General features: G+C 44.2%; 1 protein-coding gene across 1 annotated transcript; it reads left to right on the top strand.

Annotated features, from left to right (window-relative positions):
• Positions 1 to 10,065: 10,065 nt before the first annotated feature.
• LOC146345054 (macrophage mannose receptor 1-like) lies at positions 10,066 to 107,426 on the top strand. Its single transcript, XM_084859002.1, has 30 exons — positions 10,066 to 10,284; positions 26,342 to 26,743; positions 32,669 to 32,842; positions 39,385 to 39,549; positions 44,211 to 44,324; positions 46,633 to 46,776; positions 53,079 to 53,261; positions 56,833 to 56,990; positions 63,200 to 63,313; positions 65,887 to 66,002; positions 67,735 to 67,883; positions 70,214 to 70,413; positions 70,819 to 70,943; positions 71,594 to 71,681; positions 72,706 to 72,850; positions 75,099 to 75,140; positions 75,985 to 76,148; positions 77,339 to 77,406; positions 80,140 to 80,240; positions 83,593 to 83,735; positions 86,259 to 86,379; positions 91,669 to 91,829; positions 94,400 to 94,502; positions 95,267 to 95,496; positions 98,167 to 98,332; positions 99,859 to 100,008; positions 101,070 to 101,186; positions 102,936 to 103,103; positions 103,984 to 104,034; positions 106,367 to 107,426. Exons 1-30 carry the CDS (start codon positions 10,224 to 10,226, stop codon positions 106,612 to 106,614), a joined length of 4,371 nt encoding a protein of 1,456 aa, XP_084715128.1. The 5' UTR covers positions 10,066 to 10,223; the 3' UTR covers positions 106,615 to 107,426.
• The last annotated feature ends 11,130 nt before the right edge of the window (positions 107,427 to 118,556 follow it).

A 118,556-nucleotide genomic window follows, 5' to 3' on the forward strand; every position in this document is an offset into this window, starting at 1 on the left:
GCCCCGACATAGGAAATGAATGGAAACTATGCTCTTACGTTCTTATGATCAGGAATTGCATGAGCTCCAATTGTTTCTATTTTCTGGTGCTTGCCCTATTTTTGCCTGATGGATGATGTCTGGTTAAGATTTTGTCAATATGATTTCATGTCATGCCCCCATCTGAAGCCTCCTCTAAGGAGAAAAAGTTAGAGGCCCCAATGAAGGACAACACCCAGACCCTGCCAGGGCCCACACTGCAACTGTTGGAAATATTGCAACCTCATCTGCAAGTTACAGGAAGGGGGCAGTACTACAGTTGGTTCATGAGAATTTGGGGTACAGCTATCCTTAGGATCTCTATAGCCTACAGTGTGGTTTCCTGCTCCTCCCCGTCCTTTCCTCTCTGTTTCTCTCTCTGACCTTCCTCTCTTGTTCCTGCCAGTGTTGTAAAACATAAATGGACTGAATAACCCCTTTTGAAACCCTACGCTGTGCCTGCATTTGTATGTGCAAGAATACTTGTGAGTAAAGCTGTTTTCTTTCTTCACTAAAGAAAGGTGTGGTCTTTTGTGTGCATGTGGGACCAGTAAATGCTCATTCTGTTCTGTCTTTTGTTTTTCTCTGCTAGCTGCCTTTCTAACAGTAGGCAGCAATACCAAGTAATTCCCATGAGCAACAGTAGGCTGAGGCATGGAGGAACCAACCAGCCCCTAAGCAAGAGGGGGAGTCTCCCTCAGAGAAGGAGGCTGAGCTCCCCCCAAGGTCCCAAGGAGTGACAGCACCAGAGGAGGGAGGCCCACCTCAGAGAACGTCATAGAAGTGCCAGGCTGCAGCAGAGGTCTACTCAGGAGGAAAGGGACTCCTCATAAGTAGATGGCTGTCCTCATGAGGAGGACTCTCAGCAATTGAAGTGAACAACTGCAGCTGGATCTTAGGTGGGGCTCTGGCAACTCCAGGATAAAAAGTGAAGTAGAAGTTTCCAGAAGTTGCTGGAAACAATGGGCATTTCTTCACAAGACTTTTATTGCATGCTCATGATTGGTCATTCATGGAAGTTTGCAGGTCCTTTACACAATGTTGTTAACCTCCAGGGTGTCTCCCACACTTTCTGACCTTTATCCCAGTTTTTAAAAGTTCAGGGATAATGCGGTAATAAATCCACTTTAATGGCCATGTATAATTGTGCAGTTCTGCTATACCACAGTGCCATCTAGTGGCTGCATGATGAAACACGTAGAACTTGCAGACAAAGGAAGTCCCCGAAAAAAAGCCCATGTCAGCCCGTGTAAGGAGCTGAGCTTAACCCTGCAAAGCTGCAGTAAGTTACAGGATCAAAAGCCTGGTGTGGAGAAGCCCAAACATCTGTGTTTAACTATGGCTTCAGCCTGCTCTCTGCCTGTGGACCCTGCCTTTGGCTTGCTCTCCTGCTCTGTAAGTGACCTTGGCTTGGGATTTGACTTCTTTGCAGAACCCCTCTTGTCTATACCACCTGGCTTTGCTATTTCCTACTTTGACTCAGACAAGGACCATTTGTGGTCTCTGGCTTGGCTTGTCCCTTTGTGGTACCTTCAACTACTGACTCACCAGACCCCGACCCAACTTCAACACCGGGGGGGGGGGAGCAGGAATAGGACACATGTTAGTATTGCCATGCTTCAGGGCTCAGCTCTTTCCTAAAGGTCTCTAGAAGTTAAAATGCCCAAGCATGTGTCTGGGGTAGATACATCTTATCTCTGCAGACATGCCAATAAATGCATGTGCATGAACACTTACAGTGCAATCTGATAAAGTTCTGTTCAGAAGTAAGAGTTCAATGGAGCTTACTCCCAGGCCAGTCTAGGGCTGGTGTATAGTTGCACTGTCAACATGGGCGTGACTGTGAAATGAAGGCATAAAACAGCCTTCCCCAGCCTGGTGCCCTACAGATGTGTTGAACCACAATTCCCAGAATAGCTGGCTAGGTAATGCTGCCTGGGGAACACAACTGGAGGGCATCATCCAGATTCGCATCCCCTTTTCTCCTGCTTTGTCCGTGTATTGTCCTTGGCAGAATGGCTCCGCCACCGAGTTTTCTGCCGATATACTGGGGGAGTTCCACCCCAAGCAGACATCTCATGCTGATGACATAGCTCAGGGTCTAACAGTGCAGTGGGACATCGGCCACTTCTTACAGCCCCCTATCCAGCAGGTCTTGAGCAGAGGATTGTAGAACCTGCCATTTAATGCACTGCAGATGTGGAGGTAGATTTTGAACTTCAGATCACATATTGTGGGGCCATTTTATGTTTTTCAAATATATCTAAGAAAAAAATCCACACAACCTCATGGCATTTAAGTCAATGGATAGTCTACATGAACCTCTCTGGGATACGTTTTATGAAAGGGTGGATATACCTTAAATAAATAAAATATTTCAGAGTAAAGAAATACATACAAGAGAGCATACATGAGAGGATGAACCTCTACAAAACTCTGGACAAATTCCTTGAGGAGAAGGCTATCAATGGCTGCTAGTCCTGATGGCTATATGCTACTTCCAGTATCAGAGGCAATATGCCTATGAACACCAATTGCTGGGGAACATGGGCAGGAAGGTGCTGTTGCACTCATGTCTTGCTTGTCGGTTTCCTATGTGAACAGAATGCTGGACTAGATGGACCCTTGGTCTGATCCAGCATGGCTCTTATGTTCTTATGTAAATAGGAGCGGCTTAGACTCCTTGAAATGAGAGCCCTGGGGTGTTTTAAACAGGTCTCTGTTTTTCATCTGTAAGATATGCATATGTGTAGACATAAATGCTGCATTGGGGCATGTAAAATCCAAATCCCCATGGTAAAACATTCTCAGGAATGTGGACAGGATGAAAAGGAACTGACACGAAAGGTCAGGAAATGTACAATAAACTAAGGAAAAGGGAGGCATGTTAGATATATAAACTACAAAATTCAGTTTGTATCCAAAGACCCACTGATGTTCCCCACTTGTACTTGATAAAAAGCCACTCTGGATGGCTGAGAGACTTTCCCCATTGTGAGGAATATGGCATAGCAGGGATACAGCTTGAGAGGGCGGGGGGACTGTTTGTAGAAATTGGAGATCTCCCCCTTCTGCTAGGGTCCCTTTGGATCCAAGCCAATGGCCTCTATGCATCTGAATGAAATCATGGATTAGATGCTAGTGATATCTTAATTTTACATCTGATGCTTCCCTTTTCAGTTACCAGAGAGCTCGCCATGTTACTCTGTTGCAGCAAAAACAAGAGTCTTGTGATACTTTAAAAACTAACAAAATGCAAGAATAATTTGTTAGTCTTCAAGGTGCCACAAGACTCTTCGTTGTTTCTCTTTCAGGTAATTCCTCTAATCTACAGTGTGTGGATGTGTGAATAAAGTTTGCCTCAGGCAAAAACAATCTGTTCTTTTACTTCTTTGTTCCTGCTTTCCTTTTCACAATCAAAATTACCCTGCTATTGTTTTGTGTTCTTTCTAATCTTGTGCATTGTATATAAGGCTGGCACCCTACTAGACAATTCTTAGTTGGTTGATTGATTTAAACTCATTTGATCTATCAGTGAATCATAGAATCACATAATAGTAGGGTTTGAAGGGGCCTATACAACCATCGAGTCCAACCCCCTGCTCAGTGCAGGAATCCAAGACAAAGCATCCCTGACGGATAGCCGTCCAGCCTCACCTTGAACGCCTCCAGCGTGGGAGAGCCCACCACCTCCCTAGGTAATTGGTTCCACTGTCCTATTGCTCTAACAGTCAGGAAATTTTTCCTGATGTTCAGCTGGAATCTCGCTTACTGTAACTTGAGCCTATTATTCCGTGTCCTGCACTCTGGGATGATCAAGAAGAGATCCTGGCTTTCCTCTCTGTGACCACCTTTCAAGTACTTGAAGAGCGCTATCATATCTCCCCTCAGTCTTCTCAAGGCTAAACGTTTATTATAGGCTAAACATTTCCAGATGTCTGGGAAAGGTGATTTTCTACTTAACAGAGTGATGAAAAATTTACAACTGTTTGAAACTCATAGATGTTGACACTACACTAGATCTTAGTCAAAAGGCCAAGAAGCTATGTGAACTCATTATACACTAGTATTCCTTATGGTGAGGCTCATAGAAGGTCATATAATCTTTTCTAAACATAATTGACTGCTTGACTCTTCCAACTTGTCTTGGAAAATAAATATTTCATTTTTTTCTCCAGGCACATCTATATTCAGATTAGAAAAGTAGATATGGACAATCCATTTACCCCTACTGCAACTAATCTATTCAGTTCCTCTCTAGAGAATATTTTGGGTGGGATCCAGACTAAGGCTAGATCTACACTACTGCTTTATAGTGGTATTGAAGTGCACTGATAACTGTTGGGGCACATTACACATTCAATATACTGTTTTTGTAGTGTTATTTCCTGCTTTTTATTCCATATTATCCAATATACAGCAACAAATGTCACTGTGTGTCCTACGAGGTATAAATGCTCAAGAGGGATATAGCATTACCATGATGGGATTTTAATGATATGATGCAAGGTGTACAACTGGCCCAAGTCCCATTGATTTCGGTGGATCTGCTCGATGACAAAATCTGGATCCAACCCAGTATGCAATCTAGCGTTGCATCTGTTTTATAATGTGATAAAAATGATACATTGATGATATTTTTGTATTCTCTGTACATGTCTAAACTGAATGGTTTTCTACATTTAGACTAACACCACTCATGCAACCAGAAAGTTTTCATGCCCCTTTGATTAAAAAATATATATTAACCACTGTCGAGAATGATGGCCTGTTTTCCACCAGAAGATTAGGTCAGGCTGTCATGTCTGATGTAACCACCTGGGATTGTGTGTTATTCTAGAGGCTCCTCATTTGCTCAAGGCTGGGCACAGTCCCTGCTAACTGGGAAGTGATATCACCTGGAGTTCGTAGGGAGTTCCAGCCTCTTCGAGGCAAGGCTGGGCCACCCAGGGGCTGAGCCAGTGTTTGGCTGAAGGAAAATCTGCCCTGGCTTGCCAGGGCTGGGCTTTAAAAGAGGGCTGAGGTCAAGGCATAGGGTCTCCCTTCAGCCTGGTGTCCTGGACTTGCAGGTGGCTGGTTGCTATCCAGGGAGAGCCATACGTAGGTATGTAAGGATTGGCCAGGAAGATTTATTATTTTGCTTGGGTGTGTGTTCAGGAAGCTCTCTGTTTATAGTTAAGTGATCTGGCTTTGTACCCTCTTGTGTTATGTTACTTCCATTCTTCCCTTTCCCTCTGCCCCTTTATTTTGATCTTAATAAACCTTTATCCATCCTTTAGTTGGTGTGATCTCTCTGCATAACCTCAGTGCTAATTTCAGTGCCTCTTGGCTTAAGAGGGTATTTGGGGGGACTGAAAGGCTGGGTTTGGCCAGTCCTGTTTTGGAGAAGGGGATCCTGGGATTGGGTCCTGAGCAGTCCTCCCTCACAAGGAGGTTGGGGGCGGTCCCAGCAGCTGGGATCCTCCTTCCCTTCCCAACCACTGTGTACACTAGTTCTCAATAGCAGAAAATTATACATTCAATAAATAGAATCCCAACCAGAGAGATACTGGCACGCTTTTGTTGGGTACAGGAGGTTTAACCCTTCCCACTCAAGCCACTTGTTTTCCAGAATTTTCCCCACACCCTCCATGTACTGGGGCTAACAAGGAGAAAAGCATTCATTGTGAACTATGCAGAATGGAATGTAGAAAAATGTAAAAAAAATTCTTTTGGTTGGTTTAGTAAAAATACATACAGATAAAATTTATCCTAACTTCTGAAAATTTCAGTGCAAGAAAATATATATATTTTTAATCACGGCTGGGGACTGCTGGGAGTTGTAGGGTTTTTTCTGGCTAAACATGCCTGGGATTGCACCCAAAATGATTCAAATATTTGCTCATTTCTGAATTCACTGGCCAGTAGTAGGCAAGCCTCTATTTCTCAAACCCATCTAAAATAGGGGTATAAAAACCACAGCCATCTTACAGGATTTTTTTGTGAGAATTTTGAGTGCTTGGCATGGGGTGGAGGGGAATGGGCCTCCTATATTTAAGTATTATTGCTATTGTCTCTGTACTTTCTCTATTCAAAACTTTTAAAGCATGAAAACAAATACATGTATGTTTTGACTTATATGGAAAACAACAGCCATGGCTGGCTTAGCTCAGGGAAGGAAATACCAGTATCTTCCATGAAGGAGAGCAGCTTTTTGCTGTCGCCGTTGACACTGTTGCTGACACAGGAAGCATGATGTTTAAAATAGCTCTTACACACTGTGCAAATTTACCTCAATGTGTGACAAAAAAAATAAGAGCCCCAGATCGTAAAAAGAATATTCCCAGAGTCCAGACAATTTTGTATTATTTCTTTACCAAAATTTCTAGCCAGACCAAATATGATTTCATAAAGCTTTCAGTCTTCCAAACATTATATTCTAAACAGAAAAAAACCCAGTATCCATTTTAAAGCAAACATAATATCAGCCAGGGGTGCAGAACTTCAGGCTCAAGGGAGAAATCTGATCCCAAATGGCCCCATCCCCTTTCCCTCAACCATTGATTGTTTGGTGGCTTTCAGCTTTTGTGCAGTATGTCCCCCAATCCCCCACTCCCCAGTCTAAAAGGTTGAAGTGCATTTCCTAAGCTTAGTTACTGGCAGTCTGCTCTTTAAGCTAAAATATGCTGATATTTTTGGTATTTTTGGACCTACCCCTGTTGCCTTTGGCCCTGCCGCTGGAATGCAGCCCCTCCCCGCACTCCCACAGAGCTGTTCCAAAATGGAATTTGGCCCTTTGGGCTGAAAGAGATTCAGCACCTCTGATATAAGCTATTCAGCAGCAGCAGAGCGAGATTATTATTTTTTTAAGCCCCTGACTGGCAGATTCCAGTAACACAAAAATACAAACCTGCTCAATCAACAATGAGGCCTCACTCCTCAAAAGCCTGCTGGAACAGGAAGGCTTGTTTTTTTACCTACTTTCTGAAAGTAAATACTGAGCTAGCCTAGTTAGCCTTTCTCTGGAGGGAATTCCTCACTGAGGGAGTTGCTTCAGCAATAGCCCCTTATGGTAACCAAGTGTCCTATTTTACAGAGAACAGTCCTCTGTCTGAAGGTGTCCTCTATTTGAAGGGCTCTCCAGTCCAATCTATTTTAAAGATAACTGTATGAAGGGGGAGAGCAGGGACCTTTAAGTTGCCCATTAACAGTTAGTACTGTCAGGATTCATTGAGCCCCCACTTTATTTCAACGCTGAAGACAAACACAGATGAGAGGCTTCAGTCTACAGCTTTTAATCCATTACTTCACAGGCTCATACAGATGCAAATTCTCAGTCTACAAAGGAATGCCTTCAGGGGACTTCAAAAGGAAGTTAAGAGAGTTGCCCGCCATTTGAAGAGCAAGGCGGTTTCACTAGCCTAACTTAAGGTGGGGAGGACCCTCTCTCTTGTGAGGCTTCTGAGTGCAGCTTCTCATACAAGGCCAACTGGGTAGACCGTCTAAGTTCCACCCCTGCCTTCTCTCTCTTTGCTCTGTGCCTGCGCCTGGCATCTATTAGATCAGATTCTCCAACCCCCCTTCTTCTGTTCACTGTCTCTCACAGGGGTGTGTGAAGAGGAACCCTCATCCTCAGCCAGCTGGGCATTTGTAACCTGAGAAGCTGGCCTAGTCATGTCCGGACTAGCCTGGGAAGATATGTCTGGCGGTTCTCCTTCAGAATCTGAACTGCTATTCCACTCCCTGTGCTCAGAAACAACCCTGACAAGTACTTGGGCAGCAAACTGAGGAGGCACACCTCACAGGGCACCTGGTCAGAGTCTTTTCCACTATAGCAAGATATTCCATATTTCCATTAAAATTATAGTCATTTTTTCTATGCATTTTAAAATTTGCATCTATGCATAGAAATTAGCATGTGCAAATGTGTGCCCTCTTTTTTGCTGATGTAGTTCCTGTTCTGTGGTGATGTGTAAATGGCCACCCTGAATGGAACTCAAAGCAAGGGCCCCCTCAGATGACTCTGGCATGGGGCGGAGGGGGCTATGCAGGAGGAGATGTTCTCTTAAGGTTAAGCTAGACTAGCCACCCCCAACCTGGTTCCCTCCAGGTGTTTTGGACTGGGGCTGGTAGGAAACTCCTACCAGCACCTGCCAGCATAGCCAGTGGTTGAGAATGCTGGAAGTTGTAGTCCAAAAACTCTGGAGGGCACCAAGCTGGGGAAGCCTGAGCTACGCCAAGGCTGTGTAGGGCTTTAAAAGTTACGATGGGCACTTTGAATTGTACTTGGAAACAAATAGGGAGCCAGTGCTGATCTCTTAGCACAGGTGTAACATGCTTCCAGGTTACTCCCACTGCTTACTTCCACTAGTTGCATTTTGAACTGCTTGGAGTTTCTTAGCAGTCATCTTGAGGATGGAAGGATCAATCTGTTTCGATCAGTGTCAGTTTCATATGTGTTCTTTCTTAAGCCTGTTCAATGTTAGTCTCTGGATTGTTTTTGTTTAACACATGAAAATTCGTATGTATTTTTGAACATATTTTTGCACGAAATGCAGAGTTACATATTTTATCACATAGTATCCATTTCTAAATGCATTTTATCCTATAATATGCATTTCAAAAAGCATTTTTTTGCTGAGAACTACTTTGCAAAATTTTGAGAAGTCCGAAACCAGAAAGATAATTATGTTCTAACCCACACATTAGTTCAGAAAGTTCAGATCGAGTCTGTCCACATCAGAATATGCAAATATTGAATTCCTCAAGTATCCCTAGTCTTCGTAGGCAGTGCCGTGTAGACCCAGGAGTGTTGAACCTCTTTCAGCTGAATTCCATTTTGGAGAAGCTCTCGTGGGTAGGGGTAAATCTTGACAGCCTCTCCAGATAGAAATGGGAGCGTTGGGTATCATCTGCATATTGCTGGCACTGATCTCCAAATCTCTGGACAGCTTTCCTCAGAGGTTTCATATAGCTGTTAAACAGCATAGGAGACAAGATGGATTCCCTCAAAACCCTACAGAATAACCCCCCCCCCAGCACCTGGAACCTACTGCCTAGGAAGGACCAGAACCGTCATAGAACAGGGCTCCCAACCTCATCCCAGCCAGGCAACCCGTAGGAATGCCATGGCCAAGGGTACTGAAAGCCATTAAGAGATACAGCAGAACTAACAAGAACACATTCCTCTGTTTCAGATCCTAGTGCAGGTCGTCCACCAGGGCCACTAAGGCTGACTTGGTGTCCATGGATGGAATGGGAAGGTGAGGCCTAAGTGTTTTAATAAATAATGAAATAGTTTGCATAAATTTTTCGGTTTTTAGAAATTGGAGTTTAATTTCTTTTTGTCAGGATGGTGTATGGTGTGGTAACAGAAAACCTGTCAATTCAACCTACTAGGAATTCAGCAACAACAAAATGATCCCCATCTTAAAGTCACGTAATGCAATTACACTTACAGTGCAATCCTGTGCATGTCTACCCAGAAGTAAGTCCCATTCAGTCCAGTCAGGACAGTTCAAGTAAGTCCCATTTAGTTCAACTTCCAGATAAGCGGGTATAGGTTTTCAGCCTTTATCTAAGACAGCCTTCCGCAATCTGGTGCCCTCCAGATGTGTTGGACTACAACTCCCAGCATCACCAGCCATGCTTGCTGGGGGATGCTGGGAGTTGTAGTTCAACATATCTGGAGGGCACCAGGTTGGGAAAGGCTGATCTAAGAAGTGGCTCTTTTCTTTTTCTACACTCGTTATTATATACCGTAGGAACAAGTTCTATTTAAAATTTTACTCCTGACTATAGGGCAAAAAATTGTTGTCGTCTTTTTACTGCTCCCCGTTTGCCAAAAAGTTCTTCTTGGAGGCAACTGAATAACTGATCTGTTTCCCACATTCATGGGATGTGTTCCCAGCGAAAAAATAAAATCTGCTGAGCACTCATCACTTTATCACCTGCAGCTCTGTGGAAGCTCTTCCTTCCTTTTTCCTTCAGCATGAAATTAGCTGAGGGAAGCAAGGTTTGAACTGTGAATTCCTGTTATTTCAAAATGCCCCCTGTCGCAGGGCACTTCCTTATCGTTAGACAACCAGAATGCACTCCCTGAACTATCAGTTCTCAGAAATGAGCAAGACTTTCCTCCTTCCTAGCTTCAACAAGATACCTTACAAAAAGAACCCATTACATGGCATATTCTGGTGGAAGGCAAGAGAAGTAGTAACTCACTCACAATGACTCTTCCTTTGCTCCTGATTTTTATTTCATTTCTTCACAGCGCTTTTTCATTAGTGGGTAAGTTCCTATTGGATCTTTGCCAAGGACGGGGATGGTTTAGTATGAAACGGCAACCCTGATTTTCTGTACCGTACTTAGGAGCATCCAGATGTTCAAATAGATATTTAGTGTAGTGATTTGAATTGTATACCAGTTTGAATGTTGAAAAAATGAGTTTACTATTATCTTGTCTGTAAATTATATTGAGCCCAACAAGATTTTTCTGTTTGATGTTTTGGCCTGCCAAATGTTATTTAACCCTGTCAATTTCAATGTGCATTTTTATACCTGAATTAACATATGCAAATTAGAAATAGTCAGGGTGTCTGTTGCTGCTGTTTTAAATGAAGAATGTCTTCAATGCTTATCCTCACCATATATTCCTTAGATGAAATCTCAAAGTAAAATTAATAGCATACTAACAGCAGGCAGTTCTATTGGGATGAAATATATCATTTGGGGCATCAGGAGATAAAAGAGTGGTTTTCTCTACGGCTTTGTGGCTCTGGTCTTTTTCTTGCTTTGAAGGCAATAATTAATTTCTTATGAGATTAGCTCCTGAGTACAGAACTAAGGCTGAAATCCTATACCTACTCATCCCACGGTAAGCCCAACTGAACTAAATGGAACTTCTGTGTAAACATGTATAGAATTGTGCTGTGAATCTTTTAGGATTTTCAGAAATGCACACATTGCATAGATGCAACATGTTTTGCTTATGTGCATGCTTTCCCCCCCTTCTATTGCCTATACAGAATCATAATATAGAAACCATCAGGAATTCCCTGTGTTTTAAAAATCATTTTACTGAATGCTACACCTACTCTTGTTGAATGCAGGAATATGGGTTTGTACACATAATGTGTTTTCTCTGTGTTCTGCTTGGGGATATTTCCTGTCCATCATAGTCTTATCTCTGCTGAACATAGTCCTGTGCAAGATTATCTTAATCAATGGGTGGAGGAGGCAGGGGGATTACACCTCTGGTGTTGTTCCTACCCTCCAGGTGTTGAGAGGGTCTTTTGCACAGAGCCTAGGCATATATGCTGTATGCATGAGACCTGGAATTTAGGACATCTACGCAGAGCTTGTGAGCGCCCAGAAAGAGACATTCGTATGGTTACCTTCTATTGAGCTGCGTATCGTTTGCACATCTCAAAGCAGATGTTTAAATACTGGATACAGCATGATAGTCTTCATACTGATCAATTTTCCTTAGTCTCTTTGCCATTAAAATGAAGAATGGGACTTTGGCATCAAACAAAAAGAGACCTGAAGGGAAAAGACGAAACAGGTCTGTCAGTTTTTCTTGAGGACAGCTGTGTGAAGGCTGATGGCACATACAGGGCTCTGCACCCAACAAATGTTTTTGAAATGTTTATTTTTATTTTTATTATTTTTGTGAACCTTCCAGACAGCTTTGGCTATTGGGCAGTACAGGAAAATAAAATGAATAAATGTACAGATGAATTGTGAGTCTGGAAAAAGAGCTCCAAGAACAGTGTGCCAAAAATCAGTGTATACAGAGTTCTGTGCGTGGAACAACTGCCACACAGCCGCCACCATCATAAGCACAACCACAGCAGCAATTGGACCTCAACGCACACAGCCACTGCTAAAGCCACGTTCAGAAGTGTATCAGTGGCTCCGGCTCTGTGGATTCAGTGAACACACAGGGCTGCCGCATGTCTGCAACATGTCTACTCGCAAGTGTAAGTGTATAGGCACCTTTTCCTATAATCAGGAACCCTGGGGAGGCAGAGCCCCTGGGGAGAGGTACCTATACATGTACAGGCATATATGTGTAAATATTCTGCAGATATGCACTAGAGTAGACACAGGAGTGGCATACCAGCATGTTGGAGTGCCAGCTGTACTTCTGGAATTGGACTGAGTAAAAATATGTTCATTTTCACAAAAATCTATTATTGCTGCTTTATGCTAGATTGGAGACATCTCTCCAATATATGGAGACATCCCTCATCCTCATATTCTTTATTCCCCGTTTTCACACATACGTGTATGCCACCCATGCATTGAGAAAGGAATAATTTTCGCTAGGCACCAACCCACGACAATGATTTGGCCATGTGGCTTTCCCCACAATTTTGATTAAAAACCGGTTTCGAAGGAGAGCCTTGCTAATGGGGCTTCTCTTTAAACAGTTTCCAATTAAATTCAAGAATCTAGCACTAAGCTGAGACAGGTAGCTTCCCAATATCTCATACTCACTTCTTGGCCATCTCTCTTGGCGTCAGAGCTGGTAACTCACATGGTCACAGATTGCTTGCTTGGCCACGCAAGTCAAACTCTGCTCTTGCCAGTAGTGAATCGGTGCCTGTGCAAGGCACAATATTCTGAACAAAAGAAGTAATTAAGGGAATTTGAGGCTAATGCATTCTTTTCTTTTTTTAAATCCCCATGGGAGGGTTTTCAAGAATTGAATGAAGCAAAGAAACAGAGGCCAACAGCGCAGCTCCTTATCAATGGGACGACATTAATTCAAAGCATGGCACGAGCAGCACTTTGCCGCTACATTTATTTCAATGATCTCCATCACTCAGGAGAAATTCAGAAAGGAAAGGATGGGGCTAGGGATGGTGGAGAATTCTGCCACAGCCTCCAATGAGGTGGAATTCTAAAGAATCCGCCCCCCCCCCCCCCCGGAGTCCATGGCAGAATGGAGCACTCACCTCCGCCTCCCCGCGGAATCTGTCCAGGTCGGATCCCTCTCAACATCTATCCTGTGGAGCCAGCCACCTGCTCTGCATCGCTGGTGAATGTCAATACAGCCGGCAGCCGTTGCCGTACCGTATCACTGTAAAAATAAGTCTCCAGATGCAAATGGCGTAGTGGGCGCCATTTGCGGCCATCAAGCTGGTAGATTAGCCTAAATGCAGCTGTAATGGCTGCATTTAGGTTAATCTACCAGCTTTATGGCCGCAAATGGCGCTCACTACTCCATTTGCGTCTAGAGACTTACTTATACAGCGATATGGCACGGCAATGGCTGCTGGCACCTGTAACGACGAAATTCGCCAGCGATGCGGAGCTGGCAGCCGGCTCCACAGGATTGACGCGGAGCGGAGGGATTCCATGGGTGGAGCCTGGATGGATTCCGTGGGGAGGGATGGATCGCATCCCCCCATGGGCGGATTCCCCTGCGGAACGGCAAGTAGGGAATCCGCCCATCCCTAGATGTGGCTGTTACCTGCAGCACAGCTCAAATATTTTTGCTCCTCTCGTCTAAGATGTTGCATCTTGCTCTTTGCTGCCAGTAAGCAGCATCCTGCATCTCCCTCTCCTATTAATTAATTAATTAAATTCATTAATCGCCCATCTGGCTGGTCACCTAGCCACTCTGAGTGATGTACAACAACAGAACAGTTAAAACAATAAAATTCTACATTAAAAACATCATAAAAATACCCTAACCCACCCCAAATGCCTGCCTGAACAACCACATTTTTAATGCGTGGCGGAAGCTCATTAAAGAGGGGGCATGGTGGAGTTCCCTAGGGAGGGAGTGTCAGGAGGCGCCCTAGTGGCCTCTTTCAGTAGACTCCGATAGCCAACTCAAGACACAGACAAAAGGAAGGATTCTTTTCAAGGCTTTAATCCTTTTACAACTTAATGACTCAGATACTAATCACCAGCGACTAAGCAAGGAACAGCAGAGTGGCCTATGCGCTGAGTAGACAGTTGATCCCCGTTTGAAGGAGAGTCACTTGAAGACCCAGAACTTATGGGCTAGGGAGAGATCCCCCCTCTTTCCCTTGGGTCCACGGGAGGCAATTGTTGCTTGCGCGCCAAACGGGTGCTACACCTCCTTTCCGCGCCCTCCATCGCTCGTCTCTCTTTGCATCTGCGTCAAGCGTCCAGCAAGCCCCCCTCCCGCACTTTCTCACTGCTAGGATCACTATCTCAGGAATGCTGGCAGGGGTAATCTCTGCCAGTTGCTGTGCCTGTGAGGGATGAGCTGGCTCCTCTCCCACAGATTGCTGATTCTCCTCAGAATCAGAACTGCTCTGGGGCTCTATAGGCTCAGTTTCCACCCTGACAGGGAGTTCAACAGAGTGGGGGCCACCACAGAGAAGGCCCTCTCCCTCGTCCTCACCAGCCTAGCTGACCTGGCTGATGGGACAGAGGGAAGGCCATCCGAGGCTGATCTTGTTGAGCAGCCTGTCTGGTGTTGCTGGAGGCGCTCCTTAAGATAGGCTGGGCCGGAACCATATAGGGATTTAAAGGTCAAAACCAACACCTTGAATTTGGCCTGGAAAACAACTAGTAACCAGTGCAACTCCTTCAGCACCAGAGTGATGTGATCTCGCCAGCGGCTGCCTGTAATCAGGCGAGCTGCCGCGTTCTGTACCAGCTGCAGCTTCCGAACTGTCTTCAAGGGTAACCCCAAATAGAGTGCATTACAGTAGTCTAAACAAGAGGAGACCAGGGCATGTACTACCGATGGGAGCAGATGGTCGGGAAGGTAGGGGTGCAGCCGCCGTATCAGATGGAGTTGGTACAGTGCTGTCTGGCTGACAGCTGACACCTGAGCCTCCATGGACAGCTGGGAGTCTAAAATGACCCCCAGGCTTTGGACCTGGTCTTTCAAGGGTAGCCGTACCCCATTCAACACCAGGTCAACATCCCCCAACCTCCTCTTGTCTCCCACCAAAAGTACCTTGGTCTTGTCAGGGTTCAGCTTCAGCTTATTCCTCCCCATCCAGCCACTCATCTTCTCCAGACATTTAGACAGGGATTCCACGGTCAACCCTGGTGAAGATTTGAATGAGGTAGAGCTTGGTGTCATCCACATATTGATGACACCACACCCCAAACTTCCTGATGATAGCCCCCAGCAGCTTCACATAGATGTTAAATAGCATCGGGGAGAGGATGGAACCTAGTGGCACCCCACAAGTGAGTGGCCACGGGTCCGAAACCTCCTCTCCCAGTGCTACCCCCTGGTACCTGCTGGAGAGAAAGGACCGGAACCACCACAATACGGTGTTTCCAATGCAGACCAATTGGAGAGACAGGGTGCAGGAAGAGGAGCAGGGAAGCTGGGCTGCAAGAGCAAGTGGGACAGGGAAAACGAGCATCCTGGCCGGCCTCCCCATCTCGATACAGCATCAATGGTGGCTGAGGAGCCCTGCTGAGCCAGTGGCTTTTTCTTGGATTGAAGAATATTCATTCATAGAATAAGGACTGCTGGCTGGCCAGGGCCGTCCTGCTTCAATGCAAGAAAATGCTAGTGGCAGCCAGGAGGAAAGGTACCCAGGGTCCTTTTGTGGTGGGAATGGGGGACAGGGAGGTGGCCAAGAAGCTAGCCACAGCGGTAGCAGGCAGGCAGGCAACCAGCCAGCAGTAGCAGGTGGGTGCTTGGTCCGCTGCCCCCTGCAATGTGCTGCCTGAGCAAAGGATTCAATCTGCCTAATGGGAAGGCTGGCCTTGGATGCAGGGGCTAGGGAGTTATGATGAGCAAAAAACAGTTGAAGGGTGCAATCCTATGCATATTTAGACCGAAGAAAGGCCTACACGTCCCAGCATGCTGGTAGAAAAAAAATTAAGTTGAAAGTATCAAAGTGAATAGAAATTCAGCTACTGTAGATGCATTTTTTAGATCCAGTATATGGGTACATAAGAAAGAACAGGGGAGAGAAACTGCAGGGAGAGCAATGTAACCTGCAGCCTGCCCCTCTGCATGATTATATAGAAGTGAGTCCCACAGAATTCAGAAGGATGTAATCCCATATATATATGCATATGATTCACAAAAAGCAAAGGTAGCTGTGTTGATCATAAGAAAAATTCCAAAACCCATATTAGTGTAATACTTTTATTAGGCCAACCAAAAAATAACAAAAAATATGCAACCTTTTGGGATCTCCAGCTCTCTTTTATAACAAGATGGTATAAAAGGAGGAAGAGAGGAGGGGGAAAACCGACTTGATGGCGTAGTCACATTGTCTGCATGTGCAGAGTCCACGATGAAATGTGGGAGGTGGGATCTGCAGACATTCATTTTAGGCTCTGCAGGTCATGTGATGGTTACAGGAAGGAGCTGCTCCTCGGGCTGCTGGGATGAAGAAAGGGAAGAATATTGGACCCTCCATTTTTAAAAATATAAAATCCAGCTGTTCCCAGAAGTGTTTCCCATCCTAGGCAAAGCACATGGGCTCTTTTTATCCATAGACCACAGAGAGAGATGAGGCAGTCTTTATAGTTATAAAGCAGGAGATAATTTTAGATGCTGTTCTACGTCTGGGCTGTCAATTTGTTTATAATATTTTGAGTAGCTGTTTTTCTTTTTATCCTAGTCTTAGACATCCCATAAAATTATAAAATTTGCAAGCATTGCACATATTTGTTTACATAGACCTAGCTTAATTGTCGGCACAACAATGTTATACAAGACTTTATCACCATTGGTGACAATTGTACATTTCCTTGTATTGTCAGTAAGGAAAACTGACTGGCAAACAGCAAAAGTTTATGCCTCCACTACTCATCAACTTTATGCTGCTTCCTAATGGGTTGGAAGCCGAGGATGACAAGAGGAGGAAACCAGTTTATGGATGAGATAAGTGTAGGTCAGCTTTTTAAATGAAACAGGAGAATGTTCATTTCCAGTTTATCATTCTGCACAAGAGCCACCCATTGCATCTCAGCAATAATAATAATAATAATTACTGTGGAAACTATATATATATATATATATATATATATATATGAATGAGACAAATATAGGTAGTTCAACTAATGGCGCAGTCCTATCAATTGTGCTCTCAATGACTGGAAACCCCCAAACCTGGAGGCTTCCAATTATCCAATGCAGGGCGGGAGGAGTAGAGGAGGCGATCTTCACCCCCCTGTCCTCCTAGCCTGCATTTTTCACTAGATGGGCTTTATTTTCGCTAGATGGGCTTTATTTACATCTAGCAACGGCACTTCAGAGGGAGAGGGAAGCAGGCTGGAGAGGCCTCAGGATAGCTGCTATCCTGGTGTTTCTGATCTCCTCCCTCCCCAGCACCCACCGGAATGCCCCCCTTTCCCCCTCTCCGAGATTGATTTTCCAACCTCGGAGGCCAGCCGGCACGATTCTTTTCATGCCGGCTGCAAGGGGACAGGAGAGGCGGTTCGGATCTCTGACTCCACCTCCTGAGGTCGGAGCGCTGTCTCTGACCTTGGAGCGGGGAATCCCCAGTATCCTATGGCTCCTTCAATAATGTCTAGAAAGCCATAGGATTGCTCCCTCTAACTATCTTTTTCAGTCTCTAACATTTCCAGGTGGGACTGGGAATGACCCCTGACTGAAACCCTGCAGAACTGCGCTGCCAGTTGGTGTAAACCAAGGGTGGGCAGACGGTAGATTGGAATCTACTGGTTGATCTTTGTTTGATTTGCAGCTGATCAGCAAGGGTTTCTCACTATGAAGAGTTTAACAGTCTTTTGTTCCTCACTTGTAAAATATAAATTGATTGGCTTTGAGTGGGTCTTTGTGCAGCTCTAGTGGACAGTTTTAATATTTTCTATTAGAATCCCTGATCTGTAGCAACTTAGATGTAGTTGTACTGTATATACAGGTAATCCCAAATAATGTCCAATGGGATGTGACAGAGGTAATTGGCTCCTTCTGAACCACTATTTTGCATCTAGCTCCACCTCCATTATTTTGCACCTGGTTTTGCTGGTGGACCAAAGAGTTGTAGTAAAAAATAAAAGTAGACCCTGCCAGCCCAAGGTCTGCCCACCTCTGGTGTAGAAAATATTGAACGAGAGAGACCAATGGTCCGACTCGGTATCAGACAAGGGTGGGCAACATGTGGCACTCCAGATGTTTTGGCCTACAACTCCCATCATCCTTCATTATTTACTATGCTGGCTAGGGCTGATGGGAGTTGTAGGCCAAAACATCATGAGGGCCACAGGTTGCCCTCCCCTGGTACAAGCCATCTGCTTATGTCCTTATGTCCTTTAACCTGAATGCCGAAGTCTGATTCAAACTGGTTGTCTTTGATAGTTCTGGCTCAGCCACTACAATGGATATTTCTCTAGCCATACTAGCTTGATAGTTCTGGCTCAGCCACTACAACGGATATTTCTCTAGCCATACTAGCTTGATAGTTCTGGCTCAGCCACTACAATGGATATTTCTCTAGCCATACTAGCTTGATGGTTGTTTCAAATTATAGGATTGAATTTGCCTTTCCAAATAAAGGTTATACATAACTTTCCCAGATAGAGAGAAAGACAGGAAGTTGGGGATAGGGCTTTGGGCATTCAGGTTTTAAGCAAAATGTTTTTAAAAAGAAAAGAAAACAAATTGTCCCATATGTGTGACATAATGGCAAGTCAATTTGTGTATTTGTTTAGGATCTGCAAATATACTGATTTTTCATGATGATGATAACGATTTGCCTTTGTGTGTGTGTGCGCGCGCGCACACTGAGTGCCCTGGAGAAGGTGCCACTGGTGCAATTATCACGGACCATTAGTAATCCGTTTACTACAGCTGAGTGCAATTTACTAATCTCTGACCATTATCTATTTTTTAATTAAATTTCTCAATCGCCCATCTGGCTGGTCACCCGGCCACTCTGGGTGATGTACAATAATACAACAGTTTAAAACAATAAAATTCCACATTAAAACATCGTATTTCAAAAAATACCCTAACCCACCCCAAATGCCTGCTGAACAACCACGGTTTTAATGTGCAGCGGAGGCTCATTAAAGAGGGGGCATGGCGGAGTTCCCTAGGGAGGGAGTTCCACAGAGTGGGGGCCACCACAGAGAAGGCCTTCTCCCTTGTCCTCACCAGCCTAGCTGCCTGGCTGATGGGACAGAGAGAAGGCCATTCTATCTCAGGAATGCTGGCAGGGGTAATCTCTGCCAGTTGCTGTGCCTGTGAGGGATGAGCTGGCTCCTCTCCCACAGATTGCTGATCCTCCTCAGAATCAGAACTGCTCTGGGGCTCTATAGGCACAGTTTCCACCCTGACAGGGAGTTCAACAGAGTGGGGGCCACCACAGAGAAGGCCCTCTCCCTCGTCCTCACCAGCCTAGCTGACCTGGCTGATGGGACAGAGAGAAAGCCATCTGAGGCTGTTCTTGTTGAGCAGCCTGTCTGGTGTTGCTGGAGGCGGTCCTTAAGATAGGCTGGGCTGGAACCATATAAGGTTTTAAAGGTCAAAACCAACACCTTGCATTTGGCCTGGAAAACAACTGGTAACCACTGCAACTCTTCAGCACCAGAGTGATGTGATCACACCGGCGGCTGCCTTTGATCAGGCAAGCCACTGCATTATGCAGCAGCTGCAGCTTCTGAACCATCTTCAAGGGTAACCCCACGTAGAGCACATTGCAGTAGTCTAGACAACAGGAGATGAGTCTAGACGAGAGGAGATCAGGGCATGAACTACCGATGGGAGCGGATGGTCAGGAAGGTATTTATTTGTTTATTTATTTATTTAAAATATTTCTTGGCCACCTTTCAGGGCAGAAGCCTCACAAGGTGGCTTACAGCAATAAAATACCTAAAAACAGTTATTAGTTGTGATACCATGTTTAATTTTATACATACTTTGGGCAGTCCTGTGAAACTTTAGTAGGGTCAAGTTCAGCCTAGTTTTCTTGTTTAAGTGCTTTCAGAAAACTTCAGCAGACTTGGAGGATTTCTCCATGACAATGAAAGAAGTGAATGGAAGATTACCTGGGTTTTTTCAAGGGATTGGCTCTGGTTAGAATCATAGAATCATAGAATAGTAGGGTTGGAAGGGGCCTACAAGGCCATCGAGTCCAACCCCCTGCTCAATGCAGGAATCCAAGTCAGAGCATCCCTGACAGATGGCTGTCCAACCTCGTCTTGAAGGCCTCCAGTGTGGGGGAGCCCACCACCTCCCCAGGTAATTGGTTCCATTGTCGTATTGCTCTGACACTCAGGAAGTTTTTCCTGATGTTCAGCCGGAATCTGGCTTCCTGTAACTTGAGCCCATTATTCCGTGTCCTGCACTCTGGGATGATCAAGAAGAGATCCTGGCCTTCCTCTCTGTGACAACCTTTCAAGTACTTGAAGAGTGCTATCATATCTCCCCTCAGTCTTCTCTTCTCAAGGCTAAACATGCCCAGTTCTTTCAGTCTCTCTTCATAGGGCTTTGTTTCCAGTCCCCTGATCATCTTTGTTGCCCTCCTTTGAACCCTCTCCAGTTTGTCTGCATCCTTCTTAAAGTGTGGTGCCCAGAACTGGACACAGTACTCCAGATGAGGCCTAACCAGTGCTGAGTAGAGGGGAACTAGTACTTCCCGGGATTTGGAAGCGATGCTTCTATGAATGCAGCCCAAAATAGCATTTGCCTTTTTTGCAGCCACATCACATTGTTGGCTCATATTCAGCTTGTGATCGACAACAATTCCAAGATCCTTCTTGCTCGTAGTGTGGTTGAGCCACGTATCCCCCATCTTGTAACTGTGCATTTGGTTTCTTTTTCCTAGGTGCAGAACTTGGCATTTGTCCCTATTAAATGCCATTCTGTTGTTTTCTGCCCAGCACTCCAGTCTATCCAGATCACTTTGAATTTTGTTTCTGTCTTCCAAAGTATTAGCTATCCCTCCCAATTTTGTGTCATCTGCAGATTTGATCAGCATTCCCTGCACCTCCTCCTCCAAGTCATTAATAAAAATGTTGAAGAGCACTGGGCCCAGGACTGAGCCCTGCGGTACCCCACTCGTTACCTCTCCCCAGCTTGAGAAGGTCCCATTGATAAGCACTCTTTGAGTCCGATTCTGTAGCCAACTGTGGATCCACCGGATCGTTGTTTCATCTAGCCCACTTTAAGCTAGTTTGCTCATCAGGATATCATGGGGCACTTTGTCGAAAGCTTTGCTGAAGTCGAGGTATATGATGCCTACAGCATTCCCACGGTCTACAAGGGAGGTGACTTGATCAAAAAATGAGATCAGATTTGTCTGGCAGGACTTGTTTTTGACAAATCCATGTTGGCTTCGAGTAATCACGGCATTGTTGTCAAGGTGCTTCCAGATGGATTGCTTTATGATCTGCTCCAGAATTTTCCCAGGGATTGATGTCAGACTGACTGGTCTGTAGTTCCCAGGTTCCTCCTTTTTACCCTTTTTGAAGTTAGGGACAACGTTAGCCCTCCTCCAGTCATCTGGCACTTCCCCGGTCCTCCATGATTTCTCAAAGAGAATAGACAGCGGTTCTGAGAGTTCTTCTGCCAGTTCCTTTATGACTCTAGGATGCAGTTCATCTGGCCCTGGAGATTTGAACTCATTCAAAGTAATGAGGTGTTCCTTGACCATATGCCTGTCGATCTCAAGCTGCAATCCTGCCCCTTCAGCCTGTACTTCACCTTTGCCAGGGGGGTCATAGACCCTCTTTTGGGAGAAGACTGAGCCAAAGTAGGAATTGAGCACCTCTGCCTTTTCTTTGTCATCTGTTATCATTTTGCCATCCTTATTTAATAGCTGAACAACCATTTCTTTCCTCTGCCTTTTACTATGCACGTAGCTGAAGAAAGCCTTTTTGTTGTTTTTAGCATCCCTCGCTAACCTCAGCTCGTTCTCCGCTTTAGCCTTCCTGACGCCATCCCTGCAATTCTGTGCTACCTGCCTGTACTCTTCCTTTGTTACTTGGCCTTCTTTCCACTTCCTATATGTGTCCTTTTTTGTTTTCAGGTCATCCCTAAGATTTTTGTGAAGTCACATTGGCTTCTTCTGTTGTCTTCCACCTTTTCTTCTTGTTGGAATTGTTTGTGATTGTGCTTTGAGAATTTCCTTTTTTAAAAGTTCCCACCCATCTTGGACTCCTTTTCTCGTTAGCGTCGCTTGCCATGGGACCTTACTGATCATTGTTCTGAGTTTATTAAAATCAGCTTTCCTAAAATCCAGGGTACGCGTTTGACTACACTCGGCTTTTGCTTCCCTTAGAACCAAGAACTCAAGTACAACATGGTTGCTTTCCCCCAGAGTTCCTGTAACTGCTACTTTATCCACTAAGTCATCTCTGTTGGTTAGGATCAAGTCAAGGATAGCCGATCCTCTAGTTCCTTCCTCTACTTTCTGTAGGAGGAAGTTATCCACCACACAAGTCAGGAATTTCCTGGAGGGGCCATGTTTTGCAGAATTTGTCTCCCAACAAATATCGGGGAAATTGAAGTCCCCCATTACTACTACATCATGCTTCCTTAAAACATTGGCTATTTGCTTTTCAAAAGTTTCATCCTTGTCTTCTCCTTGATTGGGTGGCCGGTAGTAGACTCCGACCACCAGGTTCCTTTTATTCTTTGCTCCATTTATTTCAACGCAGATGCTCTCAATGGGGCTACCAAGCTCCTCCTCCTGTATTTCTGTGCAGAGATATGTATTTTTCACATACAGTGCAACCCCACCTCCCTTTCTGTTCCTCCTGTTCTTTTTGAACAAGTTATATCCTTCAACTGCTGTATTCCAGTCATGAGAGTCATCCCACCAAGTCTCAGTTATACCTATCAAGTCATAATTTCCCTCCTGTATTAAGAGTTCAAGTTCGTTCTGTTTGTTTCCCATACTCTGGGCATTAGTATATAGACATCGAAGACCATGTGCTTCATAGTCTGGCTTTCTTCCTACATATGTCTGAAGACTATTATTGGGCGCTATCAGAGCTGTTCTCTCCATTGCAGTGCATGCGCCTATGTCCATCGTTACCCCCAACATTACATCTCCCTTCCCCGTAGGATTCAGTTTAAAGCCCTCCTGATGAAGTTCTTCATGCTGTGGCCAAACACATTCTTCCCAGCCTTTGTGAGGTGCAACCCATCCCTAGCCAACAGCCCATCTTCCAGGAAGTATAGGCCGTGGTCCCAGAATCCAAATCTCTCTCGTCGTCACCACCTTCGTAGCCAGTCATTCACCCGGAGTATTTTTCGTTCCCTTTGTATCCCTCTTCTAACTACTGGAAGGATGGATGAGAAAACTATCTGGGCCCCAAAGTTCTTGAGTTTCCTTCCCAAAGCTTCAAAGTCTGACGTGATCTCTTTGTAGCTCCGCTTGGCGGTATCATTTGTTCCCACATGGATGAGAAGAAAGGGATACCTGTCAGTGGGCTTTATGAGTGCAGGCAACCTTTCAGTCACGTCTCTAATCTGTACTCCCGGGAGACAACATACCTGGCGAGTCCATGGGTCTTCGCGACATACTTGGGTCTCGATCCCACGCAGCAAGGAGTCTCCCACTGGCTTTCATCGCCTCTGTTTGACTGACCTTTAGCCTCTTGCTCACTCTCATGCAGGTTCCCCTGTGATTCTTCCTCTGCAGGCTGTCCTCCAGTCTCATCCGCAAGTACCTGGAATCGGTTCCACAGCTCCACTGCTTCCACTGGTGCAGAGTGGCGTCTAGTTCTTCTTCTCCTAACTGTCACCCTTTTCCAAGGAGTATCTTCTATTCCATTTTTCTTCACCTCAGCATTTCCCACTGCCTCATCTTGCTGTTGCTCTTCAAGCTTCTGGTCTGCCCTTTGCTGCTGTAGTTCCCCCATTCTGTCCAAGAACTCTTCATGTTCTCTTATTCCCCGGAGGGTCGACAGTCGCCGCTCCAGTCCACTTACTTTTTCCTCCAGCAGCGTGATCAACTTGCACTTGTTGCAGGTGTAGGCCATGTTGTTCTCAGGCAAGAAAACAAACATTGCACACACCTTGCAGGTCACCACCACTGGAGAGTCTTGTCCTTCCATAGCCTCTTTTCCCTTTTTGTGTCTAGCTTTGTGATTGTTCTAGACTAGCCTGTGCCTGCTCCTCTACTCAGTAGAGGTTAAAAGCAGAGTCCCACTGGTGTGAAAGTGTGTGTTACAAGACAAATAAATGGAAAAAAGTTAGTTAAAATAAAAAATAAAAATAATTAAAAAAAATGTTAGGGGCCTCCCCCTTGACCTCCCCTGCCGAACTCCCCTGGCCAACTCCTGTTTGCTCCCCCTGTTCGCTCCCCCTGTTCGCTCGCTCTCTGGGAGCTTGCCTGCTTCTGTAGTCCCTGGAGCAGCTGGAGCAGCTTGCTCTGCTCTGCTCTGCTCAGCTGGGAGGCGGGAAACAGACTGAAGCTTCCCGCCCAGTCAGCTGCTGGGAGTACTCAGGCCACACCCCTCCAATTCAGTTGGAGCTCTCAGAAGCTCCTGGTGAGCTCACAGCCAATCAGAAGGATAAAGGGCAGCGCCCTGGGCTTCCTGCAACCCACTTACCTCTTAGCCTCTGTCTCCTTTGTCTCCTTTGTCTCTTCAACCACTGCAACTCCCCTGGCCAACTCCTGTTTGCTCCCCCTGTTTGCTCCCCCTGTTCGCTCGCTCTCTGGGAGCTTGCCTGCTTCTGTAGTCCCTGGACCAGCTGGAGCAGCTTGCTCTGCTCTGCTCTGCTCAGCTGGGAGGCGGGAAACAGACTGAAGCTTCCCGCCCAGTCAGCTGCTGGGAGTACTCAGGCCACACCCCTCCAATTCAGTTGGAGCTCTCAGAAGCTCCTGGTGAGCTCACAGCCAATCAGAAGGATAAAGGGCAGCGCCCTGGGCTTCCTGCAACCCACTTACCTCTTAGCCTCTCTCTCCTTTGTCTCTTCAACCACTGCAACTCCCCTGGCCAACTCCTGTTTGCTCCCCCTGTTCGCTCGCTCTGTTCGCTCGCTCTCTGGGAGCTTGCCTGCTTCTGTAGTCCCTGGACCAGCTGGAGCAGCTTGCTCTGCTCTGCTCTGCTCAGCTGGGAGGCGGGAAACAGCTTTGGTTCGCTTTGGTTTATGCAGGACTCCATGAACGAGTGCACTGCACCAATATAAGTCACTTCACAGAACATTCTTCCTGGTGGGGTGGGGTGGGGGGTTGGAGTGAACATCATCTGACTGGCGGGGCCTGCTCAACCATAACAGAGGCTTCCCCTACATCTAGGCTCCCCCAACTCTCCTTCGATAAAATCCTAGGAGGTTTCCTCCTGTGTCTAGACAAAAATCACTCTCTCTCTCTGCCCCCCCCCCGCAACATTAAGCACTTCCTTAAAGCAACAATCATTACAGGAACACAGCGTTCTCCCTGCCCTGTTGCGATCAATCGAAACTTCAAAGCTTTGATATTAAGGCTCCTAAATGCGTTATTTCGATTCATGGGACTCCCAATAACTTTGGGAGTGCGCATTTCAGGAAGAAGCCTCATTGACCACAATGGGAGTGACTTCTGAGTAGACACACATGTGTTTGTGTTGGGAAACACAGCGACAGGAAACACCCTTTGACCGGGGGTCACAGTGAAAGGCACACCCCTGGGCAGGGCTAGCATACCTGTGGTAAGTGCAGGGGTTGGGTCACACAACAACTATATTATGGAGAACCCAATTTAAGGAAAATAATTGACTATAAGCAGTCTCAGGAAATCCGATTTTTCCACGATAAGCTCTGGGGTGGCTGCTGGATGGCCATGATATCATGTATCCCTAACGACCACCAAACTCAGCCAGCTTGGAGTAAATCACTCCTGGAGACACCTCCTTGGAGATGCAATATTTTATGTTCACTTTGTATGTATGTGCAAAGATGGATCAAGAGGTTTTAAAATTTTATTTACTATATTTCCTGGCTGTCTTTCAAGACTGCAGCCTTCCCAAGGCAGTCTACAATATAAAACAGTGAAATTCAGTATCGCATTATAAAAGCACCTTAATGTAAACAATTTTAAAATTAACCAGTTAAAATAAAATCTGGGTTCAGATATCTAAGAGCAACAAATACCATAAACCCTTCTCAACTAAAAGCCCCAGAGAACAAGTATGTTTGTATAGCCCTTTTAAAAACAACAAAAGGTGGAGCCAGCTATGTATTCCTCCAGGAACTCCATAGGGTAGGGGCCACCACTGAGAAGACCCTCTCTCTAGTGTCTGCCAACCTTATGGATCTTAGTGGCAGGTCAGTAAATAGAACCTCCAAAAGTTATCTTAAAGCATGGGGAAATGTAGGTGGTATTTCTTCATGCTTGATTCAGTAAGGCACAGGATTAGTTGTTTTTAACCAATTCCTTTGCCAATGCTTACATTTACCTTACTTTTTCAAATACAGATACAAGCATCTTTCTAATATATAATGAAGACCACCAGGTTTGTGTACATGCTCGGGCTTCAGACTATGTCACTACCAGTCCCTGCAGCCCTACCAACGTGGCACAAAAATTCAGATGGATTTCCAGTCACCAGTTGATGAGTGTTTCTTTGAAGTTATGCCTTGGTGTCTCTGAAAAGTTCGACTGGAGACCAGTTACTCTGTACCCGTGCAACACGACAAGTGATCTCCAGAAATGGGAATGCAGAAATGACACACTTTTTGCCATCGAAGGAGCTGATCTGTTTTTCAACTATGGCAATAGAAATGAAAGAAGAATTATGCTATACAAGGGATCAGGTATATGGAGTCGATGGAAGGTCTATGGAACCAAAGATGATTTGTGCTCCCGGGGTTATGAAGGTAAATTTTTCCATCTTTTTATTCTGAGTTAATTTGCTTGGTTACTCATTTCTTTAGGGAGAAATCCTATGGCCCCTAGAAAGTGTCTGGGGGGGTCACAGGATAGTTTGAATTCCTGGATCTGAGGTTGGAGACAGTGCTCTGACCTCGGAGTGGAAATCTGTACTCTGATACCCCCCCTCCCTCTCCCTCTCCCTCGCAGCTGGCACAGAAAGAAACGCACCAGCTGCCACTCTTAAGTCAAAGAACGCAACCTCGGAGAGGGGGAAAGGGGGATGTTTGGGGAGGAGGGGAGGAGACTGGAGAGGACAGGACATGAGTTATCCTGGGACCCCTCCAGCTTCCCCCCCCAAAAAAATGCCCCAGCTAGACAGGCAAAAAAGACAGGCTTTTTTGCCCATCTAGCGCAGGACAGAGAGGTGAAGATCACCTCTGCTGCAGCTCCCATTCTGCACTGGATTATTATAAATTTCTGAATTCGGAGGCTTACAATCATCCAGGGCTGAAACAATAGGATTGTGCCCTTAATCATGTTACTGTATAATGCACAGAACTAAGAGCACTTATTGATAACTATTTTTTGCCCCTGTTGAGTTTTATCACTCTGGGGTAGCTTGGTGGTCTGTATCACCCAAGTGGAAAGGAGGATTTTACTGAACATTAAATGCAGATGTATAGTGAAATGTCAGTCTGTATGACCATTTCTTTCAGCAAAATCAACAAACAGTTAGAGCAGCCTTACCCAACCTGGTGACCTCCAGATGTTTTCGTCTGCAACTCTCATCATCCCCCATCATTGGCTGTGTTGGCTAGGGCTGATGGGAGTTCAAGTCCCAAACATTTGGAGAACACTAGGTTAGGGAACGCTGATTGTATGAGCAACAGATAATATCTAGTGTGAAATATCTCTGCAGATATACACAATTTTATGACATCTCTTCTGTCTGAAATAACAACAACAACAACAGTAATAATAATAATGATGCAAAGCAAATCTCTGCACAATTGGACATTTCCATGTGGTGTCAGATTCACCTTCAAGACTAATTGAAGTCTCACTGATTTCAAAGAATATTTCTGCTTTACATATGACTTGGTCTGGATTTAAGCCATTGTGATCTAGATATTAGGGATGTAAAGGCAGCTATTTACACATTGGCAAAAAAGAGGAAAAGCACTGCCAAAAATGAGGACACAGCAGACAAAGATTTATATAAAATTTGTGTCAGTTAAATTAATACATATAGACACAAATGTGGATATAATTGATATAACTTCAATAGAAATACAATTCATCTTATCTCATCCGAGTGGGGAGGGCTGTCACCAGGTGACCTGTTGTTGGGCAACTTCAAGATCCCTGATTTGCCTTATCATAGTTCTTTGGGCGAAAGTAGGGATGTACGAAAGTCACTTACCTGGTCTCGCAGCTTTTTTCGCGGTGGGAGGGAGGCGCTTCGCTTCTCCCCCCGAAGTTCATGCGAGGGGGGGAGGCTTCCTGCCTCGCCCGGCCGAAATTCAGGCCGGGGGGCAGGCTTCCCGCCTCGCCCGGCCGAAATTCAGGCCGGGGAGAAGCGCCCTGTCTCCCCTGCCACGAACTACGAAAGAAAGAAAGAAAGAAAGAAAGAAAGAGACCACGTGGCCGTGATAGGCTACGTAAATCGTTACGTAGCCTATCACGGGTGACTTTGAAAAAAAAAAAAGACCCTGTGGCCGTGATAGGCTACGTAAATCGTAGACGTAGCCGATCACGGGTGACTTTGGAAAAAAAAAAAAAGCACGTACGCAAATGGTGGCGCCCATGGGGCGCCGCCATTTGCGTTCCTTATTTGACCCCTGTAGTCTATGTAAAGATTTACATAGACTACGGCGAAAATAAGGACAACGCTATTTGCGTTGCCCTTATTTTCGCCGTAGTCTATGTAAAGATTAACAATTACAATGTAATTGTAAATATTACGTTGTGATTGCTTACGGATTTCCTCCGTAGGGGGGAATCCCCCCGTTGCTTCCACCATACTCTCGCCATTGTGGATTGCCTTGGCCAGAACTTTTCCACTATTTTCGTAATTATTTACGTATTTTTTGTCGTTGCTGCCCGAAATATGTTTCCCGCCTTCTGTGCGCTCCCCCGCTGTCTTGTTTTCTTGGACAGGGACAGGGACTGTGATTTTATTAATTTCTGGGACTGTGATTTTATTAATTTCTGTGTATTTGTGCTTGATGATCCTCGCGTTTACTGGTCTTGTTAACCTAACCGCCTCACAATAAAAAAAAAACGGGGCTGCAGCTCCGCTTCCGCAAAATCTGTCGTCAACTTCCTGCTAACTTCCTGAATGTCGTCTGCATTTGCGCTTGCATCTGCGTGGGGATTTGTGGGTGGAGTTCTGTGGTGTGGTGGTGGTGGTGTGTTAGTGGTGGTGCTTGCTTATTTTTGGATTTCCTGTTTGTTCATTGTTGTGGTTTTGTCTGGTCTGTGTGTGTGTGTGTGTAGTTGTGCATTGTGGTGTTTTTGTCTGGTTTGGTCTGTGTGTGTGTGTAGTTAAGTGGTGGTTGTGCGCGTGGCTGTCTTGGTGTGTGTGTCTGTGTGCAAATTGCAAAATGGCTGCACCAGTGCGTGGCAGAAGGTGGGACCATGAGGAGACCAAGGCCCTCCTCATCAACATTAAGCGCAGCGAGGCGGTGGCAGTGCTGTTTGGCAGCTCCTCCTGCCGCAATGAACTTTATTGGGCCCAGATAAAGAGGAGGATGGAGCGAGCGGGCCACCATCGCACAGTTGGACAACTGAGGTCCAAATGGAAGGCCCTCAAGCAGTCCTTCGTCAGAGAGGGGATTGCTGCTGCCGAGCGGAGGGCACCGCTGTCCAACCCCCCCGCCTACTACTGGCGCATCCGCAGAGTGTGGTCAAAGCTGGCCGGCCCCCATTTTTGCAGAGGTATATGCCTGGTAAGTTATAGTTATCCCATCCCATCATCAAGCTCAACTAAATATGAAGGCAAGGATGTGTACCGAAAATGAAGCTATCTCTTTGTGGTCTCATGCAGAAACAAACAAATCCTGACATTTAGCCTGCAATCCTATGCTTGCTGAACTTGGACAGAAAAAGGTCCCATCATCTTCCGGCCACTTTGGCTGGTTGAAGAAGGGATGCTGGGAACTGCATTGTTTTTCCCTGTACAACCACATGCATAGGATTATGCGGGCCTGGCTACTACAACTCATATTACACACTGACACGCTGTCCATTTCCAGGGAAATGCTGCTGCTGCCAGTCTCTGCAGTGCACACAGGGGGACTGGCACCAGCCCAGCAGCAACAGGGCCAGCCTCTCGGTGTCGTCTCCCTTCTTCATGTAGTGATTGCTGAATTTTTGCACCCCACCCACCCCACCTTTCTACCAAGACATTGGCACTCAAGTCAACTCATGAGCAAGTGTTCATCTGAGACCTTGGAGATCTGGGTATAGTCCACTCAGCCATGGAAGCTCGCTGGGTGACTTTGGCCCAGTCAGAAAGCCCCAGCCTACTACCTCAGTGTTGTTGTTGTCAGCGTTAATGGAGAGGAAGAGGCTAATGTGAGCCGCCTTGGGTTCTTTGCGCTAGGAAAAAAGGTGGCATTTATGCAATGCATCTCTAGAATGAACAGATACCATGGCATTGCAAATGTAGAAGTGGGGTGACTAGAAGTGCAATCCTGTGCATGTTTACAGAAGTCCAACAGTCCCCATCACACCAAAACTGTCAGTACTGTATAATCTGCCCCCCTAATTATCCCCTCATCATTAGACCTTGTGGTGGGAGGACAGAATCAGTGGTTCTTATGGTAGTGGGGATGGTGATAGACAGATCAATCAGTGACTGTGGTTTTGTTCACTCACCACATATATAAATGCATTCATTCTGTTACTGTGACATCCCACAGCTGCGCATCGTGCCTTGCTGGTGGAGGAGGCACTGAGGGCCGCGGAGAGGGAGAGGACAGAGGAGGAGGAGGAGGAGGAAGAGGAGGAGGAGGAGGAGGAAGAGCCAGCAGCGAGAGGAGGAGCATCTGTGGAGGAAGGCCACCCTTCTTCCACAGATGAAGCCCCTCCTCTTGTGATCCTGATGCGTCTGATAAGAGACGTCCGGATGCTCAGGAGGACCTGTAAGTAGTACTACAGAATGGCACCTGACCTGAGCTAACAACTCTGCCTGCAAGATGCATATTACCATTGTGCTTTATTCTTCTCTTTCTTTCTACACACAGGTGACGACCTTCAAAGAAGGGTGGAGGCCCGGGAGCGGGAAAGACATCCTCCTACTACGAGCTGAGGCCTGCAGCCACAGCCAGCCAGCCCAACGTTGTTTTTGAATTGTTGAATTGTTTCTGTGTTTTGTTTTGATCTGTTCTGTTTGTATATAAAGTTCTTTCTAAAAAATAGGTAACAATTCCTTGGTTCAAGTCCACAGATGTAATTTCTTAAATCTAGATCATTGTACACAATGATCTCTGTGTTTGCTTACAGTTAACCACAACAAGAATGCCTCCCCAGAATCCCAGCCAAACAAGAACAGCTGCTGTAAGCTTCCCTCATAGGGATGAATGAATGCATTCAAGACGAGGCTGGACAGCCATCCGCCAGGGATGCTCTGACTTGGATACCTGCATTGAGCAGGGGGTTGGACTCGATGGCTTTGTAGGCCCCTTCCAACCCTATGATTCTGTGGCTCTACGATTCTATGAAGTATGCTTTGTTTTACGTGTAGGTGCATATCACATACATGTAAACTGAACGCATACCAGAGGGATCTTTTCACATAGAGCTCTCGGTGCTTAGGAAAACCCAAAAGCTGAGGGAGTCCAGGGAGAGACCACAACAAGGTCTTTGAAAGCAATTCCGTGATTTATGAAAGAATTTTAAATGAATTAAAAGCACACATCAACATCAAGAGAAATAGAACTATACATACATTTGGGGAATCAGAATCATACTAACATTCAGAGGGATAAAGACACACATATACAGTCGATAGCGGAGTACACTGGGATGCATAGAGAACTCTGTGTGTGTGTGTGTGTGTGTGTGTGTGTAGTAGGGATGTACGCTGTTGCATAGTCCGCCACACACAGTCGGGTAGCGCAACTGGATTCTGCATGTGAGGTATTATAAAGCTCCACCACATATCGCCAGTGCTTTGGGCTCTGCCCAGGCCAGACAGGGACTGCAGGTTTGGACAAAGTTCTGAGGGACACCTCAGTGTGACCACTCACAAATTGTATAATTCTGCCTCATTGTCCCTCAGAACTCAGCCAATGTAACGTAGGTGGAAAAAGAAACCTCCAGCCCACAGCTAATATAGACCTGAAGGGTTTAAAAAATCCTACACAAATGTCAACCATCAACCAGTTTTCCCATACTGCATCCTGGGAGGGAGGGCAGGACAGCAGTTGCTGAACCCAATACAAGAAAGGGGCCGAGTTCAATCCTATGCAGAAAAGAAGCCACCAGCAAGGTGCAACTCCCCGGGTGCAAATGAAGCCCTTCAAAACAAGCCATGAGTTGTGGTGTGGTTTAAAAGCCACCCCTGCAGTGCAACTCCCCAGGTTCGGATGACATGTTACGTGCCCGCATTGCAGGTAATTGGGGAAATGGTGTTCATGTGAGCAGCACACATGGGGTAGGGAAAAGAAACCATAGTGTCTTCTTTCCCCCGTGATTGTCCGAACCATGCCAGAGGCTGCAGCAAGGCTGCAGGGATGCAGCAAGACTTTGAACATTCACTTTGGCCCCTTTTGCACCCCACCCTCTGCTTTTGCATGTGGCCCTTCCTCTCTTTTCTCCCTGGCCCAGGTGCAAAAGTGCCACCCCACCCACTGGCAAGCCAAGGGCAAGGGAAGGTGATGACACGATTAACATTGCAGCCTTGTTCTCTCTCTTTTTTCCAGACATGTTTAGTTTGAAAGGCAATAGTGAAGGGGCACCATGTGTATTTCCATTCCAGTACAGTGGCAACTGGTATGCGCAGTGTACATCCGTCGGCAGGTCGGATAACTGGCTGTGGTGTTCAACCACAAGAAGCTATGATGAAGACAAGAAATATGGCTTTTGCCCACTGAAATGTAAGTTCTGCCTTTTGAAAAGAAGTTTGAATCATGAAATGTCATTTTCTGTTACTCAGTTCATGCTAAGGTTATCAACTAATTAAAATCATTGTAGGTGATTAGTCATTTGCTTTTAAATTGATCATAGAGAGAACAATGCTATGGTCCCTGGCTGAATGACCCAGGGACCATAGGATGGCTTGGGAAACCCTTCCTCCAAGGTCTAGACAAGAGTCTAAGGGAGCAATCCTATGGCCCCTACATTGGATAGTGGCAATTCCTCCTCTGAGGTTGGAGAGAGCGCTCCAGCCCTGGAAGGGAGAGTCAGAGATCTGACTCCAGACCCCTCCCCTTGCAGCTGGTGTGGAAAGAATATCACCAGTTGCTTCTCCGAGGTCGGAAAAGTCACTTCAGGAGACTGGAGAGGCCCGGATACAAGTTATCCTGAGCCTCCTCTAGCCTCCTTCCCCTCCCCTCTGAAGCACCCTCTATCAAAAAGCCCATCTACCAAAAACATAGGAGATTATTTTAAAAAATACCGCTGCTCTTCCTGCCTTGCTGGCTTCAGCCCAGCAGGGCATAGGAATCTCAGAAGCCCCCCAGTTTCATAGGATTGCGCCCTTAATCAATTAAACATATATAAATGTGCACATCACTACATGGTCGATATAGACAACTTTTGTGCAACTTTGAGAGTGCACAAACCTAATTATTTAACAAACAAAAGGCATTGCTTGTGGTTAGAAAGGCCATCTTTAATATTTCCATTCCCTATTACAATAATATACTAGAACCAAAATAGCTTCAAGAGGTAAATATATGTCCTTCTCTGCTCCACCAATTAAAATTTGTCCTCAGATACTAAAGCTGACATGCACTGATTAATCAGCTCAAGTTTTAGAGGATTGGTTAATGGATGAAAACTTGTACATTTTAAAATATGCACAAAGCTGTTCACGTGGGTGATCTACTCACATTTGCAGTGTGTGACCTCAGAGGAGAAGACTGTCTAGTCTCTCACAGTGGCCAACCTGATTCCTGGGGGAAGCCCGCAAGTAGGGAAAACAGAGAAATAGCCCTCTCCTACAGTTGTTCCCCAGTAACTGGTATTAAAGGCGTACTGTCAGGGTGGAAACTGAGCCCGTAGAGCCCCAGAGCAGTTCTGATTCTGAGGAAGAGCAACAACCCGTGGGAGAGGAGCTCGCTCATCGCTCACAGGCACAGTGGCAGGGAAAGATTCCTCCTGTATGCATTCCTGAGAGAGATAGTGACCCTGGCAGTGAGAGAGTGGTGGATGGGGCCTTGCTGGACACTCGGCGCAGACGCAGGGAGCAGCACCAGATGAGAGGAGGCGCTCTGCCCACTTGGCACTAAAACAACGGTCGCGTCCCGAGGACCCAAGGGTAAGAGGGAGAACGTCTCCATAGCCCATAAGTTCAGAGTCTTCCCGCCCTCCTCCTTCAAACGGGGACCAATTGCCTTACCTGGAGCTTAGGCTACTCTGCTATCTACCCCAGTGCAGTTCCTTGCTTAGTCGTTGGTGATTAGCATCTGAAAGAGTCATTAAATTGTAAAAGGAATAAAGCCTTGGAAAGAATCCTTTTCGTCTGTGTCTTGAGTTGGCTATTGGAGGGGACTGTAAGAGGCAGCTAGGGCGCTCCTGACACATACTGCCTCTGATCCTGGAAGTAGTATATAGGCATCATGACTAGTAGCCACTGACAGCCTTACCTTCCATGCCAAAGGGGAGACCAGAAAGCATCACTATCCCAAAGCCAGCAACCTTTAAGGGCTTCTCTCCATGAGGCTTTTATTGTGTGCTTGTGATTGGTCACTCACTTTTTTTGTGGGTCCTTTACATGACATTGTCAATGTCCAGGGCCCCTCCCATGGTTTCTGGCCATTAGAGCGGCTTTATTCTCAACAGGGAAAATGTGATAAGAGATTTCATTACGCTTTGAAGAGCGATACATTTCCAGTTAATTTCTGGAAACCAGCTATATCGCAGCTATACTACAGCACCATCGAGTTGCTGTATAATGAAACATAGAACCTGCCCAGAAAGAAACCCCCCAGAAAAAAGGAGTCAATCTTAATCCCACGAGGAATCTGGAAGCAGAAACCCCAGCAAGGGTGCAGGATTTTAGCCTTGTATAGAGAACCCTTAAAACAAATTGGCCTTAAGGGAATCCCCACCCAAGCTGGTGAATTCTGTGGTTTTGCATTGAACCAGCAGCATGCTGACACTCCAGAGGGTGTTCACATTCTAAACCTTTGAAACATTTCCTAACCTGCACTGTACAGTACCCTACCTGTGTGATAGCTATTTTTAAGCAGCAGTCAGCCTGATTGCCTGATACAATGCCCTGTTTCCACTCCAGCCTGTCCAGTCACATGGTTATAGACCTATACAAGCTGCAATGTGGAGTAGGTGGGAAAACTCCACTCCCCCCAGCCAAGATACTTTGGGGAAAAAATCCAATTTGGCTGTCAGCTTGTTTTACCCTCTTTTGCATGGAAGGTGGTGAGATGCCATGGATTATTTTTTTCTTACTTATTTGCCAAAACATCATAATCCATCATTATATGCTATATTAATTATGTGTTGTGATGGCTGGATAATTTGGGGGGAAACAACCAAAGTACACTTTAGACCACGAGATCTCAAACAGGAAAATCTGGAACTGTTTGCTTGACCTCCTGGCACTTTTGTTCTATGCTTTGGCTATTTCTGTTTGTCCTTTCAAAGCTGTCCTGAGGGGAGGAAGTGTGAAATAGGGTTGATCTATCTTGCAAGGTAGACTCCAGCAATTCATGGAACGAGAATTGCCAGATGTACAAGCTGGGTTTAGAAAAGGCAGAGGAACTAGAGACTAAATTGCCAATATCCACTGGATAATGGAGAAAGCCAGGGAGTTTCAGAAAAACATCTATTTCTGTTTTATTGACTATTCTAAAGCCTTTGACTGTGTGGATCATAACAAACTGTGGCAAGTTCTTGGTGGTATGGGGATACCAAGTCATTTTGTCTGCCTCCTGAGGAATCTGTATAATGACCAAGTAGCAACGGTAAGAACAGACCATGGAACAACGGACTGGTTTAAGATTGGGAAAGGAGTACGGCAGGGTTGTATACTCTCACCCTACCTAACCTGTACACAGAACACATCATGCGACGTGCTGGGCTTGATGAATCCAAGGCTGGAGTTAAAATCGCTGGAAGAAACATTAACAATCTCCGATATGCAGATGATACCACTTTGATGGCTGAAAGCGAGGAGGAGCTGAGGAACCTCATGACGAAGGTGAAAGAAGGAAATGCAAAAGCTGGGTTGCAGTTAAACCTCAAAAAAAAAACCCCACCAAGATTATGGCAACCAGCTTGATTGATAACTGGCAAATAGAGGGAGAAAACATGGAGGCAGTAACAGACTTTGTCTTTCTAGGCACAAAGATTACTGCAGACGCTGACTGCAGCCAGGAAATCAGAAGACGTTTACTTCTGGGGAGGACAGCAATGACAAATCTTGATAAAATAGTGAAGAGCAGAGACATCACACTGACAACAAAGGTCCGCATAGTGAAATCAGTGGTATTCCCCGTAGTAACCTATGGCTGCGAGAGCTGGACCATAAGGAAGGCTGAGCGAAGGAAGATAGATGCTTTTGAACTGTGGTGCTGGAGGAAAATTCTGAGAGTGCCTTGGACTGCAAGAAGATCAAACCAGGCCATACTCCAGGAAATAAAGCCAGACTGCTCACTTGAGGGAATGATATTCAAGGCAAAACTGAAGTACTTTGGCCACATAATGAGAAGACAGGATACCCTGGAGAAGATGCTGATGCTAGGGAAAGTGGAAGGCCAAAGGAAGAGCGGCTGACCAAGGGCAAGATGGATGGATGATATTCCGGAGGTGACAGACTTGACCTTGGGGGAGCTGGGGGTGGCGACGCCAACAGGAAGCTCTGGCGTGGGCTGGTCCATGAAGTCACGAAGAGCCGGAAGCGACTGAACGAATAAACAACAAATCTTGTAACTTGAGGGCTTTCATCTGAAGACATTTCAGTTCTGCAGTACCTGCATCTTATTTGTTTGTTTGTTTGTTTATTTATTCATTTCATTTCTATACTGCCCAATAGCCGAAGCTCTCTGGGCGGTTCACAAAAATTAAAACCAATCATCTCCCCTTTGCATCTCCCCTTTGTGTCCCAGTCAACATATATGTAATAGCTTTGCTATGCTTTTTTGTTGATGATATCTACATTACTCTGCTTAATGAATCAATAACAAGTGCCTTTTTAGCATAATAGCTACCTAATGGTATGCTATTTAAGGTGACCTGAGGTGCTTCCAGAGGACACTTTTAGCATTTTATTTTCCCAGGCATTTTAGCATTTTAGCTTTCTAGACTTTTAGCTTTGCTGTTTTAAATCTGTATTTTAAATCTCTGCATTGCTGCTAGGTTTTACTCTGGTTTTATTCTGGTTGCATTGTTATACTGTGGTTTTAATGTTTTTATATTTTATATTGTTTTATTGTGTGCTTTTTGGTTTTAATTTTTGTGAACCTCCCAGAGAGCTTCGGCTATTGGGCGGTATAGAAATAAAATGAAATAAATGTGCCCCCTGTTTCCTTCATGGAATTTTACAGGGAGTCCAGATGACATTGTCTTCCATTTATAACCCTCCCATGTTCTCCCACCATCTTTTTTCTTACCAGAGAAAATCCATTAAGGAGGGAAAATTGGAATAGTTGTCCAGTGCCTTTTGTTTGGTAGTACTAGGGGCTATCTGTCTGGAAGTATACTTGTTCTAATAAAATTAGACTTCAGGCCATGGTTATGAAAGAAAAGGTTGGCCACTAAATATGCATACAATTCTTGTTAGAGAGTCGCAAGATTTTCCTCTTCTTTTTCCATTAGGATCCAAGATATCATATATACAATCTTTATAGACAGTCATACATAGAGAGATATGGTTATAAAATTCCAGTACTACAAAATCCAGCAGAGATAAAGACCTGAGAATACGCTAAATTGACCCGCCATTTCTTTTGTTGCTTTGCATTGTCAAAACATCTATTGGTGCTAAACCAACCAGTCTGTACCTATTCAAAAATTAAATAATAAAGTCCAGTTATGCTGAAATGTCTCTATTGAGTTATTCCTTGAGTATACCAGTTGCTGGGGAACATGAGCAGGAGGGTGCAGCTGGTTGGCCGCTGTGTGAACAGAATGCCGGACTAAATGGGCCTTTGGTCTGATCCAGCATGACTCTTCTTATGTTCTAATTTGAAGGAATTGATAGAATAGTAACTTGTTCCTGAGTGTCTTCTTCTTGACTACTGTCATTAGCCCAGGGCTTTTATGTATGCCATGATGAAGCCCTATGCCACAGCACAGAGCAAACCTCTCCACATAATCATTATACACATCCATGTGCTTCCTCAGTTCCTGTCAGAAGCGCCCTAGCTGCCTCTTACAGTCCCCTCCAATAGCCATCTCAGGACACAGACACTGAGGATTCTTTCCAAGGCTTTATTCTTTTATTACTTTATGACTCTTACAGATACTAATCACTAGCGACTAAGGAACTGCACTGGGGATAGATAGCAGAGTAGCCTAAGCTCCAGGTAAGGCAGTTGGTCCCCGTTTGAAGGAGAAGCGTGGGAAGACTCTGAACTTATGGGCTATGGAGAGAGCCTCCCTCATTCCCTTGGGTCCTCGGGACGCGACTGTTGTTTTAGCACCAAACGAGTGGAGCACCTCCTTTCGGCGCCCCCCATCTGTCGACGCTCCCTGCGTCTGCGCCAGCAAGCCACCCTCCAGCGCTCTCTCACTGCCAGGGTCACTATCTCTCTCAGGAATGCTGGCAGGAGGAATCTCTGCCAGCTGCTGTGCCTGTGAGGGATGAGCGAGCTCCTCTCCCACAGATTGGTGTTCTTCCTCAGAATCAGAACTGCTCTGGGGCTCTATGGGCTCAGTTTCCACCCTGACACTGGCCAAGTGTGATGTTTAGTCCTGGAGGTGAGCAACTTCCCAAAGCCCATGGGGTCTTCTCTGTCCCTTTCCCACAATCTGTCCCTTTCCTACAATCCTTAGGACTGTGAAGTTCCAGAGAAGCATAAATGGGGAGACTGGTGGAGTGTAACAATTATATAAGCAACACCTCCAACCACATGTTGTTCCATGTCCATAATGCTTAGCTAAGGTGGTTGTTCTGCCTTGTCATTTTGTTGTTTTGTCTTGGAGGAGTTCCTGTAAAGAGCTGATCTATGCTGGAGGCTTCTGCTATTGGTTTAACTTTCAGTTCTCTAATAAAGTCTGTTCTGGGCCTCCTGTTGCTTCCACTTGCTTTCCCAAGTTCTGTTAGCTACCAGAAATAAACAAAACAGAAGCAATCTATCACACATGGTACATTTCTCAGTTCAGAAATTAACCGGAGTAAGCCTGTATGTCATTTCAGGATTGCGGTTTCAGTCTCCATAATTAGTTCTGCATTTTCTTTGGTCTTGTCATAATGAACATTGGAAATGGAAACATATTTTGGTTTTCTCTGTAGCTGATGGAATGGACCAGTTGTGGAAAACAGACCCTTTGACAAATGTACAGTACCAGATAAATGCAGCTGCTGCTCTAACATGGTACCAAGCTAGTAAAAGTTGTCAGCAACAAAATGCCAATTTGTTGGGCATCACAGAGTTACATGAGCAAATGTACCTGGCAGGTAAGTTAGCAATGTGCATGAATATCTTCTAACATTTCATGTTACAACACAGTTAAAACGAAAGGGCTTAAACATTGCACCATAGAACTTGTGCTCTACCTGGTCCTAGACTCGTGTCATGCACTAACATGCATGTAGATCCTATGCCTAGTACAATTGTATACATATATGGCTCTTCATGATTGGGAATGCTGGACAGGAATAGCAATTGGGACACTTACTCTAGCCTAAATGTGTGTGGCTTTGATTTGGATTGGGGCCACCACACTAAGGGAGACAAAAGTTAAACCTTCTCCCTGCCACACACTGTTTTTTTTCCCATCCATCCTTCAGCAGATGGATTAAAAAAGGAAAGAAGTCTCAGTTGACACCAGTGAAGGTGTTTGGGTTTTTTTAAGCCCTTGCCCCCAGGAGAAAACTGGAGGGCAGGTTTATTCCTTCTCTCCTGGAGTACAGTGGTCCCAATCTGAATCGGGGCTGAGCATGTTAATATGAGAGGCGGGGAAAACAAGTCTCAGCTATATGCTATGCAGTTAGCGTAACATCCCCTTCATGGATCACTGCCTTGTTGTGGCGAAGGGGCTTGCGTAACTCAGTGAAGCCATAAGCTATGCCGTGCAGGGCCACCCAAGACGGACAGGTCATGGCAGAGAGTTCTGACAAAATGTGGTCCACTGGAGAAGGAAATGGCAACCCACTCCAGTATTCTTGCCAAGAAAACCCCATGGAACATATCACAAGGCTAAAAGAGATGACACCGGAAGATGAGCCCCTCAGGTCGGAAGGTGTCCAATATACTACTGGGGAAGAACAGAGGGAATTTCCAAGTAGCGCCAGAAAGAGTGAAGCGGCTGGGCCAAAGCCGAAAGGACACTCAGCTGTGGATGTGTCTGGTGGTGAAAAGAAAATCCGATGCTGTAAAGAACGATATTTTTTTAGGAACCTGGAATGTAAGATCAATGAATCAAGGTAAGCTGGAGGTGGTCAACCATGAGTGGCAAGACTGAACATCGACATCTTGGGAATCAGTGAACTAAAATGGACAAGCATGGGCGAATTTAATTCAGGTGACCATTATATCTACTACTGTGGGCAAGAATCCCTTAGAAGAAATGGAGTAGCTCTCATAGTCAACAAAAGGGTGGGAAAAGCAGTACTGGGGTACAATCTCAAAAACGACAGAATGATCTCAGTACAAATCCAAGGCAAACCATTCAACATCACAGTAATTCAAGTCTATGCCCCAACCACTGATGCCGAAGAAGCTGAGGTGGATCGGTTCTATGGAGACCTACAACACCTTCTAGAACTAACACCAAAAAAAGATGTCCTCTTCATCATAGGGGATTGGAATGCTAAAGTAGGAAGTCAAGAAATCACTGGGATAACAGGCAAGCATGGCCTTGGTGTACAAAATGAAGCAGGACAAAAGCTAATAGAGTTTTGCCAATAGAACACGCGATCATAGCAAACACTCTTTTCCAACAGCACAAGAGGCGACTCTACACATGGACATCACCAGATGGTCAATATCGAAATCAGATTGATTATGTCCTTTGCAGCCAAAGATGGAGAAGCTCTATACAGTCAGTAAAAACAAGACCTGGAGCTGACTGTGGCTCAGATCATGAGCTGCTTCTTGCAAAATTTCGGCTTAAGTTGAAGAAAGTAGAGAAAACCACTAAACCATTCAGGTATGACCTCAATCATATCCCTTATGAATATACAGTGGAGGTGACAAATAGATTTCAGGGATTAGACCTGATAGACAGAGCGCCTGAGGAACTATGGACAAAGGTCCGTCACATTGTTCAGGAGGCAGCAACTCAACCCATCCCAAAGAAAAAGAAATGCAAGAAAGCAAAGTGCCTGTCTGAGGAGGCTTTACAAGTAGCTGAAGAAAGAAGGGAAGTAAAAAGCAAGGGAGAAAGGAGAAATATCCAACTGAATGCAGAGTTCCAGAGAATAGCAAGGAGAGACAAGAAGGCCTTCTTAAATGAACAATGCAAAGAAATTGAGGAAAACAATAGAATAGGAAAGACTAGAGATCTCTTCAAGAAAATCGGAGATCTCAAGGGAACGTTTTGTGCAAAGATGGGCATGATAAAGGACAAAGAAGGCAGGGACCTAACAGAAGCAGATGAGATTAAGAAGAGGTGGAAAGAATACACAGAAAAACTATACAAGAAAGATCTGAATGTCCCTGATAGCCATGACAGTGCGGTCACTGAACTTGAGCCGGACATCCTAGAGAGTGAAGTCAAGTGGGCCTTAGGAAGCATTACTAACAACAAAGCTAGTGGAGATGACAGTATTCCAGCTGAGCTATTTAAGATCCTAAAAGATGATGCTGTTAAAGTGCTGCACTCAATATGCCAACACATTTGGAACACTCAACAGTGGCCACAAGACTGGAAAAGGTCAGTTTACATTCCAATTCCAAAGAAGGGCAATGCCAAAGAGTGTTCAAACTACTGTACAATTGTGCTCATTTCACATGCCAGCAAGGTTATGCTCAAAATCCTACAAGCTAGGCTTCAGCAGCACGTGAACCAAGAACTACCGAAAGTACAAGCTGGGTTTTAAAGAGGCAGAAGAACTAGAGATCAAATCGCCAACTTTCGCTGGATCATGGAGAAAGCAAGAGAATTCCAGAAAAACATCTATTTCTGCTTCATTGACTACACTAAAGCCTTTGATTGTGTGGATCATAACAAACTGTGGCAAATTCTTAAAGAGATGGGTATACCAGACCACCTTACCTGTCTCCTGAGAAACCTGTACGTGGGTCAAGAAGCAACAGTAAGAACCGGACATGGAACAACCGACTGGTTCAAAATTGGGAAAGGAGTACGACAAGGCTGTATATTGTTGCCCTGCTTATTTAATTTATATGCAGAGTACATCATGGGAAACGGCGGGTTGGATGAATCACAGGTTGGAATTAAGATTGCCAGGAGAATTATCAACAACCTCAGATATGCAGACAATAGCACCCTAATGGCAGAAAGCGAAGAGGATCTAAAGAGCCTCTTGTTGTGGGTGAAAGTGGAGAGTGCAAAAGCTGGTTTGAAACTCAACATTAAAAAAACGAAGATCATGTCATCTGGCCCCATCACTTCCTGGCATATAGAAGGGGAAGAAATGGAAGCAGTGACAGATTTTATTTTCTTGGGCTCCAAGACGGTGACTGTAGCCATAAAATTAAAAGTCGCTTGCTCCTTGGCAGGAGAGCTATGGCAAACCTAGACAGCATAGTAAGAAGCAGAGACATCACCTTGCCGACAAAGGTCCACATAATCAAAGCTATGGTTTTCCCAGTAGCAGCATATGGCTGTGAGAGCTGGACTATAAGGAAGGCTGAGCGCCGAAGAATTGATGCCTTCGAACTGTGGTGCTGGAGAAGACTCTTACAAGTCCCCTGGACTGCAAGGAGGTCAAATTAGTCAATCCTAAAGGAAATCAGCCCTGACTGCTCATTGGAAGGACAGATACTGATATTTTGGCCACCTAATGCGAAGAGAAAACTCCCTGGAAAAGACCCTGATGCTGGGAAAGATTGAAGGCAAAAGGAGAAGGGGACGGCAAAGGATGAGATGGCTAGATAGCATCACCGATGCAATGAAGATGAACTTGAGCACACTCCGGGAGAGAGCGGAGGACAGGAAGGCCTGGCGTGCTATGGTCCATGGGGTCACGAAGAGTCGGACACGACTTAATGACTGAACAGCAACAACAAATAGCATAACATGTTGTTTGGCTCTGAGGTTGTAGGAGTGATCCATGGACGGTGCATATGCACACCTCTGCTGCCCCCACAGCATCTCCCTCCCTTCACTGGTTACAGGCAATTTCCTGAGACACCCCTTCCCACAATGCCTGGCTCTGTGGAAAGACCCCCTCTGAGCCAAGTGTTTGGGCCTGGCTGGCTCTCTGAAGAGGCATGCTGGCAGCTTCTCTGGACAATGCAGCTCTGCAGACAGCTCAACCACACTCAGGCTCACACTGAGAGGATTCTTGGTGTGAGCTGGAGGGCAGGTGGCTGAGAGTGAAACAGAGAGCAGGTGGGAGAGTGGGACTAGAAAGACTCTCTGGAGCACCCACTAGTATTGCTGAGCGGGTGGCTGCTCTGGAGAGCCTCGCCAGTTCCCCTCTCCCACTGCAGCAAATGAGCTGCTGTCAGGGCTCTCTCGAGCACCCACTGGAGGAGGAGGAGGAGGAGGAGGAGGAGGCGGGCCCTCCTGGCAAGGACAGTGGGAGCAGTGCAATTTGCTCCTCCTCCTGTTCCGCCACCTGAAGTGGGGCTTCACCCTGCTTCATGGGACTGATTACAAACACCACTTTCTTTGCAAGTAGGGAAATCTAAACTGGCAGAACCTGACTCCCTTGTGTTTTGCCCTCCTCACAGTAAGCATGAAGGGGACAGGTTTGAGTTCTCTTATTCCATCAGAAGTTGCCCAGCAAGGGGATTTTTTTGGCAGATGTTGCTTCTCCCATCATAATGTTGCAATGGTGGGAAAAGTTGTCAACCAGTGAAATTCTCCTTCAGTTTCTGCCCCTGCCCCACTCATTCTGACCCAGTATCCTGTCACTGTTGCTGCCTGCTGTAGAGTCTGTATTCCTGAGACTGATGACTTGCTGTATTTTGCATGCTTGTTTAGGATTAACTTCCACTTTGAGTTCTGAACTCTGGTTTGGTCTTAACAGTTTGGACTTCAACAGTGGATGGCAATGGAGTGGTAGCCATCCTTTCAGATACCTAAACTGGGCACCAGGTAACTGTTTTGGTTGTTAATATATTGTACACATGCACTATTTATTTTAGATTTGGCTCATATGTTAGTTTCCCCTGTTAGATCTGCAGTTTATAAATATAAACCCCATACATTTCAAATGTTTCTCTCAACTAACAGTGCAATTCAAAATGATCCTTTGTAGGGAAATTAGAATTTACTGGTGATTTTTCCTCACCTACCTATTTAAAATTATGCAGGTTCCCATTTTCTGTCTACTAAATTTTGGTGCAAGCTAGGAGAAGCGGCTACCATGACACAGAGATGAACTAATTTTCACACACAGAGACAGCAGTTTAAAATAGAATTTAATGCATTTATTAGAAACTTCCAATTTCCATGCGTATTTCCATACTTGATATTACATTTTAAACTTGCTGACCGGTTGTTATAAGGTAGACTAGCTCATTCTAAGCCCCTTACTCTAAACCTAAATGTCTCCCAACCACTGTCGTTGTTGGTATCTTTGTTAATTCCAGAGAAACTCAAAAAGTCCCCAACTTCTCCTTAAGCATCCTGCCTTTGTGATCTGTGGTTAGTGATGCACCTGAAAAAGGTGCATCAGACCTTTCCCTTAAACTTCTTTCTTTAGCAAAGTCAAATGAAATTCACTCTGGCTCGAACTAAGCCCATAGAACCAGTCTTTGGTCAAGTCTACAGTACCTGTCTTTGGATCTTTTAGCAACCCTCTTATATCTATCTATGCTGCTCTTATATGTTAGCAAAACCTTATAGCAGGTTCATGTAGCCTTTTAACTTAAATAAGCTCAGTTACAATTCCTTTTAAACTTCTTAGGCATTTTCACCTACTCTTCTTGAAGTTCTTGTTCTGAAACCATGTTTCTGGGCCCAATACAAAATGCTTTCACCTGTAAAGCCCTAAAATCAGCTTTCCCCCACCTGGCACCCCCCAGATGGATTACAGCTCCCAGAAGCCTCAGACAGTTGGTCAGGGATTATGGGCATTGTGGTCCAAAATGTCTGGAGAGCACCAAGTTGGGGAAGGTTGTCCTGAATAGTCTTGAGTCCTGAATATTGAAGGGAGTGCCTGCTTCCATATGAACCTCCCTGTAGTTTGAGATCAGATGAGGAGCCTCTGCTTCAGGTCCCATCATACCCAGAGGACAGATTTTCCTCCACAAGAAGCCTTTTCTGCTTTGGCACCCAGTTGTGGATTGAGCTCCCCAGAGAGGTTGGCCTGGCACCTATGCTGTGCTCTTTCCAGCGCCAGGTGAAGACCTTTTTATTTTCCCAGGCAGTTTAGCATTTTAGCATTCTAGTCTTTTAGCTCTGCTGTTTGAAATTTGTTACTGTATTTTAAATCTCTGCGTTGCTGCTAGGTTTTATGCCAGTTGTACTTTTATATTGTAGTTTTAATGCTTTTATACTTTATATTGTTTTTTATGCTGTACTTGTGGTTTCAATTCTTGTGAACTGCCCAGAAAGCCTTGGCTATTGGGCAGTATAGAAATATAAATAAATAAGAAAGAAAGAAAGAAAGAAAGAAAGAAAGAAAGAAAGAAAGAAAGAAAGAAACAGGGCCTTCTTGGTTGCCACCCCAGAGCTGTGGAATGCTTTTTCATGGATTGGAAGTTTGGCTCTTTCCCTTCTGGCATCCATGGGCAGGTTAAAGCTTTTGTTTTGACTTGCTTTCAGTTGCTAGTCTATGATCCATCACTGTGGTGAAACATTCATAGGTTAACCAAAACTACAGATCAGGGACTTGAAGTCTTGAGCAGAAAGACTGAATTTGGCACTTTCAGTCATGAACAAAATGGCAGCCTGAGCCAATTCAACCTTCCAGTCTGATTATTGAGCTGTCAGGGGTGTTGAATCTCAGATCCAGGGGCTAAATCTGGCTCACCTGAAATCTCAGTCTGGCCCTCTGGAGTTCCCCAAATGGTCACACCCCCTTCTCCTAGCCCCGCCTCTTTCCACCAACTGCCAATTGTTTGGTGGTTTCCTGGCTTTTGCATTCCCATTCTAAAAGGTTGGAATGCCTCTGTTAAGGCTTAGTTACGGCAGCTCTTAAGGGTTTTAGGGCAGTAAGAGCTCTAAGCTAAAGCATGATGATATTTGGGGTATTCTGGGCCCGCCCCTTTTTTCTTTGATCCCATCCACCACTGGACTGCAGCCCCCAAGGGCTTCTCTCAAATGGAACTTCATCCTTTGGCTGAAAGAGGTTCGAAACTCCTGTAATAAATACCTCTTACATGTCCATTGGCTACAATGGAATTCTGTAATCAAGGCATGATGTGAATATCCTTCCTCTTTGCATCTTTTCTTAAAGGAAGCCCTTCCCCAGAGCCTGGGAAAACCTGTGGAACATTCAATCCCGGTAAAGCATCCAAATGGGAAAACCTAGAATGTGATAAGAAACTCGGTTACATTTGTAAAAAAGGAAGTGCCACTCCAAACTTCATCATTCCTTCAGGTAGGTTGTTGAATACAGCAGGATTTGATTTAACAAGTTGGCAGTGCAGTGATGGGAAAGGGAGATTTCTCTCATCTAAAAAAAAAATGCATTTCTAAGCTCTTCTGAAAGGTCTGCAAAGAGAAGCCTTTAAAACAGCACTCCCTATCCTGGTGTCCTTAGACATCTTGAACCTCAGCTCCCATTATCCCCAGCCACCTGCTTTAAAACATCTAGTTCTGGGAAAAGCCAGCACTTTTTCTGTTGTTTCAAAAGGATCTGCTGGCTAGCTAACACAGGAGTGTGTAAACTGCCTTCCTGTGTACAGAAGTCTCCAGCTGTTTGTAGCAGCTATAGTTTTGACAGCTACCTACAGCAGGGATGGGCAGACCTGAGGCTTGCGAGATCTTCTCTGTTTTTATGGAAACTTTGAGAGCTCAGTGCTAAAGACATGCACATAGAATTAAAGAATTCAGAGCCCAGGAATGGATGTTAAATGCCAGGTTGAATGGAACTCTCAACACTTCCAGACCAAAATCTACTCCTGGTAACTCCAAACTGTCTTCATTTTAGCAGAAGCATTTAGGTAGGGATGTCCGTCACTGGGAAATTGGGTCTTTTGGGGGCGCATCAGACTTCCACGGTGAGCCCAATTCAGCTTGCATCTGTGAGCTGAGCTGCATATTTTCCCCAAATTCCAGGGACTTTTCCCGTATTTTTTTTATTTGCGGAAATAGATATTTGCGCAAATTTTGGCTGAAATTTGCATAATTTGCACAAATAACAAAGTGCGGCCAAAATTTGCACAAATGTCTATTTCTGCAAATAAAAAAGAATATGGAAAATCTGCTAGCTGGCCTGATTCACTGCGGATTGAGTCAGGCCAGCTGGCAGAAGATGAGCCGAAATCCAGGAGCCAAGCCAACGAAAGCTCCCCCCTGCAACTGGATTCTTCTGACATCCCTACATTTAGGTTGGCCAGGAGTCATTTTGTTGGTGCTATTATTGTTAAACAATGGGGAGCCCCAAATCCTTGCTGATCTACTGCAAATCACCCCTCTGCCAATGATGCTTCTAGGTAGTTTTATCCCAGTGCTGCAGAACCTCTAGCCTACAAAATTGAAGATAACAGCGGGGGTGTGGAACTACAGGATTCACCAGGGCTGGGGACAGTGACCGCTCTCCTCAGCAAGGACCAAGTCCTGCCGCCCTGCATCCTCCCATCCCCACTGTTATCTCCAACTAGAGATAACAGTGAGGTTGGGGCATGGGGCAGCCTGACTCTGCTTCATCTGCCCTACCTCCTTCCCACCAGGGCGAGTGAAGCTGGGTGAGTCTCCTTCTCTCGCTTGTCAGAGAAGGGAAGGGGACCCAGCTGCTTCTGCTTCACCCACCTCAGCTGCTTCCCCCCGCTGTGGGAAGGAGGTGGGGCAGGCAGTAGAGGCTGGTGGCTCTGATTTCAGTGGGGCTATAAATCCACTCTGTGTTCCAGCCAGAACAAGTCAGAACTCTACAGCTATCCAAGGTGCTGAACCCCAACCCCAAAATAACTTCAGCACCTTGGGTAGCTCCTTTAGAGTTCTATGGTTCTGACTGAAACCCAGAGTGGATTCTCAGCCCCACTGTCATCGGAGCCCCCAGCCTTCAGTGGGCCAGGAGAAGATGGGGCAGAGCTAACCTAGTCCCGATTGCTCCTCCGTCAGAGGAGTGATGGGGACTAAGCTGGTTTGGCTTTGCTGTGCACCGGGCCTCCTAACCAGGAAAGCCCACGTGCAGAGAAGCCTACTCCTGGGAAGATCCACCCAGCACTTGGACTAGGGAGCAAATGACATTAGGTGGGTATGGCCATGCTCACTTGACATCATACGGCCTGGGGGAGCGGGATCTGTCCCCTACCCAAAACTGGTTCTGCACCTGTATTTCAGACCCTGGACTTAATGGTCTTGTGGGGTGGGGGGCTTTAGATGACAAAAAAACCTTTGGAAACTCTGATAAAAAGGTGTTTCTGAGCATGTGCAGGATGTTACGTTTTAAATTTACTTAGCATGTCATGGCACCACCATAACTACAGGAATAAAATTGTGTTTCTTCTGTGAATGCTAAAATATTCACTTGGGAGTAGGCACCATTTTCTTGTAGAAAGTGATAACATACCTTGAAAGTAAAAATAGTAAAATGAGCATCTACACTCGTACAGCCACCTCCTAATGAAAAAAAATGTTTCTAAAAACAAGAAAGTATACTGTGGTAACCAGCGTCAGCCCTGGTAGGCTCTGGCATGCCCCAGTGCTGATGCCAGCCTGTTTGCCACTCCATTCATCCTGGGCGCCCACCCCAAGACCCATCTCCACTGCACCACTGCCAGCTGCTGCCACCACTCCCGCTCTCCCGTTCGCCTTCCATGGCAGTGCCTGCTTCCATGTGCTTCTGCGTACACGGTGGCTTGTTCGAAGCCTCCGGTATAAACTGCCCCAGCCGCTGACTTGGTATATTATTCCAAGAGGACCAGAGATGCAACAGAAGGTGAGGTCTTTTACCTGATAATTTTCCGATCTTGACGACATACACACTCCGCCTCCCCTGCTCCCCAACGTCATAGCACATCTGTTTGTAAATGATTTCTGAAATACTTAAGCATGACATTCTTTTCCAGCTGAAGGGAGCCTGTCTCCCAAACTTACCAGCGTGAATGTCCTCAGCAACAGAAATGTTAATTCAAACCCATATAGTGCAATATAAGTGATGGGATTTTAATGTCAGTTGTTTTATCAGGTTCCCATAATTCATTGAAACTGTTTTCAGCTTTTTAAATTGTTTTCAAATTTTGTATGTATTTTGTATGTAACATTTTTCTATTATGTTTTGTAATGTTTATGAAGTGCCCAGAGAGCTTTGGCTATTGGGTGGTATAGAAATTAAAATGAGGAGGAGGAGGATAATATCTTTATTAGGTCCACTCAAAGATCATCACAAATGTGCAAGTTTTGAGATCTCCAGATCTCTTCATCAGGCAAGATGTTACTGCCTTTGTTTTTAATTAAAATGATTGCCTCATACCGTTGCTCTGGTGTTTTATACATAATTTCAGCTTGAGAAGGAAGCATCCCGATTCCAGAGAGTTATGGAAGCAAATTTCACATCTGTAACATACACACCAAGTCTGATAGACAGGAAAACACCACTTTGCTTTTAAAAACATATTCTGATAAATATCTTTGTGTACCATGCCAATCCGTTGTCAGAGTTTCCTTCCATTCGTTCCAGCATTCTCTGCAAACACGCCCAGGTGTTTCCTAAATTCATTTATAAATTGTTTTTATGGTTTTGTTTTCTTTAGAGACATGATCAATATATTTATAATTGACTCAGTTGTTAATAATAAGGCATGTGCAAGATGCAACCTTGCTATCATGTACTGTACACCACTGAAATCAAAGGAGGTTTAGGGCACATGCCTATGCTTATTTAGACAGAAAACAGGCCTACAAGTCCCAGCATGCCCCAGCCAGTTATGCATAGGAGAGGGTTGTGCCTGTAGGCTGCAGTCTGCTACATCTACTCTATGTGGGGCTGCCTTTGAAAACTGTTCAGAAACTTCAGCTGATCCAGAATGCTGTAGTCAGACTGTTGACCAGGGCTGGTTACAGGGAGCTTGCAACTCTTTTGTTAGAACAGCTTCACTGGCTATCCGTCTGTTTCTGCACAGAATTCAAAGTGCTGGTTATGACCTATAAAGCCCTATATGGCTTGGTACTAGGCTACCAAAGATCGCCTTCTCTCATATGAGCATGCCTGGGTCCTAAGATCTTCTGGGGAAGCTCTTCTTTTGAGACCTCTGCTTTCAGAAGTGCATTTGGTGGTGACACGAAAGAGGGCCTTCTCAGTGGCTGCTCCCTGGCTGTGGAACTCCTTCCCAAGGGAGACTAGGTTTGCTCCCTCTTTGTTGTCTTTCTGTGAGTAGGCAAAGACCTTTTTATTTAAGCAGGCCTTTGCTGTGTAAGTGGGTCTGTTGGATTGGAGGCTGGTTTTACTCTGTTATTGTTTGTTTGTTTATTTATTTATTACATTTTTATCCCACCTTTCTTTCATAATGGAACTCAAGGCAGCTACATGTGGTTCCCAGGTGGTCTCCCCTCCAAGCACCAACCAGACCCAGACCTGCTTAGCTTCAGCAAGGTGGCTGCCTCATGTGCCTTCAGTCTGTGCCCTGGGATTGTTGTGCTTGTAATTGTTTGTAATTGTGTTTACTGTATTTGTTTTATTATTGTGTTTATCAAGCTTTATTAGTGATTGTAAGCTGCCTTGAGTGCCATTTTTGGTGGGAAGGTGGGGTACAGGTCAAATAAATAAATTAATATTTACATATTTATTTAAAGCACTTTGTTTTAAAAATTCATTCTTCGTCCAAAAAGGCTCCTGGAGCAGCTTTAAAAAAGAGAGAGAGAGAGAGACAGTCCCTGCCTCTCAGGCTTACAGTCTAAAAGATATGGCAAACAAAGAAAAAGGCATGGGGTAGAAGGAAAGGAAAACCACAAACCTAGACACCAAATCTTAAAGTTACAGATTTCTTATAACAACCAGATGGGATGGAAACAGTTCAGAGAGAGGAGAGAGAGCCAAAAGGAGCTGGTGTCTCAGCAGAGCCAGTGGAGAGACCCCTCTTCCCATCTTGCCTCAGCCTGATGGAATGGCTGGGATGAAGTCCCATTGAACTTAACAGGACATACTGTACATCTGAGAAGACACACATAGGATTGCACTGCACAGCAGCCAACTATGTGCAGGATTGGAGACCAAGTCTGCAATCGGCCTTCAGCACCCAGCCAAAGCTATATGCCTGCATCTAACTACATTCAAGGGTGGGCAACTTCAGGAGGTCTGGGCACCATTTTCACCCCTAGATCACCCACCATGGACTGCATCACTCCCCCCTCACCTCGGTGCCGTAAAAAGAAACAATGAACAATAAACAATGGCATCCACAGTGACTGCAGAGAGCTCAAAGGGTCAACATTAGCTTGTGTACAAGCTAATTTGGACTCTTTGGGTTCTCTGTAGCAGCTACGGAACACTAAAAGATGTGAAATTACTTGCAAAGAAGGTAATTCTGACTCTTTCAGTACTTCATAGATGCTCTGGACACCCTTTATTACTACAATTTGGGGGGCGGGGGTGGGTGGGTGTTGTACATGGCCCATATGCCATATGTTGCCCACCCCTGAAGTACATAGTTAAATTCCAAGTCTTATGCGAACTATTATTTGTTAAACTCTTCTTCTTTAGTAGGTTTTTGTGTAGTTTTGGCATGAAGCTTTTAAATAGCTCCTCTTAAATCCATGCTCGCTGTCCTTACATTTTGCATTGGAAAGTGGTCAGTATTGTAATGATCCAACTGCTCAGTCATGTGAAGTACTTTGGTGGTAGCAGCGACATTACCCTGTTGCTAAGCTAAAAAGCCATATCCTGTTTCTGGCAGGCAGGATGGAAATGACAGAATCTACCCTGCTTGCCAAGAATGACCCGCCCTTTCTCTTACAGCCGCTTCACACATTACGAAGGAAAAGCCCTGATGTGTTTTTAAAGACAGGTATGCTTGGCAGGAACCCTGGCCCATCACAAGTAAGGCTGTAGCTAGTTAAAGCAAAAAACAAAACTTGGCCTGACCAGTTTTTGTTGTGTTGTTAGCTGTTGTAAAACCCCCCACATGGAATAAGGTTGATTTTCTTCTTCCTTAGCCATTTTTTTTTTAGCCATGCTTTAGGTCAGGGATGCTGAACCTCTTTCAGCTCTAGGGCCAAATTCAGTTTCAGAGAAGTTGTTGGGGGCCACATTCCAGTGGTGGGTGGGGCCAAAGGCTAAAGGGGCAGGGGTAAAGGCAAAAGAATGTCAGCATAGTTTAGCTTAAAGCTCTCACTACCAGTAACTAAGCCTTAGGAGATGCATTTCAGCCTTTCAGGCTGTGAAAAACATGCAAGCCCCAGGAAACCACCAAACAATCAGCCAGCAGGGTAAAGGGGGTAGGGCTAGAGGAAAAAGGCATGGCCATCTGGGAACCCCAGAGGGACCCCAGGCGGGCCAGATATGGCCTACAGGCCTAAGTTTCAACACCCCTTGCTGAGAGGAAGAACATGTGACCTTGGAAGCTGCTTGGATGGGAGGCCACCTAAGAACAGTAGGTACAAAACTCCAAGTTCTTCAGAGGAAGAGCAGAATTGAACTGGTAAGGAACGGATATACACATATACATGTGTGTAAGAACATGTGCAATCCATACAGCATTCTGTGTACAAGTGGTTAATTGATGATTATTGGTTGTTTTGCAGAATCAAATGTGCCCATTAAGTGTCCTGAGGGATGGATATCATATGCAGGCCACTGCTATAAGATTCACAGAGAAACTGCCTTATGGAATGATGCTTTAGCACTGTGTAGAAAGGAAGGTGGAGATCTGGCGAGTATTCACAATGTTGAAGAGTACAGCTTTATAATTTCTCAGCTTGGGTACAGTGAGTATTTCTATGATAATATTGTTAATATTGAATTCTAAAAATTAGTTGTTGTTTTTGTTACCATTAGCAGCAGTGGCCTGTTTAAATGGCATCAGTTTGATTAAATCTATTACATCCCACCAACAATATAAGAAATATTACATGTTTCTTACAATATGTAAGAAATATTATGATGATTTCAAGAATTTTAACAGATACTTAGGGACGTATGAACTCACACCCATCTGGGTTCTCCAGATGCCAGCCCAGCCCCTGCCCCTACTCTCCAGTCCCCAGACCACACTCGAGCTCCTCCCATGCTTGGCAAGCAGCCCGCACTCACCCCAGCAGCCTCGTCAAGCTCCACGGTTGCCATTTTTTTAAAAAATAAAATGGCGATCGCAAAAATGTGCATGTCTTCGTATGTGTGGAAATGCACATTTTGTGAAGGTGAATATTTGTGTGCACGTGCAAAATACATATTTTTGGGGAAATGTGCATTTTGCACATACGCAAATATGCGCATTTGCAAAATGTGTGTTCATGTGTGCACAAATATGCGCATTTTTGTGATCACCATTTTATTTCTCAAAAAATGGCAACTGCGAATCTCAATGAGGCTACCAGGGTGAGTGCAGGCCATTCGCCGAGCACGGGCAAGGGGTGAGCAGGGGCAGGGGCTCGGCGAGTGGGGCTCAGGAGTGCAGGCACGGGCGGTTCCGCTGGATTGCCGGATTGAATTGGGCACCCACGCCATCCTTACAGAGACTTCAGCCTTTTTCATCCTTGTGGAGCTTCTTTCAAGTGTGTCTCCTCATGTCCAAGGAGAAATGTATTGATTGAATAATGCCTGCTTTGTCTGGGAATCATGATGCATATGCAGAGAGACTCATCTACTTGAGGGAGGTCAGTGTAGGTATCTGCAGTAAGCTAATGAAATCTAGGAGTTGAGGCAATTGATAAGAGGAGCAGTGACTCAGAGCTTTTCTACACAAGGCTGTTATTCGCTTTACCTGTTTTTGGTTTTGTCACAGAATTGAGATCCAAGCTCTACTCAAAGAGCTTTTCCTTTCCTGCTTTTCTGCTAAATAACCTCTAGGTGGAGATGTTCTATAGCAGAATACTCCAAATACACAAGTAGAAACTGCAGTTTCAGAAATAATACTCCATTTCCCCCATTCAAAAACAAAAAACAGGGAAGTTTTTCCTGAAAAATAGAAGTGAAACTGGAGGATCACAATGTCATCTAAAGAACCCGTAAACAACCGTGTGTAAGGAATCATCAGCACACAATAAATACCTCTTGTAGAAAAGCTCTCAGAAGGTTGTAATGTGACCTACTGGCAATGTTGGGAGGACTGTGCTTGTGCTATGATTCTGGGTGTTTCCAGATGAAGCTTTTATTGTGAACGTAGGAAGCTGTGTTACACTGAGTCGGTCTATTGATCCAACTAGCCCAGTATTGTTGACACAGGCTGGCAGTAGTTCTGAAGGGTTTCCAGAAGATGTTTTCCCAGCCCTACCTGGTGATGTTGGAGACTGAACCTGGGGCCTTTTGCATGCAGAGCAGGTGCTCTGCCACTGAGCCACAGCCCTTTTGTGCAATCACACCGCCTCATACACAGAATTTCACCAGGAGTGCGGAGGGTCCAGATGATGTTGTCTTTAATTTGTAGTTCTCCCATAGAGAGAAGACTGTAGGAACAAATAGGAAAACAGTATGCAAGTTTCAGGGCCAGGAGCAATGGGAAGAACCAATTAATATTTATTTAGGGCGCAAACCTATGGGGATAGGTGGCCACCTCTGAACTTGGAGGCAACTGCCTATCCAGTGCAGGGCAGGAGATGCACGGAGGGGATCATTCCCTCTGCACTTCTCCTGCCCTGCATTTGCGGCTAGACAGCTGATTTCGGCTGTCTAGCCACAGGAAGGTGGAGTGGGGGAGGAGGCTGCTGGACGACACATAGGATGTGTCGTACCAGCATTTCCTCTTTCCCTGCCCTGGAACACCCCCGGAATGCCCTGTTTTGGCCACTGCACACTCCTCTTCTGAGTGTGGAGCTCAGTGCCATTCCACACTGCCTCCGAGGCAGTGTGGAAGGGGGGGAAGGTTGGTTCACCAGGCTCCAAGATTGGTTCCTGGAAAACCACTTATCCTATGACTGTCTAGCCACTGACTAGTGGCCATAGGATTGCTCCCTTATTCACTTTATGAGTTACAGTACATCTGAAGCTCTCAGGGCATATAATAAAAAAAAGAAATACAATAAAACCATATTAAGAAGAATTTTGTAAACTTTTTAAAAGCTGCAACAATAATGTAAAATAATTTTAAAAGAAGAGATAAATATCCAAGCAACTAAAACATGGAAAAAGACCATTTAAAAAGCAGTATCTCTGTCATGAGGCAAAGACTATAATGGCATTAAAAGTGCTGAAAGCCAAGCTGTGTGCTGTGTTCTGCCTGAATTCTGAATTAGTCAGAGGAAGTCCTGTGCACACATCTTGGCGGTAGCATCTCATTCTTAGTGATCTGGGTCAGCAGAAAGGAAACACCTGCTACATTTTGGCACAGGATCAATAACTCATCATTAGTGGCTGTTACTCTCATAGATAAGGAAAACAAACTCAGTGAGGAAACTTAAGCAATTAGCATACAACTGTTTTCCTTTAACTCACTGACTATCAAATATTGCTATCAAATATTTCTGGATGAGGCTTTTTCAAAATCAAAGAACAATCATTGAAGAACAGTCCCTCCATATTTCAGTGCTATGCACAGGTGGAAGGTAGCATCTGTCCACCACTGATGCAATACTCACATGTAGAAGATTCCTGTAGGCTCAATAGGGCCCTGATCTTGACCATTTGTGGGTATGCACAGGTATGTGCACAGGGAATGTGAGCAGCCATTAAGGGGGGTGAGAGGTCTGTTCATGCCTCCCATATCCCCACCTAGCCCTCCTCTGCCAGTCAGTGCAAATTCCTCATGTGCTGGAGTGTGATCTCCCATTCCCCATAATGGCCCTTTGCTTTCTCTAGCATGCACCTGTTGTGTATAGCCTGAGTCAGGGCACAGAGGGCTCTGTTGAGGCTGTGGGAATCCTCTGTGGATAGGATGCCACTACATTTGTAGTAGACTGGATCTTGTTTGCACTCATGAAAAGTACTTGATTGTCCTGGTACCTATTGGAAAGTAGTATCTGGGAAATCTGTTGGAATAATGCAGGTGTGGGCAACTTCAGGCTCTCCAGATGTTTTGACCTACAGCTCCCATCATCCCTCACCATTGGTTATGCTGGCTAGGCTTGATGGGAGTTGTGGACTAAAACATCTGGAGGGCCACAAGTTGTCCACCCCTAGAATAATGCATCGGACTGATTCATTATGGCTTACCTTCCTTCTGTTGTGTTGATTACAATAATACTTGGTCCCACTCATTTTAAGTGTTCAAAGCAATCCACATATCACTGGATGTTGTACTGGGGCTAATGGCAAAATTATTAACTTCCTGGACCTACTTCTTAACCACTCTGTACAAAACATACATTTTCTCCCTAAACTCCCCTATTTTTATGTGTGAATTAGGACCAACTGATGAATTATGGATTGGACTGAATGACAACAAGGTTCAAATGTACTTTGAGTGGACAGATGGGACGCCTGTGACATACACCAAATGGCTACGTGGGGAACCAACACATGCTAGCAACAGGCAAGAAGACTGTGTCATTATGAAAGGAAAGGTAAAATAGTTCTGAAGTCTCTCACTATCTCATTATCCAAGCATATTTCCATTCAAGTGGTCCACTAATTTTATCCAAGTTGATGCATTTATTCGGTCCAACTTCATATCCAATTTCAGCAGTGTTTCCTTTAAGAGTTAGAATAGTCTTCAGATGACTAGTCTTCAAACCATCATGATTATGTTTTCTGTAGACACATATACATGCTTTAAAATGTTCTCCTGGGAGCATATTTCTGATGGCATTCTGAGAGATCTGGAGTTGGAACCAGAATCTGCCTTCCACAAGAGGAAATGGGGTGCTTGTGTAAGGTTCCTCTGCCCGATTTTGGGGGATCTCTGCTCACCCTGACACACCATGGCTCACCCCATTCAGCAGGGTTCCCTGACTCTCTGTGTAGGATTTTCAGGGGGCTGGAGGGGCTGCCATGAGAAGGAGAGGGTGGGAAGTCCACGTCTGTCAGCCCAGTTGATCTATCATAAATCTGAATCTAACCCCTGGGGGGAATGTATTGCTCCCATTGCTATACAGAAGCATTAACAGAATGCACTGAAGTGGCATTCTTTGGAGGATAACTTCTTATGTTGAAGGTTTTCCTTGACTAAATCCGCTCATGCAAGCTCAATTCTAGGCTCCAACCCAAATGACCACTCTTGTGTTGCTGCTTGCACTAGCTGAAAGCCAAGTCATGCTCACTCAGTAGCCCAGTTCAGGTATTCAAAACAATATTTGTAAGGGGGAGGGCACACTCCTGACGTTTGCACAACTGAGTGCAAAGGCTTGAAGGATGATTTGAAGTGTATTCAGCTGAAAACATTTTGAATCAACCCTGCAAGTAGGGACCCTGCGCAATTAGTTCCTAATTGAGGGGAGAGTTCTAAGCAGGTTCAACTGAACACACTTAGGCTGGATCTACATGGCAACGAATGTGATGCGTTTTCATATTTAATGTGGATTTTCATGAAATGGGTGTTGGTCCATCAGGAGCACACTACCTTAAAACCCGGTTTTCACAGGTCAAACTGCACTTTAATCTGCCTTACTTTGTGGTTGGATGGGTGGAGTCCCGCTAGTAGAAATGAACATCATCAACCCCATAGATGCTGCTTGGAGCTTGCTCCCACCCGTGTCCATGCTCCACTGCTCAGGGAGGTTTAATGGAAGAGATGAGTAATGTTGGATAGTTTACCCAACACCTCTCCCGCTTGGATCCATCAACTGTGAACCAGCAATATTGAAGCCCAGGGACAGACTGATAAGTGGCGGGCAGAAAGGAGGCACCTAGGCCCTGCACAGTGGGAAAGGGCTGGAATTGACTCCCTCTGCTAGCACTCTAGAGTCAGCAGCTGTAAATCCAGTCCTGTTTAACCTCAGAATCTGCACCAAATGGGTCTGAAGCACCCTGGTGGGTAAACAAGCTAATCCCAACAGACAAATATCATTACAGACAAAACTCTACACTGAAATCTATTTAAAGCTTTATTTTAGAAAAATACAAAATATAAAGAAAGTGGCATGGTGGCTATATGAGCATTACAAACTTTCTCTATAATTACAGGAAAAGAGAATGCAACACAAATAGAAGATCAATTAAAAGAATTGCAATTGCCAAAGCTGGTATTATGAATTTGGCTAGTAGGATAACGGCTTGACCTTCTAATATTGTTATGACTCCTCCTTCCAACTTTCTCCTGTTTACTACTTGCAGTTTAAAGCTAAACTAAAACAAAACTAAACCATACGTGTTAACCACCACCCCCGTTACTTCCTCATGTACCTTCCTTTAATATATAAAAGCTACACTAAAGCATTACTATGTTCCTCTAAGCATGTGAAGAACAGAGGTAGAAGTTAGAGTGAAAGGAAAAACCCAAGACTTGGAAATAATTCTAAGTCCCATCTTCAGAAATAACTCCAAGTCTCAAGCTCAGAAATAATTCTAAGTCCCAAACTCAGAAATAATTCTAAGTTCTACTTTCAGAAAATACTCTTAAGTCCTAACTTCAGAAAATAATCTACATTCAAAAGTCTAAGATTCTAAAGAGGTCCATAGTTACCCAAATCCTTGGGTCTGGTTGCAAGGCAAAAAGAGTGAAGTGAAGTAGTAGCAGCAGCAGGAAGAGCAGCAATGAGCTCTCAATATCTGTGCTTTTATACACTTGCTCTGGTCAAAGGTGGGGCCCCCAATGAGTAATGGGGCAACCAACTTCCAATCAAAATGGGGTGTGTGTGGTTAGACTACTCACTCACCAATCAGAAGTAAGGTGTCTCATCTATCTCCTACAATCTCACATGTTTGGGGAACTACAAATGGGTTACTTTGAAATGTCCTAAAACATGGCCCAAAGTCTGACATCTGGGCATGTTATCTTGATTGACATATCTCTCCCTGGTACATCTTCTTGGAACTCTTGGTCATCTTTGGCCATCTTTGGTCATATCCACCCAAACACCTCCTCCCAGTTGTCGTTTGTGTTCAGGGCTACAGCTTCCCCCACCCAACTAGCATCGAGTAAGGACATTCTCTTATCAGCAGGTGTACACCACGGGATGTCAAACCAGTACTTTTCCTCCTCTTAGTAGGCATCTGAGCATGCTCAGTTCTTCTGTATCTCACTCATACACTCTGCCAGCACACTGTGGCCTTGAACAAGCTCTACAAAGCTGCTTGTAAAGACAGCTGCATTTTTTCCCCTTTCTTCAAAGACAGTCCTGCAAAATCTTAGGTCTCGGTTAGTGAAATAAGATCGACTAGCATAGAATCAAAACTTCAAAGTCTTCTCGCCCAGGGGTCAAGAGTCTGAAATATAAGACTGATTCTTAAATACGAGTCTGGAGTCTTTTAGGGGCTCTTCTTGTAGGTCTTCCCAAAACCCTCACTCAGGTCATTCAACCATTCCAGATCAAATTGGCCATCTCCAGTCTTTGTTAGCAACATTACTTAACCCTTTTAGTACCAGATTAACAGCAGTGGGGACTGCTGCTGCTGCTCCCACTTCCCTGACTGGAACTAAGCCTCCACCTCCTCCCCACAAACACACAGGAAAATCACACACAGGGGACTGTTCTGAAGGGGAGACATGAATGAATCAGAGGCTGCTATTTGTGAATGGAAAAAGCAAACTGCTGCATTACTCTGAAAGGGTGAGCCAGCATGATTCCATGATTGGGGAGGCTTGTTCCCAGCCCTGTCCATGCTCCCTTGCTGTAGTGGCTGACCTTTCTCCTTCCCGTCTGTGTATCCCTTAGTTGTAGGTGTATCGCGTGACTGCACAGTTGCAGGTGAATCGCCACTGCGAAGTAGCAGCTGGCTGCCCTTTCCCCTCCCCCTTCTGTGTATCCCTTAGTTGTATCACATTACTGCAAAATAGTGGCTGGCCACCCTTTCTCCTCCCTCCTCTGTGTGTTCTTTATTTGTGCACTACATATAAACTGGCTACTCCACTATTGTGAATGAACTAGGGATACTGATATTATGAATGGGGAAAGTAGGCTACTTATTGTGAAAGCAGCCCTACTGCAAATGGAGAAAAAGAAGAAATGGAGGTGGGAGGAGCAGCCCCACCCTTGACCACCTCACTGCCAGATCACAGCCATGCCACAGAGGCATGCCCAGGATTTAATGCAGAGGGACTGGGCATACTGCAGGGGAACTGCCTGGGAGATGCTTTAAGTAAAACATACAGAGTAAAAGGACTTTTAGAAAATGCGACTTTTCAAGAGGGATGCAGCTGGTTGGCTGCAGATTGTTAGAGACACATCATGTGTCCCTAACCACTTTAAGCCACAGCAGCACTGAAGAAAACCCCTCATGTAGATGAGCCCTTAGAGTTCCTCTTCAGACCATTATGCCCAACACATGAAAGTCTCCAGAGACGACAGGTATGTTGGGGGCAGGAAACACCTAAATGGGGCTAACAGCAATGCACTAACAGAGTAACAACATTTAAAATAAATGAATGTAGAAACACCTACAGTGCACAGATACCCACCACTTAAAATGCTGCTCACCATTCATGTAAAGTATTAATCAGTAGGCAGCAATGTAATGACTGTAGAGATAACAGTGAGTCCATGACTTACCATGATGAGTTGACTTAATCCTCTCCTTCAAGAGGAGAACTTCATTTACTCCATTCTTTCCCTTCTTTATCTGGGCCATAGATCAGTGATAAGAGCATATGCTTTGCCTGCAGAAAGGTCCTTGGTAGGAATGTACGGGAATTTCATTTTAGTTTGCTAATCACCCAAAAATAGGGATGTTGCAGGAGTCTGAGATGGTGGACACCACTCACCAAGCAACTGCCACTTATCAGACCCATTCGCTGGGTGCTTGCGCGGTTCGTGAGTGCCCACTGGCTGCCCATCCCCTTAGCAACCCGCCATTTTGCGCAAAATGGCAACTCTGGGTTTTATGGAAAAGTAGTGTTGCATAAATGGGAGAATGAGCAGTTGGTGGACAGTGACAGGACTCCTGGCCCTGCCTCCTGTCAACACCTCACGGTCTCCTTCCTTGCAAGGAGACCACCAGGGCTTGAGAGGCGGCAGGGGTAGGAGTCCTGTGCTGCCCACTGACCACTCGTTCTTTCCTCTTTGCAAGGAGAGAATGCGCTGTTGGCAGGTGACTCCTGCCTCCACCACATCTCAATCCCTCATCGTCTCCTTGCAAGGAAGGAGACTGTAAGGGGTTGAGAGGCGGTGGGAGCAGGAGTCCCGTGCTGCCCACCAACCACTCATTCTCTCCTTATAAGGAGGAGAGAATGAGGGGTTGGCAGGCAGCAATGGGGACTCTGGTGGCCACCATTTTGCACAAAATGGCAGCTTGAGGTTTTATGGAAAAGTAATGTTACATAAATGGCCATAAAGGTGCAATTTATGCAACATTACTTTTTCGTAACCCCCAGAGCCACCATTTTGTGCAAAATGGCAGCTTGCTGAGAACAGGCAGCCCTGCAGTGCTCGCCAAGGTATCCAGGGCTCGCATGGCACAGCAAGTGGGGGCAGTGGCTTGGTGAGTACCCGGCAAAACCAGGCATGGTGAGTTTATCCATCCCTACTAAAAAATGCCCCATTCGCAGCCTGATATGTGAACAGGAGAGCATGTGCTCCAAAAATATTCACACATTTCCAAACTGACTTTCACAGAATGTGCACTTTAAAAACTGTGCATTTTAAAAAATGCACACATTAAGAGATGCTCACTGTTAAAAATGCACAACTTAAAAGTGTGCATTTTTAAACGTGTGCACTTCAGCATGAAGAAGTGTGCACTTTTTGCAATGCATACTTTTAAAAATTCACATTTTCACACTTTAGTCAATGTGGGAAAGGTCCTCACTTTTGAAAAATATGCCATTTGCCTTTTTTCATTCAAAATTAACACTTTTCCCATTTGAACAAACCAAAAAAACAGGTAGCAAACAAGAACGGGAGCAAGTTGAACCTAGTTTTGAAGTGAAGTTTGGAGAATTTTGGTGAGCTCAAGCATCCCGGGTTCTCCCATCCCTAGTCCTTGGTTCAGTCTCTGGCATCTCCAGGTAGGGCAGGGAAAGACCCTACCCGAAACCTTGGAGAGCTGCTACCAGTCGATGCAGGCAATACTGAGCTAGATGGACTAATGATTTGATTTGGTATAAGGCAACTTCCAATGGAAGAACACTCATCCTCCTTTAACTCTAATGCTGGTAGAACTGGAAGATATGAGGTTAAACTCTGCTTGTGATATATGGTTCAAGCCCACCCGCTTAGTTCTAACACCATCGAAAGCTGATATTTTCAGTGCAATATATGATATGCATTGTAATTATTTTACAATTGAACGATCTGCCAGCATATGTACAAAAAAAAAAAAATCCATATGGTCTAAGCAGATAGTCTTTGCTCTGATGCAATAGCCCAGTGAATAGTGAATACTAGGCAACATAAGATTTAGATTCAGATCCTACCCTGGGAATTATTGTTGCACATCCCTTTCTGCTCTAACTTAATCACATTTGATGTGTCCTATACCAATCCAAACTTACTAAATCCAGGTTATCCTGATACAGTATTAGTTTGGGGTAGGAGAGGCCAAAGGCAGCAAACAAAAGAGGTCAAACGATCAGGAAGCCCCCCACTCTGTAGAGCAAATTCATGACCATAAATCCCCCAGGTGGTGCATTCTGAGTAGGATCCGTGACTGGCATCTTTTCTTCTTGTGTCTGATCCAGGATGGATATTGGGCTGATCAACCATGTGATCTGAAACTTGGATCCATTTGCAAAAGGAAACCACTAAAAGAAGCTCCAGAGGAAAAGGAGACAATTGATGAAGGCTGCCAGAAGGTAAGTAAAAGATATGGGAATATGGAGGTGGCTGGTGGTTATTTTGCCTGGTTCTCTGTAAGTTCCTCAATGCGGTTGTTGCTCTCGTTTGATTTGCAGTGTGCATAGAGCAACGCAGACTGAAATAAAAATTTGCTGTCATAGCATGCTCAGGATGTTGACCTACTGTTTGTGTGTTCAGTTGCCAACAGCGTTCCTAGGAAGTAGGTATTATGGAAACCTTGTGGGTCCGTTGTGGCTATTCATTTGATAAACGTGCCCAGACTGCACTTTTTCTTCAGGCTCTCTTCCTCACAATGAGGCTACATTACACAGTGCCATATCAAATGGCCAGTGATTCGCTAGCCTTCTTTGTAAAAGCATGATGTAATGAATAGACACAAGATGGGGCGCCCCTGCCTATGATGACTAGATCAGCCTTCCCCAACCTGGTGCCCTCCAGATGTGTTGGACAACAGCTCCCAGAATCCCCTAACATAGCATAGATGGCTGGGGAACTCTGGGAGCTGTAGTTCAATACATCTGGATGCCACCCAGTTGGGGAAGGCTGGACTAGATGGTTATGCCTGGATGTTAGGCCTCCTCTGCAGTGGTGCTGTATGTGTGGAAAGGGGAGGCTCGTCTATAGGGGCAGAGAGGGGGTTGTCCTGCCACCTTGGGTCCCCCTGACTGCCACGGCACTTTCCCCACCTCCCCTTCCTCAATTCTATATGAACAGTAATGTCTTACTCAAGTGTGGAATGTTCTCCCTAAGTCCATAAGCCTGGCACCTATCCTTATGAGTTTTCAGTCACAATCCTATGCATGTTTAGACAGAAAGAAGTCCTACAAGTATTCCCTGGCCGGGCACGGTGGCAATTGTAGAACTTTTTTCTGTCTGAACATGCATAGGATTTCACCCTTAGGATAGGTGGTCACCTCTGAACTCGGAGGCAACCGCCTATCCAATGCAGGGCAGGAGCAGCGTGGAGGGGATCATCCCCGCCGCACTTCAGCCACCCTGCATTTGTGGCTAGGCAGCCAATTTCAGCAGTCTAGCCATGGGAAGTTGGAGCAGGTGGTGGTGGATGCCGGACGACACATAGGAAGCGTCGGAACAGCACTTCCGCCTTCTCCGCCCCAGCATGTCCCCAGGAACGCCCCATTTTCACACTCCATGCTCCTCTTCCATGTGCGGAGTGCAGGGCCATTCTGCACTGCCTATGAGGCAGCGCAGGAGGGGCTGGAGGTCGGTTCTCAGGGAACCGACCTATCCTATGGCTGTCTAGCCACTGACTAGCATCCATAGGATTGCGCCCTTAGTCACTGGGTGGAAAAGGTTTTATTCACCCAGACTTTTAATTTTCATCTACTGTTGTTTTTTTGTTTGCTGCTTTTAGAGTTGGAGACTTTTTAATATCTTGAACTTATCTATCTGCTTTTTTACTTATGAATTTTTATGTGCCAATGCTATTTTATCGTCCTTGCTTTGTAGTTCATCTGTTTTATTTCATTTTGTAAGAAATATTTGTTTGATGCTTATAAGCCTTCCTTTTAATGAGGTGGGATAGAAGAACATTAAATGAGTCAATAATTAAATCTCACAATCAGTTGTATATTTTGGTCAAGGCAGAATTAATTTAGGAGAACACAAACAGAATCACTAGCACTATGTGAACGTATTATACGGATGTTCCAGACATGTGCACTCAAATCCAAAGCATAAAGCAAGGGTGCACAGCCTTTTTGGCTTTGAGGGCCACATCAGGCCTTCCACACGTGTGCATCCACACGTGTGCATTTGCGTGCACGCACACACAAGCCTGTGGATTCCCTTGCTAGGGCTAGGAGATCAGAGATAAGGAAGGGATAGTCAGTGCTTCCAGAAATGGCTTGGTGGGTCACATGTGGCCCACTCGGCCACACTGTTTGAACCCCTGGTATAAAGGAGAAGCATGTATGTATTATCACATTGTTCTTTGAAGAACAATGGTTTCTGCAAAGACCATCAGCTCTTCTTAAGCAAAAAACAAAGTGGAGTCAAATGACTATAGTTCTGGTATTCCCATCCAGAACAGATACAACAGAACCCAGGCAAATAAAGAATCCAGGCAAGTAAAGTGGAGGTAATTCCTGCTGCCAGCATGTGCTGACTGACTTTCAGAGTTCTGATTGGAGTTCCTACCAGCATTAGTTCCCCCCAACCCCAAAGTATTTCAGCAATAGAATCCATGCTTACAAGACAAAAGATACCATTGCATAAGGAAGCAGAGCAAAGACTACCTGTAGCATAATAATATGCTCTATCGGTTTAATATCCCTGTAAAAAGATATGCTCTTAATGGACCGGAAATCCTTACAGGAAAGTGCCTTTTCACTGATAAAACATTCCTAATCTATTTAATTTAAGGAAGTATTTAGCTGAATTACAGCCAAGTTTTGTCCCTTTCATTCTCATTTATCTCTTGCTTCTGCTTTAATCTGCAATATAGCTTTTAAAAGAATATGGTATGCATTCTTTATAATACAGCCTATCTATAATGTACATGATTCCTATATATTGATGGTTACCTTTCTCCATCCCACCCCCATAGGGCTGGAAAAGACATGGATTGTACTGTTACATGATTGGAAATGTATTTGCACCATATGCTGAAGCAAGTCAAATGTGTATAAAGGACAGTGCTTATTTAGCTTCTGTTGAAGACAAGTAAGAAATATTTTTCAAAATTGTTTTGCCTCAAGTAAGAGTACCAATTATATTTTTTTCCAAGGCAGGATGCAAGGTTCTTATTATTCTTGCTTAACCTGCCCCCAAACATCTTCTGTCAAAAGGATGGAAATTGGTAGTTCTGGCTCCCATTAATCATGTTGTAACCACTGACTATGGTTCAGGCCAGTGGGTGGAACCCACACCGGAGAAAAGTTTGGGGGCAGCAGCAGCATGGAATTTGGGAGAGCTACTGGTGCACCAACTCCAAGAGTTATGTAGGCTGTTTCATTTAGAAAGGAATAAGAACACACATTTTTGTACACTGTGGCTTTCTCCACATGGAGCTTTTATCCTGCGATTGAGATTGCTCCTTCACAGAAGTTTGCGGGCTGTTTACATGATGCTGTGACTCTCCAGGGCGTCTCCTGCACCAAATGCCGTTTGTTCCATTTTTAAATGGATCGCAGATAAAGAGCTATCAAATTATCCCGTTGTGTTCCACTTCAATTTCTGCCATGAAAAAAGGAAAAGCAGCAAGAAGAGGAGTGAGATCAATGAAAGAGAATGGAAGACCCTAATATGGGGAGAAGGAGAGGGAAGGGGAGGGGGAGAAGGAAGCAGGTGAAAAAGGGAGTCATTATCCTGCATTTAAAAGGGAAGCAGAAAGCCCTGTTTTAAATGCAGGATTTTAGGCTGGTGTAGAGATGTCCTGTCAGAGGATGTCGTTTTGACAATTTTAGATATTTGTATACACCACTTGTACATTTGATATCATGTTGTTGAGAGAATCCATGGCTGGGAACCTAAGTGATTCCTCCATTCACAGAAGGGGTGTGTATGTGATTTCAGCCAGTCCCCTTTCCATACGCAGCTTCCTGCACCAGATCCTACACTATTCCTAAGAGTCCCCAACTCCCAGGAGCCCAGGGTACAGGTGGCTTCAAAGGGAAGGAGGCGGTGGGAAAGCCTCATTCCACCAATGTGAACTCTTGTTCCATTCATAGAAGGAAAGTTAGGATCTAATGCCATATGCTGTACACCAATCAACCATTAACATCTAGAGTCTGGAGGTTAGAGTAGCCACTTACACATCACCAAAAAAAAGAAAAAAAAGAAAACCGAGGATAAAAGATGGTACAGATTTTTATAACATTTGTATAGGCTCATTTTTATCTATATATTTAAATTCAGGAATAATTACTGTAATGTAAATAGAAATGTAATACATCTCACTATAGCGGGAACGGCTGTGACCAGGTGACCCGTGTGCCTGCTCAGTCTGGTGTGGCCATGGGTCACTTCATGGCCCCTGCTCAGCCTTCTCAGGGTTCTCTTGGATTTGGATTAGACAGCCCTTCAAATAGAGGACTGTCCTCTGTAAAGTAGGACATACTGGAGGTAGGGCCTACCCCCATGATCCCAGTCTCCCTTTCACGTATTGATTCTCCCCACTTTTATAATGTCTGAAAAGGGCTTGTGTTGTGCTTCTCTTCTTCCAGGGATCTCTTAGGATGCTGTTATATTTCCCTAAACATAAGAGTAATTTTATTCCCATAGGAATGAATGGGCTGTTTCAGTGAGGACAATGCCCTTTCTTTCTTTTTTTACAGTGGGTGGATATATGGACCTATGCTACTGCTTTGATGCATTTTGATAATTTTTGTTACAAAATATTTCATGGAAATGACTCTATGAAATTTGAGTTTTGCCATTTATCTCCTTTCTACAGATATGAGCAAGCATATCTGACGAGTTTGATTGGGCTCAGGCCTGAAACATATATCTGGATTGGTCTTTCTGACATAGAAGAAAAAGGAACATTCAAATGGACCAATGGAGAACTTGTCAGATTCACTCACTGGAATTCAGAAATGCCTGGTACATAGCTATGTAGAAATGAGTATACACTAACATCCTGCATTTGGCAATGAAAGGTCACACTCTCATTACATTCTTTATTACACAGTGAATTCTAAAGAGGTTATCATTTATTTTTCTCACATTTGTTCTTTGGACTTTATTGTGCCTCAGATGGATTTTCCAAGGGGCCTTTGCTTAATTGGGATGTTTGTTTTTCAGTAATTTGCTTTCTTAGGTTTGTGTTGACCTGGTTAAACCTGAAAGTTTCTACACAGCCTTTTGAAAGCCTCTTGCTCAAATCTCAGCTTTTCAGTAGTGTACAAGACAAGGTGTGCAATCCTGAGCCTACTAATATACATATTTCCCGGGTTCTCTAGAAATATTTCAAGATGATTTGTCAATAGGCCCTTAACTATAAATGTTATGGTGAGAGGCCCTAAGGGGACAGGGATCATTGCAGAACAGTCAGGGCATAAATACAGGTCGCTCACCTAATAGGTTTGAGTAGTCGCAGTGCAATCCTATGCATGTCTATTGAGAAGTAAGCTCCACTGACTTTAATAGGACTTAAGGGGGTATAGGACTGCACCTGTAGTTATATTACATTTTAGTAGAACAGTTGAGTAGGACACTACCTGCACATTTTTCTTTCTATCTCCACAAGTAAGAGGGATAGAGACTTATTTTTAAAATGTACATTTTATTCAATTAAACGTTTTCTATACTAGCAGAGTTTCCAGGGCAACTTACCAAAATAAATGAAAATTGGACATTCAGGGAAAGGGAGCTGGAATATCCCTCAAACAGCCTCTGCCCTCAGGCCCTCTATTTTTGTTGGGTCCTGATTTTAAAAAGGCCTTAGAATTTTTGAACTACTTTCCATTTTAGTTCAGTACAGATGACCAGCTTATGAATCCTGTAGGTTTACATGTTTCATTTAATTGGAGACACTTCGTGTGGTTTCTTGCTCTGTGCAAGACTTTCTTGTTTTTCTCTGCCATAGTCATCTGGTATTTTGTCCAGCATTTCCAAAGCTGCTTAGTGATGCTTAAATTGACTTCTATATGTCCTGCATTCTTAAATCAAATGGAAATGTTGTGTTGAATGTACGGTCAATTCGTTTTTAAATATTTTTTCTCGATATTTTTTCTAGAGCTGTGCAGGGACCCCCGATCTGACCCGGAAGCCACTTTGCGGCTTCCAAGGTGAGCCTGATCTGGCTCAGGCAGATTCGGGGGGGCCCCAACCCACCTCAGCCCTGAACCCAAAGTGGCCCCTTGCCCAGCCCCCCCGACACCCCCATGCACCCCCTCCAGCTCCTTACCTGGGCCACCTCCTCCTCTGCTGCTGTCTCTGTTGCTGTGGTGCCTCCTTCTCCGTTGTGCCTCCTTCATCTTCTTCTTCGTTGCCACCGCCACTGCTGCTCTCGTCTTCTTCTGTGCCGCCACCGTGCCGTCGCCGTCTCCTGAGGCCTGGACATGCAGCGACTGGTCTTTTTCCAGGGAGTCGCCATTTTTAAAATGGTGACTCCCTGCAAGAACGGTCGCCACGCATCCAGGTCTCAGGAGCTGGTGGTGGCGGCGTGTCACTCCTGCTTTCGCTATGCTGTCACCTTCTCCACTGTGCAGCTGCTACCCGCCGCTGCCACCCACCATCAGTTCCTGAGGCCTGGACGTGCAGCGACTGTTCTTGTAGGGAGTCGCCATTTTAAAAATTGCAACTTCCTGGAACTTCCAGGAGGTTGACATTTTAAAAATGGCAACTCCCTGTAAGAAGACCAGTCACTGCATGTCCAAGGTCTCTGGAGATGGTGGCAGCAGCTGCGCGGGTGGCAGCAGTGCAGAAGAAGATGGCAGCAGCAGCGGGGAGCAGCAAAGAAGACAACAACAAAGGCGACGGTGCGGCAATGGAGGCAGCAGCAGAGGAAGGGGCAGCCCTGGTAAGGAGCTGGGGGGGTGCGTGGGAGCATTGGGGGGGCTGGGCTGGGGACTAAAGCTCTGAAGTGCACCAAGTGCTTCGGGGAACCCCCGACCCATTCTGGGCTGCTTCGTGCCCCCTCCGCTTCACCTCGGAAGGGGCCCGAAGTGGCCCAAAACGGCCTGCTTCGACTTGGGGTTCAGTGCACAGTCCTGAAGCAGTGCACTGCCCTAATTCTTTCTGCCTTCTTTCATGAACTTATATAAGAGGTACATCTCAGGCGAAGAAATATTGGTAACTTCACTTGTGAAAAGTGATTTCATTCTAAAATAAATCTAGGGGGTTATGCTGCTAACCAGGAGCAGCTACTTTTAATGACATACATTATGTTAAATGATATGGACCTGTCTGTTTCTTCATTTGTCATCGAGGGCGGAAGCCTGGATGTGTTGCCATGAGAACCGGAATTGCAGGTGGCTTATGGGATCTTCTGAAATGTGACACAAAGGCAAAATTTCTCTGCAAGAAGTTGGCTCTTGGAGTTACTCCTCCACCTTTACCAACAACAACTCCTGCCCCCAGATGCCCTGATGACTGGAGTCCAAGTGACCAGAGGAGTGTGTGTTTCAAAGTACGACATTTAATTGCAGAATTTATACAAACTTTAATAAATATGTTTTTCCATAAGGAGGCTGCCTCTATTAGAAAGAGTTAGGATTATCTAGATGCAGTACATCTCACCCTAGTGGGGCAGACTGTGACCAGGTGACCTGTGTGCCTGCTCAGTCGGTTCTCCATGTGCTACAGATGGGCAACTTCAAGGCCCCTGACGCTCTTCTTTCGTATGGTTTCTTAATCTTTAAAGTGGACCTGGACCAGACAGGGTTCCTACGGCCAGGATAATCTATAAATTGTTAGAAGTTTGCTTTGTTATAGTGAGTTTTATAGCATCCCTTTGTTATGGCATAATGCTTTTCAACTTTTATCATGTGCACAGTGTATTGTGCCTAATTGTAAAATAATATATTGTCATTAGGCTTTCTCAAGAAGAGATGAAAAGAAATCATGGACTGACGCTCGGAATTTTTGTACAGCTGTTGGAGGCGACCTGGCTTCCATTAGCAGTGCAAAAGAAGAACGTTCACTGCAGCGTTACTTAGCGTGAGTAAATCGATCTGTCTACTCCAGGGTTGAGCAAGTTGTGGCCCTCCAGATGTTTTGGCCTACAACTCCCATCATCTTTCACCTGTGGTTATGCTGGCTAAGTCTCATGGGACTTGTAGGCTAAAATTTCTGGAGGGCCAAAACTTGCCCAACCCTGATTTGTGCTGTCATAATTCTTTCATTCTCCGAAGAGATGCAAAGTACTATTTAGTCCCATATGAAAGTCTGTTTTTGTTGAAAATAGTTGAGGGTATAAGTTTGAATTCATACATCAATAGGCACACATCACTGGTTAACACTGATCTGTTGATTCTGACAATTGAAACATGAAATTAGGCCAAAAGAAAAATTAAACACTGGGGAAAATATGGAATTTCAGACTTTGCAACAAATATATGGCATAATGTTAACTTGGATTTTTAAATTATTATGGTTGACTTTAAGGTTGCTTTTAGTGTTTTACCATGTTTTTATTTGATTGTTTTATCATCTGAATTTTTTGTAAACTGCCTTGTTTGGCTTCAGAAAGGTGGCACAGAAATACCATAAATAAATTTTGAGGGGTAATTATTAATGAAAACTGACTCATAGAACAGCATTTCTGTTTACCTACCCTTGGGTCTACTTTTGTTTGTGTTATTTCATAGGAACTTTGGGTATACCACTTCACATTTCTGGATAGGCTTAAATTACATAAATCCAGATGAAGGATTTGCATGGAGTGATGGCTCCCCAGTGAGTGTCTTACACTTTTTTTCAATATTTGTTCTTTCTATCGTTCTTCCTACTTACATGCCTGGGTGTTGTAGATGGGGGAGCTGAACTGAGAGACAATGGATCTAGATTTCTTCAGTAAAATAGACTCACATTTTGAAATGAACTGGATTGTTGAACTTTTTTAGACATCTGTATATCTTTTTGATGTGTATACCTTACACAATATTTTTTGCTTATTAATTCATAAATGAAAACTTTGAGAACACTTTTGACCTGGAATAATACTGTCTTACACCCTTTTATTACTCAGCTAACACTTTGGCCCAAGTTATAGGGTTTTATCTTAGCATTTTCTCTTTGGATACCATCCAGGTCATCTTGACAACTATTTGTATGCCCATTACCCAGAATTCATTGTGAACCTGCTTGTGTCTTTGTGTATCTTCCCCTTTAATACAATTACTACTTTTTACTTATTTACATTTTCAAATTCATAATTATTTATTATTACTGTAAATAAGTAAAAAGTAGTAATTGTATTAAAGGGGAAGATATACAAAGACACAAGCAGGTTCACAATGAATTCTGGATAATGGGCATAAGGCTGATCTATGTACAAACTACGTGTCATTTAATTCCCTACGGCTAACACATTTGGCTTCATAACCCATTTTGTACAGATTTTGCATTCTTATCCAAAATACATTTCAATTGACTACCATCTTGTAACTTTTCAACTTGGGCTTCTAAAAACCTTTGGGATAAATGTTAGGCCTACTATTAACTTGCCCTCAAAATTTCATCAATGTTGGTTAAACAGTGTGGCTCTATGAGCTATTATATGCTGTTTAGGAGTTGATGTCAGCCATCTTGGCTGTCACCCTCGTAATTAGTGTCATTATTAAAGTGTATCATCACTTCAAAACGCTGGAAATCTCCCTATTATACTCAATTGGTACTGTACAATCAGAATGGATTTTGTAGCATAAATGAAATACCCTTCTTTCCAGGCAAATGAGTAACAGACTTATTTCTACATTAGTTAGGATATACAAACTGGGAATATGGAGAACCCAATAATTATAACGAAATAGAACACTGTGGAGAGTTAAATGCAAATGTTCGCATGCGCTGGAATGATGTACACTGTGATGACGTATTCTTCTGGATCTGCCAGGTTAATAAAGGTAATATTTCTTATACTATTAAGCCATAATGTCATCGGAAGATTGCTTGTAATAAAGTATCACAAAACCAATATTTTTTAAATATTGAAAAAATGAATCACCATTCTAACTGATTAATTCAGATAGCTTTTAAAGTACAAGACATTTGCTATCCTCATACCAAATTTATATTTATATTTATTTATTAACTGGGGATAATTAATCATTTTCACATTCAAGCCAAATCACCATAAAAAGTTCTACCATAATAATTTACTAAGGGAGCAATCCTATGGCCGCTAGACAGCGGCTAGATGGCCATAGGATATGCTGTTTTCTGGGAACTGAACTCAGAGCCCATGCTCCAAGGTCAGTTCCCAGAGAACTGACCTCCCACTTTCACACTGCCTTGGAGGCAACGCGGAACAGCCCCATCCTCTGCGCTCGCAAGAGGAGCGTGGAGTGGCCGAAAAGGGGCATGGCTGGGGGGCGTTCCGGGACGGGGAGGGCGTAGCTGCCTGTATGACACATCCTATGTGTTGTACCAGCACCCTCCTTCCCCGCTTCATGCTCCCACGGCTAAACAGCCACAATCAGCTGTCTAGCTGAATGATCCCCTCCGAGTTTCTCCTACCCTGCTTTGGATAGGCGGTCACCTCCGAGTTCAGAGGCAGCTGCCTATCTCGATAGGATTACGCCCTAAAAGTTGCCAAAGGTCTGCATAAGCACTATGGCTGCAGTCCTGCAGCCAGCTGAAACCCAGCTGAGGAGCTTTTGGAGTACACATAAGTACCGCTCTGCCCATGGAGAGGAACTTTGCTGTTGGGGTGGCACCATACCCTTGGAGGACTCCCTGGTACAGCTACAGAAATCTCTGCAGTGGGGTGGGGAAAGAAAGGGTATTTTGGGGGTGTATCAGGGCCAATCTTAGAAGCACCACATAAAAAAAAAATCTTGTTCCATTGACATGCCCCCAAAGGGCCAAGAACTATGCCAGGCCTGGATATGGCATAGTCAGTTTCCCTCTGATGCCAACAGGAGGGAAATGGTAAAGATCCTATTCACATGGGGAACAAAATACTCCCACCCTAGCCACACCAAAATACTTCCCACCCTAGCCACATAGGAAGTGGCCTTACAATGGCATTTATTCCTCCCCACCCCCAGCCCATATAATGCTAAGCCATATATTATTTTTTATTTTGAAATTTTGATTGAATATTGTCTGAGTAGTTTTTCTCCCAGGAATGTCTTAATGTTATTGAAATCCTTGAAAAGAAACATCTGTAATATTGTTTTCGGATGTGTCTTCAACATCAGGGTGATTTCTAGCAAGGGCACTCTTATATTTGGGCCAAGTTCTGAGTCAAGTTTGAATTCCCATGCTGAAGCTGAGATTTGGAGAGAGGGTTGTTACTGGACCCCTCACAAAGCTGGCATATGACCCTGTTATTTAATATCTGGATTTCCGTAATAAATCTGGGGTATTGGTAAGAAAACTGTCACTTTTGTGCAAAAGGTATCAGTCATACCAGTGGGGACATACTCAGATGACCCAACCAAAAGATTCTTTCCTCCTGTTGAATTTCACAGTTATAAGCCAAACACCAAATCCAAAATTTTGATTGAAATTTTATCAAATTTGGCAGACTTCCATAATAGCACTAGTAAGATGTCTTGTCTTTTGGTTCAGTGATGAAGATGATAAAGAAATAGAAGAGGAGGGAGAAATTGTTGTCTTTGGAAGTTATTTTTGTTTATGTTTTTTTTTAATGCATTCTAGAAGGCAGTCTTCAAAATTCAGACACAACCCTGTCAGTATTTACTGGGAAGGTTAAAACATTGTGAAAAGTTATGATTTGTTGAAAGGGCAATGCTTAATAGTCAGGATATGGATATATACTACCTCCAGGATCAGAGGCAGCATTGCTGCGGAGCACTAGCGGGAGGGAACGATTGCAGTCATGTTTTGCTTGTGAGCTTCCTGTAAACATCTAGCTGGCCACTGTGGAAACAAAATGTCGGACTAAGTAGGCTGTTGGTCTGATCCAACAGGGTCCTTCTTGTGTTCTTATGCTTTTAAAAGGTAGATTTGAGTCCTTTTAAAATGTAGCGATTGACATTATATATGTATTTCAAGGTGGAAAACACTGAACTCTTTAAAACATTGATTCAAAATATGGGAGTTGTAGCTAGCATGGTGTATTAGCATGATGTTAAGCAATACTTTGGTTTAATGGGATAATCACGCTATACTATTTTTTTTCAGGAATACAGTTAAAAGCTGAACCTACACAGCCACCTTTGCCAAGTAAGTTTGCATTGGTTCTTTTGAGGAAATCGTATCGCATGGATGACTAGTGATGGAGGTAGAATTAGTGTTGCCATTTCCTAACGGTCAGGAGGCTCCCATTTTTTCATAAGCGTTGTAGTGCAGGAATACATTTCTTAAGTACAGCTTCTCCTTTGCTAGTCACTTGGGGTCCATACTAGACAAGGCAGGGGGCGTTGTCCATATCTCTGCCCCACTCACATATAAAGTGGGGTTGGATGGGTCTACTCATCACATGAAACCCATCCATCTCCAGGGCCTTACCTCAGAGTGCCACTCCACTGCTTTAAGTAGTTTTCTCACAGATCTGATACAGGACGTGAGCAAGGTGAGGAGAAAATTCCTTCAAGCAAATTTATTTATTTATTTAATATCCCACCTTTCTTCCATCATGGAACTCATGGTGGCTACATGTGTTTCAAGGTGGTCTCCCCTCCAAGCACTGACCAGACCCAGACGTGCTTAGCTTCAGCAAGGTGGCTTCCTCCTGTGCTTTCAGACCATGCCCTGGGATGTGGTCTGAAGCACTTTGATGCTGTAGACCAAGGTTGGGGAACCTATTGCCCTCCAGATGCTGGATTGCTGGACTATGACAATTTGCCATGTTGACTGGGGCATTGGAGTCGAACAACATCTGAAGGTACACAGATTCCCCACCCCTTGCATAGACAGTAATTACTGCTTACATGACATGGAAAGTGCCTTAACTTGCATTCTTTTTGGTGTATGAGTGAATTTTTAAGCACTTCAGCTTAAATGGAAGGGTGTGTTTTTGTTTTTTTTGATCCCAGAATATGTACCTATACTACTATCTCACTTGCAGAATTTCAGATTACTACTGATGGATGGCTCGTCAATGGAGAGAAGCAGTATTATTTCAGCACTGATAAAATGCCTATGGACAAAGCACGGGAATTTTGCAAGAAGAACTTTGGAGATCTGACTGTCATTGAAGGCAACACTGAAAGAAGGTTCCTGTTCAAATATGTAAGGCGCTCATTATTATCTCTGAGTTAAGGAATTCAGGACAGTGAACATGCACTCTTATAAGACACAAGCCTTCTTCAAAATTTTGTACACAAAACCAGTACTCCAGAAATTTGGCCTACAGTTTGATCCTCTGCTCTTCTCACATTCCTCAGTATCAGGGAGTTGATGTTTAAATTATGCACGAGATGGTGTCTGGTCTACCACCAATACGTTATGTTTCATGACAGAAATATTCCAAACAATGATGGAAAACACGTGGAAAGGCAGTTTCCTGTCTCCACAACTGGTGGATTGGCTCTAAAATTCAAACATATTGGGCTATATTCAAAATATATCAGGCTATTCTATCCCTATGGATCCAGCAACCGTTCTATTGAATTGCCTTAATAAAGAAGACATTCCTTCCAACAGAAAAGATCTTATAATATTATTCACACCACCTAAATTCCAAATGATCCAATACTGGAATATGATTCCAATACTGGAAATTAAGAAACCCTATCTATAAGAAGCTGGTATGCAAAAATCCAAGAGTCCACCTAACTAAAAATGATGTCCAGTTGCAGGCATGCTGATAAATTTCTTGCTGGGCTAGATGGACCTTTGATCTGATCCAGCAGGGTTCCTCTTCTGCCCCAACCCCCATGGCTTTCACTAGGAAAACAGCTGGTTGTATGTAACATATAGTTAGACCCATAAGGATGCTAATGAAGACATTTGGAAATTCCTGCCAAAAACACAGCTGTTCTGATGACCCCTCACCGCAATCTCCCAAAACACCTCACTAGCCATAAAATGCTTCAGGTGTTGGAATTGGAGGATTTTGAAGCAGAGAAAACATCTGGAAGACTTAACTTAGGTAGTCTGATTTTATAGAGCATTGCTCAATACATCTCCACCTATTTAATTATTTTATAGCCAGAAGACTAGTCAGAAGTTGAGAGAGAGGGAGAGAGAGAGGGATATCTAGAGCATAGTTTGGATAGAGAGGATAGAGATCCTTTTCAGTGTTTTAGAATTAATAAACTGTTTTTCAAACCCTATTAACTGGGTTGTTTTATTGATTTTTTTTAAAGGAATGACATTATGAAAGGACATTTGTTTTCTAAAGTAACTTCCTGAATGTTTGTCGCAGACATTCCCAGAGCACAAAAGCATGTGAATACCTTTTCATCTTCATGTTTTAGATCTCACAAACTGACAGAGTGGATGGCTACTTCATTGGTTTACAACTGAGCCTTGATAAGAAGGTTAGGTAAGTTAAACAGAAAGAATCATTGCCTATGATTTATTTGATTTATTCAGAGCATTTCTGACCTGCTCTTCAGTGAAAAGACTCCCAGAATGGCTTACAAGAATCAACAACCAGACAGTTCCTGCCCTCAGGCTCACAGTCTAGAAAGACTCTCGACACAAAGAAAGGGATTGGGAAGCAGGCGGGGGGGGGGGGGGAACGGGACATGAACATGATGCTTGATTCAGTTGCCCAGATGGATGGGGATATATCCCTTGATCTCAGGCCTGCATTGTATCTGTTGTCCTTCTGGGCTGGCCTGCTCTTTGCCGGCGTGTTCCTCTTCTGCTGTTTCTCTTCCTTTGAGTTCAGGCCTAAATCTGTTTCTTCTCACATCCCTTCAGGGCAAGATGTTTCCTCAGATGCCCTTCTGTCTGGGGGAGGGACAGGCCACCACCGAGAGCTAGATGGTGGCAGCTCACCAAGCTGTGTCTGCTTCTTCTCCCTCCCCCTTAGGACAAGGTGTTAGGAAATGATTGTTGGGCCATTTTACTAACATTGTACAGATATAAGTCCCAGGGCCACCTGTCTCTGGCACCAGATGCTGGGAGGCAGAGCGCAGCAGCAAGGTATTGGAAGACAGAGTGGTGTGTGCTCTGTGGCCTGCACTGCACCTTCTAAGCTGCCCTCTGGTGTAGTGGAGGATACTGTCCCTTTGCCAGTGTTGAAGTAAGGTTCAGCTGGTTGGCTCCTGTACATGAAGCAGGGAAGGGGTGCCATTTTGTCCTTTGGCTCAGGCAGCAAAATGTCATCAGTCACTCCTGAGAAGTACTGTATAATTAGTACAGTCCTATACACTGTACTCTGCATCTTTTCATGCTCTTTCCTCAAGCTTATAAAAGGATTTAGAAGAGCTGTAAAAGCTCAGAAAAGGACAACTAAAATGACAAGAGGGATGGAGCACCCATATGAAGAAAGGTTACAACATTTGGGGCTTTTTAGTTTAAGAAAAAAAAATGTCTGAAGGGGACATGATAGGGGTGTATGGACAAAGATTAGATTTAGATTAATTTAGATTTAATTAGATTAGATTAGATTTAGACAAATCCTGGTGATGGTAGGATAATTCAGGACAGACAAAAGGGCCTTTACACAGTATATAATTAACACGGAATTTACATATTGATGGCACCCAGATTTAGACAAATCCCAAACTGAATCGGGCTGATTTGGAAAAATTTGTCAAGTGTCCAAATTGAAGCAAGGCTCTTCCATAGCAGACAAATCTGAATATGAACACTTGTAAAGATTCAGGATTTGGAGGGTCACAGAGACAGAGACAGCGCATCTCCGAAAACTGACACATTTCTTTCCAAGCTCACCATATAAGGAAAATACCAGGGTAGGAAGAGCAGGGAGGGAGAAGAGGAGATGACTGGCTAGTTTCATGACTGGCTAGTTTCATGACTGGCAGCTCTAGGTTCTATTCAGAGTATTCAGGGCTCTCCAATTCCAGTGATCTGGGAGAAGGATGGTGAAGTGATGTATTGCAGCTCTTTGCTAGTTCTGTCTCACAGGAGCAGGATCATTAAAAGATGTTTTGGGGAGTCTGAGACTTGGAAGGGTGTAGCACTGGATGCTTGCTTAGAAATGTTAGACGTTTAAGGCCTTCTGTCTCTGCCACTGTATGCTCCACATCAATCAACCACCCCTGTCCTATTGCATGCTCTGTGACTTTGGTGCCAGCTGAGCAGAAAACAAAACTTTTTCTCAGTTAATCATAAATCTCTAGCCCCTGCACCCATCCTTCTGAAATTTTATAGCTTTCTTGTCTAACAACACCTTTATGAGATATGTTCATAGAAATTGCCCCCCAAAACAACAAAAAACACCTCATGGAGGGGGCAAGGGGAAGTGAATCATTTACCAACCCAGTCTCCATTTGAACACTTTGTTTCCACAAAAATTGCTACACCTATCCTTCTGAAATTTTGCAAGTTTCTTAAGTAAAACCACCTTCATGCTGTATGTCATTTTCATAACAATTGCCCACAAAAAACATAGAGGGACCAAGACATCCTTTGTGGGGGAGACACCCCAAAACTGTAATAGCTGCTCTTGCACAAAGTTCCCTATGTCTATTCATCTGAAATTTGTCAGTCTTGATCCCTTCAAGCCTGACAACTATTCCTGCAAATTTCAACCAGTTCTGGGAAGAAATAAAACCATTATTAGCACTTATCTTTTTATAAAAAAAATTAAAGGCATGTAGCACAGAAGTCCCAGGTGGAACACAGGAAGCTGCCTGATACTGATTCAGACCATTGACAGTCAGCAGTGACTGGAAGCAACTCTCCAGGGTTGCAGGCAGGAGTTTTTCCAGCTTTACCTGGAGTTGCCGGGGATTGAACCTTGGATCTTCTGCATGAAAAGTATATTATCTACCACTATAAATCATGTTGTAAGGGACTACTATGCCTGCAAATATCAACCAATTCTGACAAACTGAAAAATATATAGCTGGTGGTTGATTTCCAGCTATAGTCAACAGGAGGCATGGAGATTTGGATTTCCGAATCAAGATTTGGAATCAGATCCGAATCAAAGTAGATGGCCTCAGAATCAGTCCAAGCTGAATTACGTTATTTTCCCAAAGTGCCAAATTGTGATCTGAACCAAATCTTATGGTCAGTTCACACCCCTAGTTTTAAGTTTGTTGAACAAAGTAAGATAATGGGATCATTTGTCTTTAAGCTGGATGGATGGAACCCCTGTGCAATATTTAGCCTGGGCACCACATGAACCCAACTTTGCAAACAATGATGAAAACTGTGTGGTCATTTACAGAAATACAGGTGAGTGGCTTGCCAACTGACAATAGTTTTTTTTTTTACTTGTTTATGTTACAGTAAATATGTATATTCTAATGCTACAATGGGTAAGGTGGCAGTTTATGACTGATCCTGTCTGCCCACATTTGAGTGCCTTTTGAACTTTCTTTGATGTGTCTATGGTTTGTTCCACATCAACTCTGGAGCAGTTCTGTCTGCGTTCTGCCCCACTGCTCTTGAAGACATTAGCCGATCTGCTGTAATATGGCAATGAATCTATTGCTTGTTCTGGGTGGGGTTGCACTCCCTTTGAAAGGTCAGGTTTGTAGTCTGAGGGTACTCCTAGATCCATCACTGTCACTAGACATAGTGCCATTTACCAGCTTCGACTGGTACACGAGCTATGGCCTCTCCTGGACAGGGATAGCTTGGCCACAGTGGTACAGGCACTAGTAACCTCAAGACTGGATTACTGCAATGCACCCTATGTGAGGCTGCCCGTAAGGTTGGTCCAGAAGCTGAACCTAGTGCAGAATGCAGCAGTTCAGCTCTTGTCAGAAGCTGCCTCTTTGCAGCATGTAAGTCCTTTGCTGAAGGAGCTGCACTGGCTGCCTCTTCGCTACTAGGCCAGCTTTAAGGTTTGCTACTAGTGCATAAAGCCCTAACCAACTTGGGACCAGAATATTTGAGAAAGTGTCTTCTTCCTTATCAACCTGGTGGTTCCGCATGGACCTATGGCCTGATTGGAGCCCACCCAGTGAGCGCTGGCAGAGTAGAGCCATCAGTATGGTGGCTCCCTTTCTGTGGAACCCTGCCTCTGGAGGTCAGGAGAAACCAACACTGTGTTGTTTTTGGTGCCTGCTGAAGTCATCTTTATTTTAAGAAACCTTCCTTGATTGACCAGCCATGGTTTTTATTGTACTGTGTTGTTGTTGTTTTTAAACCTTTAATATGTTATTTTATTTATCCGTTTTAATTTGGTGTTTTTGTTCTTTTTGTCTTTTATTGTTCACCACTTTGGAATCTGTTTAGATGTGGAGCAGTATAGAAATGTTGTAAATAAATAAATAAATGTAGGCAATGTCCTCCTCCGATCTGCTGAGCAGATTCCAGGTGGTCGTGCTAGTGGAGTGTTGTTCAGCTCCCTGGCATTTATGTTGTTTGTCTCCCATACTGCTTAACATCTGCATGAAACCACTGGGAGAGTTAATCTGGAATTTTGGAGTTGGGTACCATCAATGGCTTGGTTCACATGCAACAACAACCCAGGGTTGTTGTTTTTAAACTAACTCTGGCTTGTCTTGAGTGGGTCAGTGTGCTAGTTGCCACAGCTCAGTTAGTTGGTGGAAGCAGCTGAACAACCCGGAGATGCTGTGACATGGTTTTTCCTAAAATATGTGCCTTTTTATAGGACTTTATACAAAGGCACATGTTTTAGAAAAAAGCACATCAAGGAAACACAGGCAGTACTTCTAGGGCAGTATCCAGATGGCAGCCTGCCAGTGCTCATTAGGTTATGCTAGCAGGGATGTTCGCTAGCACTTCCTACAGCAACCCCGGAAACTAGCCAATATTAGCATTTCCAGAATGTTCCAGACAGTTTGGCAGAGCTCTGTCAGGAGGTCGCCCCTGCTGCCTTCTGAAATCTTCAGGTAGCCAGAATCAACACGCAGATAATAGGGCTCTTTTCCAAGGCTTTATTTCCATTCAACCTAGTGACGCTTACAGATGCTAATTGCCTGAGCCTAATGAGGGAAACGTAAGAGAGCTGCCTACTAGGGGTTTCTAGCCTTAGTGAATCAGTTGGTCTCTGTTTGGAGGGTAAAGGTGGGAAGCCTCTGAACTTAAGGGCTAGGAGGCGAAAGTCCACCCCTTTCCCATGGGGCATCGGGGCGCAGCTGTTGACGTCGCGCCAAGCAGGCTGAGCGCCTCCTCTTGGTGTCCTCCATCTCCTGCTTGTCCCTGCACTGGCGCCTCACGTCCCGAAGCTCCAGTTGTCCCTCCCCCTGCCTGCCAGGGTCGCTACCACTCTCAGGAATGTGACAGGGAGGGGCTCTCCCTCCGGCGGCGCCTCTGAACAGCGCACGAGTTCCTCTCCCACGGTTTCTATCTCTTCCTCAGAATCAGAACTGCTTTGGGGCTCTATGGGCTCTGATCCAACCCTGACAAGCTCCCTGCTGGGAACTCCTCTGACTTGTTCCATTCCGGAAATACTTGTTTCAGCTAGTTTCCGGTTGCTGTAGGAAGCGTTAGCTTCCCATTGTGCTGGTGGTCATTCCCACCACCAGTGTTTATTTTGATTTATTTATTATTACATTTATATCCCGCCTTTTTTTCCTCCTTAAGGAACCCAAGGCGGTGTACATAATCCTCCTCCTCATCCTCCTCCATTTTATCCTCACAACAACAACCCTGTGAGGTAGGTTGGGCTGAGAGTTTGTGACTGCCCCAAGGTCACCCAGAGAGCTTCCATGGCTGAGTGGGGACTAGAACCCGGATCTCTTGACTCCCAGTCCAGCACTCTCACCACTACACCACACTGGCTCTCTGTGTTGGATACTGCCCAGTCAATAAGCGCTGCAAAAATTTGTTCTAATCAGTTTATTTTACTCCACTAATTTAAAAAAAACCTCCTCCCTTCTTTGTAACACCAGACTCTTGTTTAAAATCATTTTGAATATCTGCCGCGATCAGAAAAATGTGATCTATAATATGAAATTTCCAGGAAAAATAATATGGGGTCTGTTTTCAAAGTATGAATTGTATTTCTAAATACACTGCATAGATTAAGGCTGCAATCCTATACACGCATACCTGGGAGTAAGCCTCATTGAACTCAGTTGGTGCTTACTTCTGAGTAGACATGTATAGGATCGTAGTGTGACTGTTTTAACGGATACACTAGCCACCTTGGCATGTCATGTTAAACCATAGTTTAGTGCAATGAGAACAAGGAGGAATGAACCACATAGAGCCTTGGGTTTTTGAGTGCCCTCGATCCCCTCTCCTTGACTTCCAGGAGGAGAGTTCAGAAGCTTTTGCTTAACTATCATTTAGCATGTTATGTGCATCAGGAAACTTTGTTTAACATTAACTATCATTGATTTCAAACAAACAAACAACCAGACAAACCTCAAACTGTAGTTAATGAAGCTGGCTTGTTTATACTAACTATATTTAATATTTACCACAATTCTAAGTCTTGGACGCATGGGAGTACGGGAGGTGGGGAGCACATGAGCTTGAAGTTTGCTGTGGTTTATTCCCACTCGTTCGCATCACGCTAAATTACAGAGTGACATGCAAATGCGGCCAATATGTGGTATTCTTTTATAGCAAAGTATTTTCGTTTGATCACTACTTCTCTCACATTCAGGACTTTGGAATGATATAAGCTGTGGTTATCCACAGTCTTTCATATGTGAAAGACACAACAGTTCAGTCAATGCAACACTTGCTCCTACAACACCACCTGTTCCAGGAGGCTGCCCAGAATCATGGCTGTTGTTTGAAAATAAGGTACAATTATAATTTTCTTGTTTCAAAATAGTACTGGGAAACAAAGGGCAATTTGCTTTCTACATTTTTTGTCCATCCAAAATGCTTATTGGCTGACACAGTCACAGTGCATCTCAAACATTAGTTAGAGAAACCCTAGTGAGATTGTTATGCCTTTCACAAGGCAGGGCTGGCACACAGCGTATTGTCTCTGGATGGCAGCTCTACTTGAACTCTGAAATACTGTTTGCTATTGGCAGTTCTAACCAGGAGGCAATGTTATGTATGATCCATCCTTTCTATCTCCTCCCCCCCGCCCCAGTATACAGAGACTTGCAGTGCCCAAAGTTTGAGTAAAGTGTTAACAACTGCAATGTACAGAAGGAATCAGAGATGGAGAGGTGAATTTGTTGAGCTCAGAAAAAGAACCTGGGGCGGGGGGGGGGGGACTCTTAACTCCTGAAGTTAGCATACTATTTATATGCTTTAATATGCATAGTTAAAATGAGTATCTAGATTGGAGGTTCAGTAGCGTAAACAGAATAGCAAGTTTAAAGCAGCAACAATTGTAATAAATAAACATTACAATACAATACAGTACAATAAACATAATTTTACTGATGATTTTGGAAAAGAAAATGTTTAAGAAGTTTAAGAAAAGAAAAACAAGCCCAAATTTCCATATTGAGTTTGGCGAGATCTTCCCCCAAATATTTCCAAATGTTTTCAGCTCTCTGCATCTCCAGCTACAGCTGGTTCCCAACTGTGCCTGTCCAACCGGGGCTCTTGCCCATTGTTTAGGTATCAGTGTGGCCCTTGCACTACACTTTACGCATGGAGCATGGGAGAAGGCAGCAGAGCTTTATAAAGCCTATGCCGGGGTAAGCAACATGGTGCCTGCAGGCAGCAATGTGCCCCCAGAGATACCCTACTCCTCCTAAATTTTTCTTTTAAAAATATGCTTATATTTTCTTACTGGCACCTGGGATTGCTTCAAAGTGAATGGGGCCCTCTAGCTGCTGCCACCTTAATTTCCCATGAATGCCCTAGGCAGGTTACTTGTCCTTTGTGACCAGCCATGCCCACCCATGGCAGCCATTTTATGGTTGTGGCCAGGACAGTTCCTCAAATTTCCAAATGTGCCCATGGGCCTAAAGGTTGCCTACACCCCAGCCCATACCTTTGTCCCAAGGAATGTGCCTGGTCTATGAAAGCAAACACTGTAAGGAGTGATTTGGATGTAACACCAAATCATTAACCCTTCTTTCTAATCCTGGTTTGTAGGGCTTGTGCAAACCAGTTGGCTGTAATGGCAAACATTTATTTATTCATTCATTCATTCATTTCATTTATATCCTGCTTTTCCTCCAAAGAACCCAAGGCAGCAAGCATGATTCTTCTTCTCTCCGTTTTATCCTCACAACAACCCTGTGAGGAAGGTTAGGCTGAAAGTTAGTGACTGACTCAAAGTCACCTAGTGAGCTTCATGACTGAGTGGGGACTTGAACCTGGGTCTCCCTAGTTCCTGTCCAACACTATAACCACTACACCACACTGGCTCTCACTATGGTTTGCTGAGTACGGGGCAGTTATAAACCAAGCAGAGTTTGCAAGGAGTAAGGGAAGGGGAAAGGAAAGGAGGGAGGACATGAGCATGGGTCTCATTCTTATGATGTCAACCCATGGCATTAAACCTGAACCAACCCTAAGCTTCTTTCACTAGCTTATAGGTGTATGCATGGGGCTGGGTAGTGGAGGAAAGCAATAGCTCTTTTGTAGCAGATCCAAACCTTTATTTTTCAAGTGTGTGTGTGTGTAAAGAGAGAGAGAGAGAGAACCAGCTGTCAATTTTGTTATATATTTAGCATAATGATGTGTTATTGAAGGGCATTTGCAAGTGTATTAAATGAGGAGTAAACCTTCCACACATACTGCTTGCTTCCTGAAATCCCCCTCCCCTCAGGGGTGTGGTTCATAAAAGAAAACAGTACCAAATGGTATCGATGGAGGCTTTTTTTACCCCTTTATTAACCCTCAACCTGCACAGGGGGATTTTGGGAAGCAAATGGTGGTGGGGGTAAGGTTTAATGCTTCCTTCCCAGTGCATGGTGGTTTCAGTCCGAATTGAGTCAGTGCATGCTTACACCAAAGAAAAAGCGAACCATCACCGACACACTACATGATTAGTGTAATATGTAGTTTGGCTCTTCATGGTCCATGCCTGCTGCCTGGATTTTAAGATTTCAAAACGTGGATTCCCTCATGATAACATCATAACCTTTTAGCATCAGAGTGCTCTGTGTATTAGAGATAAGTTAGATAGCATTATTTATGTATTAGGTAGTCAACGTTGAAGTGTTTTCTGCATTTGTTATGGACTTTCGTGTTTGGATGTAGTAGTTCTGAGTAGTAAGATTTTAAATAAAAACTTAAAAAAAAACACACCTAACAATAGGTTTAACCTTTACTCCATATGTCTGTGGACCTTTAAATATAGTTGGATTATTTCCTAAAATGATGTTCTTCCCTTTTTGTATTTTTAAGTGTTACAGATTATTTGGGGCTAATCCGGATGACCAAAAATCTTGGGATGCTGCACGATCAGTTTGCCAGGGCCCTGAATATGGAGGCAACCTGGCTACCATATCTAACCAAAGGGTACAAGGTATGTCACCTTCATGTCAGTGGATGAAAGCTCAGCTAATAGTTGAAAAGTATCGCTTTACCTATTTTATGAGTATTTTGGGACAAATATTTCATTGATCCTCACATCCACCTTCCTCTAATAGCATGGGGAAATCAGGATTTTAAATGAAAAATTGTAATGCTTATAGTGTGATATGCTGTTACTCATCCTCCATTGATTAAATGTATATTACAGAAAATAAATGTGAACTATATTAATGGATAAGACAATGCCTACAGAATATTATTAGGAGTAATAATAATTAGCACCACAATAATTAGCATCACAAGGACTTCACTTGGATGCAATGGTAAAACAGTAGTTTGCCTGCAAACCACAGTCCCAAACCCCAGTTTGATCCTGGTTTGGACCCCTGGAAAACTATGGTTTGCATAAACACTTGTTTACAGGGTTCAAAGAAAATAGCAAACTGCTACAAACTATGATTTACTGCAAACCAGAAATGGAAGCATCTCATCTCCTCCCCTCATGCAAAGGGAGTGGTGAAGGGGGAATATATGCACACACACACATATATACACATGCACACACACACATAGTGTGTGAGTGTGTATGTGTGCATGTATTTCTCTCTCTGAATCTATAACTATATATATGTACCTTGAGGCTGCTTGTTTTCTTAATAGCAAACCATGGTTTGTTGCATCTGAATGAAGCCAATATCTGAGTGGTATATGATGCTCTAGGTTTCCTGTTATGAAATATCAAATACCAGCTCATGTACTTCTCACCACGTTCTGATAGAATCATAGAATAGTAGGGTTGGAAGGGGCCTACAAGACCATCAGGTCCAACCTCCTGCTCAATGCAGGAATCCAAGTCAGAGCATCCCTGACAGATGGCTGTCCAGCCTCATCTTGAACGCCTCCAGTGTGGGAGAGCCCATATCCTCCCTAGGTAATTGGTTCCATTGTGGTATTGCTCTAACAGTCAGGAAGTTTTTCCTGATGTTCAGCCGGAATCTGGCTTCCTGTAACTTGAGCCCATGATTCCGTGTCCTGCACTCTGGGATGATCGAGAAGAGATCCCGGCCTTCCTGTCTGTGACAACCTTTCAAGTACTTGAAGAGTGTTATCATATCTCCCCTCAATCTTCTCTTCTCAAGGTTAAACATGCCCAGTTCTTTCAGTCCCTCCTCCTAGGGCTTTGTTTCTGGTCCCCTGTTCATCTTCGTTGCCCTCCTCTGAACCCTCTCCAGTTTGTCTGCATCCTTCTTAAAGTGTGGTGCCCAGAACTGGACACAGTACTCCAGATGAGGCCTAACCAGTGCTGAGTAGAGGGGAACTAGTACTTCACGTGATTTGGAAGCTATGCTTCTATTAATGCAGCCCAAAATAGCATTTGCATTTTTTGCAGCCACATCACATTGTTGGCTCCTATTCAGCTTGTGATCTACAACAATTCCAAGATCCTTCTCGCTTGTAGTGTTGTTGAGCCACGTATCCCCCATCTTGTAACTGTGCATTTGGTTTCTTTTTCCTAGGTGCAGAACTTGGCATTTATTCCTATTAAATGTCATTCTGTTGTTTTCTGCCCAGCGCTCCAGTCTATCCAGATCACTTTGAATTTTGTTTCTGTCTTCCAAAGTATTAGCTATCCCGCCCAATTTTGTGTCATCTGCAAATGTGATCAGCATTCCCTGCACCTCCTCCTGCAAGTCATTAATAAAAATGTTGAAGAGCACTGGGCCCAGGACTGAGCCTTGCAGTACCCCACTCGTTACTTCTCCCCAGTTTGAGAAGATCCCATTGATAAGCACTCGTTGAGTCCGATTCTGTAGCCAACTGTGGATCCACCGGATCATTGTTTCATCTAGCCCACTTTGAGCTAGTTTGCTCATCAGGATATCATGGGGCACTTTGTCGAAAGCTTTGCTGAAGTCAAGGTATATTATGTCTACAGCATTTCCACAGTCCACAAGGGAGGTTACCTGATCAAAAAATGAGATCAGATTCGTCTGGCAGGATTTGTTCTTGACAAATCCATGTTGGCTTCGAGTAATCACTGCATTGATTTCAAGGTGCTTACAGATGGATTGCTTTATCATCTGCTCCAGAACTTTCCCAGGGATTGATGTCAGACTGACTGGTCTGTAGCTCCCCGGTTCCTCCTTTTTGCCCTTTTGGAAGATAGGGACAAGATTAGCCCTCCTCCAATCATCTGGCACTTCACCCGTCCTCCATGATTTCTCAAAGAGAATACACAGTAGTTCTGAGAGTTCTTCTGTCAGTTCCTTTATGACTCTAGGATGCAGTTCATCTGGCCCTGGATATTTGAACTCATTCAAAGTAATGAGGTGTTCCTTGACCATATGCCTATCGATCTCAAGCTGCAATCCTGCCCCTTCAGCCTGTACTTTGCCTTTGTCAGGGGGCTCATAGACCCTCTTTTGGGAGAAGACTGAGCCAAAGTTACTGAGTAGGAATTGAGCACTTCTGCCTTTTCTTATCATTTTGCCATCTTTATTTAATAGTTATTTCCTCTGTCTTTTACTATGCATGTATCTGAAGAAAGCCTTTTTGTTGCTTTTCGCATCCCTATCTAACCTCAGCTCGTTCTCAGCTTTAGCCTTCCTGACGCCATCCCTGCAATTCTGTGCTACCTGCCTGTACTCTTCCTTTGTTACTTGGCCTTCCTTCCACTTCCTATATGTGTGCTTTTTTGTTTTCAGGTCATCTCTAAGCTTTTTATGAAGCCACATGGCTTCTTCTGTTGTCTTCCACCTTTTTTATTGTTGGAATTGTTTGTAATTGTGCCTTTAGAATTTCCTTTTTAAAAAACTCCCACCCATCTTGGACTCCTTTTCTCATTAGAGTCACTTGCCGTGGGACCTTACTTATCATTGTTCTGAGTTTATTAAAATTAGCTTTCCTAAAATACAGGGTATGTATTTGGCTACACTTTGCTTTTGCTTCCTTTAGAACCAAGACCTCGAGTATAACATGGTCACTTTCCCCCAGAGTTCCTGTTACTGCTACTTTATCCACTAAGTCATCTCTGTTGGTTAGAATCAAGTCAAGGATAGTTGATCCTCTAGTTCCTTCCTCTACTTTCTGTAGGAAGAAGTTATCTGCAACACAAGTCAGGAATTTCTTGGAGGCAGCATGTTTTGCAGAATTTGCCTCCCAACAAATATCGGGGAAATTGAAGTCCCTCATTACTACTACATCATGCTTCCTTGAAACATTGGCTATTTGCTTTTCAAAAGTTTCTTCCTCATCTTCTCCTTGATTGGGTGGCCAGTAGTAGACTCTGACCATCAGGTTCCTTTTATTCTTTGCTCTATTTATTTTAACCCAGATGCTCTCAATGGGGCTACCAAGCTCATCCTCCTGTATTTCTGTGCGGAGATATGTATTTTTCACATACAGTGCAACCCCACCTCCCTTTCTGTTCCTCCTGTTCTTTCTGAACAAGTTATATCCTTCAGTTGTTGTATTCCAGTCATGGGAGTCATCCCACCATGTCTCAATTACACCTATCAATTCATAATTTTCCTCCTGTATTAAGAGTTCAAGTTTGTTCTGTTTGTTTCCCATACTCTGGGCATTAGTATAGAGACATCAAAGACCATGTGCTTTATAGTCTGGCTTTCTTCTTACATGTTTCTGAAGACTATTACTGGGCGCTATTAGAACTGTTCTCTCCATTGTAGTGCATGAGCCTTCGTCCATTATTACCCCCAACTTGACATCTCCCTTCCCCATAGGATTCAGTTTAAAGCCCTCCTGATGAAGTTCGTCATGCTGTGGCCAAACACATTCTTCCCAGCCTTTGTGAGGTGCAACCCATCCCTTGCCAGCAGTCCATCTTCCAGGAAGTATAGCCCGTGGTCCCAGAATCCAAATCTCTCATGCCAACACCACCTTCATAGCCAGTCATTCACCCGGAGTATTTTTCTTTCCCTTGCTATCCCTCTTCTAACTACTGGAAGGATGGATGAGAAAACTATCTGGGCCCCAAAGTTCTTGAGTTTCCTTCCCAAAGCTTCAAAGTCTGATGTGATTTCCTTGTAGCTCTGCTTGGCGGTATCATTTGTTCCCACATGAATGAGAAGAAAGGGATACCTGTCAGTAGGCAACCCTTCAGTCACATCTCTAATCCATCCTCCTGGGTGACAGCATACCTGGCGAATCCATGGGTCTTTGCGACATACTTGGGTTTCAATCCCATGCAGCAAGGAGTCTCCCACTACTACTACTCTTCTCTTCTTGTTGTTGTAGGCCTTGGTTTCATTGCCTCTTCTTGACTGACCTTCAGCCTCTTGATCACTTTCTTGCAGGTTCCCCTGTAATTCTTCCCCTGCAGACTGCCCTCCAGTCTCATCCTCAAGTACTGGGAAATGGTTCCATAGTTCCACTGGTGTGGAGTGGCTTCAAGTTCTTCTGCTCCTGTCACCCTTTTCCAAGGAGTATCCTCTGCTTCATCTGTCATCACCTCAGCTGTTTCCCCGTCTGCCTCAGCTTGCTGTTGCTCTTCTAGCTTCTGTTCTTCACTCTGCTGCTGTAGTCCCACCGTTCTGTCCAAGAACTCTTCGTGTTCTCTTATTCCCTGGAGGGTCGACACTCGCCACTCCAGTCCTCTTACTTTTTCTTCCAACAGTGTGATCAACTTGCACTTGTTGCACATGTAGGCCATGTTGTTCTCAGGCAAGAAAACAAATATTGCACAAACCCTGCAGGTCACCACCAGTGGAGAGTCTTTTCCTTCCATAGTCTCTATTCCCTTTTTGTTTCTAGCTTTCTGATTGTACTGGAATAACCTGTGCTTTGTCTTCTATTCACTGGTGGTTAAAATCAGAGTCCCAGTGGTATGGAAGTGTGTGTTACAAGAAAAAGACGTTTTAAAAAAACAATGTTTAAAAAAATGAAAAAAAATATTCGGGGCCTCCCCCTTGACCTCCCCTGCTGAACTCCTGTTTGCTCTCCCTGTCCGCTCGCTCTGATCACTCGCTCTCTGGGAGCTTGCTTCCTTGTATAACCCCTAGACCAGCTAGAGCAGCTCTGTCTGCTCTGCTCAGCTAGAAGACAGGAAACAGCATCTCTCTGCATTTTGCAAACAGAATTTCAAACTTTGTGGTTTTAACATTTCTCATACTACATTATTTTTTATTTAAATGTAAAGTTCAAGTTTTTCCTAATGTTTTAGCTTGTTCCAAAATTCAGTGTTTTACAAGATGGTTTGTTTGGTTGACCTGTGTCCCAGAATTTGGAGGAGTCAGCTTTTCCCCTCTCCACTTCCTTTTAGCCTTTCTCACTTTCCATTTAAATAATTTTCCGACGGATGCATGGATTGGATTAAATGATATCAACGAAGAGCAAATGTACCTCTGGACAGATGGAAGAGGAGTCCACTACACAAACTGGGCCAGTGGCTTCCCATCATCATCTAGATATGACTCAGATCTGGTAGGCATTTGATTGCACATTCTTGAGAACCTGATTGCAAATTGGAATACTGCCTTCCTTTTTAGACTTCTTTCCATGAACCTCTTCCATATATGGGTCTGAAAGTCAGCCCTGCTGGTGGGAGTTTGAGCAGGAGATAGGTGTCCTGACCATGGCTGGATAGGGATGGGGGAGAATTTCTCCCCGAAACTTTGGGGGGCTGAGTGCCAACATATTCGGCCCCCCGAAGTAGTTTTGGGGAGAAATTCTCCGCACCCCCCCCGCACCCCGCACCCCCCCCCCCCCGGGATGGGACTTACCTTTCCCGAATGTCGCTCCCAGTGGCGGGTCGCAGCGGCGGTTCGGCAGGGCTTCGACCGGGGCAGGGGCAGCAGCCGGTCTTTCGACCGGCTGCCGCCGCTGCCATTCCAAGAAAAGTAAAAAAAAGAAAATGTCCCCGTGATAGGCTATGTGATGATTAACATAGCCTATCACGGCTAGATTTGCAAAGTCAGCCGTGATAGGCTACGTAAATCGTCACGTAGCCTATCACGGGTGACTTAAAAAAAAAAAAAGCGCATACGGCTAATGGCGGCCCCCATAGGAAGCCGCCATTTGCGTTCCTTATTTGGTCGCTGTAGTCTACGTAAAGATTACGTAAAGATTACGCTATTTGCGTTGCCCTTATTTTCGCCGTAGTCTACGTAAAGATTTATGTAGACTATAGCGACCAAATAAGGAACGCGAATGGCGGCTCCCTATGGGGGCCGCCATTTGCGTGCGTGCTTTTTTTTTTTTTAAGTCACCCGTGATAGGCTACGTGACGATTAACGTAGCCTATCATGGCTGACTTTGCAGATCTAGCCGTGATAGGCTACGTCTATCACGGGGGCTTTTTTTTTTTTAACTTTTTATTTCGCGGCCGGGCGAGGCGCCTCTTCCCCAGCCTGAATTTCGGCCAGGCGAGGCAGGAAGCCTCCCCCCTGGCCTGAATTTCGGCCGGGCGAGGAGGGAAGCCTTCCCCCCCGGCCTGAACTTCAGGGGGAGCAGTGAAGCGCCTCCCCCCCCACCGCGAAGCAAGCTACGAGACCAGGTAAGTGACTTTCGTGCACCCCTAGGGCTGGAGGGCATCCAGCAGGTAGAGAAACCAGGGACATTTCTACATAAGACATTCATTGTGCACTTGTGATTTCCTACTCACTGTTGTTTAAAGGTTCATCATTTAGATGATGTAATGACCCTCCAGTTTCACTTCTGTGTCTAATCAGCAATTTCAGCAAGTTTTTTTTAGGGATGGCAGAGAAATCCGCCACGGACTCCAATGAGGCCGGAAGAATCTGGCACCCTGGAGTTCATGGCAGAACAGACTACCCCCCTGCCACCCCCTGAAATCCCCCTGGGACAGAACCTACCTGGCGGCGGCTGGTCCAGGTCGTTGTCTTCGTTCTGCAGCCATCTGCTGCCGGGCTGCAGAACAAAATGGTGTCTAGCGTAGGGGACGCCATTTGCGTCCCTGCCCTTGGCCGTGATTGGCTATGTAAATATTTAATGATTGGCTATGTAAATATTTACGCCAGCACCATTTGCGGCCGCAGCCCGGCAGAAGATGGAAGTCTGGCTGCGGGCAGCCCCGGCCGGTGGCTTCGCAGACTCGCCGCAGAGCCGGCTGGGCAGGATTCCGGGGGGAGGGAGGGATCGCCTCCCCCTCCCCCCCGCAGATGCCCAGACGGAATGGTAAGTGGGTTTCATACACCCCTAGTTTTTTTAAAGCAGGGAAAATACGGCATTTAATTGTGAAAGGAAAGAAAACGTGATTTCCTCTTGTGTAAATGTGCAATTTACACAATTGCTATCCCACAATTCCATAGTGCCACCTAGAGGTTATGTAGCAAAAAAAGCAGGAAAGGAAACACTCTTTGTGCAATGCTCGGATCTCAGTTCTGCAATGAAACCAAAAGTAGATACAATAGATCAACAGCTGATTAACAACCTCGTGTAGAAAAGCTCAAGAGCCAAGGATAGCAGCTAGCTAGGCAAGCATTAGGCAGAGCGAGATCATCTCAGGTGGCAGATGCTGAAGGGCAGTAGTGGTAGCCTCCTAGCCTGCTGCCTTAGGGGTGGTGGAGGATGTTATCTCACTGCCAATGTTGAAGTAAAATTCAACTGCCAGTCCAGCTGGCTTCTGTAGGCAGGGGGCGCCATCTTGTCCTTTGCTTCTGGCAACAAAATGTGTTGGGCTGGCCCTAAAGACAAGACAATTTTGACTGTTGCCCAGGTGAAGCTCAAGTCTGACCCAGAAACCTTTATAGCCCTACTATGTTAATAGTAGGTAGGTGCCTACTAAACCTATTGGATTAGTAGGTACCTAATCCAATAGGTAGGTGGAGTCACCCGAGAGCATGGGAGTACTCTTTGTGCTGGGTTCCATAAGGGGATTTATAAGGAGCAACAGAGTACAGAGCTGAAGTTTCCTGATTGTGTCTCTGATGGCTCATGGAAGTTGCAACCTACATGGTAGAAGAAGAAATGAATGATTCCCCCTGAGCTTCCCCAAACTATTTTCAGTTCTTCTGGGTTTTTTCTCTATATAGGAAGATTGTGTTGCAATGAAAAATATGCCTCTTAAAGATGCAGGGACATGGAGACATTTTCGCTGTTCCAGTACGAAAGGCTATTTATGCCAAACCAATACAAGTGAGTATTTCTGCCAATCTGTTTCCAACGCCCCTTCTTCCACATTAAAAAAAAAAAAAATAGAGTTCATGTAAGTCCTAATTACGTTTTTATGAATTCCTCTTTGTTTCTAGATCACAAGATGATTTTGGGTCTCATAGAATAGATTTAGAGCAGTGGTTCTCCAGTTTTGTCAAAGGGAATTTAAATATTTGAGATTTGAAAAGTGTAATCAACAGCACTATCCTAGGCAGGTCCACTTGGAGGTAAGCCCCATTGTCTTTAATGGTGCTTGCTCCCAGGTAGGTGTGTATAGGATTGCAACCTAAGATAAGTGGATGGCAAATGGTGCTGCAGTGCATGTAAATGCAGAAAATGTAGTGGGCAAATTTGGTTAATGCTAGCTTGGCCCTCCGGGGTCTTAGGCAGGGGTCTTCCCAGCTCAGATACCTGATACCTTTTTGAGTGGAAATGCCAGGGGTTAAACGCGGGACTGTCTATGTTCAATATGTCTTGCTCTACCATTGAGCGATTGCCCTCCCTATGTGCTCATGATAGCTTAGGACAAAGTTGTTTTAGAAAGTAATGGCAAAACATCCATCCTATGTCAAAATTGCCATTATTTTCCAAAAAATTTCAATGAAATAAATATCTAGCTTATCGAACCTCCATATAGTTACAACCCAAAATCTTTTTTCTCCTTTCTTGCAGTTTGTGAAATTGCCTTAGCACTGTCTTTTAAAAAGGGCATTGTATTGGATTTAATTCTCCTCTTGCTTTTGTAGACCCCAAATACTCTGTTCTTCCACCAACCACGCCAGCACTTCGTATCCGTTACAGTAATAGTAGCTACTTTTTCATTGAAACCAAAATGACGTGGAATGATGCTCAGATAATCTGTCAACGAGAAAGCTCAGACCTTGCTAGTATTTTAGATCCCTTCAGCCAGTCATTCCTCTGGCTACGGGTGTCAAAGTATAAAAATCCTGTGTGGATTGGCCTCAACAGCAATATGGTAAGTGCATCAAATATCAGTCCACTAGGTGGCAGGCACATACTGATGCTTCTAATTATTTATTTAAATCAGGTTATCCAAGAGTGTACAGTTAAAATTGGATAACAGGTTACATCTTCAGTTCAATCCAAATGAAAACCAGAATAAATATTAGGTATACCTTCCAGTGTACTGAATCAGTTAGGATACCCTATCCCATGCTACAGTGATATGGGATTGGATCCCAATTTATGCTTGATCAGTTGTGTTGACTTCCCCACCCCCTCCTTCTCACAGAAGTCCATCCAGCCCCCTGAAAATTCTACACTGAAAATCAGGAGATCCTGCTGAATTCAGCTGGGGGGTGGGGGGAGCTGACCCAAAACTGTGCAAAGGGACCTTATGTGATCCGATCCCTTCCTCTCATGGAAGGCAGATTCTCGATCCAACCCAAAAAGTTTGGAGGTGTATACTGTGAACGACTGCCTCCTAATGGACAGTGACAAACTTTAAAAGCCTGTTGGAACATCTTCTGAAGGGAATGCTCTTTATTTGTTTATTTAAAGTATTGTTACCCCAGTCTTCAGCCAAAAAAGGCCCTCAGAGTGGCTTACAAAGAACAGTATTAAGACAGTCCCTGCCCTCAGGCTGAGACTTCTGTGAGGGTAAGGAGATGGAGTTTTTGCCAGGGAGCTTCATGCCTCTACTGGAGGAGTCCTCCTTAGAGGAACAGCTAGAAGCCCCAGAAGCCCAGGGTACCCTGACCAGGGACTGCCACCAGACCCACAGGAGCCTGAGATCCTCAGGGGAGGTTGTTGCAGGGCCATCCCTGTCAGGACAAGGCTAGTATGGATCCTGTGCAAAAGAGTGCTTACCTCCAGAAAAGGTCTCCTCAGGAGAAAGCGACTCCTCAGGAGTAAGGCTCTGGAAAGGGAGCTTTGATTACTGCAACTGAGCTCTGGGTGGGGTCCAGCAGGCTTTTGGATTAAAAGCCTTCACTAGAAACCCAGCCAGCATTGGAACAACAAGCTTCTGTGCCATGCACCTTGCCTCCTGGACTGTGCCCTATGATTGATGCTCTGTTTCCTGACCTTTTGGACTGCCTAACAGCCCCACTTCTGGACTGCATAACATACCTGGCTGTTTTACTGTGTTTGGTCTCTTGCTCATTATCTTGGCCACTCCTGCTGTTGCCTGATCCTCTTAGACTGACTGACTGTGTTCTGACTTCTGCCTGGATTTAGATCACCTCTTTTGTAGCCTGAACCCCTTTGGATAACTAACTGTAGGCTTGACAGTTTGCTGACTTCACTGCAGCTAGAGTTTGCTATAGTCAAAGCTGGACAGGGACTCACCCTCTGAGCCAGAGAACAATGGCAGGGCTGCATCCTCTGGCAGGAAGGCCCTGAATAAGGCACTGACTGTCCTGACCTTGAGGAGGTAGTCAGTGCCTCGGCCTCATTGCAATCCTCTGCTGCACACTGGAAGGCCTGAGGGCTGGGGTTATGACAATGAGGAGCGGAGTTCACAGTTTGGTTGCCAGCTGTTACACCATTCCTCAAACAGGTATGTCTTGCTGTGGAATGACTTATCCAGCAACAGCATTGACTATGCCACAGATAAAGATGCAAACTTTAATAGAGAGTTGATGCAAAGTAGGATAGACATAATTAATTGGCACATACATTGGGTAAGCTTCGGGCCAATTATGGAGCTCAGTGGAGGTAGCATTTATCAGCCAATACATTTATCTTTGGATAAGCGTCACTGGATGCTGCATTTTACATAAACAACATCTATCCATGATAGTACTTTCTCTCTCACCCACACACACACGCGCACACACACACACACACACAATTGGAATGTATACTATATTCCAATTGGGAATACCTAAATTCTGGTTTGGCCTGTAACAATCTGGGCCTCCTAGATTATTAAAAAAAAATCCAGTAGGTGTTGATTATTTTTGGACTGAGCCATCCTCACTTGATCTGAATCTTGGCCATCATTGCTGCTGTAGATGAGAAGAACCCTAGAATGATTCTCCTCTTCCATGGAAGAAATAAGCAGTACTAGGCCCATCTTGAGGCCTTTTAGAGCAACTAGCAGTAGGGGTGCTTTCTAGACTTGAACAGTTCCAAAGTTCAGTAAATCCCCTCCTGCGCCCAAATCTTTGGGGATGGAGCCAAGAAACAGCTGCTGGAATCTGTTTCCATTCGTGTGGTGTTCCCAAAGGCAATTTATGCTGCAGTTTGTTACAGTTTCTGCTTTAACAATAAGGTTGATGATGGTTTATGTTCAGGTTTTTAAAACCTTTCCAGCCGTGAATACGAGAATATAGTGAATGGAAGAGAAGGCTTCCAGTTCATACAACAAAACTCTCCTTGTGAGTATATGTGCTGGGTGAATCCAGGCTGAGATGGGCACGTCCTAAAATGGTTGTGCGAGCACTTAACACATGATCAACTCAACCAACACTACATTTACCTTATCACTGTGAGCATGCTGCAAATTGGGCTGCTGGTGGTTAAATTCTGAACTGGGTACACAGTGAAGCGATCATGTGACATGCCTAACTGAGCCAAGCTACAGCCAACCCACATGCTTAATCTAGTTCGCTCAAATGAGTTGTATCTGTCAGTGAATCAATCACCAATACTTCTCATTCACCCTGTGTTAATTGTTTAGACCAATGGACAATACACGTGGATCGATAAGTACAAAATCAAGTACACTAAATGGGCCTCAGGAGAACCAAAGCAAAAAATTGGTTGTGTTTATCTGGACCGGGATGGAACATGGAAGACAGGCTCATGTAATGAAAAGTACTTCCCACTCTGTAAACGTTCTGATGGTAAGTAGGGCAACAGTTTTCATTCATTGTTTTGTCATTCAGGTTAAAGTAGCACCTCGTAAGCTTGATACTGAGGCCCTTTTGTAATAGACAATGTGGTTTTTGCTTTTAGCTCTAAATCAGGAAATGCATTAAACTGAACACCACATTTTAAAAAGAACCATTTTAAAAGTATTCCAGGGGAGTAGCAAGCTCTGATTATTGCCACAGATTTGGAAAACTGCTGATTTTTAATTTTTCCAAAGAGTGTGCCATCATATCTTCCCATTGCAGCCTGCCTCTGTGTAATCTGAGATATTTTGCACAGGGCTTCGGTGTTAACCTTTCGCACGCTCCTTAGTTGTACTCTACTGCCATCTTAGGACCAAGCTACACACAATGGAGACCCACGATTAGTCTCTCAGTAGCTTTTAAAAAACTCAAGTGCAATTGAAGGTGGCTGCAAAGTCATGGGAGAGCAGGGTGGGCTAAGTGGTGCTTACTCCACAATGCCAGTGCTGGCCCACAGCATTTTGCTGCCTGAGGCGAAGGTCAAGTTGATGTTCCCTCCCTGTTTTATGTACAGAAGCAGACTGGATTGGTGATGGAATAGCATCCTCCACCACACCTGAAGCAGCAGACTAGTTCCAGGGGGCAGGACAGGCCATGTGGCATACACAGCATCGTTCCCAATAGATGGGGATGTCCAGCGAGCTCAGGAGGGACGTTAATTGCCTCATTCTGCCCCGTATTAGGGCTGGCCCTGCACAATGCTCAGGCATTGTGAGGATCATTGTCTCTTTAACAAGCTGCCAGTTTTACGACAGCAGTGCAAGAAGTGGAGGCAAAGGATGCTTCCGGTTCAATGGCTCCTAGTGCTACCAATCCAAATATATTTTGCAGCTATTCCATCACTTCCTCTTTAACTGATTTTTTCAGTGGAAAGGAAGAAGACAGGAGAAGCAGCAGGAAAGCTTGGGAGGGTAACAGGTGGAAAATGACTTTGTCTGGAGACTCCCCCCCCCCCTAAAATTCTGTCAATGGGTAGGGTGATGGCATAACAAAAGCCTCGACTGGGAGCTCTCTGGGACGTTACCCAGATGAGGTACAGGTTGCTTCCTGATATTACCTGAGGCATCTCCTTAGAAGACCACAGGCACACCTTTTCTATCCTTACTCTATAGATTATTGTGTAAACTAATTCCTCTTTTCAGAATCTAATTTGATCTTTCCTTAAATTAAGACTACTATCCCGAAGCAGAGTGTAAGCTGAAAGAAAACAGTAGTTGCCTCCGTGCCATTTTCGAACCATTGTTGTCAGAACATCCCAATTAGCTGAGGCACTAATAAGTACTAGTAACGTTAGAAATTTCTTAGTGCTTCTGTATACTACAGATTTGCAGTTTGATTATAGCTGTGGTTACAGGAATGTCTAGATAGTGCTCTCAGAATCTTTCATGTTCCTCATGACAAAAACATATTTATGTCTAAAACAGAAAGCTGGTGGCATTTGAATAAAAAATTATATTGCTTTTTTTGGTTAACAGTGAAGCCACCTACTGAACCACCTCAACTTCCAGGGAAGTGCCCAGAAGCATTGGAGAAACCTTGGATTCCTTTCCGTGGTCACTGCTACTACTTTGAGTCCTCCTCTAAAAAGACTTGGCCTAGGGCATCTTTAGCTTGTTTACAAATAGGCAAGTATCACCAGTCATCAGATACAAGATGCAAAACAGTCATATAAGGTTGGATCCAGGCTTAGTTATAGTGAGTATAGATCCTATAGATAGATCCTATATAGATCTATATAGATAGAATATAGTGAGTATTAAATCAATGGGACTTAAGTTAATAATCAAGTTCCATTTATCTCCATGAGTCTACTCTAAGGGCCAAAACAGACATTACTTCAAAGTCATAGGTAGCAGCTACTCCTTTATTTCATTTTTTATATATATTATTTATTTATTTATTTATTTAAAAAGAAAAACAAAACAACAACAATACACATACACTAAAATATCTCTTAAGATTGTAAGATATCTACCTTTGGCTCCCCTTACACAATAAATGCTTATTATTATTATTATTATTATTATTATTATTATTATTCTCTAGTTCTTATCTTAGTTGTATATGATACATTGAGTTCACAGGCATTATCTCCTCCTAATTTTAACAACAGAAAAAAGAAAATCAACCATCTCTTATTTCATTTTTTTCTCTAGTGTAGGCATACGCAGGTGATCTGCATTGGGACCCTAGTGCCGGGGGCAGGGGGTATTTAATCGTTCATCCCCTTCTATGGGCCCAACTCAGCTTGGGGCCTTGCATCTGTGGTTTCTATTGCAAAACAGTGATCCATAATCCAAATGCTAGGGCCACCAATCCATATTGGGCCCCCTTTTCCTACTCTAGAGTAAAAATAAAAGAAAGCCAAATGAAAGAAAAATGAAACCAAATAAATTTTACCCCCATTCTTAGTCCACACACCTTAATATCAAAGAGATTTTGAATCAGCGGGAAAATGCATTGTCTCAGAAATTTCTAAGGATTTACATGGTGATGGAAGGGGTTTTTTTCCTTAAAAGGCAAAACACTGCACTGAATCCCAATGAATTTTGCTCACATAACAACTTCGCCCAAAAGCTAGTTTTATTTGTCCCCAAAGCAAAATTAGCCACTCTAAAAAGAGATTCTTTAGATTAAAAACTCACCTAAATAATGGTCTTTTTGTTTTCTTACGGATATTTTGCAGGTGCCAATCTGGTTTCAGTAACTGATGCAGTCGAAGCACGCTTTCTAGCAGACAATATAGAACCTCTTGAAAGTAAAGCACAAACATTCTGGACAGGAATGTACAAAAATTTTAAGGGTATGTTTGTTGGTTTGGGTTTTAATTTCAGTGTTTCTATATGTAATCAGCAAATATTTATATGAAGAAGACTTGAATAATCTAAATTCCTGCCATCTCTGATTAAATTCAAAGAAAGGAAGATTTGGCTCTATTTTATAATCCAGGAGTCTCCACTTTGTCATAACTATTTCCTCTTTTGTAAGTAAAAGATGAAGAAACCAGGAGTGATACTTTGATATTTGCATTCACCCTGGTCACATTCCAAAATGTAAGCTCACAAGGAAAATATTTCAGGTACTTCACATTGCCGTTTATTGCTGAACTAGTTAAGAACTCTTGCATAGGCAATCCTACTTAATTGGGAAACTAGCCAGTAGAAAGTTTATTAAGTGGAGAGTTTATTATAAAACATGAACAGCTGGCTCTTCCTTTCTCAACCTGGTGTCCTCCAGGTGTGTTGGACAGCATCAAAGATGGAGAACCTCTTTCAGCTTGAGGGCCAAATTCAATTTTGGAGAAGCTATCGGGGGCCACATTCCAGTGGTAGGCAGGGCCAAAGGCAAAGGGGGCAGGGCCAGAAATACCAGCATATTTTAACTTAAAGTTTTTATTGCCAGTAACTAATGTTTAGGAGAGAGATTTTAGCCATTTAGAGGGGGGGGGGACTATATAAAAGCTGGGAAACCACCAAATGGTTGGTGGCTGGAGGAAAGAGGATGGGGCCAGGGGAAGAGCTGTTGCTATCTGAGAAATCCCAGAGGTCCATAGTGGGACCCCAGAAAGCCAGATTTGGCCCTTGGGCCTGAGATCCTCCACCCCTGGACTATACCTTGTCCAAAACATCTGGAGGGCACCAGGTTAGAGAAGGCTGAGTTAGATATTTAGGTTCCCAAAGTAAGTACCAGAGAATCAGTCTCTTTGCTTGTCAGCTCCACCAATTATGCTAGAAACTGGAGGCCAAAGCCCAATACCAATGAGATTGTGGGGCCATCTTATCCCATCTTCTTCACTGAGAAGTAACTCAGCTAAGAGAAGATGAATCTCATATTGATCAGAATTAGATGCAAACTGCTCTTATGTTTTGCCTTGTCTGACAGTGATGGAGAAATGTGAAGAGTTCTGTAGGATGAATGTCAAAGTAGATTTGGAAGAAACATCTGAAAATGCTACAGGCTTCAAGATATGCAAAATTTGTCTGGAAGCCCAGGAGCTGTTTCACCCATGAGGCTGGATCCAGAGTTAGTCATACTTAAAGTAGATCAAGTGAAATCAAGTAAGCCATGACTAACTTAAGCCCCATTAATTTCAGTGGGTCTACTCTAAGTATGTCTAAATGTGGATCCAACCCATGATGTGTTCAAACACAAGCGAACATCAGTTAGGAAATTTCCTACACCCATGTGTTAATGTCATATTTGAAATTACACACATGCATTAGGAAGCTGAACTGGGAATCAAGTTCCCAATAAAAACAAGTTCTATACATGGATGATGTATGTAGTTGAAGTTCTGTATATCCTTGTTCAGAAAATAGACCTATGTCTACAAAAAACTGAAAGGAAAACAAATGTATGTTGGCTATCCTGACATATCTTGCATTGATGAGACAGTTTTTAAAAAGATTGCATAATAACAGGAATGGTGCATTAAACTGAATTCATGGACTCAGGAAATTAATTGTTAAATAGCCCTACATAAATAGCCCCATTTTACATATGAGCCCTGCTAGAGTTCATTAACACAATATATTTTCTAACTTAACATCAGGTGATTGGTTATGGCTTGACCAGAGTGTAGTAGATTTTGTCAATTGGAACGTTGGAGAACCATCATCTCAAAGTAATGAAGAGTGTGTGGAAATGTATTCTTCATCTGGGACTTGGAATAATGCTTATTGCAATTACAACATGGGATATGTTTGCAAACAACCAAAACGTAAGTAATATATTTGATAGTTTTAGTCTGTGCAGTAGTTCCTGGATGATGTCCATTTTGTTGTAAAAAGAGATACCGGCAAAACTTTGAGGAGCTCTAGTTCTCATCCCAAATTCTTCTTCAGCTTGGATCAAATCCAGTTTGGAGAAGAATGCCCAGCTTTTCCACCTCCCACCTGACCCACAAACCATCTCCTTCCTTCCCAGTAGATCCAACCAGTGGTGGCAGGTAGCCACAGGGAGAGCAAAGGGAGGGAATTAAGAGTCTGTAGCTCTGAAATGGGAGTGATATATCGAACCTTCTCTGAAGTACCTTTGGTTGCTGGTTTTCCCCATGCAAATGAGTTTTCGGGGTTCATACTCTTCTTCTGCCCCTATGGAGCAGGATGTCTCCATTGTAGTTGCCCTTGGGAAAACCACATTTCCCAAGGGTCACTGGGCCTTTCTTCCTGGTTCCAGAGGGATGGGGAGGAAAGAAGGACTAAAATGCCGGTGTTACTCATGGAAGGACTGAAATGTCAGTGTCACCACTGGAGGTCCAGGCAGTAAGAGTTTAAAAGCAAGTGGGGAGGGGCTTAGTGGGAACTGGCTGGGAGAGAGGGAATTGGGCAGGCAATTTCTGAAGTTAGATTGGCTCCAAATATAAGCTGAATTTTTTTTACATTTTTGGAGAATTTTTTAATTTGCCAATCCAATCTGAACTGGGAGGGAGTTGTTACCCATCTCTACAAAATACTGTCCTTCTTTGTGAGAAGTAATTATTGATGGATTTTTAGAGTCTGCCGTGAAATGTTTTCTGCTGAATATATCAGTGTTATCCAAATATGCAATAAAAGGAATTGGAACATGCTATGATTCCATGCTTTTTTCCCACTTTGCAGTTGTGCCTACTGAGAAGCCTGTGAAAGCTGAGAAGATTCCAGAAAAAAAAGGTAAGGGTTTTCCATACAAAATGAAATAAAGAAAAAACAAAATGAGAAACTAGTGGAGTTCCACTCAGTCGTTCTGTTGCACAAGCGCTTGCGCATTATCCTTTCGCAACTGGTTGCATAAGTGGAATGCGCAACCACTTGCGCAACAGCGCTTGCACAAATGTAACTGTAGGTGGATTTTCTCTTCTGCATAGTTCAGAACCTAGTTTCCACTACTGGTATGACATGGTTGGATACTGCCTGTTATATAGCACATAATACATTAACGTCATTTTCACTTCAACCTCTTTTCATTCACTTCTGATTGCTGACCAAAATTTAAATATGTTTTTGATGATAACTTGATTGGTATGTGGTAGTGGTCTTTGTTGGTCTCCAACATGAAATTATGGTCTTGCTTTATCTCACCTTATCTTCTGGAACACAACTCAGGAGAGAAAGGTTTGGGCCAAAGCACAATTACTGACTTTGAGTGAATTTCCCAAAAAGAAAGAAATAAAGGTAATTGCGAGCTCTTCATATCATCTATAGATGATCACTGTCACCACATGTGGTATCCCAATTCTTGCCCACATTATTCAAAATCCTATACATGCATGCTCAAAAGTAAGCCCCATTTAATTCAGTGGGGTTTACTCCCAGGTAAGTAGGTATACAATTGCAGCTTTAGTCCATAAAAACAATGATCATAAGCTAGAATCACTGCATAGCCTCGCTGCATTGGCCTCAGTGGTGCAGGTCTCATTGGTAGTGGTGTAGTGGAGGGGAAATGCAAGGGGGTGCAGCTCCAGTGCTCTTTTCAGAGCTGGAGCACCAGAGTAATTGACAGACTCTCCTTGGTCTAGCAAATAAATGAGATGATAAGGTTTTCAGGTCTGAGTGTTGTTTGTGATAGATTAGCATAGAGGAAGTCAGAGAATGAGGGAAATAATCAAGTAGAGTGTGGATATTTCTTTCTCATGGTAACAGGTATTTGGAAGAACATTTGCATTTCTAATTAAAATGTGAAGATTTCATTTCAGCTGGCTGAAGAACTCCTCTTAAAGCTCAATCTGTTCTACAAATGGAATAATAGAAAAGCTCTGTGTGTGTGTGTATTTGTGTGTGTGTGTGTATTTGTGTGTGTGTGTGTATTTGTGTGTGTGTGTATATTTGTGTGTGTGTGTGTGTATATATATATATATATATATATATATATATATATATATATATATAAAATCAATCAATGTATGACAGGGGGTCATGTGCCCGCATCAGGCGGTGGAATGGGAAAGAGCAGTGAATTGCGCCGCTATCCCCGCCCCGCCCCTGCCAGGAGGTCCCGCTGCTTCAGGCTAGCATGGGCAGCCACAGCTTCAGCTGCTGCCCAGCCTACCTGCTTGGTCAGCCGCTCCCTCACTTTCTTGGGCAGCTGACCAGCCTCTTGCTCCTGCCTGCCCATGGCTCCTATGAGTTGTTGTGAGAGGCTGGCCCTGGCTGACCTCCCATGGGAATTTGTCGGGCTTCTCGCGATAGTTGGTGCACAAGGCGGGAGCAGTGGCCAGGCCGGCAGAAGCGAGCAATCAGCTGAGCTGGCTGGCCGGCTGATCAAGTGAGGGAGCAGCTGGCCAAGCAGGTAGGCAGCAGCCGAAGCCGTGGCTGCCCACAACTGGAAGAAGTGGCAGGCTGGCAAGCGAAGCAGGGAGGGAGGAGGACACAGGAGCACCGGTAGCGGCAGTGGCAAGAATGGCGGATTGGCCTGGTGGATAGTAGCACTACTGCCTCGCTCAAGGTGCCAAGATACCTTGGGCTGGGCCTGCCTGAGAGCGTGACTATTGATTCTCTTTGCGGGGGTGGCTGCGGAAGTCTGTCATGACTAGCTCCTACATTTCGACATTTACCACTACACCACTGCTCATTGACTAAAAAGAGGGCCCTTTAATGCAGGGGCAGGGAGCCTGAAGTGCTCCAGAAGTTATTGGACTCCAGCTCCTATCAGCCTGCGCCTCAGCCATCATGGCCCATGACTAGGGATGATGGGAGCTATAGTGTAGGGATGATCCGAGCTGGAGGACCACAAGTTCCCCACCCCTACTCTTAATGCTCCCTATACTTGAGTCACTCTTAGTGGTTCATAGTGGTTAGAGCGTCAGACTAGGACCAGGCCAAACCAGGTTCAAAATCCTTACTCAGCCATAGTGCTCATAGGGCGCCATCTCACCATAATGGTAACATGGGGAGGGAAGAACCTTGTAGGCCGCCCAGAGCTCTTTGGAGGAAGGGCAGGATCAAAACTGTAATAACAATTCCCACCATATCTGTGTTGTTCTAACTACTGTGCATTAATTTCCAGAATCAAAGACAGGAGGGGCCCCAGCACCACCCTCCAGCAAAGCCGCCATTGTGGCTGTTGTGGTGATTCTCATTCTGTCAGGAGCTGGTCTTGCAGGTTTCTATTTCTACAAGAGAAGGAATCAACAGAGGCTGACAGATGACAACTTCGAGAATTCTCTCTATTTTAATAGCAGTTCCGCTCCTGGAACTAGCGATACAAAGGACCTGGTGATGAACATGGAGCAGAATGAACATGCAACTATTTAGTCTGATGAAGTATAAGCTGTGCCTTGTTTTAATAAATGTATTGAATTCCTGAAGCACTTTACCAAAACCTATTGTTTTCCCTTTACAAAATAGTGATAACAGTGAGCGAGCCCATCTGCTCATGCATTTTTATTATGTACTAGAAGAACCAATAACTTGATTTTGTACTCCTAGAAATTCAGCAGCTTTGAATTCAAAATAAGCAAAGCTGCTATTTACCCCTTGGCCAAAGTAACTAGATAGCCAAGATTGTTGAATAACAGGAGTTAGCTGATAACACTTATCAGGGGATCTCTTCACATTCAAAGTACAGCTAAGGGGAGCCATTTCTAGATGGAAATAAGCACTAAGTTAATGATGGAGATATTACTATTCTGATATTTATCTTTGCATATTCACAAACTGGTTGGAGAACCAAATTTTACAGAAATTCTCATTCTAATTGTTTTTGGGCAGAATCCTATGCGTGTTTAGACAGGATCACTTGAAGTATCCAATTGTTATATACCTAGGATTCCCAAAGGGGTACGAAGTGGCAGGTTGAACTAGTACTGTTAGTAGAAAGAAAGGGTGCAATCCGATGCATGTTTAGATAGAAAAAAGTCCCACAACTCCCATGGCTGGCTGGGGCATGCTGGGAGTTGTAGGACTTTTTCTGTCTAAACATGTGTAGGATTGTGTCCTAAAGCAATTAGATTGAGTATTTCTGTAAAAGTTTCAAAGGATCTGAAATATTCTCTCTGGTTTTGTTGTATGTTTTAACCTTGTTACTTTTCCCTTCTCAAAAGTATAAATGAAATTACTCAATGGTTACAGTTGGTGCACTATGACATATCAGCAGATGTTTCTCCATATAAAATAGCATGTCATGCATCTTAGGACCAAAACAAACACTGGGCTGAATCCAACCTTTACTCATGCAATGGGACGTCCGCGCACACACCCTTAGCCACCATCCCCCCCCCCAGTTTGTGCTCCAGATCTGCTCTGGAGGGTTGAGGGACCCTGCTGGAGCAAATTTTGGTGGCACACAGTGGGCTGCAGGGGGGAGGGGGAAATCTGTTCAACTAGCAGTTCCCTCCTGCTGGTGGAACCACACAATTGGATATTTCAAATTCATATCTAGCAGCTACATCTTTTTTCTACTTTAGAGTAGGTGCAGGGTGCCTCATCCAAATTGTAAAAGCCCCGCTACCCCCATGCTAGGGTTCTGATCAGTGTACTTGTGCCTATTCTAGAGTAAAAATAAAAAGACCTAGCTGCGAGATACAGATTTAAAGTCTGTTTTAGCCCTTAGTTTCACCACTGATAGATTTTATTGTTTGACCTTGTAAATGTGCTACAGCATAGAACAAGGAATGTTTAATGGATTTCTCTCACCCTAGTACAAATGGGGAAAAGTTCATGGCTTTACTAATACCATCTTTGTGATTCTTTGACAATTAACAGTAACAGGTGGTGCCATTTATATATTTAATGTTGCTTTGGGGAAATGCTTAAGTTCCCTACAATAGAAATTAAAATTTCATACACAGAAATGAATGCAAAAACCTTAATAGGAATTTCAGTGATAAGATTTTTATTTTATTTTAAGATGATTGGCAGGCAACGTAGAATGCCCGGGTAACCCACTATGGCCTCTGACCTATTATTTCAAAGTCGCTGTTACAATATCTTGCCACAGCGTGCGTGTGTGTGTACACACATGTGCTTAGTCTTCTAAAATGGATATTCTTATTGTTTCAATAGTGCAATGAATGTGCATTGCCCTTTACAAAAAAAAAGGGACTTGCCTCAGATGGCTGTCAAAACTCTCATGCAGGAAAGGCAACATAGAAGTGGAAGGAAATGGAGGCAAGGGTAGACAGGGGAAGAATGTGCATTTATTTTGGTTAGATGTACTGAGAGAGCAATCCTAACCCACAGATCCTCAGGCTGGAGGGGATTAGGATAGAGAAGAAATGTCACTCCACCAGCAGGTTGGCCCTTCTACCACTGGTATACCTATAAAAATCTCCATACATGTAGATCTACAACCAGCAGATGGCTGCAGAATGGGGCATTTTAGGAGAGGATTTGGGTTGGCCTTGGAATCGCTGAATCCAACACCCACCACTCCTCGAAAAGGCCCCAGGATCAGGACCAGCTAGCATATCCCCACCCCACCCCCAACATACACTGGAATCAATGCGAGCACATTTCTAGAAATGGAAGCTCTGCCAGGCTTTTTTTTTTTTTTTTGCAATTCCTTTTCAGCCACCTTGGCTGGGATTGGCCAGCAGAACTTTGGAAAAGATGATTGCCCACCATTTTACCACCACCACCTGGCATCAGCTGCATACACTTGGGCTTACAATAGGCTGTAGTAGTAGTAGTAGTAGTAGTAGTACAAAAGGGTTTTTCAAAGGTTTCATGGATAATGTGGGTTTTGAAGAGGTATTTGAAAGAAGTAAGTGAAGTGATATTACAGAGGTGTTCTGGGAAGCAATTTCGGGCCTAGTGGGGCAGTAAGGAAGAAAAGGTGGAAATGGCCTGTAGCTAGGTGGAAGATTACCTGCTTTGCATGCAGAAGGTCCCAGATTAGATCCCCAGCTTCTCCAGGGAGGGCTAGGAAAAAATCCTGCCTGAAACTGCCAGTTAGTGTCAACAATACTAGTCTAGATGGACCAATGGTTTTGACTCAGGATAAAGCAGCTTCCTATGTATCTTTGGACAGCTGAGGGTGGTGGAGTTTGAGAAGCAGAATCAGTGTAACTGTCTTTACATTTCTCTCAGTTCCTTAACAACATCATATTGACACAAGATTCCTTTTTTCTTCTGAATTTATCTTTAATTCCTATTTCCTCTTTCTCTATTACTCATCCATTGAGATTTTCATAACAAGGAATCACAGCAACTTTGTCTTCTGCTTAGAGGAACTGCTAAAAGACCATGATGCAAGGCTTCTCATTTTATTATGAGGCATTCCAATTATTTTGTAATATATTTTATCGAAAATTAGTCACAAAAAGTAGTCACTCGATATATCATGCCTTAAACTTTATGGACACTGAAAAATAGAGTGCTGCCAAATTTCTTTTTTTAATTGCATCTTCATTTTCTGTTTGTTGCCATTCTTGCTTACTGTATGTGCCAGTAGGAAAAGGGCTATGGGCCGTTCCTGATGGGTTAGCTTGGATCATATGGTATGTACAGGCACAGCCTAATACACTGTGACTTGGAAGGCTGTGACATCACTGGACATATCTGTACATGTTAAGCAAACATGCATCCTACAGTTATGCTCACCAGAGACCTGGGATTGGAGGCCACCCCTCATGAACTGTGCACTCAGTGGTAAACATGAATTTTCCATGTTGTAATTAGTGAATTATCTTCACTGTGAGTTTTTCAGTCTGTACCCAGCAGACTATGCAGCCCATATCTCCCTAAGGTTTGTAATGGAGGGTGAGAGGCCCTGCCCAGGCCTCTAAGCAAGAAATAGAAACTAAAATGTGCTGTATTTCACATTTTCCTTATCTAGCTTCCAGGAGAAAACAAGTAATAGTAACATTCTTTGACTATTTATTACTGGAAACATTGAATACTGAAGGTCTGAGGTCCTTCCTCTCTGTTTCAATCCTCTGTTTACAACAATCTTGCAAGGTAGTCCATCATTATCTACATGTTACAGGTAGTTCCACCCAATTAATTCATAGCTGAGGTATGAGAGACTTCTTCCTGTAAGACCTCCTGTAAGACTGAACAACATAAAAACCACATGCCATCTTGACAAAGGGAAGAAGCAGGGGGGAAACAGGGAAGACTATGATGTCTGGACCCCCCGTAAAAAAAATTGTAAATCAGGCAAAGAGATTGCATAATAAAGTCTTGTCTGGAAGCACTCACAGTCTTTGAGGCTAGTTTTATTAAGGATTTATGGACTGCCCCTTTTCCCTATAACACTAAATGTTAGACAAAATTCTAATATTAAATATATATTTAATGGCTAAAGCTCCTTTCCTGGGCAAGCTCCTTGAGCGGGTGGGTACCGACCAGGACCAGATGCTCTTGAATGAGACGATTATCTGGATCCATTTCAGTCAGGGTTCAGGCTGGATTTCAGTCAGGGTTCAGGCACAGGGGAGTGTGACCCTGTTGATTCTCTTTGATCTCTCAATATTTTCAATACCATCAACCATGCTACCTTTCTGGGGCAACTGTCTGAGCTGCAGTGGGTGGTACTGCATTGCAGTGGTTTCATTCCTACTTGGAGGGCCAGCTCCAGAAGGTGACGCTTGGGGAATATTCCTTGGTCTCGTGGATTCTCCCGTATGCGGTTCCTCAGGGGTTGGGTTTGTCCCCCGTGCTATTTAACATCTACATGAAACCACTGAGTGGGGTTATCCAGTATGCCGATGACAAACAGCTCTATTTCTCCTTTTCATCTTCATCAGGTGAGGCTGTGGATGTGCTAGATCAGTGCCTGGTTGTGACAATGGACTGGATGAGGGCTAATAAACTGAAGCTCAATTCAGACACAACTGAGATGCTTTAGTGGGTGGTTCTTCTAACTGGATGGAGGGTGTTCATCCTGTTCTGAATGGGGTTGCACTCCCCCGGAAGGAGCAGGTTTGTAGCTTGGGGATTCTCCTGGAGTCATTATTGTCACTAGAGGCTCAAGTGACCTCAGTGGCACAGAGTGTCAGCTTCAGCTGGTAGCCCAGCTACACCCCTTTCTGGACAGGGATAACTGGGGGAGCGAGTGGCACATGAAGGCTAACTCGGCTGATGCCTGGTGGAGTGACAAGTCAGGTGCCTCCTTCACTTGCCATCCTGATTGAGACAGTGAGAAGCATGTGAATGGACTTGGACAGAGCTTGGAAGAGCCAGATCCCAATCTGTGATCAGAGATAACAGTGGAGATTCCCCTGCACACCACTCCCCCTACCAATTTGGGAGGGCAAGTGGTGCACTAAAGGGAGTCCCAACTTTTATCTCCAATCTGTGATGGAATCCAACGGGCCTCCATAGGCTGAATGGTGAACCTCTGTGGATTGGATTAGGCATCCCCATCCCTGTTTTAAAGAACAGGGGACAGTACCACCTTTTCTTCCCTAGTCTGTTTATTTCATCTCTCCCTACCTTCCTACTCCGTCCTGCCCATTATACAAGCCTACAGCATCTTCTAAAGTGATAGTCCAATATACAGGCATCACAAGCTGAATAGCTAGCAAGGAAGTATATAAGGGGCGTGCATGGGAAACTACACAGAGTATGTGCAACAAAAATACTATACTTTTTATATAACTTGTGTAGCTGTCATTGAGACAAACAAAGAAACTGGCAAAAAATATTTAATGTATCTGCTGCTTTCCCCCCTTCTCAACGTTCTATGTAAGAGTTTTAGTGCAAATTAGAACTTATTACTGTGGCTGTGCTCTGCTGCTTACACACCTGTTACTTGTTTGGTAATTTGGTAATTCAAAGGCATCTCTACATTAAAGAATTAGGGCATCTCTACATTAAAGAAAAAACTTGCAGTCCTACCAGGCTTCCTTTGCTGTGGAGTCTTTCCGCGTTTAACACGGGTTCCTAGACAGCGACCAACAGCAACCATGTGATTGCCGACAGAACTTTTCAATGCTCCATAGTTCTCAATGAAACATCGTCATCTAGTGGCTGCTTAATAGGGCAATGCCGAATTTACACACGGGGAAAACCTGCAATTAATTTAAATGCTTCATTATCTCCAGAACTTTTTAATGTGGAATAATGGGGAAATGCTGCTGAATGTGCCCTGGAAGTTGATGACATCATGTAAAGGACCTGCAAACTTCTGTGAGTAGCCAATCATGAGCACACAATAAATGCCTCATGTAGAAAAGCTCTTAGATGAGGAAAGGGCAGGATAGAGCTCCCTTTGAAGTATTCTACAGGCTCTGATTTTACTGCCCCAAACTGCAACTTTGGGCTTCTGCAGAAGCTCACTGCCTACAGCAATGCAAAGGATGTTATTAGCCTCCACAAACTTAAATTTCGCCTCCATCTTTAACTTGTCCCATATAGCTGCAGGCAGCAGATTATATCAAGAGGTGGTTTAGGACATAGTGATGGCATGTTCCAGGAAGGGATGGGAAGGCTGTGTGCAGAGAGCCTCATGGCACTGCAAGCAGCTATGGGACTTTTAAATAAGTCTTACAGTGTAAAACAGGTGGCCAACTTGTTGCCCTCCAGATATTTTGGCCTACAACTCCCATCATCTCTCACTGTACTGTGCTGGCTAGGGCTGTTGGGAGTTGTAGGCCAAAACACCTGGAGGGCCACAAGTTGCCCACCCTGTTCTAGAACTTAGTCTAAAGTACTGAAAACAGACTCCTTGTTAATGCTAGTGAAGCCTTGGCACAAATTAAGTCACAGGGAGGATGAGAGATTCCCTATAACAAGGAGGTGGTAGGAAAGAGTAGCGAAAAACAAAAACACAAAATAAATGAGTTTTTACGAAGAGTTGCTGGAGGAGGGATTGTTGTGTAGCAGGAAACAGAAGATATGTGATCTGGTTGCAGTTTGCTTGCAACAGGAGTGGTCAGTGTTTAATCTCTAAAAAGGGAATGCTAAGGCTCCAATCTGTGTGGGATATATTTGCATCATACTGGGGGGGCAGGGAGAGGTTGTAATTGCCCAATAATGAGAGAAATGCATTCTGCATATGGTCAGAGGCACTTTTTGTTTAACTATTACTTTTGCTTACATTTGTGAAATTTAAATTAATTCTAGTAATTCTAAATTTGCATTTTGTTGTTCAGTCGTTAAGTCGTGTCTGACTCTTCGTGACCCCATGGACCATAGCATGCCAGGCCTTCTTGTCCTCTGCTCTCTCCCGGAGTATGCTCAAATTCATCTTCATTGCATCAGTGATGCTATCTAGCCATCTCATCCTCTGCCATCCCCTTCTCCTTTTGCCTTCGATCTTTCCCAGCATCAGGGTCTTTTCCAGGGAGTTTTCTCTTTGCATTAGGTGGCCAAAATATTTGAGCTTCAGTATCTGTCCTTCCAATGAGCACTCAGGGTTGATTTCCTTTAGGATTGACTGATTTGACCTCCTTGCAGTCCAGGGGACTCGTAAGAGTCTTCTCCAGCACCACAGTTTAAAGGCATCAATTCTTCGGCGCTCGGCCTTCCTTATAGTCCAGCTCTCACAGCCATACATTGCTACTGGGAAAACTATAGCTTTGATTATACGAACTTTTGTCAGCAAGGTGATGTCTCTGCTTCTTACTAAGATGTCTAGGTTTGCCATAGCTTTCCTCCCAAGGAGCAAGCATCTTTTAATTTCATGGCTACAGTCACCGTCTGCGGTGATCTTGGAGCCCAAGAAAATAAAATCTGTCACTGCTTCCATTTCTTCCCCTTCTATATGCCAGGAAGTGATGGGGCCAGATGCCATGATCTTTGTTTTTTTAATGTTGAGTTTCAAACCAGCTTTTGCACTCTCCTCTTTCACCCTCAACAACAGGCTCTTTAGATCCTCTTCGCTTTCTGCCATTAGGGTGGTATCGTCTGCATATCTGAGGTTGTTGATAATTCTCCTGGCAATCTTAATTCCGACCTGTGATTCATCCAACCCGGCGTTTCTCATGATGTACTCTGCATACAAGTTAAATAAGCAGGGCGACAATATACAGCCTTGTCGTACTCCTTTCCCAATTTTGAACCACTCGGTTGTTCCATGTCTGGTTCTTACTGTTGCTTCTTGACCCTCATACAGGTTTCTCAGGAGACAGGTAAGGTGGTCTGGTACTCCCATCTCTTTCAGAATTTGCCACAGTTTGTTGTGATCCACACAATCAAAGGCTTTAGATGTTTTTCTGGAATTCTCTTGCTTTCTCCATGATGCAGCGAATGTTGGCGATTTGATCTCTAGTTCCTCTGCCTCTTCAGAACCCAGCTTGTACTTCCGGTGGTTCTTGGTTCACATACTTCTGAAGCCTAGCTTGTAGGATTTTGAACATAACCTACACATAAATTAACACATGTACATATTATGCAAATTTATGTCATTGGCTTGTACCCCAGATCATTTAAGGACCTACCAATGTCCTGGATAACATTTGTTCGTATAAACACTATCCATAGTATCAGTTGAGGCGATGTAACACTGAAAGCCATAGCATACTAAACTAGGATTCTGGAATATCATTGGTTTACTTAAGTGCCTCCGATCTGGGCATGAATGACCTAGGTGCTCAAGGCATCTCCAATCCCTGTCTTCCTTTTTCTAGGCAGCAGACTGCTCCACATATGAATTACATTTCCTTTTAGAAATGTGAACTCCCACTTTCAGGGTAAGAGCCACTTACAATAAGATTAGCCTGTTGGTTATTCCTGTTCAGATGCTTACTGTCATGTCTCATGTTCATCTATATGAATTCAATATGATACATGCAGTAGTGTCCCCAGATGTCCTTTTGTGTACCAATGCTTGATAAGTGATTGTTCAGTCACTGACTGAATGATCTCCAGCTTTCACACATAGCTGATGGATAATTTGAATACCTTTTGACTGAACTTAATCTTAATGGAATGTTTCCATTATTTTTATTTGCCATTTATTTTATTTTTTTGGAAGTTCATTCTGGCAGCCAAATCCTAAACGTATTTGCTCAAAAGAAAATTGTGCTGAACTCAAAAGGACTCACTTTCAGGAAAGCATGTTTAGGCTTACAGCCTTATATAAAATTTACATCCGTTTGTTTTCTTTGCTTCCATGTCTTTTACTAATTTGAAAATTTAACTGAATTATATGTGTGTAAATACTTCCACTTTTGAGAGAAGACACTCATGGAACTTTAAGATGAATTGCAGAGGACATACATTTTGCTTATCCATTACAATTTACTCCACCCCCGTTTCTTACATCCTGTTGCAAAATATTGTGCTTGTACACATTGTTCTTTTGAGTTAAGTGGATCTTAAATTATCGAAGTTGCTGCCCTATGCATATTTACTAGGAAATAAGAGGATAACTCCTTGTTGCATACAAATCCATATAAAGTGCCCAAGCATTAAAACAACAATATACACAGATTTGTCCCCTGTAAGTGGCTTCCTGCTCCCCTCCAACATAGGGCTGCAAATGTATGTTTGCCCTTGCAAACACATGTTTTGATTTCCCTATAGCAGGGGGAGAGGAACCTGTGGTCCCCGTCCTCCAGATGTTGTTGGACTCTCGCACTGTCATGCTGGCTAGGACAGATAAGTGGCCTTTTCCTCTAGAAAGAACTCTTGAGGGACAGTTTGTAGTGGGGAAATAGTAAGTGGGAAATGAGTTCCCACTCTCCTTTCCCTGCTTATTCCCTATTCTAAATGAGCTCATATTACACCAGTACTTTTCCAGCTGTACTGGCTGCCCTTCCATTTCCGGGCCCGATTCAAAGTGCTGGTATTAACATTCAAAGCCCTTAACGGCTTGGGGCCAGGTTATCTGAAGGATCGCCTCCTCCCATATGTGCCTGCCCAGACCTTAAGACCATCCTCAGCAGCCCTTCTCCGTGAGCACCTGCCAAGTGAAGTGAGGCAGGTGGTTACTAGGAGGAGGGCCTTCTCTGCTGTGGCACCCCAGCTGTGGAATGAGCTCCCTAGTGAGGTTCACCTGGCACCTACATTGTATTCCTTCCGGCACCGGGTAAAGACCTTTTTATTTCCCCAGGCATTTTAGCTTTCTAGACTTTTAGCTTTGCTGTTTTACATCTGTATTTTAAATCCCTTCATTGCTGCTAGGTTTTATTGTGGTTGTATTGTTATATTGTGGTTTTAATGTTGTATATATTTTATATTGTTTTATTGTGTGCTCTTTGGTTTTAATTTTTGTGAACCGCCCAGAGAGCTTCAGCTATTGGGTGGTATAGAAATGAAAAAAACTAACAAACAAATAAATAAACTCAGTCTTCCTCAAGCAGCTTTGCTTTTTACCAAGGCATCGGGACCACTGTTACATGCAGTAGCACTGAGGGCACAATTCTATGCATGTTTAGACAGAAAAAAGCCCTACAACTCTCAGCATGCCGCAGCCAACCATGCTGGCTGGGGGATGCTGGGAGTTGTAGGACTTTTTTCTGCCTAAGCATGCATAGAACTGCACCTTTAAAGTGTTTCATTTGCACCTGAATCCTTTTGAACTCAGCGGGGCTTATTGATAAAACAGGTTTAGCATCAGGCTGAGCATACTTAGCATAGGAAAGCCAGTCAATAACTGTGATTAATAAATATTCGGCATCAAGGGTAGGCATGGTCAGGCGCCTGCCAGGGGCCCACACCCCAGCAGAAGCCCATGGACAAGAGCTGCCTGAATTTGCTTCCCCTTTCTGTTTGTTCACCTGCCCCTCACTCTGGCTCAGACAACTGGTAGTGAGAAGAAGGAACAGTAGATGCCGCTGCCAACTTCCTCACTTACTTTCTGCCTGCCAAGCAAACACACGGTAGCAGTGATGAGAAAGTAGAGGAGGAGCAATAGCAGCTGGTGAGAAGGGAGACTCACTCAAGGAGGGGGCCCATGGAAGGTGTCTTGCCCAAGGGCCCTCAAACACCCAGAGCCAGCACTGCATACAAGGTCTCTCTGGGCAAACACAGCCAATGAGAAAGCACAAGGGGAACTTTGGCCTGGGAACTTGGTGGGCCGTCACAGTAGAGAAGAGAACCATGTCAGTCATCAGGAGAGAGAAAATGAGCAGATCAAACTGTGGGTTATTCTTGGAACTGAGACACACCAATGTGAGGGATGCCCAAGCAGAAGTTACGAAGAACTGTTCAAATTCTCAGCTGGTTATAGGGTTTCACACAAGGATTACAAAGGGTTTGTTCAGGGGCTGGATACAGGATGAGTCAAAACAAAGGGAGCAAAGGTTTGGTTCTGACTACTGAATAGATGGTTCCAGGAGGCTCCTTGCCTCTTGATTAAATTTACATCTCGCTAGCTATTCAGGGTAGCATAGTAGAATATTCAAAAGAAAATGAATCATCAAAGGTACTTGGAGTAGCTGGGTTCTCATTTTGAGTGACTTCACTGAACTGCGGAGCCAGACCAAGGCAGAACAGCAAACAGTGCCCCCTGTCCCCAAGTTAAAATGCATAGTATCCAAGGATTTTGACAACTGAGACAGAAAATCCTACAACTGCTTCTCTCTTGGAGTAAAAATACAAGAAAAATAAAATAACTTACAATATGCTGTCCGCTAATGACACCCCAAATCAGCCACCTGAGATGGCGATCTCAGTGTGCTGAATGGGAGGGCCAGCGACTCAGCGAGGGCACTTCAGGATTGGGTCCTTTTTTCCCACCAGGGTTCTTGATTGCCCAACTCAAAGGGTCCCTTCTGGGTTAGTCAGCTCAGCTGTGGCATGGCAGGTAGGCATTTGCATGTGTTACGTGGCTCCTACAATCACCAGCATTCCAGAGCTTTAACCTCATTCCAGACAGTTACTCAGGCTGTGCTTCAGGAACAAAATTAATTCCCGAGCCAAGGTGTTCAGGGAATATCCAATAAATCCATTGCACACAATACACATGGACAGAAGCTCCTCTCTAATACAGACCAGGCCTTATAGCCCTTACATCCAAGCCAGCTCCTCAGTCTAAACAACCCATCTCGCTAAGCAGCCACAGAAACTGTCTTTGACCACATAATTTCCTTCTGTGCCAAAACTAAACCCCCAGCTATGGGCTATCTTGGAGGCTGGTCAAAGCCTGGCAGTACCATAGTTGTTATAGGGTGGTCGTGTGCCCTACTTTACAAAAAACAGGCTTCTATTGGAAGTTGTCCCTGGTATGAAGGGCTGTCCAGTCCAATTCTGGCTTAGATAAAGAACCATAAGAAGGAAGAGCAGGTGCTTTGACATTGCCCATCACGAGTTTGCATATGGACAGCAGACTAAGCACACCCACCCATAAACACACAGGTCTGGTC

This window comes from Heloderma suspectum, chromosome 5 (assembly GCF_057233095.1).
Source record: "Heloderma suspectum isolate Gila_16-S chromosome 5, 16-S_ref, whole genome shotgun sequence".
Taxonomy (NCBI): Eukaryota; Metazoa; Chordata; class Lepidosauria; order Squamata; family Helodermatidae; genus Heloderma; species Heloderma suspectum.

Bases quoted from the DNA above. Each gene is read 5' to 3' on its own strand.
- LOC146345054 (XM_084859002.1), top strand. From the start codon at position 10,224: ATGACTCTTCCTTTGCTCCTGATTTTTATTTCATTTCTTCACAGCGCT. The intron at 39,550-44,210 runs GTAAGTTAGCAA...ATGCTTGTTTAG, and splicing joins TGAGCAAATGTACCTGGCAG to GATTAACTTCCACTTTGAGT. The intron at 76,149-77,338 runs GTAAGGCGCTCA...TTCATGTTTTAG, and splicing joins GAAGGTTCCTGTTCAAATAT to ATCTCACAAACTGACAGAGT.